The sequence below is a fragment of the Sarcophilus harrisii genome, chromosome 6 (genome assembly GCF_902635505.1).
Source record: "Sarcophilus harrisii chromosome 6, mSarHar1.11, whole genome shotgun sequence".
Taxonomy (NCBI): domain Eukaryota; kingdom Metazoa; phylum Chordata; class Mammalia; order Dasyuromorphia; family Dasyuridae; genus Sarcophilus; species Sarcophilus harrisii.
Genome location: NC_045431.1, coordinates 51352765 through 51496943, shown reverse-complemented (window position 1 = coordinate 51496943; position 144179 = coordinate 51352765). Strand labels below are relative to the sequence as shown.

The window sequence follows — 144179 nt, the reverse complement described above, 5'->3', positions numbered from 1 at the left end:
ATCTCCTCCTATGACTATGTGCTCAGTCCTTCTCGTACATTAAAAACACTCCCAAACCAATAACCCTTTTAACTAGATGCTTTTAACTATTTAATTTGCTATTTTAACTATTTATTTAAACTATTTATTTTATTTAAATTATTAATTGCTTTTGCAAATCAATCTTTCTTGTCTCTTGTCTTTAAATCACTTTTTTTCAAACTTTTAAGATTCACAATTAAATAACTTTGAACCAAATTTCAGAAAACTTATACCCAACAGAACTGACAAAATTTTAAGGCATAACTCATAATTTACAAATTACCTACTACTTCTAGAAAGCAACATACCATTTAAGTAGAGAGATACAAACACGACCTCCCCTAAGATAAGCTACTGGCACTTTGTTTTAATAACCTATATTTTAACTTAAAATCCAATAAAATTCAGTTTTAAATTGCCAATAATATAAAACTGCTTCTCTCAATTAACAAATTTCACTAAAGTGATTAAATATAGTTTCTTTCTCTTCCTCTGGCTCCATGTGACCTGCTGCAGTCAGGGAATAAGGAAGGAAAAGAAAGAAACTATCTTCACTCTCTGCACTATACTCCCCCAATTTCAATAAATTGCTTTGAAATGTTGAATTGCCAAATTCCCCAATTATCATTCCCAATGGACTTTTCCTAAAGCTCCAACTTTGGCCAGAGCTGGAGCCCACAGGAAAGTCAGACCTTTCTCTTTCTCTTTTTTTTCCCTTAACAAAATCTAGCTCACTGAATAAACATGACAAAGCAAAAGACCTGAGCCTTCTCATTGGATAGACTAAATTGGTTCTCAAACTTTTGTTCTCAGTATCTTCATGTTAAAATACTATAGAGGATCTGTTCAAAGAGTTTCTGTTCACATTGGTCATATTTATAGCTACTTACTATATTAGAAATAAAAAATGATTTTAATTTGTAGACCCTCTGAAAGGGTTTCAGAGACCCCAACAATTCTTTGGATTACACTTTGAGATCCACTGGTGACTAAAAGGACAGAACCATCTTTGACCAATGGTCACCAAATATTGTCTGCCTCCCACAGGTCACGTCATTTCCTGCAACTTCACTAACTTACTGCATCCCAAGGTTCAAAGTTTACCCCTCCAGAGATCGTATGACCCCCCTCCCAGGATCCCAGCTCTGGGAACAGGAATTATATGACTCAATACTGAGAAATATGTCATCCACTCATTTCCATTCAGTTGAAATATAATTTTTTAAAATTTAATTAGCTTTAATGTTTTTGTTATATTTTGTTTCGAATTGTGTCTCTCCCTCCCTCCCACTCCATACTAGATATGGCCACTATTATATATCTATAATATATACACATATATAATGTATACATACACATATAATACAGGACACCATTAGGTTAATTTGACTGGAGTAGAGTTCATGATCTGGAGTAATGTAACCTCACAGATCTGGAGCTAGAAGGGATTTAGGAGGCTGTGCAGATTTCATTTTACAGATGAGGAAATAATTGCAGGGAGAGCAAGTCACAGAAACAGGTTTTGTACGCACCTTTGACACAGGTGTCTTTCCACACTCCCACGATGAATAATTATCCAGGAAAAAATTATCCAGGAAAGATTGTGAAAGGCTTTTCATTCCAAACTGAGACTGCATTCTATCTGGAGGCAATATGGGCTCACTGAAGTTGTAACAGTAGGATGATGAATTAGTAAAAGTGGTATTACTAATTTGGCATTTATATAGAGGGTATATTTGGAGAAAGGATGCAGAACCAATTGGGAAACTATTATAATGTTCCAGGGGGAGGTAATAAGGACTTGATTAGGATGATTGTGGTATAAGTAGAGGGAAAGGATCAATATTGAAGATATTGATGAGGTGGAACCAATAAAATTTGGCAACATTAAAACTCAAAAGAGTTGATGAGAGTAAAAAATGAATATTGAAAATCTGGTTGACTTCAAGGATGGTGTTACCTTTTATAGAAATTGGGAAATTAAGAAAAAAGGTTCATTTAGGAGCAAAGAAAAATGAGATCCATTTTTAGGAATATAACTTAAGATGTCTATGGAAGTAAGGCAGTTGAGAATCTAGGATGGTCTGAGATATGGATCTGAGAATCATTTAATAGTTGAATCCATAAGAGCATAAAAGAAAGAGAAAGAGTGTTGATAAAAGAAGAGAGGGCCATGGACAGAATAGGGGCAGAAGATGATAGTGAAAAGTGGCTAAATGGGTAAGAGAACCATAACAAAGTAGTGTCAGGAATTTTTGGGAAGAGACAGTTTAAGGAAGTAGAAATTAGATACTACAGAGTGATCAAGAAAGGTGTGGACTAAGACTATTTTTATTTCTTATTTTAAATTTATTTAATATTGTCCCCGGTTACATTTAAAACATTTTTTTTTTTACATTTATTTTTAAAACTTTTGAGTTTCAGATTCTCTCCTTGATCTCCTTCTCTAACCCCCATTAAGAAACCACATGTGGAATTATCCAAAATACTTCCATAAAAGTCAACCCTCAAAAAAGAGAGAAAGAAAGGGGGAGGGGAGAATGCCTCAATCTGTATTCAAACACAATCGCTTTCTTCTTTGGGTATGGATAGGATTTTTTATCATAAAATCCTTCAGAGTAGTTGTAGATCATTGTAGTGCTGAGAATAGCAAAGTCATTTACAACTGGTCATTCTAGAACATTGCTATTACTTTGTATACAGTATATTTCACTTTGCTTGATTTAATGGAGGACTTTCAGGTTTTTCTCTGAGAGCATCCTGCTTATCATTTCTCACAGAACAATAATATTTCATAACAAGCACATAACATAATTTGTTTAACCATCTTGGTTCTACCTCTCAAGGACTAGGATTTTAATAGTAAGAGAATATTGGAGGACCTTGCTGGTGAGAATGGAAACCACACTTAAAAGAACTAAGAAATGAGTGGTGTGTGAAAAATGAAATCGGTGGATGTTGAGGGTTTTTCCCCAAGATTTTGGCTGTGGAAGGAAGAGGAGATGGAGAACAATAGTTTGAGAGAGTGATAAGGTCAAATAAAGTTGTTTTTTTTTCTCCAAAGGATGGAAAAATATGGATATTATTGAAGATTTCAGGGAAAGGGCTAAGGGACAAATATAAACTAGAAATAAAAGAGAGGATGATCAAAAGGTTAGGCTGTGGGAAGAGATGGTGCTAAGACTAAGAGTACAAATAAAGGAGTTGGTCTTGATGTTGTCAGGGAGAAGGGTCAGCTTATCCCTTGGGACTGGAACAAAGAAGGAGAGAATGGAGAATGATGTTGAAATATGTAATTGGGGAGGAGAAGATTCAGTCAGCAAACTCTAGAGAGAGAAACCCAAAGGAAGGTGAGTATATCCATGTCATTCTTTGGGAATAATACTAGGACCTTGCCCCTAATGAATTCCTCTTTGAGGGCAACTACCTTGCTCTGTGTAACTCATAGTGCCCTGAGTATGGTACCTGAATAGGAAAATCAAACATAGTGACAATGGTAATGACTTAAAATTACTTAGAAGATGAGGCAAGAGAGGCTATCAAGTAAGGAGTATTGGAGGACAGAAGACAGCAATCATCAGCTCATATAGTACAGAATTCACTATGAGAGTATTAGTGAAAAACATTGCAGAAAAAAGCACATCATAGAAGCTTCACAAGGAATATCTGGTTAGGTGAAGACTCTTAGTACTGGGATTGTCAATAACAATAGGTTAAGCCGGCCGCCCACAGGTCCTCAAACTTTTTAAATAGGGGGCCAGTTCACTGTCCCTCAGACTGTGGGAGGTCCGGACTATAGTAAAAACAAAAACTTTGTTTTGTGGGCCTTTAAATAAAGAAATTTCATAACTCTGGGTGAGGGGAATAATCGTCCTCAGCTGCCGCATCTGGCCCGCGGGCTGTAGTTTAAGGACCCCTGGAAGGGCTTAGTACAAAAACTATATCCCATTATCTTTTGGGATTGTTGTTTCTTCAATTTGATTGGGTAGTTTTCCTTTTTTCTTGCTTAAAATCTGTCCTTTATAAAGTATATTGTTTTGTCATTTAGTTGTTTTCAGTCATATCCCACTCTTCCTGATCCCATTTGGGATTTTTCTTGGCAAAGATAGGGGATGGATTACCATTGCTTTCTCCAGCTCATTCTATACATGAGGAACTGAAACAAAGAGTTAATTGATTTGTCCAGGGTCACACAGCTAGTAAGTATTTGAATTCAACTTTCCCTGAGTCCAGACCTGTCAACTTAAAGAGAGTCAGCAAGATGATACAGTGGATATCCACTGTATCCACTGATGGTTTTTGTATCCAAAGTCTATCAGGAGGTTCCACAAGCACATGGTAGGAGCTGGGATGGCTCCCAGGTGTGTGTCTGGGTCTCTCCCTGCAGGAACTAAATAAATGCTTTCTCTTTGTACCTGAAAAACAAACAAACATCAAAAAACCCAAAGTCTATTGGGATTGCCTTGGATCACTGAACTATTGAGAAGAACCAAGCTTTTCATAGTTGATCATCTCACATTCTTGCTGGTACTGTGTACAATGTATTCCTGGTTCTGCTTGTTTTGCTCAGCATCAGTTCATGTAAATCTTTCAAGGCCTTTCTAATATCAGCTTATTTATCATTTTTTATGGAACAATAATATTCCATTACCTTCATGTACCACAAGTTGTTCAGCCATTCCCCAATTGATGGGCATCCATTCTTTTTCTAATTCTTTGCTACCACAAAAAGAACTGCTATCTACATTTTTGCACATGTGGGTCCTTTTCCCTCCTTTATGATTTCTCCTTACACACCCACTAATGGCACTGCTGAGTCAAAGAGTATGGACGGTTTTATAGGCCTTTGGGCATCAAAGACTTGGTTACTCTGATTAATACAATGATCCAAGACAATTTCAAAGAACTCCTGATGAAAAAAGAGATATCTAAGTCTAGAGAGAGAACCGAAAAACTTAAATACAAATTGAATTATATTTCCCTCCCTTCTTTATTTTTCTTGCTTTAAAAAGTAGGACTAATATGGACAGTTGTTTTGCTTAATTTCATATGTACAATTAAAATGCTAGTGCTTGTCTTCTCAGTGGTTGTGGGAAAGAGTTTGGAATTCAAAAATTAAAAGAAAAGGATGTTAAAAATAAGTAATAAATTAAAATAGTCTAAAATAATAGGTAAAGTAGATAATTAGAAAGATAAAAATATTCAATAAAAAATTATTCCATACTAGGTTTTGAACAAAAAAAAAATAGATTTTAATTCAATTTACTGCTGAATGAGATATTCATTAAAGAAAGACTATTCTCTGGCTGAAATGAAACTAGCCTGCACCCTTTAATAGTGACCTAATTTAACAGTGTATTTTGGTGCATAATTGAAAAATAAATTAAGTTTTATTATCACTTATAGCCTTCAACACTGTACTTCATGATAATTTAGTTTAGTTTTTATTTTTATTTACCATATGCATACCCATATGCATGGGTAATTTTTCAACACTGACCCTTGCAAAAACTTCTATTCCAACTTTACCCTTCCTTCCCCCCATCCCCTTCCCTAGATGGCAGATAATCCCATACATGTTAAATATGTTAAAAGTATATGTTAAATACTATATATATATATATATACACACACACATATTTATACAATTGTCTTGCTACACAAGAAAAATCAGATTTAGGAAGAAAGTAAAAATAACTTGGGGGGGGGGAACAAAAATTCAAGCAAACAATAACACAAAGAGTGCAAATGCTGTGTGGTGGTCCATACTCATTTCCCAGTGTTCTTTCTCTGGGTGTTGCTGGTTCTGTTCATTACTGATCAACTGGAACTGATTTGGATCCTCTCATTGTTGAAGAGAGCCACATCCATCAGAATAGTTTTTATTTTTAAAGAATCAAGATGAGAAACTCTTCATTAATATTAGTTTGCCAGAGCTAGGTCTTATTTTATTTAGGCGTTGAGCTTGGAAATAAAGCATAGGATTACAGGATTTAGAACAGGGTCCATCTAGACCAGTTCTCTCATTTTATAGATGAAAATAATCATTTAAACAGAGATTTTGAAGCTAATAACCAAGTCTCCCTTTTCCTATCAGGTGAATCTTAATTCTGGCAGGCAAATAATTACTTTAACATCGTACGATTTCTTCAGCTATAAACATAAGTATTGTCACTGGCAATTGTTTTATTCTTGTCTTTCTATCCTCCATTCTAGTCACAGTACCTGGCATGTAAGAGGCAATTAATAAAGACCCTTTTGAATGTTAAAAGAATTGAAATTGGAAATACACATTTTCCATTTGTTTACCTTTATAAAGTTATTTCTGAATTCTCTTTCAATGCTATTCTGGGATGTGTTTATGCATGTCTGAGACTATTAGACATCCTGTTTTTTTTCTCTCAAGGACCAGCAAATTTTCCCATCTCTTATATATTACATCATGATTTAGGCTGCCCTCTCCCGACCAACATTGGAATTGGAATAGTTAAAAAATTTCTGGGTCAGTGTAGAATCATAAAATCATACGACTACGAGCTGCAAAGAGCCTTAGTGGTCATTATGTAAAATGCTTTCATTGAATAGATAAAGAAACTGAGGCTGATCTGGGGTTACTAAGTCACCAAGGGAGACTTCCTTAAAAAATTAAGTATGATCTTAAATGAAAATAAAAGGATATTTAACAAATTGTTAAATATACGGGTTTTTTGTGACAAAACTGGGGAAAGTGTGACATGTAACGTCTAGTAGATATATAAGAAAAACATTAAAGACAAATTATAAGGGGCTCAAGAAAGTTACTTCATATATGTGAAAATATTTAATGATCATCATCTTATTGAGGTAGTTTAAAAATGATACTTGGGCTGAGCCAAATATGAGAGGGTGATTATAAAAAAATAAAATTGTATGGGGAGAAATAAAAAGAAGTAATTATCTCATACAAATGAAGCATTAAAGGAAAAAATGATGTAGAAGAAGCTAGTGATGGGGGTAAAAAGGTTAATGCTGGAATCTTATTCTCTTTGGGAATGGGCTAAGAAGGGAACTGTATGTGTGTGTGTGTGTGTGTGTGTGTGTGTGTGTGTGTACATATAAAAGTATAAAAGTTCTAAATTTAAAAAGATATAAGAGGGCAAGAGGATAGGGTGAGGGAGAAGATGGGGAACTCTTAGAAAGATGGGTAAGTTAAAGAGTAGGGGCAAGATAGTAGGTAGAAATAAAGCAGAGTGAGGAGAGATAAGGAAAATAGGGTGAGAAGGATAGTGAAGAAAAACAGAAAAAATACACAAGTAACTGTTGCTTAGAGTGTGAATGGGGTTAATTTATACATAGATAATGGATAGCAGATTAAAATGTTGATTTCAGTAATATGTTGCTTTTAGGAAACGTAAAAATGAGAGATACACACAAAGAAAATAAAGGGCAGAAGTAGAATTTATTATTAAAAAAATAGGGATAGTAATCATGATCTCAGGCAAAGTTAAAGTTAAAATAGAAAAAAAAAAAACCTATACAACATGTCAGCAATATTATTTGATATAGCTTTAGACCAATTAAAACACCTAGACATAGAGGCAGCAGATAAAAGATGTTTTAAGTTGCAGAGTACACTCTAGTGGGCTGTTCGTCACTGGAAGGGCTACCATGTCATTCTAGTGGAGAAGATAAGACCTCAGTTATTTCCAGTATTGATTAGGAGAAATGAATAGGGGAGAGTTGGACTCGGAAGCATGAAGACTTATGAAGAGTTTCAATTTAAAACCATTTCAAACCCATTTCCCTTCCTGTTGTGGACTAGAGACCATTATACTCAAGGTTTGTTGACTATTCCATTTGAGTCACCTGAAAAATAAGTGAACTACACTCATCCTGGTTTCTCCTATTCGTTTTGCCTCTCTGTCCCATTCTTCCACCTGGCATATCACCCTTAAGTCTTAAGTTTACTTAAGTTTAAGTTATATGAATCGAAATGTATGGGTATTGCTTGTAGCATCATTGGCTGATCTGACCCTTTTGCAAAAGTCAGATTCCCGCATACTATTACAATGAATTAGCAAGCTGTCAACTTTTCTACAGAAACTGTTTATCAAATAAGTATATACATATAAACATATATAGTGATACCTGTTCCAGGAAATATATTATCACATTTCTAAAATACTCCATTCCTCTGAAACTTTACATTTCACAGCTAGATAGCAATTGGATAGGGCAATGGACCCGCACCAGGAAGTTCTGAATTCAAATTCAGCCTCAAGATACTTCCTAGCTCTTCCTAGAGCCTTTTCTTTTCTTTCTTCATCTGTAAAATGGGGATAACATTTTTATCCTCCCAACGTGAAGATAAAATAAAAAAAAAAAAGATATTTGAAAGGTGCTTTGCAAATCTTAAAGTACTACATAAATACTAGGTGCTATTATTTATTATTGTTACTACTACTACTATGACTATGACTACTACTGCTACTACAACTATTGCTGCTGCTGCTATTACTACTGTTATTCTACTACTGTTACTGCTGTTGCTACTACTACTACTACTTCTATAAATATGCTACTACTACTACTATTACTATTATTACTATAACTACTACTACTACTACTATTATTACTATTACTACTACTACTACTACTACAACCACCACCACCACTACTACTATTACTATGACTATAACTACTACAACTACTACTATTACTACTATTATTACTGTTACTACTACTACTACTGTTGCTACAGCTGCTGCTGCTACTGCTCTGTTTCTACTATTACTACTACTACTACTACTACTACTACTACTACTACTACTACTACTACTATTACTACAACAAACAGTTTCTACTGTATTTAGAACTAAAGACCAGATTTAGCCTATTATCTAAAGATCTCCTTTAGGTACCATTGATAAACAATTGACCTTCTATTCCCAAAGGTGTATGTATGTATGTATATATGTGTATATATATATATATATATTTATGTTACCTTTATAAATATATGTGTGTGTGTGTGTGTGTGTGTGTGTGTGTGTGTGTATTTGAGTATAGGCTTATATCTGGATTAGAAATTTTAAAGTAGGAAATTGTGTTTCCTATGCCATTCTTGCTGAAATTTGTCAAAAAATCTAAACATATTTTCAGGTGCTATGAAGTAAATCAACACTGGTATCTTTAGTTAACTTTAGAAATAGAAGTTTAAATAGAAGCACATTATAAGACTTTGATGACTGTTCCTCCTTCACCTCTGAAGTTATTTATTTGATAATATATACATTTAAAATCTTAGTGTTTACTGAAATAGTTTCCAAACTTTCTTATTTATCATCTATCCATTGGTTTATTTATCTGTTTCTAGCACACATACATATAAATGCACACACGTGCGCGCGCGCACACACACACACACACACACACTATTAGTGCCTTCTTTATAGAGATTGCCTCCAATTTATATTGTGTATATATTGTTTTTAACAGTCATTTGATTTGTCTCCCACCTTTGAACATCAAAACTTAAAGGGTATTTCTCTTCTTTGTAAACCCAGAACTTAGCATAGTTGACTGAAAGACAGACTCTTTTTTTCCAGGGACAGATGGTATAGATAGGTCAAGATCTGAGGTACTTTTATCTATTATCTTATGTTTACCTCCCCTTCCTCTGCCCCCTCCAAAGTAATAGTAAAACTTTAATAAAGTATATTTTGACCTAAAAGGAAATTATGATGTATTTATTATGTCTCACTGACTACCAAAATGCAACATTTTTCACATATGAAAGAACATTTTACAAACTTAATTATACTTTAAGAGCTATTTTTCAAAGTACTTTTTAATGGGTGGAGTCACATAATGAACATGTTTGGATTCATTAGAGAAAGAAAGACAGAGCTGGAAATTCTATTCCCATTTAGCCTGAAAACAGGAAGAAAAGTTTAGACCAATTCAAATAATATTTATTGCATGCTCACCAGCTGGTTGACAATATTTCATTAGAGAGGGAAGACAAATCTGTTTTCAAAAACAACAGTTAATTGCAAATCACCTTACTTCATTTAGCATCCTAACTTCTTCGGCCAAAGTAGGAGAGCCAAACTCTGCAAGAGGGTGTGGCTGTTCTAAACTCCCAGGCCTAAGCATGCATGGAAAATGGGGAAATGCAATAGTTGAGAAATTGGTGGGTTTGCTTAGCCTGGTTTCCCTTATTAGCTTATTCTCATACCAGTTGGGAATTAGATAACCAGAAAATCTGCTAAATCAAGTTTAAGAAGTAAAACATGACTAGGCATTATGCTAAGTAACTTACAAATATTATCTCATTTTATCTTCCCAAGAACCCTGGGAAATAGATACTATTATTATCCCATTTTGCAGTTGAGGAAACTGAGGCAAACAGTTAATGACTTACTTAAGTTCACATATCTTGTAAATATCTTATGGGAGATTTGAACTCAGGCATTCCTGACTCTAGACCTAGGACTCTAACCATTGTACCAACTAGCTTGTGTTTATACCCATATTGGGGGAAATTCATTGAACTCTGACATGAGATTAAAACTTCATTCTACCTCCAAGGATAAGCTTTCTGGAATAATGAAATGATGATGAAACATTGGTAGAGAAATGAGAAGTTTACTAGACAGATGAAATTAGAGGTGTAATGCCCTATCCCCAATAAAACAAAACAAACAACAAACAAATATAAAAACAAAAGAACATTTTACAGAATAAAAATGGTTAAAAAAAACCAAACCCTGTAATAACAGAAAATCCAACTGGCTTGTACCCATAATCTCACTCCTTTTCTATCATACTTCTGATCAATGGTGGTCTTTTTTTTAGTTTCCAGGGGATACTGTATTTCTTCCATTTCTTGGGTTAATTCATTCTCACTAGAAAGAATACAATTTATCTGGCTTCTTTCCATATCCATACATAATTCATCATCTCCTTTCTCTTTTCAGTTCTGAAACTGTAATCAAATAAACTGTGAGGGTCAAATGAGAAAAATAATATTTATATACATATTTATATACACATATGTATGTGCTAAATATACATATCTAATTTTTTCAGTAATTTTTTAGTCATGTCTAACTCTTTTGGACCCCATTTGGAGTTTTCTTGGCAAAGATACTGCAGTGGTTTGCCATTTACTTCTCCAACTTATTTTAGATAAAGGCAAATAGCATTAAGTGACTTGCTCAGGTTCACATAATTATAGTGTTTGCAGCAGAGTGGGAAATTTCCAGTACCTCTGGACACCATTTCAGCCCCAGCACAGAAAGCCAGTGATGAGATCCTGTCCCCCTACAAAAGAAATTTAGGACAGTGCCCTCATGCCTTAAGAACAGAGCTCAAATTTTAAAAATTAGCAAAACAAAATTAAAAACAGTCCTGCCTGACCATAGAAATGTAATAGTCCATTATATCCACATATTACAATTTGATTCACAATATTCATTCCCAAATGGTGGGCAAACAGATATTTTTTCAATCAGACCCTTCCTATAGAAAAAAAAAAAAAAGCCAAATAATCAAACATTATTTCTCAGACTTTTACAAAAGAGGTTTCAGTAAGAAACCTACATACAGCAAGGGAGCAAAACAATCAAAGAAATAAACTATTCCTACATTAATGTTATCTATAATCTAATAATTACCCTAAACAAAAATAGGGCCTTTCTTTACTCTTTTGTCTGATTTGCCCATCTTTGCTAACAGAATTCCCAAGACATTAGAAGCCATGAATTTCCAGCTTTCTCTGTACAGCAATCTTTTTGACCTCCATGACAAGTGCTTGAACACTTCTAATAATGGGGAATCCACCACTTCCTAAGATTGGCCAATCGTTTTTCTTTCCATTTTGGATAGTTCGATTTTTTAGGAAATTTTCTCTTAAATTTTAGTATCTTTACCTTGTTCCTAGTTCTTCTTTCTGAACCAAGCAAAACAAGCCTCTCTTCTCTGTGAACCCTATATATACTTGAAGATAACTTTCATACCTTTCTCTTTGTTCCCCTCCGATCTTCTTTTTTCTAGTTTAAACATTTTTAGTTCCTGCAACTGATTCTTGTATGGCATAATAATAGTAATTTCATGATAATCAATTTCCACTGGCTAAATATTAGTGTTTCAATGTCCTATCTAAAAATTGACATTTACAATGGATAATACTCCAGAAATGGTCGGACCAGGGCTGAGATTTTATATTGAGCATTGTGAAAACTTGCTCACTGGAGGATTTTGGTACCACTCCTCATGTGTATTCCTCTTGCATAACTGTAGCACACCTCACTGTAGTATGTGGGATTACATAAACAATTTGCTATTGTGTGCAGATGTCTCCTTGCTGCTTAGCATAACTGCTTTAATTACAACAAAGGTTGTCACCTCCCCTGATTTCTCAGAAAGGTTAAGATGCCCCAAGGGGGATGGAAAACCAAACAAGGTTCCCTTGCTGGCCTGGAGGGTCTTATACCTCATCCAGAGTTCCCCCCACTATCTATGATGCTCCTTAGAGCATCCCTTTGGGTCAGGAGAAATTGGCCCCAGGGATGTGATGCAAAAACAAAATATAGAAAATTATTGTTGAAGAAAATCCTTTAGCTATAACAAATTATGATCATCTGGTCTAACAGAGAAAGTATGATGTAATAGAGTCAGCTTTGCAGTCATAAAGACTGGGGTTCAAGTCCCCTCTCAGACACACTGATTGGCAATATGATCATAAGGCAACTCCCTTAATTTTCAGTGCCTTAGGCAATTCTGCAAGACTTTGGTTACACAATAGTTGCCTTTCTACACTGGCAGATGGAGTTCCTTCATTGGACGTGTGATGTTCTTGACAGCAATAAAATCCAAAGTGCAGATAAAAACAAAACAATTTCATGTATGGTCTTGTAATTTATTAATCTAGTATAAACACAGAATATTCTTTGCTTTAAGAGAAGCTTGAGGGAGGAAAACAATCCACCTTTCACAGAGTATTGTGTTAAATACCTAAATTTTTATGCAATCAGTTAATGCACAGCTGAATCACTGGGTGGCATTAGTACTAAAGGCTTTCACAATGTGAGTTCCATAGCCATTTAGGTGCCTTGTAAATCTTAGATTATGCCTGCATTGCCAAGAAAGGGAGAAAAAGAGGAGAGAGAGACAGAGACAGAGAAATAGACAGAGACAGAGAAAGAGAAAGAGAAAGATACAGAGAGAGAGAGACAGACAGACAGAGAAACAGAGACAGAGATACAAAGAGAGAAAGAAAAGAAAAAAATTAAAAAGAAAAAAAGAAAGAAAATACGGAATAACACATTCACAAAGTTTGACCAGTGTATTGAAACCAGAATATTCAGGGGAAAAAACAATCCATCTGTGGGGCTCAACCTACTCAAGCTGCTAACTACGTGCTAGATAATTGGTTAACAATCTGATGGTCTTTAGAATGGCTTAGACTGGGATAGGTCAGGTCCAGTGCAATCAAAAACTAAACTTTCAGTGCCAGAATTTCTTGGAATGTTCTGCCAATGCTATTTGCTTTGTTTTCCCTTGAGTTGACATGTAGCTCATTGTGGTTTGGTAATTTTCCTGGAACAAAGGGTGGCACCATAATCTGACAGGAGGAACATAGATAGAAGTTGAATAATGAAAAATTCATGCAACTAGTTCTTGGTTCTTGTTTTAATGCTTTGTGAAATGAAGATAGCAATATTTTCTATTATGGAAATTTAATAAAAATATAAGAAACAGTGCATCATCAAGGAAAAATGCTAAGAAAACTCACAGATTTCTTTCTCTTTCTTTTTAAAAAAAACCCGCAGATTTAATATTATTGGTATTAATATGTACTTTTATGATATAGGAGGAATTTCTTGTATGGAAACTCTCCCTACAAAGGCTGATCCTAAATGACCTATAATTCCACCTTGGAGAGCTGTTTGGGGCATTGTGAGGTCAAGTGATTTGCACATGTCCACAAGGCTATTCTATCCAGCAGCATTTGAATTTAGCTCATTTTGACTCTGAGGATAGCCACTATCCAAGAATTTCCTCTTCATGGAATTATTAATATTGATAAATTCAGTTGTAGAGGAGATCACCTAGAGTAAGGCTAAACAACTTCAGATCAAAAGATAAGATCTATGTGGACTTTTAATCACATGCCTTGATAAGGAACAGCTATATATAGAAGTGACTAGAGCTTCTTCTGATTTGGAGTCAAAAGGACCTGAATTCTAATCCTCTTTCAGATATTTAAAGTCTGAAATACCTTGGGCAAATTACTTAATCTGGTTTTTTTTCTTTTTTTTTTTTTTTTTTTTTTTTTTTTTTTTTTTTGCTGAGGCAATTGGGATTAAGTGACTTGCCTAGGGTCAAACAGTTAGGAAGTATTAAGTGTCTGAGACCAGATTTGAACTCAGGACCTCCTGACTTCAGGGCCGGCGCTGTGCCACCTAGCTGCCCATTCTTTATCCTATAAAATGGGGATAATAGCACTTATTTTATAAGATTGTCTTGAGGATCAAATGAGATAACACATGTTAAGCAATTTGAAAACTTTAAAGCTCTATAAATGTTATTAGTTATTATTATCAATGGATGTGGGGATTTGGTTCTCAATTGAATACTTGTCCCATTTTAATCTCACTGAGGATAACTGATCAAAGTCCCGAATGAGAGGGCTAATGGGGATGCCTGACTCCTATACTGAAATATTTAAATAGATCCATGGCCTAATCGATTTGGGATTTTCTGGTTTGCCATCCTCTATGTGTCCTCTCAAGAATTCTTCACAAGAAGTTTACTCCATTGGTTGTAGATTTTTCTCAAATTCTCCTGAAGTTTTGAGTGTGGTGGTTTTCCTGGAGGCCAGCCTTAGTCTTAGTTGAAATAAATAATTACTTCGAAATCGCAGCCAGCTGGTAAAAGTTGCAAACGTTTATTTCTCCTTACAAATTTAGCCCAGTTAGTTGAGGCCTAACTCTCTGCCTGGCTCCAAGACATCTTGCAGTTTTGTCCTTGGCTTCTGCTTCTGCTTTCTTCAGCCTCCAGCCAGCTCCGACTCCTGGCTTCTCAATCATCAGTCTGTCCCACCTGAAGAAGTCCGTCAAGCTTCAAAAGCTCCCTATATTTATGTGATCTCCCAAAGGTTAACTCCACCTTCCGGAGGGAGAGGGATTCTGGGTTATCTCCCAGAGTACTCTTTGGTCCTGAGAGAGGTGTGAATTCAGACTAAGCCAGCCCTGAATTCTCTTGTGAACTCCATTGAGTACTTAGATACTTGAGCTCTCTAAAGGTGTGAACACAAGCATTGTTCAATCAGTTCCACTTAGTATCTTGTTTCAGGTTTTGGCACAAAATAATTCTTTCTAAAAGTAAATTTACTCCAATGTCTTAACACTTTGTAAAGTAATGTCTTAACACTTTAGTAAAGATTCCAACATTTGAGGGTACCAGTGATGCATTCTATTTGTTCCTCATTCTTAAAATCGTGATAAACATAGCTTCTCTTTAGGTTCCTTCATGAAGTCTTTATTCCTGATCTTCCTCAGAGTTTCTCATAGATTCTATGTGGCAGCCTTCACATATGCACCAAATGTCTTTCATTGTCCGCCATGGGCTGCTCATCTTTAGTTCTTTAGTCAGCTGTATTCTGGCCTCATACAGCATTCCTGTAAAGTTAAAATGTTTTTATTTAGGGGCAGCTAAGTGGTTCAGTGGATAGAGCACCAGCTCTGAAGTCAGGAGGACCCGAGTTCAAATCTGGCCTCAGACACTTAACACTTCCTAGCTGTGTGACCCTGGGCAAGTCACTTAATCCCAATTGTCTCAGCAAAAAACAAAACAAAACTTCTTATTTATTGAAAAGATGGACCTTTGCTGTTGTAACACAACACACACACACACACACACACACACACACACAGACATATGTACTGTTATATGTGAGGGTCATTAAAGTGGTTTGTAGAATTTGGATGATCTGAGAGTTCAGAACCTGACTCTTGATTCTTAATACCTGTGTGACATTGGACAAATTATTTCACTTCTCTCAGCCTCTGTTCCTCATCTGTAAAATGAGAAAATTGGATCAGATGGTTTCTGAGGTCCCTTGTAGCTCTAAATCAATGATTTTATCATCCTTGTCCAACTCTAGACCGACTTTCTATATTTGTTGGTGTTAACAAAAATGAAATCACAAATCCATGCATTGCGACTATATTTATTAAAAGAGAAAGGAACATACATGTGGAACTCTTATTCCAAGTGCAAAGGAAATCACAATCTAAGCAGAAATTTTATGAATTATAAGAGCAGGGGGAAATGAAAATCAATCCCCTCTCAAGTGGGAGTGACATAGGAGGAGGAAGGGATGGGGAAAGGATTAATCCCCTCCTAAAGGGGAGGAGGAAGAGGAAAGAAAGGGACAGGGAACGTGAGAAAGTAGGATGGCTAAAGCTGCATTCTTTTCTCTGGACTATGAAGGTCTTATCTACAAGGCTCTCAGTTGCATAGTTTATCTGGATTAGACTGGCCAGAGCCAGGATTGTGGCTGATTTGGCTTAGGACACAGAGTTTAATAGACTTTAGTCACAAAAGATCATTGTTAAGTCCCTAAAGCTTCATCTCTGGAAAACAGAGTCACTTGAGAATAGAACTTCAGGGGGCTCCTTAACATCAGATAAGTTCTATAAGGTGGCCTTCCTTCCTTCCTTCCTTCCTTCCTTCCTTCCTTCCTTCCTTCCTTCCTTCCTTCCTTCCTTCCTTCCTTCCTTCCTTCCTTCCTTCCTTCCTTCCTTCCTTCCTTCCTTCCTTCCTTCCTTCCTTCCTTCCTTCCTTCCTTCCTTCCTTCCTTCCTTCCTTCCTTCCTTCCTTCCTTCCTTCCTTCCTTCCTTCCTTCCTTCCTTCCTTCCTTCCTTCCTTCCTTCCTTCCTTCCTTCCTTCCTTCCTTCCTTCCTTCCTTCCTTCCTTCCTTCCTTCCTTCCTTCCTTCCTTCCTTCCTTCCTTCCTTCCTTCCTTCCTTCCTTCCTTCCTTCCTTCCTTCCTTCCTTCCTTCCTTCCTTCCTTCCTTCCTTCCTTCCTTCCTTCCTTCCTTCCTTCCTTCCTTCCTTCCTTCCTTCCTTCCTTCCTTCCTTCCTTCCTTCCTTCCTTCCTTCCTTCCTTCCTTCCTTCCTTCCTTCCTTCCTTCCTTCCTTTTTTTTTCTTTCTTTTCTTTTTTTCTTTCCTGAAGTGTTAAGTGTCTGAGACTAGATTTGAACTCAGGTCTTTCTGACTTCAGGGCTGGTGCTCTCCCCCTTGTCCTTTGTTCTCAAAGAGGACCATGACATCAAGGAGGTGTGCCATAACAGGCAAGTGAATTGGATTTAACGAGAGAAGGCTGGACAAGGTCACCTGCTTTCCTTTCTCCTCTGGAACCAACTGAGTTCGGTGACTAGGATAACTCAGGACTAGTGGAGATGGCCCAGAATGTGCAATGGGAGATCTGGCCTTTTGAAGCTAAGGTCTTCAATGGGTCTCAGTTTGATCAAGGTCCCATCCATTCAGCAATTAAGGCTAAGTAACAATTGAGGCAAAGAATCTTCTCTTTCTCTTAGCCCCAAAATAAATCTAAATAAATGAATAAATACATCTGGGAGACAAAGACCCTCAGAATGATTGTTACTTATATTCAATCTGAGTCAATCAGGACCCAAACAGTGACCAAATGGGGCTGGGGGTGGGACCTGTGGGTGGTCTATCAATGAGAAGAATCAGAGTGATTTTGGTTTAAGGCATGGCCCTTAAGAAAGAAATCTAGCCAGTAATATCTTAGGAGGGTTCAGAGATTCAAAAACAAAAGCTTTTAAGAATATTTATAGGTACTCTAAGAAAACCCCAAATGGGGTCATGAAGAGTCAGACATAAGTGAAATGATGAACAACAAATCATTGTAATATCACCCACAAACAGGAGTATCTGGAGCCCCTCAATGCCCCAGGATCCTTTCTTGACATGCATTCTGTGCTGGATTTCCTTTATCATAATAGTGACTTTTTCTTTGGCAAGCACAAATCTCTGTTTTGTTCCTCAGCTGAGATTTATTATCAGAGAGTCTTTGAACAGGTTTATCTTGCTTGCTAAATCTTCTGAGGAATTATGAACGATCTCAGTAAGTGGATAGGAGGCATCTTGTGACAAAAACAACAGCTTGTAGAGAACATTTTTTCTTTTGTAATAAGATCTTATATTCTTTTCATTTTTTAATCAATTGTGAGATGGTAAAGAAGTGGCCCATTGCTGAACATTGTCCCAAAGAGGCTTTAATAAATGTTTAGTCGATGTTCCCACTCTTATAATAGTATTTAGTGTTTATATAGCTTTTACAAAGTTTTACAAAGAACATGACAAACATTATTTCATTTGGTCCTTAGTATTCTAGGAGGAAGGTGGTATTATTATTATTATCCTCATCATTTTAAAGATGAAGAAACTGAAGTTGAGAAGGATTAGGTGACTTGCTCAGGGTCACACAGCTAGTAAATATTAATATTTGAGGCAGTCTTCTTGACTCTAGGCCCAGGGCTCTATTTGTCCGACTCCTTGTGTTTTATCAAGAAGACATCAATAAAATCCCAAAGATTGAAGTCTGTTTGCTTATTTAGCTGCTTGGAGTTATTCCTACTCACAGGGTCCCTAATCAGTATAGTAAAAATATAATTGAAATTTAAATTGATCAGAAACATTTCCCAGATAAGAGGAATATTTCCTTTTCCCAACTGATGTGACTTACGTCACTTGTATAAAGAAGCATTTATTTTATTCATAATTAGATAAGCATATTCAAAAAGACCCAATTTCATAATAATTAAAAAGGACATTTTTGTTTGTTTGTTTTGCCTATTATCATCAGTAGGCAGGGGAGGGAGTCTAGAAGAAAGAGGAGGGAATAGGAAAAATGATCATTTCTTACTTTGTATAAATATTTCATTCTCCTTTTGGAATGGGGAATGAAAGACATTTTAAAAGTGCCTTGTTGATGAGTTGTATCCAACTATATTTGGATTTTTTTTTTTCTTTTTTTTTTTGCTGAGTTAATTGGGTTCAGTGACTTGCCCAGAGCCACACAGCCAGGAAGTGTTAAGTGTTTGAGACAGATTTGAACTCAGGGCTGGTGCTCTATCTACTGCACCACCTAGATGCCCCTGTTTGGGGTTTTCTTGGCAAAGATACTGGAGGGATTTGCCATTTCCTTCTCCAGCACATTTTACAGATCAGGAAACTGATAAACAGGATTAAGTGACTTGAACAAGCTGTCTAAGGCCAGATTTGAACTCAGGTTCTCCTGACTCAGAGCTGGAATTCTATTGTGCCACTAGTTTACTATTTGTCAAGCATTGTACTAAGCACTGAGAATACAAATAGGAGGCCGGATATTTCTTGCTTTCAAAAATGCTCCCATTTTAACCAGGGGATGCGACACATATGGAAGCATTGAGCTGCAGGGCTGCAGAGTCCGATCTGGGAAACTGAGGCCCTAACACTGCTGAACCTGGAAGAACCGGGTAGAATGAAGCACCGGCTACTGTTTGTCTTCCAGGTTTTACTAACCCGGTCCCCCCACCTTGTTCTGGATTGTTGGCTAAACTTCTTAAGGGCAGGACCTATGTGTCATGCAGAATAATAGCTGGCATTTATGGAAGCTTTGCATACATTATCTCAAGGTCTTTTTTGAAAATGAAGGCTCAACAACAACATACTTATCTCATTAGAGCCTCACTGTAAGCCCAAGAGCTGGTGCTATTATTATTACTGCCTTCATTTTATCTAGAAATACAGTTTAAGAGACTTGCTTATGGTGACAAAGCAAGGGAGCAGTAGCAGCAGCATTTGAATCCAGCTGTTCCTGCCTTCAGGTCCAGAGCTTTATCCATTACACACACACCTGGACTACAGTAATAGCTCTAATTCACCTCCACAATTCTCTCTCCCACTTCACCTTGTTAGCCCCTTTATACCCTCCCCTTCCAAAAAAACACCCCAAAACCCAAATCAGAACTGCCCCCTCCTCCCCCCCCCACCCCCCAACGCAAGACTTTACATGTAGGAAGGGCCCAGAATTTTGAAGGAGGGGCAGAGGCTTAGAGGAATAGAGATTCCTTTCCAGATAAGTCAGAGCCTGCTTTATTTTGTTGCTGCAGCTTGGCCTGAGAAGATAGAAAGTTGTATTTTCAGATTAGAGAGCTAGATTTGGAGTCAGGAGTTCAAATCTAACCTCTGACAGTTAGCAGCTATATTACCTTGGACAAGTCACTTAACCCTGTGTGCCTCAGTTTTCTCATCTGTAAAATGAGCTGGAGAAGAAGAAAATGGCAACCCCCTCCAGAATCTTTGCCAAGAAAGCCCAAATGGGATCACAACAAGTTGGACACAACATAACAACAATAGTATTCCTATCTCTATACAGATGGAGACAAGACAGTAAATAAAATAGATTTTGTGCCAGTTTTTTTAAGAATGATAGTGAAAGGGGCAGCTAGATAATGAAATGGAGAGAGCACCCATCCTGGAGTCAGGAGGACCTGAGTTTAAATCCAGCCTCAAAGGTTTAATACTTTTTAGCTGTGTGACCTTGGGCAAGTCATTTAATCCCAATTGCCCCCCCCCTCTCTCTCTTTCCTTTCTCTCTCTCTCTCTCTCTCTCTCTCTCTGTCTCTCTCTCTTCTTTCTCTCTCCTCCCTTCTCTCTCTCTCTGTCTCTTTCTTTCTCTCTCTGTCTTCTTTCTTTCTGTGTCTTCTTTCTTTCTGTCTCTTCTTTCTCTCTCCCTCTCCCTCTCTCTCACCATACACAAGAATGATAGAGTAAAAATGTGTTTCTCAAAGAGCCATTTTGACTTAGGAATGTGATCACTGCAAAAACTTTGGGTGTTATTCCCTTTCTCTGTCCCACTCAATTTTCTTTCTAACTCTGGGTTCTCCAATAATCCCTAGTGGTTTATAAAAGAGAATATGCCTTTTTTTGGCTTCTTGTACATGAACCTGTCATGGTCTCCAAATGAAAGGCTTCAAAGTATCAACTGGTGACTTTTATTATTAGTGCTTATTTATTCATTTAGAAACATGTCTGAGCTGGAGCAGGGGCTCCCAAGATGAGTAATATATAATTATATAATATATAATATATATATATATAATTATATAATATATAATATATAATAATTAAAGTTCTGTTGAAAGCATTACATATATATGGCCATATAAAATGGATTATTGTTGAAATTTTTTAAAATGATAATTTCCCTTGTCAAGTCATGTAATAGGGAGAAAATGTCTCGAGGCTGTTAAAATTTATTTTTGGAGTAGTATTTAAAAATTTATGACAGTGGGGGCACCTAGGTGGAGCAGTGAATAGAGCACCAACCCTGAAGTCAGGAGGACTTGAGTTTAAATCTAGCCTCATACACCTAACACTTCCTGGCTGTGTGACCCTGGGCAAGTCACTTACCCCCAATTGCCTCAGCAAAAAAGAAAAAATAATAATAAAATAAAAATCTATGACTGAATGGTTTAATTAGCTTCATGATGGTGTTGATGAAAGTAAAGACTCTGGACTATGAATGAGTTTGTAAGAAGCATCATCTCATCAGTACCAGGATGAAAACAACAAAAGAGGTACCTGTAGGATTCATAGTATGTGCATCCTGCCTTTTATTCCTTTGAGTTAGGTAATGTGATATTAGCAAAACAACTAAACTCTCTGGACACCTGTTTCTTCCATTGTAAATTGGGGATAATCCTATCTATTATATTCATCAAAAGTGAGAAAAAAATTAAAGCATTTTGCAAATCTTAAAGGTCTGTAGAAATATTGGATTTGTAGAATCTGATAGGTTCTTTACCCAGTTAGCCTTGAATAATCCTTTGGATTTAGCTTTTGGGTAAGACACATCTAGTAAAGTTAAACATGATTACTGTTCCTCTACCCCCAAATCTTAGCTTGTTCATCATTAACTTTCTCAATAATCTCAGCTGTAATATGGGTGAAAGTGTTTAACTGACTGATAGACACATTGCTCCTTGCCTTCAAATCTCAGTTTTCTTGGTGGCTTTATCCTACATTCTTCCATGTCCCCATCCTACTCTTCCCTACCTCCTGCACTGCACCTCTATACTAAGGGAAGAGATATGTTTCATCCTCTTTGTTCCACGGAATAAAGGTTGTTTGTTGTAATTAATCCTAGATCAGTTACTTAGAATTGTTTCATCCACATCATCATCACCATTCACATCATCATTATCATCATTGTTCTCTTGGATCCTCTTTTTTGTTTTCAGATTTTTGATGCTGTTAAGTGTGCCATGATCATTTGTGATATGTAGAAGCTTTCTGTCATCAACCAGTTTAAGATACAAATCCATGGCACAAAGCTTCTTAAACTGTGGCTCACAACTCCATGTCAAGTAGTGTAACCGAATGTGGGGGTGGTGAAAAATTTGGCAACAGCAAAAGGTATGGAATATTCTGACAAGATTTAATTCTTTCTGTAAAAATAAACAAAAACAGCCATCTGATTTTAATATATACATTTGCTTTTGCCCTTAATAAACAATAAAATGATATGCATACCAAAGAATCCTTTTAAAATATTTTTCTTTATGATTTATTGTTAGTAAATGTGTGATTTTTTTAATTAAAGCTTTTTAATTACAAAACATATGCATGAGTAATTTTTCAACATTGACCCTTACAAAACCTTTTGTTCCAAATTTCCCCCTCCTTCTCCCCATCCCCTCCCCTAGCTGGCAGCTAGTCCAATATATATTAAATATGTTAAAATTAAATATGTGATTTGTATACCTATTTTTATGTGCCTACATATCTGGGATGGTGTGAAAATTTCTGGGGTGAAAAAGGGTCACAAGTAGAAACAATTAAAGCTCTGCAATAGTAGGAATACTAGTTATAAAAGTTAGAATAGTTTAGTGATTTTTCTTGTACAATTCCATATTGCCTTTCAGGAGGGCTTCATATAAGGGCTTTTGACAGATATCTTAAAACTCAGGTATCAGGATGGTATAAATGATAACTTAACACAAGCTAGGTTATATTTTCCTCAGAGGATCTAGGTTTACTTAGCTCATGAGGACATACCTGTCAAAAACAGGGTAAGGGCAATTTTAGTTCTTATTTTGGATCATATCTGGTTTAGTTAAGTGACAATACCTTTTTCCTTATCTCCCTTTTTATCCACAAAGATTGTGGGGGCAAATTAGTCAACATGGAGAGAAATTTCAGTGCTCTGGATCATGGATATTGAAGCCTAAGGTTTTTCTACTTGTAGGAAAAACTTTGGAAGGGAAGATGTTTAGACTAGAAAGAATCATGTGAATTTGTGTTTCAAAGCTTTTAGCCAATTTTCCCATTTCCTCTAGAAATGTTTGAAAATTTTGGAGGTGGGAAATTGTAAATTAATATTTTTTTAAATCTTTAATTATTGTTCTTAATTTAATAAGGTAGAAAACTCTAGTAGTGATATTTTATTTCCTTAGACTTTCTGGAAATCATGCTTGGGCTTTGTTTGGCATTTTCATGATCATTTTCATGAGTATTAAAATTCAGGCTTCTTGATAAAATGTTTTTCTTTTTAGTTATTTGTAAAATCCCTTAATAAAGCTCTAGAATTTGACAATAAAACATTTAGGGATGTTGAATCTGATATTTTTCTCTAAAAATATTTAGTGAATTATCTATTGTAATCTGTCTCTTAATTTTATAATACTTTCAATTTTTGTTTCTCTCTTCTATTTTTTCAATGTGTGACTTGTAATATTTAGTTCTTTTGTCTGTTTGGAATTTATTGTGTTTTAAACCTATTTTCTATCAAATGACTACCCAATTTTCCTAGAAATTATTTTGAATAAAAGTGTCTTTCTCTAAAATTTAGTTTTGTTAGGTTTATAAAAAACCAAATTATTTCCATGTTTTACCAAATCTATTCTAATGATCATTTTTTTTCTTTTAGATGCTTTCTGAATGTTCTCTAATAGCCCTATCACTTCCCAATTTATATCACATCTCTTTCCATCAATAAAACTCTCCCTTATAATAAATAAGTACAGTCATACAAAATGAACTAACACATATATGAAAATGTATGACTCACTTTGTACCTATTATCTACCAACTCTTTATGAAGAGATTGAACGTAATGTTTCACCATCAGTGTTCTGAAGTTACAACTAGACATTGAATACTGATCAAATTTAATATTTTAAAATTTGTTTCCAGATAGTTTTCATAATTATGTTAAAATGTAATATTAATTTCACTCCTACTTTTAAAATTATTTCTGTGGGAAGAAATAATTCTGTTCTCTCTATGTAAATTCCATAAATATTTGTCTAATTCTATAAAATATTCAAAGGGTGCCATCAACTAAATTAAATGATGGTGTGATGTTCTGTAATTTGGACAGTAGTATCATCATTAAAAAAAGTATACAGATTTGCCATGAAGATTGACTATCTTTTCATGTATTTAAGTCTTCCTTTATTTCTATGAATATAGTTTTGTAGTTATATTTATATAAGCTCTCTTTTAATGTATTGGTAGCTTTACTTCCAAATATTTAATGTATTCTGTTGTTATTATAATGCTCTTTTTCTTCCTGATTCATTTCAATAAAATGCAGTGACTTCCTATTGCCTCTAGGATAAAAATATAAATTCATCTGTTTAGTTTAACCTGGCCATCACCTCTCTTTTTTAGCCTTATCAGACATTATTTCCCCTCCTATATTCTGCAATTCAGCCAAACTGGTTTTTCCCCCCTGTTTCTCACATACTACATTCCACTCTTAATTCTGCTTCTTTGTACTGCTCACTCCAAATACCTGGAGATAATGCAAACATTATCTTTTCCATGATTTTACTGATCCCCTCAATTTAATTAGTGCGTTCTTTCCTAAACTGCCTTGTATTTAACTATTGTATTTATATTATAAATATTTAACTATTATATATTTAGATTTATATATAGATTTAAATATTTGTCTCACACTCTCCATTAGAATAGAAGCTCCTTGGGAATTTATGTTATTTTACTCTGGTAAAACCATTGCCTACCACAATGCTTGGCACATGTTAGCACTAAATAAATGTTTGTTAATTGTTTCATTGATCTATCATAGATAATATCTCTCTGTACCTGGGCAAGTTATTTAACTCCATTTCTCTCAATTTCCTCATTTGTAAAATGAGCTAGAGAAGGAAATCACTTTGGAACTTCCGCCAAGAAAATCCCAAAAGGTGTCATGAAGAATTAGACACAATTGAAAATGAGTGAAGAATAGCAAGCACTGCTTTTAAAGATTCGCTGCTATATAATTTAGTATAGCTATATTTAATATTAACATTAAATTATTCTTTTATTATTTATGGTGCTTTTATCATAATGTAGTTTCCCTTCTTTTCTCTCTTAAAGGAAGCCATGTTTCTTTTATTCTAAAATATTTGCAACTCCTTTTTTGATTCATTTGCTCCATCATGAATTTAATTCTAGCCCTTCATTTTAAATTTATAGGAATTAGCATGTCTTTTATGAATTTATTATATGCAAAAAATAAAAAAAAGAATTTATTATATGCAGCAATTTATTGGTTATTGTTTCCTAATTCATTCTGGAATCTACTTCCTTTTTATTGATAAACCTGGTGCCATTACATTTGAGATAGTAATTATTAACTTGGCAGCTAGATAACAGAGGGGATAGAGCACTGTCTTAGTCAGAAATAATGAAGTTCAAATCTAGCCTCTGAAATTTCTAGCAATATGATCCTGGGCAAGTAATTTAATTTTTGTTTGCTTCATTTTCCTCACCTGCAAACTGGAGAGAATGATAATAGCTATTGCTAAAGTTTATGGTAAAGATCAAATGAGATAATAATTGTAAAGCAGTTAGCACAGTACAAGTGTAAGTTATTACAACATAATTTTTCTCCCATATATTCTATTACTTAAATAATTATCAGTATATTAAATTGTAACGATGTTGGTTTTGTTTTTAAATAGTCTAGTGTCCCTCTCAGCACTAATACATAGCTAAACTCAATTTACAGATAATCAGATAAATACATTTATTTTATAACATCATAATTTTAATTACTTCTCTTCCCTTCTCTCTGATACCTTCACCCTACTTCTCTCTTCTCCTATCAAGAATGGGTCTTTCAATTCTATTTTTATTGATATAATATAATTAGCTTACTCTCTCTTGTATGTGATTTAGGACTCATTCCATCTCTCATTCCTACCTCTTTATTATTTGATTAACATATACTGTATTACCTACATTTACTGTGTTACCAACATTATTTTGCTTATGCAACAACAGCCTATTGAATATCTTCAACTAGATGTCCTCTAAGCATTTCAAAAGCAACTCATTGGAAATTCAATTCATTTAAAATGCTAAACCCATTCCTTTTTCATGTGTCTTTATTTCTGTTAAGAGTACCACTATTCTGGATCAGCTAGGTGGTGCAGTTGATAGAGCACCATCCCTGAAGTCAGGAGGTCCTAAAATCAAATCTGGTCTCAGACACTTAACACTTCCTTGCAATGTGAGTCACTTAACCCTAATTGCCTCAGGAAAAAAAAAAAAAAAAAGAGTCCCACTATTTTTCCTTTGGCCTTAATTCATAACCTCAAGAATAATCCTTTGGACTTGGCTCTTTTCAACAATGAAGTGATTTCAAGGCACTTCTAAGACTTGTGGGGATCTGGAGAGAGAATTATGGGAATTGAATATGGATCAAAATATAATATTCTCATCTTATTTGAGAGACTCACATGAGCAATGTTAAGTGAAATAAGCAGAACCAGGAGATCATTGTACATGACAACAACAAGATTATATGATAATCATTTCTGATGGATGTGGCTCTTTTCAACAATGAGATTATTCAGGCCAGTTCCAATGATCTTGTGATGGAGAGAGCCATCTACACCCAGAGAGAGTACTTTGGAAACTGAGTGTGGATCACAACATAGCATTTTCACTTTTTGTTGTTGTTGTTTGCCTGCATTTTATTTTCTTTCTCATTTTTTTCTTTTTGATTTGATTTTTCTTGTGCAGCAAGATAATTGTATAAATATGTATGCATATATTGGATTTAACATATATTTTTATCATGTTTAATATATATTGGATTAGTTGCCATTTAGAGGAGGGAGTGGGGAGAAAAAAGGGAAAAATTAGAACACAAGATTTTGCAAGGATCATTGTTGAAAAATTATCCATGCACATGTTTTGAAAATTAAAAGGTTTTAATAAAAAAATTTTAAAAAGATTAAAAAACACATAAAAAGATAATTAATTGGTATTATTAGTATAATTAGTAACATTGATGATGCCATACAGTATACCTTTGGTTCATTTGTACTAGAATGGGCAATCTTGCAATCCTGGTTATTTTTATTAAATCTGAAGTTTGTTGTAAAAAAAAAAAAGTGAAAATAAAGATGTGATATATATTTTTTTCCCATTAAAGTTCATATATTTTCCTGAAATTTATCCATAGACTCCTGGGCTCCTGGTATGCATATATGTGTGTGTTTAAGAACCAGGTTAACAACTTCTACTGTAGATGATTCATCCAGGGCTTTCAGACTATTAGAAATTTAGCCATTTCCTTTTCACCAGGTTTTCTGAGAAGGAGCTTGAAGGAAACTGATCATTGGTCCCTAGGATCTCTGGTTGAGAAAAACCCTCCATTAATTTCTAAAGATTTCTCCCCGTGGACTTCATTGTTTCCTATACTACCTTTACAATCTATTTTCATTTTCCCAAAGATTTCAATGAATACAGCTCTGTAAATTATTTTTCTTTTTCTCACGCTTTACCCATTCTCCCTAATATGGTTGTTTGCTTGAAGCAAATCTAGTAACTAAACTGAAATGATTTGTTTTGACTTTGTGGATGGAATCAACTTCCTTACTCTACTGTTTTAGCTTGTCATCCTATTCCTAGCATTGGATCTCCCAGCTTCTTTGTCTTCAAACTTAAAACCTTATTGATTTTTCTACCAAATCCTTAATTCTCAGTTCTTTGATAGAGTTGAGATAACACACTGTGAAGCTACTCAACTATGAGCATCTTTTCTTGATTCATCTACTTTCTCTATTCATTCTATTACATATCACACTCTATTGCTGTAGCATGGCTTAAGTCGTCCTTCATGAGAACCTAAGTGTTTTTTTGTGCTCACAGGTTTCACAAAAATAATGACAATGATAAGGATAAAAAAATAACAAACATATGATCCCTGTTTGGCTCTTTTTTCTTTTCCTTTGCATTTCTTTGAACTATTCCCACCTAGAATGTGTCAAAGGCAAAAATGGTGTGAAGTTGATTTACTTGTGACATTTAAACTCCAAGCTTCCCGTTTCTTTGGCATCTTTTAGTATGAGAACATGTAAGAATATATACTGTTTAGATAGAAAAACTTATCTAAAATGAGATTGCAAGATAGTAAAGGATGTCAAACAATTTAGTTCTTTCTCCCATTCTTAGTGAGGTTCTTATACGATGAATGAGGGCTTGTACCAAGGTGGTGATAGAAGGCATGGAGAGGAGAAGACATCTGATAAATAGTTTGGAGAAAGAATTGGCAGGATTTGGTGATGATTAAATATAAGGAGGAGAGTAATTGATAAGGCTTTAAAGTTTCTAACTGGGAATACAGGAATAATCACGTATTCATTATAATCCAATCCAATTAGCATTTTATTAGGTACCTACTATGTGCAAGATATTATCTTACTATAAATGCTGGACATACAAAGACACACAAATACATGAAACTCCATCTTCCATCTTCACGCTTTTGCTCTGGCTCTTTATGTTTGGAATGTATTCCCTCTGTCTCCTACACTCCTTCTCTTCCTTCAAGAAATGATTTGAACATTATCTTCTACATGAAACCTTTCCTGATAACTGCTAATACCTTTCTGCTAGAACTACCTTATACTTAGCTACTTGCTATTTATAATCACTGTTAGCATTTATATAGGGCTTTAAGGTTTGCAAAGTGCTTTGCATGTATTATTTCATTTGAAACTCACAAAACCCTATTAGGTGGGTGGTATCCACAGATAAGGAAACTGAGACTGAACAAAGTTAAAAGACTTGCCCAGGATTATAGTAAGTATCTAAGACAGGATTTAGACTTTCCATTGTACCTCTTAGCTGCCGTTATTTGTATTCACTTTATATTTATTCTGATATATGGACATAGTACTTGTGTTTTCCACAGGAACGTGAATTCTTGGTCTCTTATATCTGTCTGTATATATGGTGGTGTCTGGGGAGAGAGGGAAGGGGAGATATGGAGGGCATTTTAAATTCAGAATTGGAGCTAGGGCAGAAAGTGGGACCTAGTTTGTACCTTGGAGCAGCTGATGAATTTATAGCTCTCTGAGCCAGTTTACAGATATATCTGTAAAGGATAACAAATGATTGTTTCCAGAAAGTATCACATTTATTAAACTATCAATGTGACACCCATATACTACACTAGTTTGCAAGCTCCATTAGGGCAGGATCCATATCTTCTTCATTAAATTTTTTATTCCCTATAAGGCCCAACAGCATGCCTTGAACTAGGAGGCACACACTTACTATTTATTGAAGAAATTAATGTACACACAAAATCTCATCCTTCAGTTCCTTAACCCAGTAATCATTTGGACTGGGAAGCTTCAATGTGCTATCAAGACAGTGGAACAGAATGAAATAGAAATACAGCTGTTCATCCATCTAACCTCAAAGGGTCTTGTCATTTCTGATGAATCCATTTTAAGAACAATATGTGATTAAAACATGCAGAAGAGAAATGTGGATACCTCCCAAGATAGCAGAATGCAGCCATATGCTATATTTTTAGCACAAGGTATTTGAAAAGTGAGAACTTTACCCCAAAATGGCTAAATATCTTCCTTTAGAGCTCTATGACCCTTTCCACATATTTTTTTCCTCCAAGTTAGGTGTGTCATGGTCTCTTTTACTCCTTTCAGGGGGAAGTTATGACTAAGATATAAAAATGATGTATTTTTTCTTCCTTAAGAAATTCTGCTGACTCAAAAAAGCAGAAAATTATTTGAGAAGATTACTTAGATAAGAGTGTGTTTAATGTGGAGGATGCTACTGAACAAGCTACTGAATGACTGACTACTGGAGTAGATCCTGCTAAAGCCTGCCTGTTTTCACAAATGGCACAGAAAAGAATGAATCAGCAGGACAAAACAATGTGAGACTCAGTGCCCAGGAACCCCTGCCTTTGCCTAGAGGTTGGCAAAGAGGTACTTCACTTAATGTCTTTAATGAGGGGGCAAAGTTCATGAGAGATGGTTAAGATTTCACCCTCATCCCTAATTAGAAGTAGGAAATGTGAGCAGGAGATGAATCAGTGAGACAGAAAGGCCATCTGGAGTGGACCCAACAGGAATATGCCAGGGGTGAGCGTGGAATTTGGAGTTCGATAACCTAGGTTTGAATTTTCCTCGTATTTCTTAACTGACATAGTTTTTCTGAGTCTCAGTTTCCTCACTTGCAAAAGGAGATGCCATAACATCTGTGATAATTACCTAAGAGCTTTGCTATGACACTCCAATGAGTTAATGTTTTTAAAACTCTTTCATAACACCATAAATGTCAGTTATTAATACTTGTGTGACCCTGAGCCAGTGACCTTCTGGGTCTTTTTTTTTCATCTGCAAAATGAAAGGGTTAAGGAGATGGTCTTTGAGTTTGCTTCTGACTGTAAGCCTGTGTTCCTTCATACACTCTGTTTTTCATGAACAAAGTACAGCCCAATCGATATAAAGCAATCATCTTGCCTGTAGTGGTCATAAATTGGAGTAGAGTGTAAACCCCTCAAAGACAGGGACTTTGGATTTTTTGTCTTTGTATCCTTGCCACCTAATAATACAGAACCTAACAACTAGAAGGTGCTTATTTGACTGCCTTCTTACATGAAACTCATTGATAAGAACAACATCCTTCACCTGTGAGGTACAATACCAAACCTGCTCACAGCTATCAAGCTGGTTAGAGACCCAACATTTCCTCTTATCTGCGATGTATAATTCCAGAAGAATGACAAGAAAGAGTGGGCAGGTGCATAGGGTTATGTGGGTGATCCAATTATGTTGATATAAGGATAGGAGAAGATAAGAAAGGTTTCCTGGCAGTGAGGGCCCTTGGGAGAATACTGATTCTTGTTTGTTTGCCCATTATGGTGGTATAAGAAGTAGGATAAAGTTTGCACTTCCTAGTTCTACTTGCTGCAATGGCGTGGTTAAGGGTAATAAGTGTGAAAAATTGATAGTCTGGGTGAGACATTTAAGAAAAGCCATTTTCAGCCTGAATTTGCTTTGTAAACACACAGAAAACATTTCTACAGTCACGTTAAATTTCCAACCCTATTGTTTTTTCTATTTTTTGATCCTTACTCTCACTCTTGTGTTCTAATTGAGGAGACAGGTCTAATGTTCATAAAGCAAGGTAATATACTTGTAAGATTTTAAGTAAGTTATTTAACTTCTCTAGGGTCACAGTTTCCTCATCTGTAAAATGAAGTAATGGGGTACTTCCAGTTAAGATGGCTATTTGAATGAAGACAGTGAACCTAGTTCCCATATACCTATTCCAGAAACAAACTCCATTAAAAATAGTTTCAGATTGAATGGTGATTAAGAAATCCAAAGAAAATCTATAGTAAGTGACTTCATTCTCTCTTGAACTACATAAAATCAGCCCAAAGCTCATGGGCTATAGGAAATGGCATCTGTCAGAAAAGTGAGTTTGACACTGGGCAAAAAAGATGAAAATTAACCAGAGATGGTTAGTAGATGATGCAGTAGACAGAGCAGCAGCCCTAAAGTTAGGAAGATCTGAGTTAAAATTGGACCTCAGACACTTAACACTATCTCTGTGACCCTGGGCAAGTCACTTAACAATTGCTTTTCCAAAAAAAAAAAAAAAAAATTTTTTTTTTGACCAGAAACACCTCTGTCCATTAGGGCTTTGTATCTGGAGGCAGCAAAAGTGGTGATGGATTTCATTTAACCTCTATCTCTTAATTTTCTCATCTGAAATAGGAGAAAAATAAGTTGTAAAGATCAAATTTGTAAATATTAAAGCATTAGTTATTGTTATTGTTGCTGTCATAAGAATAAATGAGACATGCTGAATTGATAAGGCAAAACCAAGAGTAGGTTTTAAACTAAGAATAACAACCTGAAAATTTGAGTGAAATCCTAAAGGAGAAAAATGGATCTTTAATTTAAGAGAGGATTTTCCAAATGTTCCTAATGAAAAGACTAGAGTGTAGTAAAAACTTTAAAGTGAAAATGTAAGATTTATTTTTAAATACCATTTTATTTTTTCCAAATATGCAAAAATAGTTTTCAACATTCACCTTTGCAAAATCTTGTGTTCCAAATTTTTCTCCCTTTCCTCTTCCCATCTCCCTCCCCTAAACAGCAAGCAGTTCAATATAGGCTAAACGTGCAATTCTTCTAAACATATTTCCACAATTATCATGCTGCACAAGAAAAATCAGATCAAAAAGAAAAACCCACAAAAGAAACAAGCAAACAAATAACAACAACAAATAAAGTGAGAATATTATACTTTGATCCATATTCAGTCTCTATAGTTCTCTCTCCAGATGATGATATCTCTTTCCATTACAGTGTATTGGAATTACCTTGAATCACTTCATTGTCAAAAAGAACCAAGTCAAGTGCCTTCTTGACTTTTTGACTCAACTTATTGAGAGATACTCTTTTCATGCTCCCTGATATTCCTTGTCTTTATTCTCTCTCTCTTTTTTTTGTCTTTATTCTCTTATAGGTCATGATACAGGTTTCATGGATGGCAAAAGTGTGTATTGGGTTCCAGACAGGTTTGTACCATCCTATTAGTATAGTAAATAGACTGGAATTGCTGATATATCATTGATAAATGGTGAATCTGAACATAACCCTAAACATAGAATCCACTATTTTGTTCCTTAGGAAGTTTTAAACTTATGTTTATATTCCATATCTGGATAGCTTTTTATTACTCAGTCCTCTAAGTCCAAGCTCTTTCTTTTTTTTTTTTAATCCTTTTTTAAATTATTAAACTTTTGCAAAACACATGCATAGATAATTTTCAGCATTCACCCCTGCAAAACCTTGTTTTCCAAATTTTTCCCTTCCTTCCCCCACCCCTTCTCCTAGAAGCAAGTAATCCCATATATGTTAAACATATGCAATTCTTTTATACATATTTTCACTGTTATCTTGCTGCACAAGAAAAATCAGATCAAAAAGAAAAAAAATGAAAAAGAAAACAAAAAGTAAGCAAATGACAATAAAAAGAGTAAAAACACTATGTTGTGATCCACACTTAGTTCCCACAGTCTCTCTGGGTGCAGATGGTTCTCTTCATCACAAGATCATTGGAACTGGTCTGACTCATCTCATTGTTCAAGAGAGTCACGTCCGTCAGAATTGGTCATGGTATAATCTTGCTGTTGTTGCCATGTACAATGATCTCCTGGTCCTGCTTATTTCACTCAGCATCAGTTCCTGGAAGTCTCTCCAGGACTTTTTGAAATCATCCTCCTGATCATTTCTTACAGAACAATAGTATTCCATAGCATCCATATACCATAATTTATTCAGCCATTCTCCAACTGACGGGCAGCCACTCAGGTTCCACTTTCTTGCCACTACCAAAAGGGCTGCTACAAACATTTTTGCACATGTGGATCCCATTCCCTCTTTTATGATCCCTTTGGGATATAATCCCAGTATAGACACTGCTGGATCTCATAGTATGCAGTTTGAATGCCTTTTGGGCATAATTCCATACTGCTCTCCAGAATGGTTGGATTAATTCACAACTCCACCAACAATGTATCAGTGTCCCAGTTTTCCCACATCCCAGAAAACACAAGGTATTTTTCCCCCCTGAGGCTATTGGGATTAAGGACTTACCCAGAGTCACATAGCTAGGAAGTATTATGTATTTGAGGCTGGATTTCAGGGCAGGTACCTTATCCACTATGCTATCTAGTTGTCCCTGAAAATGCAAGATTTAAAAGAATCTTTGAAGAATAAATTTATTACAGTAATTGAAAGGATCTGTAAGATGATGAAATGTTTACAATATAATAAGGGGGAGAAGAAACAAGTTCCTTTTTTAGAATTTTGATCTCTTCAAAAATCACTGATGAGAAAGAAGAGTGAATAATGATTTCTCATAATTGGAGAATGACAGAAGAAAAATATGCAAAAATGGAGGAAGGGTGAAAAGGTAAGGATAGATAAGCTTCATGTACCCAAATCTGACAAAAGAGGGTGAAACATATTCATTCACATAAACATGCACATGTGTGTACACATAGATATGCACAGTGTGAACACACATGGAGTTTGGTGTAAAAATACGTTAAATTTAACAGAAAGTCAGAGATAAGGAAAAGAAGAGTTAGAAAAGAGAGGAAAGGAATATTTGCAAGCAAAATAAATTTTAGCTTTAGAGGAAAGATGCTAAGTAGAGTTTAAAAGAAAAAAAGCAAAGAACTAAAAGTGAAGATGATGCTTCTTAATTGGAGAATAGATGAATACATTATGAAAATGGAATATTATTGGGTCTTGAGAAATTATGAAAGATGTTTTCAAAGAATCCTGGAAAGACTGTATGAACTAATGCAGTGTAAAGTGAGTACAACCAGGAGAATAATTTATATAATAACAGAAAAATAAAGAAAGACAGTTTTAAAAGATTTAAGAACTTTGATCGTAGCAATGACTAACTATGACTTCAAAAGACCAATAATGAAGCATGTTACTTACTCCTGAGAGGGGATTGTCTCAAGATGTACTAAGAGATATGTATTTTCAGATATGATTATCATATAGATTTTTTTTTTTGGCCTTTGCTTATTTATTACAAGTTTGTTTTTTCCTTCATTTTTAATAAGGTTGGGTTAGGATTTAGAGAAGAAATTAGCCAAAAAAAGCAAAAACAAACAAAACTCAAACCCAAAAAGCAAAAAAAAGAAGAAAATTTAAAATAAGGTCCTCTAAGACTTTTAAAAAACACTGTCAGAAGAAGGCAGAATGAAGTTCAGAAAGGATGTGACACATTTAAGGTGCAGTGGGAGATGTATGTATTTTTGAATACAGTTATTAGGGGAATTTGTTTTGCTTAATTTCATATCTGTTAAAAGAAACTTTTTTCTTTTTTTCTCTAATTGGGTGGGGATTGAGAGCAAGAAAAAATAGACTTCTGTTAATTTTTTATTTTATTTTTTTGGTGAGGCAATTAGGATTAAGTGACTTTTTCAGGGTCTCATAGATAGCACATGCCAAGTTTCTGAGGCTAAATCTGAAGGGTAAATCTTCTATCCACTGTACCACTTAGCTGTCCCTTTTGTTAGTTTTTTAAAAGAGAGAGGAGAAAGGGATACTATAGATATGAAATGCTACATGTATTTTCAGATGAAATCTCTCTTACTTTTAGTTAGATTGTTTTATTTTGTTAGATCTCTCCTGAAATGGAATGATCTGTAAATATATATAATATAAAACCAAAACATATAAATAAAATGTTAAAAAAAAAAGACAAAAAGAGAAGCTTTGAAAATAATTTATGGAATTTGGTATGCATGTTTTAGAAAATTCAAACTGCTTTATATAAATAGAGAATAATTGTTTCAGGTACAATCTTCTTTTTATGTTCTAAGGGAACACTCCTTTTCTGATGGTTGTTAAAGTTAGAAAAAAAACCAAATTGAAATATAAAATAAACTGAGGAGGGTAGACTTGATGATTCCTAAAGTTCCTTTAAACACTGAATTTATGATCTCTAGAATCTTCAAATTCAATTTTTACTCTATTCCCAGAGGCTGCCTAAGATCTCTTTAACCAGGAACTAATGATTCATTCTCTGTTTTTTACTGGAAGATCAGGCGATTGTGATATTAGTATAGGGCAGTCCTACATAGGTATGATATGATTACTTAAAAACAAAACATCTCCCATAATTTAATTTTGGGAATGGACACACCCAATAGTTAGAGAGCTCTTCTTGTGGTAGGGACATTAAGGATTGCTCTTGTATACATAGTTAATCAGTTCTGAGTAAGTGGAGTTGAACGAGAAGAACAGTTAAGGAGAGGGCTCTGTTGGGGTTGTGTCATGTCCACCTGTGGCAGTGCAGTAATTCCAGATCTACCTCTCAATAAAAACAGAACTACATCATTTCTTGGTTCTTTCTTTTTTACTCCACCCTCAGTCAGCTGTCTTTTCTACTTCTGGACCACCAGGATGTTTACATGTGTGGCTTTCTCTATGAAAAAAAAAAGGACATTTACTTCTTGACATTGCTTCAATTGACTTAGGTTTCTGTTTCTATATTTGACACATGATCCAAATTTATTTCCCATATGACCCAGAAGTCATCTTCACACAAGGATTTTGGACCTGCCATTAAGGCACAAAACAAGAATGAAGGACATAAAGAAAGTTGTAATGAAATAGCAACTAGACATTGACTTGGCAGTAATTAAGAGTAACTTCCAAGCATATCCCATTATTAAAAAAAGGGGTATTCACTTAATTTCTCTTATAGCCAATTAAAGGAAATCCAGAACCATAGAATTTTTGTAGGAACATTTCTATAAAACAATTTACTTATTCATTCACAGTTAGAAAAAGACATCAGTGATTATCTATATTAAATGATGTTTGAATCAAAACTCCCTGTATAATGCTTTACAATTTTTCTTAACTGAGTTCACATTACTCTGTCTCATAACAATGACCCTCTGGTCAAAGCTGCTTATTTGGTGTTATATATATACACAACATTCCCATGATTACCTCTGTGCCTTTGTAAAGGCTGTCACAGTCCCCTAAGTAAGTAATGCACTTCTTGCTCACCTCTGCCTCCCAGTATTCCTGGCTCCTTCAAGGGTTGGAGTCCTTTTCTTATCCTTGCCCCACCCCAGTCATTTTTAGTGAACTCCCTAGTCTCAAATTTACTTGGTTAACATGTCATATATATATATATATATATATATATATATATATATATATATGTATATATATATATATGTATATATATACATACATATATACAGATTGTATTGTCTAATCTGTGAATATATTGTTTCCCTCAGTAACACGTAAACTTCTTGAAGGCAGGCACTTTTTGTTTTAGCTCTTGCATCCCTATATTTACAGAATACCTAACGCATAGTAGACATTTTTTTTTTTTTTGCTAAGACAATTAGAGTTAAGTGACTTGCCCAGGGTCACACAGCCAGGAAGTATTAAGTGTCTGAGGCCAGATTTCATCTGCTTTAATTTTCAGGAAGTTTTTCCTTATAATGAGTCTGAATAATTCTATTTCCATTTCATTTTTTAAAATTAATAAGCATTTATTTTCTCTCCCTTCCGCTTTTTTCATAAACAAACTTGTTTCAAAACAAACAAGCAAATAACAAATAAGCAAACAAAACAAATTCCTATACCCCAAAATATTTATTTCCTTCCTCACATCGAATGTATCACTTGTCTGTCAGGAAGTGGGTTGTATATCATAGACCATAATAAATAGTCCTCTGGAATCATGATTGGTCATTGCCCATGATCAGAAATCCTAAATCTTTCTTAATTGTTTTCTTTTGCAATGTTGTTGTTTTATGAATTGTTTTCGGGTTTTCTGTCTCTGTGTCTGTCTGTCTGTCTTTGTCTCTGGTTCTATCTCTTTCTCTTTCCCCACATACTTTCTCACTCACCTTCTGCCCACTGTTCCTAAGGTCAAACAACCCCCTAAGATCAAGGAAAAAATGTGTCCTCCACATAACAGTTCTTTACATATTTGAAAACAAGTCATCTAAGATTTCTCTTTTCCAGACTTAACATTCTCTCTGGGCTAAATATTCATTCATTACACAAATATTGATTGAGGACTTACAACACGCAAATCACAGTTCTAGGCATTGTGAAGTATTCAGAGATGAGTAAAACACAGCCTTACTTATTCCAGTTGACCTCCCTGACTCGAATCTCTCCCCATTCTGGTCCATTGTTCACTTGGCTATCAAAGAGATCTTCATACAGCACAGGTCTGACCATGTTGCTTCCATTCAATAAAATCCATCGATTCCTATTTCCTCCAGAATCAAATACAAAATTCTCTATTAACCTGGCTCATTATTACTTTTTACAAGAAGCCTTTCCCAGGCCCCTTAAAGCTTATGTGGTTGCCTGTGATTATCTTCATTTTATCTTCCTTATCAAGTTTCTGTACATAGTTTTTTTTGCATATTATAATCCCTCATTATATTGTGAGCTTTGGAGGGCAAGGACTGCTTTTACCTTTCTTTGTATCCCCAATGTTGAGCACACATGCAGGTGCTTAATAAATGTTTATCTAATTGACTTGATTTGCCATTTGATTTTCCTCTTAAAATTAAAATACTTTATTATTTCATAACAAAAGGCTTATAGTCTATGAAGCTATTGTAAAGATAAATCTGCTGGGAAAATCTTACTCCAATTTGGACTGGAATTTTAGAGATCTGAGTTCTTATTTGATCTAACACTTACTAGCAGCATAAACCTGGATAAACCATTTAATCTCTTCCTTCTTCAGTTTGTTCAGCTGTAAAATAAGAATCATAATACTGTATATCTCATGGGATTATTGTGAGAATCAAATGAGATAATATCTGTCAAGTGCTTAACACAGTGTCTGGCATATTATAGGCACTTAATAAATACTTGTTCTCTCCCCCCACCTCATCCTCACTTACATGAGCAGAGATTTATACATTTTTTGTTTCAATATTATTGAATGTAGACACCTCTGACATTGATGGGAAAAATACTTCCAACTAGTTAAATAAGAATTCAGTTGAAATAAATATTGTGAAGGATTATATTCACATTTTGCCTCATGATTCTGGGTAGTATTTTCACATTCAGACAGGTCTCTCTGTTTTCTTCTTCCTTTTGCCCTGAACATGTTAAAAATGAAGGGGATGAACCTTTAGTTCTTAGTGTGATTGGTCCTACAGTTTGAAAGCAATGAACTAATTTATAAATACTTTGAAGGTGGAAATGGTATTTAGTATTTCTTGTTTATCCCCCAGAGTGACTATCCACAGGCAGAGTATAGTAGCTGTAAAAAAAAAAGACTTCTGGATTAGTTTAATGATTTATTTAATGAGTCATAAGAATTGATGGAGACTAACAGTTCCTCTTCTGGATCATTGTGGTGGAGGTACTTGCGTAACTTAATGAAACTATGACCTGTGCAGGGTTACCTGGGACAGACAGGTCACAGGGGAGTTCTGACAACAAGTGATCCACCGGAGAAGGAAATGGCAAACCATTCCAGTATCTTTTCTAAGAAATCCCCTTGGAATGGGGTCACAAAGAGTTGAACATAACTAAATCACTGAACAACAAGTGATACAAAACTCAGACGACGGCCTCTAGAAACTGATATTCTAATAGAAAATGAAGGACACAAAAATATCTCTCTGTCTCTCTGTCTCTGTCTCTCTCTTCTGCTCTGAAAATAGAGAGGCTACTTTTTTAAAGACTTCACTGATGATCAACACTGAAATTTCTGACTGGGGAAGGTTTGCCCCTTCCTTGACAACCTGATACCCCTGCCTCTCAACTCCTGGGGAGTTACCATGTTGGTACTGGACTTAGGGCAGACATAAGATAGACTTGAATTCTATTTGAACCCAGAACTCCCACCTTTGAATTATTCACTAGCTTTGGTGTCCCTGATAACAGGAAATACTAGTATAAATCCCCTCATCCTCACGCCCAACTGATCATAATTGTCTCTCAACACAAATGCAAAAGATTAAAAACATGTTGATCTAAAACTTTACCAAAGTATTTAAAGGATCAATATGCTAGTAGTAATCTCAAAAATACAATATATTTTGGGAAAGTTTTGCTTAAAAGTGTGACACATAGCTCTAAAGAAGGTAAAACTGCTCATAGTTGGAAAAAACACTTGTGACTTTCTCAGAATGATTTCCAGTGTTGTTAGAATATCATCTTGCTTCACAATTATGCAAAATAAAATTTAAAATTTTCTTTTGATCATGTAATACATTAAATATTTATAAAGTTAAGCCAAAATTTAGGGCAGTGACATAAAGATATAATTCCCAGAATTATGACTGTAAGTATTCCAAGATTTCAAGTAGAGGCATGTGATGAAGAAGCTTTATAATAAAAAAGCCTAATAATAAAAGTAGAAGAGAATGGGAGACCAAAACAATGGTAATATCTTCTTCAATAACTCTTTTGTATAGCAAAGGAGTGGCAACTGACAGTTAAATGACCAGTGCTTTCTGTTTTTTAGTCTTTAAAAAAAAATCAAATTCATTAGGTATTTGCATAGCAATAAAAGGCAGGAAAGAAAAGCCAACACCTGTCTCTGCTTATTTGTCTATGACTGTAGATGTAAGTGGTTACCAGTGATTGTTTTATTTGTTAAATCTGACAACCTCATCATTTTACTTCTTTTTTTTTTTTTTTTTTCATTTTTAGCCCTTTATTGTGAAGGGAAGTTTTAATCATTTTCTTCTTTCTTCTTCTTCTTCTCCTCCTTCTCCTCCTCCTTCTTCTTCTATTTTTTAATTAGCTTTTTATTTACAAGATATATACATGGGTAATTTTTCAGCATTGACAATTGCCAAACCTTTTGTTCCAACTTTTTCCCTCCTTCCCCCCATCCCCTCCCCTAGATGGCAGGTTGAACAATGCATGTTAAATATGTTGAAGTATAAATTAAATACAATATAAGCATACATGTCCTAACAGTTATTTTGCTGTACAAAAAGAATCGGACTTTGAAATAGTGTACTATTAGCCTGTGAAGGAACTCAAAAATGCAGGCGGACAAAAATAGAAGGATTGGGAATTCTATGCAGTGGTTCATAGTCATCTCCCAGAGTTCTTTCACTGGGTGTAGTTGGTTCAGTTCATCACTGCTCTATTGGAATTGATTTGGTTCATCTCATTGCTAAAGATGGCCACGTCCATCAGAATTGACATCATCTTACTTGATGTAGCAGAAACATTTACTGTTGACCATTCTCTTCCTCTGGATATCTGTATTCTCTCTCTCTTTTTTCTTCTTCTCTACTCTGTCTTAATTCCCTCCTCCCTATCTGAATATTCCTTCTTAGTCTCTTGAATGTTCATTTTCTATAGCCAACTTCCTAACTGTGTATATACTTGAAGCTTTGTCTCAGGCCATCTTCTCTGAACTTATTTGGTGATCTAATTAGCTCCAATGGATTTACTTATCATTTCTATTTTTAAAAAGTATATGGATATATACATGTAAATATATGTATATATGTGTATACATCCACCCATATATGTATATATGCACACATATACAAGGACTCTATCAAGGTCTCTTAAGAATTTTAGAATTGATTGTATGGCATGGGAAACATCATCAGAGAAGGTGCTGTGCTTTATGAACAAATCAAAATTGAATTAGCTCAAAATAAACATGAGAGGCACAAAGTTAGAGAATCCAACCCAAATATTCATGGGGACTATTTTTGTCCTACTTGTGGCAGAGCATTCAGGGCTCATATTGATCTGGTCAGCTACTATCAGATAGATACACTTTAATTCAACTCTAACATAATAATGTCATTTGGTCCTCTTCAAGAATGAAGGGCAACAACTAACACATATACACATACATTATCTATCTATCTATCTATCTATCTATCTATCTATCTATCTATCCATCCATCCATCCATCCATCTATTTACCTATCTACCTCCAACAATTAGGGAATAGCTGAACTAGATATAATACATGATGGATACTATGGAATATTATTGGGCTATAAAAGTGATAATAGGGATGATTTCAGGAAAACTACTGGTGAGTAGAACAATTTATATAGCCATAGCAATGTTATGAATAAAATAAACTCTGAAAGACTTAGTAACTCTGATCAACATTATTACCAATCAAAATTCTAAATGACTCATGTTGAAATATGTTATCCATCTCCAGCTAGAGAACCAATAATTGACTCAGATTACAGATTGAAGCTGATTTTTGTCTCTTTCTTTTTCTTTTTTCTTTTTTGAAGGGGGAAATGTGGCGATTGCAGAAATTTGCTTCAGTCAATTAGCGTTTATTAAACACCTACTATGTGCCAGGCAATGTACTGGGAATTAAAGATTTAAAAAGAGGCAAAAAGTAATATCAACACTCAAGATAACTCACAATCTAATAATAATGATGGGTTTTGTTTTTGTTGCCTTCTCAATGGATGGGGGAGAGAGAGGAGAGAGGGAGAGAATTGGGAACTAAAAAGGAAACAAAATTAAATTAAAAAGAAAAAATATAAATATGTGCATGTGCATATGTGTGCAATATCATAAAAGGTACATATACATAAATATGTACACATATTCACAACCCTGGTCTCTTTCTTGAGTTCTATTCATATAACTTCAACCATATCTTATGGGCATCTCAAAATCAAATCCATCTTTTCCCCAAAATCTTATCCCTCTTCCAAACTACTCTATTTCTGTCAAGGGTACCACCATTCATCTAGACACTCAGGTCTACAACATCAATATTATCTTTGATTCTTCACTCTCACTCACTTCATATATCATTTTCTTCTTTTATAGCGTCTATCACATATATCCCCTTCTCTCTGCCTCCTTCCCCAATGCTGACCCTCTCACAAATCATTGCAGTAGCTTTCTAATTGGTCTTCCTCCTTGAAATCTCTCCACTCCAGTTCATCTTCCACAAAAGTTTTCAAATGAGCTTCCTAAAATACAGATCTGATTATGGCTTCCCTACTCAAATTCACTGTTCCCTTTTGTTTCTTGGATAAAACATGAATTCTTCTTTGGGACCTTTTAAATTCCTTCAGAAATTGGTCTCAACCCACCTTTTCAGTCTCATTGATTACTTTATTTTCTGTTCTATGAAATCCAGCCAAACTGCCCTTCTTGCAATTCTTCAGACATAATAGTTTAATCTACCATTTCTGTGCCTTTCCATGAGCTGGCCCCTAAACTATTATTGTCTCCCCCCCCCCCCCCCCCCCCCCCCCCCGCCATTACTTTTGCTTCTTAGAATCCCTTATTTACAGTGAAGCTCAATTCAAGCACCAAATATCTTTCCTTTTTCCAATTCCCCCAGCTTCTAGTATCTTCCATGCTAAAATTGCTTTGTATTTTTATATGTTTTATATATGTACTTATGTGTATACACACATACACACATATATACTCCTTCAATGGCTCATAGCTCCTTGAGTATAGGAATTATCTCATTTTGTCTTATTCTAATTAAATGCTTATATCTAACACACTGTCGAGCATAAACTTCTGGCACAAAGAAGATGTTCAAAAATGTTGATGAATTTATTGGTCATTTATTTGATCCTATCAACCCTTAGCAAGTTAATAATCAGTTATTTTTCTTGTTTGACCAAAGGAGCTAATGGGAGATTAAGGGATTAATCTGTGTATATTTTAGTCCTTAAGATTTAACAGACTTTCAGGAACTTCTATTTCTCAAAATCCTTAACTTTCTTCAAGATTCAGTTCATCTACCCCATCTTCCAGGAAATTTTCTTGACTCCCTTCCTTCCAATTGTTAATCTTCTTTTCTTCCTTAAGTTATTTTGTATTTACTTATTTGTGTCCATGTTGGATTCCTCTAATAGAATATAAAAATCTTTGAGAGTAGAAAGTTTTTTCATTTTCATATTTTAATTCAAAGAGCCTAATCACTTTCTAATAAAGTTAGTTCTTTAAAAATATTTGTTGGCTTGACTGAATTAAGTTAAATACTAGGTTTTCCTTTCCTTTCTTTCAAACTAAGATCTCAGGTTAGGTTAAGGAAAAATTTGACTACCCAACAAACAAATAGACAAGCAAACAACTTCTCTTCCCATAATCAGGTGCACTAGTAATGAATGTACTTCTTACGATCATTCGTGATCATAGCAATTGCATGTATCATTGTTGTGACTTTATGTGGGAAGGACTTTGGGAACACGTTCAGACTAACAAAAATATTTGTGGTCTGATTTAATTTTTTTTTCTCGCAGTAATTTGAATGATTGACATAACCACACAGTATTCCTCACAGCTCTAAGTCTATGGTGGATATTCATTGAGCCATCTTGAGCCAATGGAATTTATTCCCTGAGGATTAGAGGATCAGACTTGTCATTTCCTAAACAAGTGGGAAAACAGCTTGAAGTCAGAAAGAAACAAACATTTTCACTCTAAGGTATTTCTTTCAGATAGCAACACATTTCAAAATTTTTCAAAAAAAAAAAATTTCAAAGCTTTTTCAGAGGATTCCCTAAAGAATAAATGGATATATATGTGCACATGCACAATGCAATTCACACACACAAATGACACTTAAGATACTCTAATAAGCCACCAATTCTTTTGTTTCTCCTATTCCTACTTTTTTTCTCCCTTTACCTGAATCTCTCCTTTTTCAATAGAGACTTAATGAAAGAGCATAAAATATAGGGTGCAAAAGACAGTGTCTGTTTAAAAAAAAAAAAGGTTAAAAAGCAAACCCCCCCCCAAAAAAAAGGAATATACAGTTTCATTGCCAATATTGTCCATATTAATAGCTAGTTTATACAATATTTTCTTCAAGTCCATATTTCCTGGGCTCCTATTCACCTGTCCTTGCTTTATAGTTTTCCTTACATCCCATCTGATCTTTCTAGGCTTTCTTTCCTTGCATATATATGTTTAGAGTTCTTTGTGTCTCTAGAAACATATATGCTTTGTCACATAGCACTTAAGAACATGTCCAAATTTGTAGATTGAATGTTGTTGAAGAAAAGTCACAGGCAATAAATTTGAAACCCATCTAACAAGTCTCAACAAAGGTAGACCATTTGTCATCAGAATGGTAGAATCGTAAGCCACACAATTAAAACAAAAAAGTTTGGGTTTTGTTTTGTTTTGACTTTTAGAAAAATCCTTTTTGGTACAACCAGCTTTTGACAAATTAGAAAGCCACAGTTGATACATATTTGGGGGTTTTGGAAACCAAGAAGAAAACAGTATTGATGATTCCACATCATTTTTTTTTATTATATTATTATATTAAGTATATCAGGGCTGCTGGGCTTTTAAGAAGCATAAATATAAGAGGAGTAAATATCCCTAAACCTGAGACCCATATCTATGTTTGTATATATGGAGTGCACAAATGCTTGCATAATAGAAGGCATTACATTTTAAAATAAGTACTGCTAGGTAGGTAGTGCTATTCTTTGGGCATCTGCTGGAGTTTGGTTCCAGTTACAGGTAGCCTGCAACCCAATCAAACTTGTTACTAGCCCTATGTCTATATACACTTTTAATTTCCTTCAGTCAGGCTTGCCATTAGTCTGTTAATTAAGTAGAAGCATTATTTTTTATTATCAAAGCTTTTTATTTTCAAAACATATGTATGGATAATTTTTCAACACTGACCCTTGTAAAATCTTTGTGTTCTTATTTTTCTCCTCCTTTCTCCCACCTCTTCCCTAGGTGGCAGGTAACCCAATATATGTTAAATATATGTTAAATCCAATATAAGTATACATATTTATACAATTATCTTTCTACATAAGAAAAATCAGATCAAAAAGGGAAAAAATGAGAAAGAAAACAAAAGAAGCATTAATATTTTTTTCCTGAGGTATTTGGGGTTAGGTGCCTTTCCCAAGGGCACATAGCTAGGAAGTGTTAAGTATCTGAGGCCAGATTTTAACTCAGGTCCTCCTGACTTCAGGGCTGGTACTCTAACCACTATACCACCTAGCTTCCTCGAAGCATTAATTTTTAAAGCAAAATTTTAAAAGTGATTTTAAGAAGTGGATTATACACACATATACTTACATGCACGAACATATCATATCATCTTTATACATTTTCCCTTCCTACTCCAAATAGGTCACAAAGGTATATGAAAGGGATGAATGGGGCTTAGAATCTTTGAAACATTTTGACCTCTTAGGAGGAAATGGGTATTCATATTGTAATTACCCCCAAAACATTTTTTAAAAGATAACATGGAATAGAAAATATTTATGCAAAGACGTCACTATTGAATCCACAGGACCAGCTTTAGCTACAACCTTAAGCAGTTTACCTCTCTGGGCCTCAGTTTTTATATTGTCAACATGATGATTGGGTGATGTGAATTTTCCATAATTCCCTCCAAATTTATGGGTTTTCCTGTTTGTTTGTTTTTAATTCAGGGAGGGTTTTTTTTTTTTTTTTTTTTTTTTTTACTCTAATTGCCCACTTCCAGAGAGTTCTTTCAAAATGATGTATACGTTCTCATTCCTCACTTGGTCTTATTAGTCAGTCACATAGCCAATCACAACTATCTTAGTCAAGACCAGTCAGACTAGTTCCATTTAAATTGCTAGTGACTTCTTCCCTCAAATTTATTTAGCTCACAGAGCCTGGGATGCAAAGGCTGGGCTGTAGTTCTCAGGCACTCTTCAGGGCCTCTGCATTGCTGATTAAAGATGTACCGGTAAGTAAGATGATCTCAAATCTTAGCTTCTTGAACTTTAAATGATTTTCAGCTTAAAACAGGACAAATAATGCTAGAGGGATACCTGGCACACTAATGTTATATGTATTATAAAAAATATTTCCTGAAATCACCCTTTAAATCATCTCAAGAAAGAAATATCTGAATTGAAGTTTTTCTTTACAGGTGGTCAGCTTATTTCCACCCAGAAATCATGAATAATTATGCTTTGGAAAGGCAATTGAATGGTTACAAGTGATAGTTATGTGATGGGAAGGATGGTTATTGTTATTTCATTTCACAATAGAAAAGGATTTTATCTCTTTGCTCTAAAAAAAAAAGCTGAAGTGCTTTTTGTTTTCAAATGTATATGTGAGAAATTAAATAAAATAAGCCTTATTAGTGAGGTCATTTTTATTCATAATGTTTGTACTATTGTAACATAAATAATTTTAGAAATTTTTAAAGAAAATCTATCAGAATGGGACACTATCACTTTTGTATTTGTATTCCTGGGGCCTAACACAGAGCACTTAGTAGGTATTTACTAAATGCATGTTGATTGACTGGAGATTAGGTTAATTCATCTTGTTGAGTGGAATTATCAGGGATCCACTACTAAATTCAAATAAATTCACTAGAAATGATTCATAGACTCAATCTGATGAACTGTTATGGCTTAGGTCCTTTCTGACTTTAAAATCCTAGAAGATTGATGAGACAGTGATTTGTTTTCCTCCTCCAACCCTCTTCCCCAAGTTAAAAATCACAATAAGGCTTGAGTGTGGTATTTCACATCCTGAAAGTAGCTTGTATTTTCCTGTTAAACATTTATGTTTAACCTGAGTTTTATGTTGAGAGTTTGGTCAATTGTTTTTGACTAGCAAGATAAGTTCACTGATGCATAGGAATCATACAATAGATTAGCATTGTAAGAGACTTCAGAGATCATTTAGTCCAACCTCTTTATTTTACAGGTGAAAAAATTAAGACCTGGGGAAGTGAAGTGATGTCCTTAAGGTTACACAGGGAGTGTCAGAGCTACATAGAATTTGGACCCTGGTACTCAGGCTCCTAAACCAATGCTTTTTCCATTGAATTAAGCTCATTTGGTAGGGGAAAAAAGCAGAAAATTAAAATAAGAAAAAATAAGCTTATATCTTCATTCTCCCCAGCACTCCTTCACTTCCATTTTTAATATTAATAATAAAAATGTATATATACATTTTTCTACTTAATTGTTAGGAATATTCTCATAGTATTTGGTGTTTTCTTCTCCCAACATATAGCAAAAAAATTAAAGATTTGGATATAAAAAGGACTTTAAAAGGCATATGCCTTTTGATGTCTCCAAGTTGATTTCAAATTTATTAAGATTTTTTTCCAAGACTCCTTATCCATTGTTGTCCTAGAAATCTAGGTTGTTCCTTTTCAACCTATGACTCTCTGTGCTCCTCCCTCTTTATCCTCCTTATCTTCAAAGATCTTATTGTTGGATTGAAGAGGTTGAGGAAACTTCACAGTTTCATATTTTGCCCACACCAAATCTGAAGAATGAAGTGTTTGACTTTTAAACAAATTGACAAGATTCAGATGGGGTAGGTGAAGGAAGGTGAGAATTGGAATGAATAGAGACCCTGATTGGTCTATTCTCAGAGGAGCATCCACATGCAGAGTACAGTATTTTAGAATAAAATCTATATACCTTTAAGGAAATGAAACAATAAATACAGATTTGGAGTGCCTTGAAGCAAAGAAGTATGCATGAATTCACAAATCAGTGTGATAGATAGTAGGGAGAGAATAAGTGAGAAGGAATTGAAAGTAGTTTTCAAGATACATGAAGTAACATTGCCAACAGGAAATTATGCAAGAAAAAATCTTCAGGGTTTCTGTGGCAAGATAGAAGACAATAAGTAAATAAAATGATGGGAGGTGAGGGTGGAGTTAAAAGAGGTATTGATGATGGGGTTGTAGTGACAATCAGAGAGTTGTGGAAATCCCCTTTTGGTCAGAGACACAGGTTCTTTGTGAAGGAATTCATGAACCCAAAGAGTTTTAGGTGGCAAAAATGGAAGTTTATTGTTGGATGAGAAGTCAGCTTTGCTAAGAGATTGACTTCATAGTGGCAAAGTCCTGTTAGGGAAATGGAGGCTGGCACTGAGAAGAGAATGTCTTCTCAGCAGGCAAGGATGTTCTGCAAAGAAGTGAGTAAACAGAAACCTATAGGGCAGTTTGAGCAGATCAAAATGAAATTGCTTTGAAGGGCTTTTTCAGCCTGAATTGAATAGAGATCAGCTATCATTGGAGGTGATTTGCTTTAGAAATGGCCCATTAGATGACACCACTTAACTTGTCTGGGGAGATATGCTTCCCAGGAGGGCTTGAGACTCAAATCTTCCTTCTTTACAAATCAAAAGGTACAAATTTTAGAGTGTCAATTTTACAGATTAAAGGGAACATAATTTCACACCCTGTCACCTAGACAAAGTGAATATTATAAATTCTGTTATTTCCCTTAAATTTTTATTTTAGTTCTTTCTTTCCTTCCTTCTTTCCACCTCTCAAGCATGGGGAGGTTAATAAATGCATTATTAAACTATAAAAACAAAGAAAGTCTGCACATAGGAGAGCAAAAGGTAAATGAATTGTTTATAGGGAAACAAATAAAGGGATGGAAAGTGCAGGATTTAGTCAGAGACTAGGTTTATATCCTGGCTCTGCCTTTTGCTACATGGGTAATCTTGGGGATATCCCTTTGCCTCCCTGAGTACCTCATCAATAAAATAAGGGAATAAGGATCTCTTTCAATTCTAAATTTATGATCTTTTGAACAGTAGCCAGGATGGGTTTGGGAAGGGCAGAAGTTTATTCTGAGAAGATCTAGTTAACCAATAATTCACCAGCTAGAAATGAATGAAGGAAAAGGTACTAACAGATTTGAATATAAAGTTAAATGTAGATAGATTTGCATGCATCCCAAAATGGATAGGGCTTAGTGAAAAGGAAATCTCTGTAAATGGAGGGTGAGAATTTTACAACCTATTAAATCAAAGTAGGTCAGTTTTTAAAGAGGCCACTTTTTGTCTTATTTAAGTTGACATAATCAAATCTTAATAGGAGACTGGCTCTGCTCTCAACCTCTTTCTCTTCTTAATGACCTTCCCCAAATGAGTGAGAGCACTATACTCAGAGGCTGCAGCATTTATAGTAATGCTAATTATAAAGGAAAGGATAATTTTAAAAGGGATGAGAAGCTAAAGGGAGGCTACAGGAACAATTTAGGAAGTTTGAGTAAAACAGGGAGGAGTAATTTGATGTATCTGCTGGAAGGTCACATTTATTTGCCAGGATACAGTAACCTGGATGAAAGAAACAAAGTTAAAGATGACATTCCTGGGAGTGACTCCTTGTCTGAAGGACAATGACAACCAGAGTCCTAGTCCTATGCAATTAGACACAAGTTGAGAATCCACACATTTTAGAGTCCATTTTTAATGGGCTGAAAAAAGAATAGGAGGTCAGACTTGAGAAACTTTAGGCTGTAATTAAAAAGAGAGGGAAAATATATATAGACATAAAAACATATATAGAATGGCATAAATGTATTCGTGGAGAAATTTATAGGTAAGAACAAATTAATGAAATGGAATGATGTACAATTGGAGAGCGGATGAGGAATTATCAGAGCTGGGATGTGGGGTGGTTTCTTATGATTTTGTTTTAATTTCAATATAACAGAAAAGTGGTATTCCAACACCTGGAAAAAGTTCAATTTATGAGAAGGATTGAGAGGCAGAAACACTGGGATTTTCAGGCCACCTTTATTACTAATATTTTCAGGCATTCCCATAGTAGGGGAACCCAGCCCAGGTGGCAGAGGTGAGAAGTAGTCATATCAGACATATCAGGGCAAAGATTGAAGTCAATGCAAGTCGCCATGATTTTAGTCCCCCACTCCTAAAGCCCAAAGCAGATCCCAAGGTGAATCAATGTGAAGATAATCAATTCCCACTGGATCCAGTGACTTAAGTATCAGGATGGGGGAGGGAGATGCTTTTTTTCTATGATGATCTTTCTACCTCAAGATTCTTCTATGCTACCTAGGGCTAATGATCTTAAGGAGAAAATTGTCAACCCCTGCCAAAAGCATAGGGAGTATATGTACACAAATATTTATAATAGCTCTTTTGGTGGGGCAAAGAATTGGAAACTGAAGGGATCAATTAGGAAATGGTTGAACAAACTAGAATTCCAAATTAAGGAATACTAGTATACTATAAGAAATGACAAGATGTTTTCAGAAAAACCTGGAAAGACTTACATGAACTGATGCAAAGTGGAATGAGTGAGACCAGGAAAACATTATACATAGCAATAACAGTATTACACAATGATTAACTGTGAATATCTTAGATATTCTCAGCAATACAAAAATCTAAGACAATTCAGAAGGACTTGTGGTGATAAATGTTATCCTCTTCAGAGAAGGAAATGATGGGGTCTGAATGCAGAGTGAAACAAACTTCATTACTTTCTTTCTTTTTCTTTTTTTTTTTTGTCTGTGTTGTCTTTCACAGCATGACTAACATACTGATATGTTTTGCTTGACTGAACATGCATAACTCATCTCAAATTACTTGGCTTCTTAATGAGGGGTAGGAGAGGAAGAGGAAAGAGAATCTGGAACTCAAAGGTTTTTAAAAAGTTAAAATTGTTTTTACATGTATTTGGGGAAAATAAACTATTAAAAAAAAACTCTAGGGAGGAGCAAGAACCCCTCTCACTGATGTTCTGTATAAAGTTCTCAAAGCCCTGTATCAAGTCATAGCTTTGATTTACAACAAATTTTATGCTACTTTAAATTCTTTCATTCCAATTTTATTTTACTTTTCAATTAATAGGATTTTTCCTTTCTTTATCTCCTTCCCACTTCCAAAATTTAAAGAAAAAATAAAATCTTTGTCGTAAACATGCATTCAATGTTTCTTTATCACTTATGGTTTTTTGTGTACCTATAAAGTCCAAATAAGGTAATCTGCATTTCTCATTTCCTATTTCATAAAAAGTTTCTGCTCTTAGAATATTACTTTACGTTCCAAATCTATATTTTAATCATGTCTTTAGAAAGGAATTTTTAATCCTTAAGATTATTGCTTAAAGAAGATGTTGGTGAGCTAATGGAAGTAATGTCATTCCATTGCCAGCTGGCAGAGAGAATCCCTAGGGAGCTGGAAGAAATATGGATATAATTAAGTGTAAGCAGAAAAGCTTGTCTCCTATTTGTGTATTTTAATGATGTGTCATTGATTGCAATCCCATTTCAATGGGCCAGGTGTGAAATTTACAATACTTAAAGGAACACTTTTGTTCTAAATATTGAGGAACAGCAAAAGGACTAAATCGACTTCTCAATGAAAGCATCTACGTTTGGAGAGGAAAAGTTGGCACTTTAACCCAATGCAATCACTGTTGTTTAGCTTTTGCAAATGCCTATGCCAGGCGTAGGCACTTGTTTTAAAACAAGGATTCCTCATTCCCTATAATCATGTTTTATGCTTCAACAGTGACACTAATTAAAGATAATTCTAACCCCCTGGATCACATGAGATAATATTTGTAAAGTGCTTAGAACAGTATCTGGCACAGAATAGGCACTTAATAAATGCTTGTTTCTTGCTCTTTTCTCCTTTCCCCTGGAGGATCTGTTGTTCAGCCAAAGGGAAGTAAGGAATTTGGTTGAATTACAGTTACAGTTGTGTTACTTAGCTTTGACTTAGTTGAAGTTAAAACAGTGGGAAGTTTCTCAGGTTATACTCCCCATATGATTTCTTAGATTATTCCATATTTAGGCTATACACACTCATAGAATCTCAGAATTAGAACTGTCAGGGACCTCAGAGGCTATTTAATCCATCTGGCAAATATGGAAACTGAGGCTTTGAGGTGAAATAGTTCGAATTCACAAAGGTAGGAAGTGTCAGGGCTAGGATTTGAATCTGGGTCCTCTGACTGTCTGATCTGTCTCTCTTTCCATTGTATTATAGTGCTTCCCACATACTTAACAAGATAATTATTTAAAAGTATAAAAGTTTTCTGATAAGTTCAAGTGTGACTTCTTCATCTTTGACATAAGCCAGTTAGAATGTAATGATACCTTAGATGCTGAGAATGAGGACTAAAGCCAATGTAACATAGCAGCATGTCAAACCCTATTTGTTAAAAATTTTCTGAGACAAAGGCAAAGAAACTAGATGGGTGTGTATGTGTGTGTGCGTATCTACATGTGTACAGGTGCATAATCAGGATTTTTTCCTAAGTCACTGAGGATAGCTAAATCCAGAAACATGCTTTCTCTTTATGAATTGGAGCCCTGTTCCACCTGAGCATTGAAAGTCCTTTTTCAGCTCTGTGTTATGTAATACGATCTTCATTCCTTTGATTGAGTTCCCAGGCTACCACCTTACTATGGTACCCTTTCACTTATTGCCTGTCTTCCTCTTATTATTTCTCATTTACTAGTCAAGAGCCATCTGCCATGCGGCATTGGCTTGTCATAAATGCCTAACTATTGTATTCATAAAATAAATGGAACAGGACTATGTTGGTGAATATTTAACAATAATCTCTATAAAAAAAACCAAACCATTACATAAAACACAAGTTCAGGGTGTATTAATATTTTCCCCATCACTTTCTTAAGTCTAGACAGTTAACAGAACAACCAAACTCCAATTTATAGCATTTGCCAGTTTGTGAAGAGTAAATATCAATTGAAAAATTAATAACCAGCTCAGGTAAATTGGTATGAGCTGGCTGCAGAATACCCCTTACTATAACCACCTCCAGAACTCTTCAACAACTTAACTTGTCCAGGTTTCAGAAACCTGGTTACATTTTTGTACAAAATACATTCTCTGTGTTGTTTTATATAATCTCTAAGGTTTTTAGAATCATAAATAATAATTAGGTTACACAGTACCTCTCTTCAAAGAGTTCAAAGGACCATTAGGCTTCATTATGTATAATATTCCATCTCAAGCAGACAGATATTTATTTCTCTTTTGGAAATGTAGAAACCAAGACATGATGATATTAAGTATCTTATCTAGAAGACAAATATGTAGTAGCAGAACTAAGGCTGGTATCTACATTCCCTGACTCTGAGTCAAGTTGTCTATCAGCAAGACTCTCCTATTTGACTTATTAGGATGTTTCATCCCACTGATTATTATTTTTTCTTCATTTTGTCACTAAGTAATTCTATAGCATTTATACTTCCAAAGGATCTTATTATAGTTAGTAGATAATCCTGACAACAGCCATTTGAAGAAGGCAAGTAGCAGGAATTATTGTCTCCACTTTATGGACTAAGAGCTTGATGTACCGAAAGATTAGGTCATATGCATTCAATTACATGACAGAGTGAATAAGTTGTGTAATAGAAATCAGTGGTAGAAGTCAAAATACAGAACATCTTGCCCTGCACTGAATGTTAAGAGTTGGAAGACTCTGGAGAAATCTTTTAATCTTATATCCCTCATTTTATGAATGAGGAACAAGAAATCCTGAAACTTTTAAGTGACTTGTTCATGGTCATACAGCTACTACTGAGTGCAAAGCTACCACTTACTTTGCTTCTATTTCTGAGGGGTTCAATGCAACCTACTATGGTTAAGGTACAATACTAACCTTGAAAATACAAGAGTGAAAAGTGACTGTCTCCCCTTAAAGTGGTTATAATCTAGTGGGGTGATATATTTTAGTTACCTGTACCCATATTATAAGTGGAAAAGGAGGGGATATGGACAAAATGTTGCAGAACAGGGGATTTTTAACATGGAATTCAAGAATATATTCTCCCACTTAAGGGCATACCCTGTAGTATCTAACAACGGACATGTCCTGGTGGATTTTTCAATGAGTTTGTCAGTGGGCCTATCTAAAACCTCAGTGAGAAGTTGGAACCAAAATATTAAACAATTGCTTACAGGCTTCTAAATTTCTCATGTTGATTGTCAACCATCTCTGATCCACAGATGATATTGTTAGCACAACCTACTTCACAGGACTATCGTGAGGGAGACATTTTGTAATATGTTATAGAAATGTGAGCTATTTGTGCTTTGTCTCCACAGGTTCTTCTTCAATCCTGAAAATACTCATTTTCCAAGTCTTTGTCTAAGACCTTCTCTCTTTTTTCTCTACATGGAGTGATCTTATTTAATTCCACAATTTCCACTATCACATCTCTAGCCTTATTTCTCCAATATAGCCCTAATTTCCCTCTAATTTCCAACTCCACTGAACATCCCACAAGTACCTCAAATTCAACGCATCCCCAAACTCCCCAGCTATTCCCCAAATGTAGTTCATTTTGATCTTTAAAAAAATTTGATTAATTGCATCCCTGTTTTCAGACAGTCTTGGAATCTGTGTCATTTTTGTCTCTTTTTCTCCTTAGACATCGCTTTGGTATATTCAAGCACTTGCCAAATTTAATAGACTTAATTCCATAGTGTCACTCATGTTAGTTTTTCCCTTCACTTTCCTACTGTCGTCATCTTCATTTAAAACTCCGGTTACTATCATATTAACATGAAACTTTATTAGTTGTGTGACTTTATTACTATTATTTAACCTCTTGGATCTCAGTTTCCTCATCTGTAAAATGGAGCAAGTTAAACCTGTAGAATCTACCTCAAAGGGATGTTGTAAAAGAGTAAATGGATGTAAAACAATTAGTCATTTATTACTTATTATTTTATCATTAACAAAACAATAATTCATTATTATCCATACTATTTCTCAGTGTTGCTGCTATTACTGCTATTGTTGGTACTACTATTATTCCTATTACCATTACTACTATTACCACTACCACCACCATCACCACTACTATTACTACAACTAATACTTGGCAGAGTTGCATAGTTTTAAGTTGTCTTTGGAGTCAGAAAGACCTGGGTTGAAGTCCTTCCTCTAATACCTATAGTTGTGGCATCTTAGGCAGGTCCCTTAACCTGAAATCATTCTCTAAATCTCTAAATTGCAGAAAATTTGACAATTTTCCTCAATGGAGCATATCTGATCACTAAGAACTTCCCACATTGATGAAATCACAAGTCTGTTCCAATTAGTATTGTTGTCTGGACTACTGAAATTTCTACAAAGTGTTTACCTGCCTGCATCCTCTCCTTTCTCCAATCTATCCTCTATATAAATAGCAGAGTAATTTGGAGTATATCTCTGATCATGTTACTTCCCTGGCTCAAAACCCTTCAAAGTTGCCAATTGTCTGCCAGAGTCCAATTTTTTGCTAAATTCTTTAATGTAGCATTTGAAGTTGTCTACAACATAATTCTACAATATCTTTCTGTACATAATTTCTTCCTGCTTCCTTTGTAAGAATCCTTGATTTCGAGGAAGAGTTGTGGCTTTGGATTTTGAAAACAAGAGTTGAAATCTTAGATAAGTAAGTGATCTGACTGACTTTGGGTCAGTAACTTAATCTCTTTGGACTTTACTTTGCTCAGTAAAATGAAGGAGCTACATTCAGGGATATCTAAGATCTTGCAAGATTCAATCCTGAACATACTAATTTTCCAAATCTTTGTCTAAGACCTTTTCTCTTTTTTTCTCTGCACTGAGTAATCTTATTCAATCCCACAATTTCCACTATCACATCTTAGGTCCTCTTATAAGAACTTAGATTTATAATGTCCTCTGATCATTTAATTTAGCCAAACCATCACATTAATTGTTTTCCAAACATACCCCTCATGCTTTCCTTTCTCTTTGTTCATACTTTTTCTTCTTTCTGGAATAACCTTCTCTGTTCATTTTTCCTCAACAAAATTGGTTTTTTTTTTTTTTTTTTTTTTTTAATCTTTCTAAATTCAATTCAAATATTGTTTCTTTGAAAAAGCCTTACTGGATATTATTAAGTAAATGTTTTCTTCTGCCTCTGAATCTCCCACAGGACTATGTCTTTTACCAACTTTTGAAATTTGGGCTGCAGTTATTGGAGACTTATCTCTTATCTTTCTCTTTCCCTTCTGTCCTTTATATAGACATATAATTGAAAGCTCCTTGAGTATTGTGGATTTTTCATCTTTGTTTTTCATTCTTTATTTACTACAGAACCTTTCACATAGAAAGCATTTTATAGATATTTGTTGACATAGTTTGTCCTCTGAGCTTATACTTATCAAGCAGCAGGACACTAATTATGATTACTATAATAATAATAACTATAAATGTATATAAAAGCACACAGTCATTTTTATTTGTTGTTATTGCATACCAGAATTCCATGAGGTAGATCAGCATAACTATTAAGAGAGAGATAGAGAGGTCAAATATAGTGGGAAAAGCACAGAGACGAGGGGATATGTCCTGGTTATGTAGCAATGCCCTTTGACTTATGACAAGTCACAACCTCCCAGTCTCTCAGTTTTCCTGCTTGTAAAATGGGGGATAATTAACCTTGTCTATATATAACTCTTAGAGATATAGTTAAGTCTGGTAGATAAATATATGTTAAGCACTCTGAGGAAATCATAAAAATTACAAAGTATACTTAAACTATTATTAAGTAATTTGGTCCACATTTCACAGGGCAAAAATGAGAAAGCTGGGGTTTGAGGTCTCACATACCAGCATTCTGGGTTATTGCTCCAAACCATAATATACTTCATAGCTGACAATTAATTTTCTAAAGAGGTCTCAGAAGAAGTGTTGGTGTAGAGTTGATTGGGCAATACTTGGTAAGATCAGCTCAGAAGTCACAAGAATTACAGCAAATGTAATACTTCCTTCTCAAGGCTTTTTCTCAAAGGAAATTATTTAACAAAAGCCTTCTATCTTAAAGATAGCTGAATCACGCCCACTTTTTTCTTTTCACATTCTTTCCATCTTCTTTTGCTCTTAGAAACTTAGATCTTTTGAGAGGATTCTCCATCCTTGCTCACTCTTCCTAGTGTGGGGTGATTCATTGGCTCCTCTTTCTCCTTTCTCATAAAACTCAGCACCTAGGTAAACTACCTATAAAATACTAAACTAGGTAATTCAAGATTTCTTAGCCTGACATTCATGAATTTGTAAAATATCTTAATTTACACACAATTGCTTTCCTCTGTAATTTTATATATTTTATTTAATGCATAAAAACTACTATTCTGAGAAGAGGCCCCTAAGTTCTACCAGATTACCAAAGGGAATGTTAAGAGCCACTAACTTAATTCACTTTCTGCCCTTATACTGCCCTTATACTTGGGAATCTCAAAATCCATGTTGGGAATCTCAAAATCCTCATAAACCTTGGTCTCATGGTTTGTTAATCTCCTAAAATTCTATGGCATATATTTCTTAATTGTTTGAATTGCTTTTTCATTTTCAGGTTCTCAGTCTCTATTTCTTTGCTTCCCTATTTTATCCCTTCAGAAAAATGTAAGTCCAGGGCAGCTAGGTGGCTCAGTGGTTAGAAGACCATCCCTGAAGTCAGGAGGACCTGAGTTCAAATCTGGCCTTAGACACTTAACACTTCCTAGGTGTGTGACCCTGGGTAAGTCACTTAACCCCAATTGCCTCAGCCAGAGAGAGAGAGAGAAAGAAAGAAAGAGAGAGAGAAAGAGATAAAGAAAGAAACAAAAATGTAAATCTCCCAAGGGAAGAAACTTTTTTATTTTGTCTTTATATCTCAAGCATGTAACAAAGTGCTCAACATTTTCAAGTTTTTGCTTCAGCCTGATTTCATCACTGAGGAAAATCTTAGATGTGAAAGCTTTCTTCATCATGCAGATTTGCATGATTTTGAGTTATAATTTGTACTTTTAGTGAATGCTCATGTCAATATGACTAGTATGTGCTAGAAGAAAGCCTTAAACTGAATCTTTCTGATTCAGTTTGCTCACTAAACACTAGGCCAAACTGTAACTATATTGATAGAAACAGTGAAATAATTGAGAGCCTTGTATACTAAGTCCTCAATAAATGATTACTGAGCTGAATTTACTATTGAATTGAGTTAGTAAGAGGACAAAAATTGCTAGTTTACTTAATCCTCATTGATTTGGATTCATAGGAATTAAGTTTTGGCCTTTTCTCTATCCTCATCCTTCATAATCTTTCTGCAGCCTTTGACACTGGCAAGCACCCTCTTTTCAATAATCTCTTCTCAGGACACTGTTCTCTTCTGCTTTTCCTCCTGTTCAGTCTGACCATTGTTTCATCGCCTTTTCTGGATTTTCATCCATGATATGACTTCTAACTATGAGGGGATTCCCAAGATTCTGTCCTGGGCTCTCTTCTCTTCTCATCAGTTCCCAGGCTTTCAATCATCTCTCAAATGACTTTCAAACCAACCTTTTTCCTGATTTCTATTCTTTTTTTTTGGTGGTTATTAGCAATGCAATTGGGGTTAAGTGACTTGCCCAGCTAAGAAATGTTAAGTGTCTGAGACCAGATTTGAACTCCTGAATCCAAGGCCAGTACTGTATCTACTGCACCATCTAGAAGCTCCCTGACCTTTAGTCTTGAATCTCTAATTATCTAGATGTACATATACAGATATGTGTACAGAATATACATATGCACACTCATGCATGTGTATAAATATACTTAGCATATATATAGCACTATAGCCCTTATAACACTTGGCACATAGCAGGTCCTTTATAAATGTGTGTTGATTGATTAACTAAACAAGCAGCCTAAATAATATATCATTTTAAAAATAAATGTTATTCCTTTTATATAATAAAATCCATGTGTGCCATACCAATTTAATTTATAAACTACTTTCTTTATAATAACCCTGTGGAATAGATGTCACAAATATTATTATCCCCATTTCCACAGGTGAAAAATTGTGACCTAAAAAGGTACAGTGACTTGCTGAAAGTCATAAGGCTATCCAGTTCCAGAGACAGGACTTGAATCCAGATATTTGAATTCTAAGACCAGTGTTTTTTTCATCATGGGACCTTCCCTCCTATATACAGTCTAATGGGTGGCTATCAATGGAACACATAAGCTATGTATTCATCATTCCTCACCCTTGCAACATAACCTATGTCTTTTTGTCTTTCTTTATTCCCAAACCAATACATCAAGCTGCATTTAATACACATTATATGCAAGGCATTGTGCTAAGCACTGGGGAAACAAAGACAAAACAAAAATGACTTGTCTACAGAAGTTCAGCTGATATAATACGTAAATAGACAAGTATCTACATGATGATTTGAGAACAACAACAACAAAAAAAAGGGAGTAAACAACTAGGACAACCCAGAAAAGGATTTCCTTCTTTCTTTTTTTTTTTTTTAATAGCTTTTTACTGACAAGTTGTATGCATGGGTAATTTTACAGTATTGACAATTGCCAAACTTTTTGTTCCAATTTTTCCCCTTCTTCCCCCTTCCCCCTCCTCCAGATGGCAGGTTGACAAATACATGTTAAATATGTTGAAGTATAAGTTAAATGCAATATAAGCATACATGTCCAAACAGGTATTTTGCTGTACAAAAAGAATAGGACTCTAAAATAGTGTACAATTAGCCTATGAAGGAAATAAAAAATGCAGGCGGACAAAAATAGAGGGATTGGGGATTCTATGTAGTGGTTCATAGTCGTCTCCCAGAGTTCTTTCGCTGGGTGTAGCTGGTTCAGTTCATTATTGCTCTATTGCAACTAATTTGGTTCATTTCATTGCTGAAGAGGGCCATGCCCATCAAAATTGATCATCATATAGTATAGTTGTTGAAGTATATAATGATCTCCTGGCCCTGCTCGTTTCACTCAGCATCAGTTTGTGTAAGTCTCTCCAGACCTTTCTGAAATCAACCTGCTGGTCATTTCTTACCAAACAATAATATTCCATAATATTCATATACCACAGTTTATTCAACCATTCTCCAATTGATGGGCATCTACCAGAAAAGGATTTCTTTAGGAGCTGGCACATGATCTTGTCAATAAAACATGAACTTGTCATGAAAGTTCAAACATGAACTTGTTTATTGACAAGTTTTATTGACAAGTCCTTTCAGCCATTTTTCCTTTGCAGTTCATTGGCAATATTTTATAGGATCCATTCTCTGTTGCCCTTTGGGTGACCTAGAATTTTAATTCTTAGGAGGAGATGATATATTATTACTCATTGTAATGTAGCATCACCAGAAGAATATTGACAGGCTTTTATTTTAGGGAGGAGTTTGAGATCATTAAGAGTACTGCAGAATCTCACAAATACAATCTAATCTGTCTCCTTTCTCCCATTTTTGGCGCAGTTCACTGTCCTTGTGCAATGTCTGTCTATGTGTAATGATGTATGAGCTGTTTGGGTTGTTCAGTCTACTGCCTCCCATAGTCTGAACCAGGAGAAATTCTTAGCACTTGGGACTTAAAAAACAGGAAGTGACTTAATTTGGCTCATGGACTCTGGTTTACTGCTCTGGCCTGACAGTAGACTTGAAGTAAGGAAGATCTGGATTCGAATATTGTCTCAGACATTTACTAGTTGTGTGATTCTGAATGAGTTGCTCAATATCTCAGCTTCAGGGACCTCCTCTTTATCCTAGCTTTTTAAACTCGGGGTTACAACCCCAGATGGGGCCTTGTAATTGAATGTGAAGTGTGTGAAATTATAATTTGTTATCAGCAAATATTTGATTTGAATGCCCATTTTATGTCTCTATGTACCTGGGATTATGTAAAAATTTCTTGGGTGAAAAGGGGTCACAAGTGGAAAAAATTTAAGAAGCCCTGATATGATAAGGAAGCTAGATTAGATGGCTTCCAAAATTTCATCTGGATCCAAATCTATGGTTCTATGATTCATTTAATTTTCCTCTGTAGATAGCGAGGCCAAATATATATTTTTAAATTAAAGCTTTTTTATTTTTAAAATATATACATGGATAATTTTCAACATCCATCCCTACAAAACCTTGTGTTTTATTTTTTCCCCTTCTTTCTCCCCACCCTCTCCCCCAGTTGGCAAGTGATCTAGTATATGTTAAACATGTACAATTCCTCTCTCTATATTTTCACAATTATCTTGCTGCATAAGAAAAATCACATCAAAAAGGGGAAAAAAATGAGACAGAAAACAATGCAAGCAAAGAACAACAAAAAGAGTGAAAATGCTAGATTGTGACCTCAATTCCCACAATTTTCTCTCTGAGTGCAGATGGCTCTCTTTATTACAAGATCATTGGAACTGGTCTGAATCATCTTCTTGTTGAAAAGAGCCACTTCCATCAGAATTGATTATCATATAATCTTGCTATTGCCATGTACAATGTTCTGGTAATTGTTCTGTTCATTTCACTCAGCATCAGCTCATATAAGACTCTCCAGTCTCTCTGAAATCCTCCTGCTGATCATTTCTTACAGAACAATAATATTCCATGACATTCATATACCATAATTTATTCAGCCATTCTCCAATTGATGGGCACCCACTCAGTTTCCAGTTTCTTGCCACCACAAAAAGGGCTGAGGCCAAATATTTTTGAGTGCTTTTTGCCTCTCATTTAAGGGATAGCATCCCATAGTGGAGAGGAGACAGACCTTTGAACCAGGTAGACCTGGATTTATGTTTATGGTTTTTTTTTCTTTTCTTTTTTTTTTTTTTACCTCTGATATTAGTTGTATGATCATGGTGAAATCATCTAACCTCTCATTATTTTTGGCAGCTCACATCTCAAAGAAGGCACCACCCTACATTGTTAGAGAGAGTTTTCTCATTTGGTAATTCCCCAAACCAATAAAATTATAGGTCCAGTCCCTATCTCTTATAAATGTTACTTAGGAGGTTCTGCAAGGTTCCAGGCTTTGATACAATCATCACAGTCATTTGCAAACAAAAACTTAACGGAAGGAAGATTTAATTTTTAGATCATAAATGCATATCAGACTGTTTCTTAACCTCCTTCACTTCTCTTTTCCACAATCTTCTTTCTCAGATTTTGAAGTCCTAGAAGGCAGAGGCTATGTATATTCAGCACATTTTCTGTGCACATGGATAGGAACTTAATGAGGAGCTATGTTGATAACATATATCCCAGATCACAGACATTCCTTTACTATTATTACAACACCTCTCTCTTTGATTTCAAAGAGATAGTGATATGCCATTTTCAGAATATCCTTTTAAAAGTAAGTGGAATAAGAAACCATTGCCTATATATTTTTAGATGGCTAAATGAAAGCCTGGGGCTGTTAAGTGGCCCAGAGGAGAGAGTGCTGAGTCTGGAATCAGAAAGACACTTACTAATTGTGTGAGTCTGGACAAGTTACTTAATCCTGTTTGTCTCAGTTTCTTCACCTGTAAAAGTGAGCTGGAGTAGGAAATAGCACACTATTCCAATATCTTTGCCAAGAAAAACCCAAAGAGAGTCACAAATTGCTGGACACAAATAACTAATAACAACAACTATGGATTCAACCAGTGGGAGAATACAATGTAACTCTGATGGAGCTATGTTTCTATAGACACATAAATATGTTTCTCTAAATTCATAAAGGGAGACCTGATTCAATATTGCCTTGGATTAGCATTCAGAATAACTGGATTTGAAACTTGTTTCTGCCATCTACCACTTCTGTAACCTTAAGCAAATCACAAGATCTGTGGGTCTTATTTTTCTCATCTGTTATATCAAGAAATTGGACTAGATGATTTGTAAACTCTCCACTGTAAGACATCAAAGGCAAATATAAAAAAATCCCATTGAGCCCTATTAATAAAAGTGCTTGGTAAATGGCTGGATCAATCTGTATTCTTTCAACAAATGTTAAGTACTTAATATGCAGAGTTCTGTGAGGAAAGTTCAGATTTAGATAACACAGGCTTATATCCTTTTGGAGCTTATTCTGTAGTGATAATTAACCACAATATTAGATGCTTATCTATAATGTCACCAAATTAATATTCCTCAAGTATAGCTCTACCCATGTTGCTTCTCAGTTTAAGAAACTCCAGGGACTTGTCACTATCACAAAATTTAAACTATTCTGTTTGGTTTTTAAAGTCCTTGCCAATCTGATTCCTACCTGCAGAATCCAGGCTTATTTAAGTTATTGACATAGTGCATACTTAGCAGCAGTTCCCCATGGCTAAAGGGCATTTCATTTTGTGTTTGGGGCCTTTGAATAGACTGCCTCTAAAATGCTTAGAATGCACTTAAAAAAAGAAAAAAAAAAACCCTTTATTAGAATCCCTAAATACTTTGAAAGCAAAGCTCAAGTGTCATGTCTTATTAGAAGCTTATCCTGATCTATCCAGATGATAGTGTCCCCTCCCTCCAATTACTCTACTCATGTTTTCTTTTTGATCTTGTATGTGAAACGTGTGTGAGAGAGACAGACAGACACAGAGAAAAAAGAGAGACAGAAATGGAGATACACACACACACAGAAAAACAGAAATAGACACCCACAGAGAGACAGAAAGGGAGAGACAGAAAGATGCACATACAGAGACAGAGAACCAGAGCCAGAGAGACATAAATAGACACACACAGAGACAAAGTACCAGAGACAGACAGAAAGACAGAGAGACACACACACATGCAGAAAGAGCAATGGAAAGAAAGAGATACAGAAACAGAAGCACAGAGACAGAGAGAAACTTCAATATAGGGTCACAATTAAATCTACGTTTATTGGCCCAAGGATTCCCTTTTATTTTTCTCCATAATGATGTACATTGAGCAAACACTTGCTCAAAATGCAATACAAATCACTTGCTTTATCTGTAGCAAAACACATTACAAAACCACAGACAGCAAATAAACATGATTTAGAAAGAACATGAAACTCCTGAGATTCCCAGTTCACTGGGCAGCAGTGGAATAGAGGAGGGGAAGGAAGCAGAAAAGAGATAAACTTAGCAGATCTTGTAGTAAATCCTAAAAACAATTCTATCCCAGTAGATCACTCCTTAAGTGGGTTGGTCAACCAGATGAGACTTCAACTATTCATGATTATATTCAGTTTGAGGTAACAGCAGAGCTGGCATCTTTTTAATTGCAGTTTTCTGGTTGATCGACCCCCTGGGCTCCAAAGTGCCCAATCTTTCCCCATCCTGCACAACTTCTACCTCCCATAATTGCTTATTTTCTCCTTACAGTTATGAAAAACTACACTTCCTATCAGCACTCTTGCTAACAAAGGCTCTACATTTATCCCTTAATAAAAGAAAGCTTCTTTAAGTCAGGGACATTGTTGTTGGCGTCCCCAGTTGATAGCTCTTGGCCTGTAGGAGGTATTTAGCAAATAAATGTTTGTTAAATAGAATTGCTGAAGAATTGAATGAAATAAATAAAATAAAAGGAATAAATAAAATAAAATAAAAATTTAATAGAATTGTTGAAGAAATGAATCGAAGATTCATTTGAATATCAAAAGGATATGTGAGATCTAGAAGAAAATGACTATTAATTGGGATCAGTGAGGGAATGATATTGATGAGATTTTATTCTGAGTTTTAAAGGATGAAGAGGCATTCAATAGGTGAAGAGGAGGAAGAAGGAAATTCTGGATACAGAGAACTGGGTGAGACAAGGCATGGATGGTGCTCAGAATGGTGGAGTTTATTGGAGTCAGGAGGACCTGAGTTCAAATTCAATCTCATACACTTACCACTTATTAACTGTGTATCTTTGAGCAAGTCACTTAACCCCAGATGCCTTGCAATGTTGCATGCGCCCCCCCCCCATAATCTAAAAGATAAAATATATTATATATATATAGTTTTTGCAGGGAGTATTGCCTAGAGTGAATGAGAATTTCTTATTCTCTATATTCTATATAAAACACTATGTATTTCAGCCCAGACAGAAACATAGTCTTATTCCTAGAAAGAGAGGTGTATGCACAATATCTGCTGGGATTGCCTTTCTTTGGAGACAAATAGCAACAAAGCTTTGCATAGAAAACTAACTCTCTTGACTGGTAAGAGGAATCAGGAAGAATTCCAGGTACTAATGTGCCACACACAGATAAATATTTGTTTAGTAGTCAAAAGTAAAAAACAAAAATCCAGCCTCGGAGCAGACTTGACAAAGAATTTAAAAGTATTATGTGTATTCAACATTTAACCCAATGAATAGTTCTGTGTATGAGTTACATAATTCCTCAGGGCTTTATTTAGATATCTTAAATATCTATATTTTATCCATACATTATTTTCTCTCTTTCTCCCTGCCAAAATGTGACTTTTTGTAAGAATTCTGAAATATTTCTGAAACATTCTTCCTTAATTTAATTTTTTGCCATCTCTGATAGGGTTTTTAATAACAAAAATGATAAATAATAATTGAAAACAGAATCATGTTAATATTAATTCTTAAATAATAAGATCTTAGAAATCATCTAGCTCAATGGCTTATAATAATAATAATGGAATGGAATAAATTAGGTCACTTATATTTTGAAATTTATAAAATGTTTTCATAGAAACCATCTCATAATACAAGTAAATCAAGTATTGTTTTCCTCTTACAAATAAAGAAATGGAGGATTAGACACATTAAGTTGACTTACCTATAATTACAATGTTGATTTATCATTCTGCCTCTCAGAGAAATATATTTTTTTTAATTTTTAATTTTTTATTATTATTATTTTTTTATTAAATAACTTTTTATTGACAGAACCTATGCCAGGGTAATTTTTTACAACATTATCCCTTGCACTCACTTCTGTTCCGATTTTTCCCCTCCCTCCCTCTGCCCTCTCCCCAAAGATGGCAAGCAGTCCTATACATGTTAAATAGATTACAGTAGATCTTGGATACAATATATGTGTGCAGAACCGAACAGTTTTCTTGTTGCTCAGGGAGAATTGGATTTAGAAGGTATAAATAACCTGGGAAGAAGAACAAAAATGCAAGCAGTTTACATTCATTTCCTAGTGTTCTTTCTTTGGGTGTAGCTGCTTCTGTCCATCCTTGATCAATTAAAACTAAGTTAGATCTTGTCTTTGTTGAAGAAATCCACTTCCATCAGAATACATCCTCATACAGTATCGCTGTTGAGGTATATAATGATTTCCTGGTTCTGCTCATTTCACTCAGCATCAGTTCATGTAAGTCTCGCCAATCCGCTCTGTATTCATCCTGCTGGTCATTTCTTACGGAACAATGATATTCCATAACATTCATATACCACAATTTACTCAACCATTCTCCAATTGATGGGCATCCATTCATTTTCCAGCTTCTGGCCTCTACAAACAGGGCTGCCACAAACATTTTGGCACATACAGGTCCCTTTCCCTTTTTTAGTATCTCTTTGGGGTATAAGCCCAGTAGAGACACTGCTGGATCAAAGGTATGCACAGTTTGATAACTTTTTGGGCATAGTTCCAAATTGCTCTCCAGAATGGCTGGATGTATTCACAATTCCACCAACAATGTATCAGTGTCCCTGTTTTCCCACATCCCCTCCAACATTCTGCATTATCTTTCCCTGTCATTCTGGCCAATCTGACAGGTGTGTAGTGGTATCTCAGAGTTGTCTTAATTTGCATTTCTCAGAGAAATATTTTTAAAAGAAACATGAAATAAAATTATTTTTAACAAAGCTTTAGAGGTTGCTGATGGTATAGTGGATAGAGTGCCAAACCTGAGGTTAGGAAAATTCATTTTCCCGTGTTCAAATCTGGCCCCAAACACTTCCTAACTGTGTAACCCTAGGCAAGTCAGTCAATTTCCTCATTGATAAAATGAACTAGAAAAGGTAATGGCAATCTACTCCAATATCTTTGCCAAGAGAACACCAAACAGGTACTGAAGACAGACATAACTGAAAATGACTGAAATATAGCAACCATACAGCTTGATTACCCTGCAAAGTATGTAGTTTTCTACTTATTTATTCATTTGTTTTGCTTTCCTTTTTTTAGTTTTATCAGAAACTCATTTGGGTCATTGGGTATTTAATAAATGCTTATTGATTGATGGGAATTATCAACAAAGATTTATTAAATATTTGTTAGTAATACCAATCAATCAACAAGCATTTATTAAATACCTAATATGTGCTAGGCACTGGGGAGTCAAATATGAAAGTAACATAACTGTGCCCTCAAGGAGTTTACATTCTACTGGGAAAGGCCAACATGAACAGAGATTAAATATAGTACATGCACAAAATAAATACATTTGCAATTTGAGGCATTAACAACTAAGACAATTAGTAAAGGACTTGTGAAGGAGCTGGCCTTTGAGCTAAGCCTAGAAGAGAATTAACCATTATAAGAGTTAGAAATGACAAGGGAAATCTTTGCAAGTTGTGAAAAGTCATGGAAAGGGGAAATGAAGTATTACATATAGGAAAAACGAAATAGTTTGTTTGGCTGGAACATAGAGTGTATTTATTTATTTATTTATTTATTTTTTTATTTAATAGCCTTTTATTTACAGGATATATACATGGGTAACTTTACAGCATTAACAATTGCCAAACCTCTTGTTCCAATTTTTCACCTCTTACCCCCCCACCCCCTCCCCTAAATGGCAGGATGACCAGTAGATGTTAAATATATTAAAATATAACTTAGATACACAATAAGTATACATGACCAAAACATTATTTTGCTGTACAAAAAGAATCAGACTCTGAATTATTGTACAATTAGCTTGTGAAGGAAATCAAAAATGCAGGTGTGCATAAATATAGGGATTGGGAATTCAATGTAATGGTTTTTAGTCATCTCCCAGAGTTCTTTTTCTGGGTATAGCTAGTTCAGTTCATTACTGCTCCATTAGAAATGATTTGGTTGATCTCGTTGCTGAGGATGGCCTGATCCATCAGAACTGGTCATCATCTAGTATTGTTGTTGAAGTATATAATGATCTCCTGGTCCTGCTCATTTCACTCAGCATCAGTTCGTGTAAGTCTCTCCAGGCCTTTCTGAAATCATCCTGTTGGTCATTTCTTACAGAACAGTAATATTCCATAATTTTCATATACCACAATTTATTCAGCCATTCTCCAACTGATGGACATCCATTCAGTTTCCAGTTTCTAGCCACTACAAAAAGGGCTGCCACAAACATTCGTGCACATACAGGTCCCTTTCCCTTCTTTATAATCTCTTTGGGATATAATCCCAGTAGTAACACTGCTGGATCAAAGGGTATGCACAGTTTGATAACTTTTTGAGCATAGTTCCAAACTACTCTCCAAAATGGTTGGATTCGTTCACAACTCCACCAACAATGCATCAATGTCCCAGTTTTCCCGCATCCCCTCCAACAATCATCATTATTTTTTCCTGTCATCTTAGCCAATCTGACAGGTGTGTAGTGGTATCTTAGAGTTGTCTTAATTTGCATTTCTCTGATTAATAATGGCTTGGAGCATCTTTTCATATGACTAGAAATAGTTTCAATTTCTTCATCTGAGAATTGTCTGTTCATATCCTTTGACCATTTTTCAATTGGAGAATGGCTTGATTTTTTATAAATTAGAGTTAATTCTCTATATATTTTGGAAATGAGGCCTTTATCAGAACCTTTGACTGTAAAAATATTTTCCCAGTTTATTGCTTCCCTTCTAATCTTGTCTGCATTAGTTTTGTTTGTACAAAAGCTTTTCAGTTTGGTATAATCGAAATTTTCTATTTTGTGATCAGTAATGATCTACATAGAGTGTATTTAGGGAAGTAGTGTATAACTGACCTGCAAAGATGGGCTGGGAATAAATTATAATGCACCTTAAATGCTGAACAGGAGAGTTTATACTTTAAACTAATGGTCTTCTTGAAGATGCCTGAGGACCTCATCCTCTAACTTGTAAAGTAGAGCTATTAATTTACTGTGTGGAGGATGGCTTGGAGAGAGGAGAAATTAAATATAAGGAGACTACTTAGGAGGCTACTGAAGCATTTAGAAATGAAATGATGAGGATCTGGATTAGGACAGTTGTACTACAGAGAGAGAAAGGGATGGATGTGAGAGAGATTGGATCGACAAGTGTTGACAAGTAAATGAATGAATGATGGGATAGTTTTATACACACACACATTTAAATGGACCTATGCTTTGCTATATGGAATTCTCAGTAAGGAAATTGCCTTTGCTGATGTAAATCTGCCACTGATCATTACTTTGTAACTTTTGCTCATAAAGAGGGATTCTTAACCTGGGATTTATGAACTTAAAAAAAATCCTAAATATAATATAATTTGATAACTATAATATAAATATAAATATAAACTTTGCAGGCCTACATATATTTTTTTTTTACTTAAAAATATCATTCTGAGAAGGGATCTATAGGTTTTACCAGACTGCCAAAAAGTCCTATGACTCACAAAAATAGATTAAGAATTCCAGACTTAGTCACTGAGGCTAATGAGAAGCTAAGTGACTTGTTTACATCTTCCAGGCTCTTCTATCCACTTAAATAATAAAATCTTCTGTTTAGCATCCTAACAAGCTGTCCTGTTCCTCCTTTCCCAGTCCTATACTGCTCCACCATTTTCTTATCCAGCTACATAGTCTACTTGCATTTTTTTCACCTGTTATACTCCATATCCTGACTCTGTATTTGCAGGGATTTTGCTCCCTTCCCCTTCAACCTTCTTAATCAAGACTTAGTTCAAACTTATGCTCTACAGTAGGCCTTCCTCATCCCCTTCATACTCTGAGATTACCATCCATTTTACACTGTATATATTTTGTTTGTATGTTGACTCCCCCTTGTCTTTCTTTGTATCCCCAGTATTTAACACAATGCCAGGCAGAAAGTGAGTCCTTAATGGTTATTGACAGTCTATGCAGTGAGGTTAGAAATACAAAAAATGATAATAATTCACATTTACACAGCGATATAACATTTGTAAAGTGCTTTAGAGACATTACTTCCTTTGAGCTCTATGATACCATTTTGAGCTAAGGACTACAAGTGATATTATCATCATTTTACAAAGAGGAAGGGGGAGGGAATACCCACTATGTGAAGGCACTTTGCAATTGTTATCTCATTTGATCCTCACAACAACCCTGAGAGATAGGTACTATTGTTATTCCTATTTTACATGTGGGGAAACTGAGGTAAACAGAAGTTAAGTGAGTGACCCATGTAACTTGTAAGTGTTTCAGAACAGATTTGAACTCTGGACTCCCCAATTCCAAGCCTTACTTCCCATTTTACAGAAGAAACCACTGGTTCTGGGTTCTGTGCCAGGCACTGGAAATTAAAAAATAAAAATGACAAAATCCCTGCCCTTATCTGGGGCTGCTTATTAAAGGTGAACCGAGGTAGAGCTAGGAGATTGTAAAGTGAACTAGAGAAATGCTGGCATTACAAAGCCCAATCTGAAATCTTTTGAAGTTAAAGTAAAGACTTAAAGAAAACAGCAATATCTGGAAGCAATTAAAGGCCTGGGTGGATCATTTGGCAAAGCAATGTTAAGCAAACTATGAAGCAAAGAACTAAGGCTAAAAACAATAAAGAGATCAGAGAGCAACCGTCATCACTATTATCATTAATGATAATGGTAATAAAAATAATGATGTGGATAATCATAACACATGGTATTTATATAGTGCCTCATCCCTTCTCTCTTCCCCTTCCTCCATCTCCAAGTGCATGTGTGTTTTTGTGTTTATCCTTCTCATATCCTGTCTGCTTGGGAGGATTCTAGATTCATCTTTATTTTGTACAATCAGCCATTCAGTTAACAAGCATTTAATTATTAAGTGCCTACTATATGTGAGTTATTGTTCTAATACTAGGGATACAAAGAAAGGCAAAAACAGTTCCTGCCCTTGGTAATAACTATTAGCATTTATATAGCACTGCAAAATGCATCTCACTGATTTTATAAGCTTGCTGCTACTATTACTTTTTTTTTTCTTTTAATACATAAAAGTTATATCTTACCCAAAGTTACTCAGCAAAGGAAGATTTGCACTCATGTCTTTGATTCCAAGTTCATCACTTTATTTGCCTATCACATTGCTAGTTAAGGAGGTCATGTTGTATTGGAGAAGCCTCCAGTGTATGGGGACCATAAGAAGCAGTGGTTAAGACAGGATAAATGAATTAGATTAAAAGATTAGGAGAAACACCAATCCCCTCCATTCTGTTATATTTCAGCTTCTCCCTACTGGCTCTCTTCATCCTCTACCACATCCTAATTCCCCTTAATCAGGCACAGACCAAAAGCAAAAGCAGCTAAGGCTGAACCCTGATCAGCCTTTGCTTGCCCTTCTCAAGTACATGCTTGTACATCTAACATCAACCTTCTGGACAAATTTATCTGGAAATTTAAAAAAGAAGGTTTACAAGTTACGGTAGCTTCTTATTTTGAAACAGGTATTTGATGATCTCAGAAAAGAATTGAACAGGGGACTTCTGACTCTCTAATACTTTCAGAGAGATTAGGTTGACTTTTCTTTATTTATACTTCTGATAAATGTTAGAATCCAGATATGATCAATGGAATCTTATCTCCAGGGCACAATTCTGCCCCTCCTAGAGAAATAAGACAGAATGAAATGATTCCTAACAAAGCTGTATTACCATGTCTTCTATTTTTCTGATCTATTCAGGGACCTGGTATCTCCAGGAATTATTTTTTATGGGGGGAAAGAAAGAGAAGAGACACAGAGCAAAAGAGATAGAGAGACAGATACAGATTCACACACATATACAGAAAGAAACAGAGACAGAGAGACAGATACAGAGACAGACAAACGCATACACACACACACACACACACACACACACACACACAGAGAGAGACAGAGACAGACAATGACTTTAACATAGTAAAAATCAATATCCTTGGCTGTGGTCCCAATGGAGAAGCAACACAAGGCTGAGCCCATGAAAACAAATAGAACTTGGATCTTCCCACCTCATTCCACTGAACACAGAAGAGGCTCAACTGGGAAATGGTGAAGTCCACCTCTCAGGTACCTAATTTGAAGTCATCATTTCCTGGATAAACTTTTCCTAATTCGAGTCATCAATCAATCCTCCCACCTTCTCTGGCAGTTCTTGAATTGCCCTCAGATGGTGCTCTTTGAGCAGAAAGAGTCTGCCAAGAACAAACCACCTTTTGCAATTCAGAAGCATAACAACAATAGAACTTATTCAGAACCTGTGCAAGGTTTTGAGTTGATGCATACATGCAAACTGGTTATATGAGATGTTCACGGAGGACTTAGTACCTCTAGTGTGAGGGCTTGCTCAGCCTTTTTCAGGGCTGCTCATCCACCTTTGGTATCCACCTATCACCCAACTCTCACCAGTGACTCCAAGAAGCTGTCATATGCACAGTGGCCACACCCAGGAAACTTTCTTGGCAGGTGAGCTAAACCAGGCTGAGGTATCCCACAGGCTTTAAACACTATTGGAGAATTAGGGGAATGCTTATCCCCAAGCAGGTGAAGACTACTTCTTGGGGATTGGGAAGACGGGTTCCAATGGCCATGAAACAGCCTGAAACAAGTCCGGGGGAGTGCTTAGAGTTTAGTGAAACATGGAAGATACCAAGGTGAACTACTGCATTCCTGGCTGGGGCCAGTCATCCTGAACTTTCTTACTATTGGATTTTGAAGACTCTAGAAGAGAGAGTAAGACTGACTGATGTGTGCAAGTCTGCCTTACTTATGTCCAATTCACAAAGTCAAGACATCATTCCTGATATCATTGGTCTTCTTAAAAAATGGAGAAGGAACAGCAACAACATTCAAACCAAGCAGCACTCTGAATCCCCCTCTTCCTTTGCTCTAGTAATTTGAGAACATCCAGAGATCTAAAGACTTCTAATTCAATCCTCAATTTACAAATAAGAAAACTGAGGTCCAGAGAGATAAAATGATTTACAAATGGTAAATGACAGAGATGAGTTATGAACCCAGGACTTTTTTATTGGGGTTCAAAGGAGACCCCAAAAGGTTGGGATTGCAGGCTAGTATTGTGAAGTATCTTGAAAGAATTTGCAAGCTTGAACCCATCTCCAACTCATAGTAAAGTTTATTATAATTGCAATGTTAATTGAAGTGGACCAAGTTCCAAAAAGATTTAGCAAGAACCAGAAGCAAGAAGATAAATTTATAGGAAAAGATAGAGAAATGCAGTTCTTTGGTCACCAATATGCTATTTTATGGCTACAGGTAGAATCGAGGAGTAGTCTGGTATGCACTTCACCATTTGTCTCAGAAACTGTGTTACTGTTGATCAATAGATTATTATCTGGCAATGTTTGTATACTATAGTATTCCTAAGGCCAGGAGACTTTAGGATCATTGACAAACAAATTGTTAGAACAATAGGACTCCTAAACTCTGGGAGAGATTTAGGATTACTGCTATATTTCTCCTAGAAGTTGCACCCCTTCACTTCAGGAAATGCTTCAGGCTGATAGGAGGCATAGAGCTGGCCCTTCCTAGTGAGTCCAGACTGAGGAGTAGAGATACGTGACTTGAAGGTGGGGGCAGCAACATCCAGGGGGTGCTGAGTGTCAGTACTAAGTGATATTCAGGTTGACTAAGTAGTTGGAATTTCATGAGTTGGAATCTGGAAGAAACAACTCTCACTGATAGATTAAGAAAGCTAGGGACAAAAAATGAGCAAAAAAAAAAAAAAGAATACACAAAAATGGAATTAGTATGGGGGTTATTACTAACCCCCATACTAATTCCATTTTTGTGTAGGATAAGGATAGTAGCCAGAAAACCTACACAGAGGAAGACTTGGGAGTGGGGTAGATGAGGCTATGATGAATGCCTTGATTCAGACAGCTTTTCCTAGAATAATACCAAAGAACATTTCCCTAAAATCCCTGATTTTGTTTCCTCAAAGGAGCTGAGGCAATGGGTGGAATCTCTTGCAAAAATGAATCAGTCTCATATAATTTATAGCCAAGTTTCCAATTTTAACATATATATCACTTTAAAAGTCATTGACTCATAAACTTTAGTTTATGAGAGTCTCTAAATTTTAATTAAATGTTCCAAACTGAATTGCCATTTGGTTATTTTCCAATTCACACAAAAACCATTTCTCTTTTGTGAGTCAGGAAAGGGTTAAATGTCAGTTTTTACTGACAGGGCCCTCAGAAGTCTGATAGCAAAAGCAGGCTGTTTGTTGCCAAAGTTTTTAAAGTAGCAGTGAACTGCTTTTCTGTTTCTAAAGTTCTCATGCTCTTAAGTCTTCTGTTGACACTGTCAGTACAAATAGAGTATAACTTACACATCACTTTAGTGGGCTTTGATTAAAGCTCCTCTAAAACTGCTTTTACTATCACATCTCAAATAACAAATTTCATCGTACTAAATATATTTTCTTTCTCTCCCTCTCACCTTTTGTCCATGTATCCCTGCTATAGGCAGGGAAGGAGAAAAGGAGGAAGAAAGAGAAAGAGATTGTTTTCCTCTATGTACTATCCAGATTCTAGTCCCAGGGAGGCCCAGAGTGATAATCTTAATTTATTTCCAAATTACTTTATACACACAAAATCATTTATCTCAACATTGGCATTATATTTATGTTGGTCACAGCTAAAAACCTCTATAAAGTTATTAAATATGAAACAATTCTATCCAATCAAACAGTCAACATTTATACAGCATTTGTTTTATTCTAAGCATTTTTGCAATCATGTGATCTTCACAACGACAATCATTATTCTTTCTCTTTACAAATCAGAAAACCGGGCAGAGATAAAATAATTTGCTATAAATTACATAGCTAATACATATTTACAACTGAAACAGAGAATGGTGGCCTTACCAAATGCAAAGGCTGACTGGCTTTCTCACCTCACACTGCCATGCTGGGTGCTGCCAGGGGCAGCTGAATTCTTCCCAGGCCGTTGCTGGACAGACCCTGCTGAAGGCTGGGGGGGGGAGGGGGTCGGGGGAGGCTGGTTTTCCTTTTGATGGTAATTTGAGGTGTCAGAACTCAGGAAATGCTTAACTATAGGTCCTGACCCACCTTTCCCCCCCACTCCACCTTCACCCCCAGGCTGGGTTGGGAGGTGCTTAGGCAAGGTGTATGGGGTCTTCACAGCTGTTGCTGCTTCCCCCTACAGGTGAGGCAGAATTTGAGTTTCCCTACAATTCTTTAGCATTCTCTTTTCTTAATCTGATCTGAGATGAGGAGGGCTAAGTGAAGGACACGGGCTATATCAGTCTTGTTAGCAAATCCCAAAACTGAGATATATTCAAGACTCTGGGGAGTGGAACATGCTGAGTGATCAGGTTGTGGAGAGGATCCCTTAATACCTTCAGGGGAGTTTTCCCAAGGGAGCAGAAGGGTACTTTAGACACAAAGGAGTCAAGGAAGAGTCAGCAAAAAGTTCTTATTTACCCCATTTTTTTTTTTTTTTCTTTTTGACTCCCTTCTTTCAGAATGAAGTAAATTCCTAGAATTATCTTCAATGTCTCAGGAATTTTTCTTGCAGTCATAAAATGACTAATTGCCACACTCCTTAATTATTGCACTCAAAATCTGCTGAGATGTTATTTTAGCAGCTCTATTATTTTAATTAGCTAACTTTATTTCTGTAACCCCCAGCTAGACCAGAGCTGGGTCCACAGGAAAAAGCCTGACTTTTTCCCCTTTAAAAATGGGAATCAATGATGTTAAGAAATCTTTACTAGCATTCTAATTATAGCAAAGAAGATTTTTAAAAATATTTCTAGGTAAAAAATCTAGCTCACAGAACAAACATGACACATTCTGCACAGAGACACAGATACATACAAAATGACATGGAAGAGGACTGTCCCATCTTTGCCAAATGCTATAAAATTTCTCCTCTGGCATGAAAAAAGGTGGCAAAGGTTAGTTTTTGCCAAAAGCCATCCTATAGCACATAGCCTTCTCTTCTTTCTCCTTCTCCTCCTCCTCCAGTGTCCCAGAGAGGGTGAAAAAGTGACAAAGGTTCCCTAGGAACTTTGCCAAAATTTGCAAGAATATCCAAGTCTGGGTGTCTCCTGTCAAGGAAAACTTGAAGAGCATGGAGTTCAAGATGACCCAGATGAGCCTTCTCCCAGTTGCTTGGGGTGTCCCAACTATAGGATCAAGGGAGAAAAGAATGGGGGGCTTACCTTGACAAGGAGGGGATGAAGTCAGGGGAGGCTAGACTCTCCTTGTACAGGCCACCAAATGTTAAAGTTCAAAGGTGACCCCAAATGGTTGGGGTGTAGACCAGTGTCATGAGATATCTGAAAAGAATTTGCAGGCTTAAATCCATCTTCAATTCAAGGGGAAAAGTTTATAATAATTATAATGCTAATTGAAGCAGATTAAGTTCCAAAAAGATTTAGCAAAGAACCAGGAGCAAGAAGATAAATTTATAAGAAAGGACAGAAAGATGCAGTTCTCCATGTCACTAATATGCTAATTTTATGGTTTAAAGGTAGAACTGAGGAGTAGTCTGGTTTGCACCTTACTATTTGTCTCAGAAACCCTGTTATCAGTGACCAACAGATTGTTATCTGGCAGGCAGCAGACTATATTAGAGTATTCCTAAGGTCAGGAAACTTTAGGATTATTGACAAACAGATTGTTAGAACAACAGCACTTCTAAAGTCTAGGGGGCTTCAGATTACTGCTATATTTCTCCTAGAAGCTGTACCCCATCACTCTGATTTCAAATCTAATTTTTCTTTCACTTATTATGATGTTTGAGAATGTTAGGAGAAATATAGTAAGCTGTGTGCAAAAGGAAAAGATGCAGAAGGAAATTCGAACAAATTTCAGCAGCAATATTTGAACTTAGCTGTTCCTTGTGTCAAGAGCTGTAATCTATCCATTATGCTGCAAGAATGAAAACAATAGTTATGAAACTTGACTCTCCATACTTGCTGCTTTGATTTTAACTGTGATTGGGAGCTAAAAAAAAAGAGCAAACAAATAAAACTGTGTTTGCTGTCTTGTTTGGCTCAAGTTGTTGCTTTCTTGTTGCTGTTCAACAGATATTTACTTGACAAGCATAAATACAAAGGTAAATAGGATCAGATTTTCTGTCTTGTAAGAGTTTTATTAGCCAACAAGAATCATGTATTAGATTATAAACTCTTTGAGGGCAGGTGTAAGGGAGAAATATCACCTAAATTTATGTGGTAGGTAACTGCTGTCAAATATAGATTAACACAATGTCAAATATATGGAGGTAAAAATACAGGTTTGATTATTATGTTCAAGTATGGATTCAGACCCCAGAAAAATTTGAACAACTATGAGGATTCTAAAAAGTTTCTTATTGGAAAAAATATTTCAGAGAGACAGAGGAATAGTTCAGTTACATAATGCAGTCTTGTACATTCCTCTTAGGCTATAAAAGTTAAAGAGAAGATAGACCCGTAATTCTATATATCCTTCAATGTCAAAAAAATTGAGCACGCTTAGTTAAACAAAGTTATAATCTCATATAGTCCTTTAGAAAACAAATTTCTTTGTCAAAAAATCTCCGTAGGTAACCTAGTTTTACGATTATAGGTAGAGGATTTGCAAATAGACTGATTGAAGATGAGGATTTATATATCATCAAGAAGTCAAGGTTAATAGAAATTCTTCCTCTGACTTTTTAACTGAGGAATGTTTAAGGTTCTTAAATAAATTCAAATTAGCTGTGTGAGTTTGGGCAGGTCACTTAACTCTGTTTGCCTTAGTTTCCTCATCTGTAAAATGAGACAGAGAAGGAAATAGTAAACTATTCCAGTATCTTAGTTAAGAAAATCCCACTTGGGGTCACAAAAAATCAGATCTGACTGAAACTATTGAACAACAACAATAAAGCTAAAAGGGTAGAGAAAGGCAAGTATCACAATGTTCCTTTTTGTGTGTGTGAGGCAATTGGGGTTAAATGACTTGCCCAGGATTACACAGCTAATAAGTATTAAGTGTCTGAGATCAGATTTGAACTTAGATCCTCTTGACTCCAGGGTCAATACACTATATATTACATCATCTAGCTCTCTGTATAATCTTGCAAAAAAGGAAGAGGATAGAGTCTATAAACTATAGTCCATAGAATTTGACTTTGATGCTTGGCAAAATTCTAGAACACCTATTTAAAAATATAAGGCGTGAACCATAGTAAATCTAAAAAAAAAAAAATCAAAACAAACAAACAACAACAACAACAACAACAAAACAAATGATGATCTCAAAGATCCAGTATGGCTTCATCAAAAACAAATCATGCCAAATTAGGATTATTTTTTTTTTAACTGGAGTTCCGGTAGATCAGGAGAATGATATAATATTTACTTAGATATTAGCACTATTCTTGTAGAAAAGATGGAGAAATGTGGGCTAGATGAGAATTCAATTAGAATAATTCTGATCTAAAAGACATGGTTTGATGTTAACTTGGAAAGAGATTCTATTGGAGTTCTCTAGAGATCTGGGCTTGATCCTCTGCTATTTTATCAAAGATGGATAAAGGAACAGACTGCATGCTTTACATTCATAGGCAACTCAGAGTCGATAGGGATGACTAACACTGGGTGACAAAATTTAGAATTAAAAAACAAACAAACTAGAACATTGAGCTAAATCTAAAAGATGAAGTTTAATGGGGACAAATCAGTTAATCAGCCAGCCAGAATTTATTTAGCACCAACTACATGCCAGGCCCTGAAATCAATGCTTGGAGATACAAACAAAAGATAAAGAGAATCCTTGATATTGAGTTGACACTGTAAATGAGTAGAGAGGATATGCCAATATCTATACTGAAACAAGATATATACAGAATAAATCAGAGATAATAAGCAGAGGAAAGGTACTAGCTATACTAGGGTTTAAAATATTAATTGTATAAATGATGGGTGGTAGAGCCATGATTAGACAGAAAGTCATTTGAAAAAAGATTTAGACATTTTAGTAAAACTATAGCATAACATGACAACCCAGAAAGAAAGTGCAATCTTCAGTAGAAGTGTGGTGTTTGGAACCAAAGAAATGATAGTCTTACTATTTTCTGCCTTCATCAAACCACAACAGGAGTATTATTTTTAATTATTTATTTGGCCAGGATTCTTTCCAGGTTATCATACATAAGGTATGTAATATACCCAATTTAAAGGAAAATGTGACAGAGCAGTTCTTCCTTTGGTTTCTTGAGCTCGTGATGTTTGTCAGGTCTTCCTTTCTTGACCAAGAGGCAAACTCCTCCTTTTTTTTCACATGGCCAGTCCCTTTCCCCAAGAAGTCTACATTCTTACATTCTTTTGGGGAAGATAACCCAAGGTGGGGGAAGAGCAAAGTCCAGAGGGCTTCTGTTCAAACCTAAAATCTCCAGCTCTGATATCCTTATGTGTTTCAATTTTCTAATTTAAGTTTCGTTTCTCCAATTTAATTTTCATTTTCTAATTTGTTTCATTTCTTCAATTTAATTTTTGTAACTGTGGAAACCAAATGCTCATCCATTTCTCACAATTATAATTGCTATAATTCTATGGAAGTATACTATAACACTGTAGAAATAAGAGCAAGTTGTGGAAATTTCAAAGAAGCACATTTAAGTTTGATGTCAGGCAATACTTTGTAATAACTAGAGCTCTCCAAGAGTGGAATGGGATGCCTTGGGAAATAGAACTCTGTAACAAAAGCCTGACTGGTTTCTTATGAAAAGAACATTCATATTCAGGGATGGGTTAGACTATATGTCCTGTACACCCTGAGAACTTCTTGTTCTGTGAATACAAATCTGTTGAATGAATAAATCTCTGACAGGGACGTGTTGTATTCAATTAAAATATCTGATTCACTTATGTTGAGGATTTATCATACAGTGTAATGTGATGCATTTCCCTCCCTTTTTCAGACCTGTTCGTGTACCTGCTAGAAAAAAAAGCTGTTTAGAACCATGGGTTATTGGCTTAATCACTTTTATATCCCTGATTGTTCTGGCAGTGTGCATTGGACTCATCGTTCATTATGTGAGATACAGTAAGTATCCAATGGGTTTTTTTCCAAGTTGTCTAAATAAATTTCAAATTTTCATTGATTTTAGATTTGCCTTTTTATCTCTATAATTCAAACTATTTATGAATGAGCCTTCCTCAAATTTTTATCACTTCATGCATTGTTTATAGATCAAAACTTCTGGAAAGGCTAAAAACCACAGTAGTCAGTTATTATCATTAACAGACATCAATTAAAGACCAGCTCATGTCTTCCTCTTTTTGTCATTAATAGACATCAATTAACACTTGAGAGGCAATGTGATATAATGGACCTGGCCTTAGACTCAGGAATATCTGGGCTGAAGATCCACTTCTGACACCGACTGGTTGTGTATTTCTACATGAGCCATTGAAAATTATGTGGCCACACATAACTTTATAAAACTAAAAGATGCCGAACCATTGATGGTTTGCCTTGATAGAGCAAGTTCCTGCACACAGGGTTTTCAATTCCAGTGAAATCATAAAGCCTAAAGCCTAAAGCTTTAAAGCTAAACCTAAAGCTGCCTCCCTCCCCAGAGAAAGGTTCAAATTGGAAGAATGAAAACAGAAAAGATCTGAGATCTAATACCTTGAACTCTCTAAAAGTGTAGGAAAACCTGCCATTTAAAAACCTCAAATATATTTAAAATTCTGGCATTAAGGAAATTAATGATACCTCAGACATTACAAAGAAGGTATAAGCAGATAGGCAGGTAAGTAATAAGCATTTATTAAGCTCCTGCTATGTGACATACATAGTGTCATGCAGTAGGGATACAAAAATCAGCAAAAAGATCATTCCTACCCTCAGAGAATTTATATTCTAATGCATAAGACTGCACAAAAGGGAACTGAAATCAGAAAGAGGGAAGTACTTATGAGTGTTGAATGTCTGGTTAGTTTGAAGCAGTGGAGCCTAGAGGAACAAACAAAACCTAGGACTTTCTTCCAATAAAGATTCTTGGAGGAACTCATGAGTGTGAAAGGGGGGGCAGCATGGCAGAGCAATAATCTGATGAGAAGACCCCAGGAATTGAGGAACATTTTAGGACAGGCACTTTTCTGTTTCTGTAGCTAAATGATTTTTCTATCACTATTCATTATAAACTCATCTTGTCCTATATGTCACTACAGGAGATTAAAGAGGATGAAATGTATTATGAAGAGTATGAAGGTTGACTATATTATGGTCAGGTGCTTCACAGAAAAAAAGAGTCAAAGGTTCCCATGATGTTAGGATGGTTCTGAGTGAACTTTCAGACATATTCTCTTAAGGTGGAATAACTTCTGAAATTAATATAGAATGTTTGAACTGGACAGAGCCATACTTCTCATCTAATGAGTCCCTCCACGTCCCTTACTTTATTTCATAGATGTAGCAAACAAGCTTCTGCTTGATATCAATTAAGAAAAAGAGAATTATTCTCCTGAAGCAAGTGGTTTAGTAGCACGATCTGGTGCTGATTTTGGTTAAATTTTAGTGTGTTCCTTTTGCTGAAATTAGAGGCAATCTTAATGCTGCCATTGTCTTAGTTTGGATTTGATATCAAAATGGAAGAAGGCACTCACAAGTTATTGAACAATTAAACAAAATGAGGTCTATTTTGCCCTAACTTAGCAAAGATATTCAAGAAGGACCCAGTGGCCCTTAGCTTCTCTGTGTATGATCCCCTAACGAAGAGCGCACAGTGACTTTTGTTTGCTTCAGAAATGGATCAAGTTGAAAAAGTCCCAACTTCACCCAAGAAAGACTATTTTTGCCTTTATATGACCATGAAGCTGCGATCAGGATGTAGAGGCCAAATAATTCAAAGGCACAGCTTTGTCTCTTTAGGGAAAATGAATCCCTGCTTCAGAAAGTAAGGATTGTGGGGAAACACTATGAGATAATAGTCTTATTACAGTTGACTACGTAGAGAAGCTGATTTCCTCTCAACAAAAGAAAGATCCTTGCAACCTGCTCTTTTCAGCTAAAGCAGAAGCTAGGGCAGCTAAGTGGCTCGGTGAGTAGAGCAAGGAGCCTGGAGTCAGTGATGAAATCCTGGGTTAACTTGGTGAGGTTGGCAGGGAAAGCTTGAAGCACTGATAGGATTGTAATGCTCCCTGAGCCAGGAAGGGAAGGGTAGTGATGGGATCAGCTCTGCCCTTACCGTATCCAATCAGAAAGTTGAGTTGTGATGTCAAACCCCTGAGGTTAAATTTCCCCTATAAATCTGCTGTCTTTGCTAAATCCCTTTTAGGGGTAAACCTAGTGACTTTCTTTCTCACTCCTTCCCTCAAACATTATGTTTCTCCTTGTTATAGCTAATTCTTTTAGGGTGCTAAATTCCTTTGTGGGGTTAATCTGCTAAATTCCTCTATGGATTTAACCTGTCAGTCAAGGGAGTACTTACCTCATGGTATATTCCTTTTCTCTTGGTTAATTATGAGTTTCACTAAGAAACTTGTCTTTTCCATTGTTAATTATTAAAAACCCTTTCCTTGCTAACCCTATATTTCTATATTTCATATTTCCAAATCTATTTCATATATATTACTCCTGGTGTCTATTTTGTCCTTCAATTCTTCTTGTTAATAAAGGTAGCTTTTGGCAAAGAGAATGCTATTGTGAATTCTTCACATGTGCCTTTTCTCTTGAGCCTCTTTTTTTGAACCAGGAATTGCTACTCTGACTCTATCATTAGGAAGACCTGAGTTTAAATTCAATCTCTGAAATTTACTGTGTGACCCTGCGGAAATCACTTGATGTTGCTTGCCTCAGTTTCCTCATGTGTAAAATGAGCTGGAGAAGGAAATGGCAAACCATTCCAGTGTCTTTGCCAAGAAAGCTCCTAATGCAGTCATGAAGAGTCCGACATGACAGCAAAAGCAGAGGCTGAAATGTTTCTCATAGTGATTTGCTTAGGTCATGGCAATTCTATTATCAAACAGATTCCGAATGAGTATGCTTTCCATTCCTACTTTCTAAAGAGACATTTCGTGTTTATATAATTTGAACAAAATCCTAAGTGAATCCACGGTTCTATTATTTCATTATTATCATTTAACATTTTTTTTTTTTTTTTTGGTCTGCACCCTGGGGCTCTAGCTTGGAATCAAAAAGAGCTAAATTCAATTCCAACCTCAGAAGCTTTCTACTTTGTGACCTCAGGAAAGCTACTTAAACTTCTGTTTACCTGTTTCTCATCTGTAAAATGGGAATAATAATAGCACTTACCTTATGGGTTGGGGTGAGGATAAAAATAAGACAAAATTTATAAAGCTTTTAGCACAGTGCTTGGCTTATAGTAAGCCCTATATAAAGGTTAGTTATAAAGTCTCAAAATTCTCTGCTTTGGTTTTTTGATGGCTGAGACCTGGGCTGAAGAATGCTCAATGCTCAGGTTCTCTCTATCTCATACACTCTCTCTCTGTTTCTCTGTCTCTGTCTCTCTCTCTCTGTTTCTCTCTCTCTCTGTGTTTCTCTCTCTCTCTCTTTCTCTCTCTCTCTTTGTTTCTCTCTCTCTGTTTCTCTTTCTCTCTCTCTCTGTTTCTCTCTCTCTGTCTCTGTCTCTCTTCTCTCTGTATATATATGTATGTATAAACATACACACACATATAAACACACATATGTAAGTATATATACATTAATATATACATACATATATAACTCAATACATATATATACACAATACATTCATATACACATGCATACACACACATACACACACACACACACACATACACACTTACATACATATATTATGACTTGCCCAGGGTCACACAGCTACTAAATGTTAAGTGTCTAAGCTCACTAACTTAGCTCCTGACTTCAGGGGCGATGCTCTATCCACTGTGCCATCTAATTGCCTCTCCCCTTATTTTTATAATAAGTTTTTATTGTTATGTTTGGTTCTTAAATGACCGATACTTGTCAATATATTGAACTAGATTATGTTTGAGGTCTCTTCCAGCTCTAGATTCATCCATGGCACTTGTGATTTTCAAATTGAGAGCGTGCTTTGGAGCCTGCATGTTCACATTTGTCTAAACACTTCAGTCATTTAAATACATCTATCATTTATCTCTTCCAGATCCAATCCAGAGACTATTTTGCCTCCCAGCTAAACTAAAAATTCTAAATCTGACCCAAAGCCATGCAGGATGTAGCTAATCCAATTTTTGACTTCCTATGTAGATTACATTTTACTGCTCAGCTGATTTAGGTGCAGTTGGGAACTTCCACTAAAGTATTTCCCTCAACAAAGGTGAACAACATCCTACTGAACACCTGAATAAACAATGGTTGTTATGATTTTGATTGCTGTCACATTTGTTATCTATCTTCAGGAGACAAATATAGGACAGACTCAAGCTCAGCCCTTTAGCAGCTGACGTTTAGTAAGCCAGGATATAAAGAGGAAACACAATAGCCTGTAGGAATATAGACATACCTAACAACACCCTACCTCCCCTCACCCCCCTTTATTTGACTGAGGATCAGACTGAGAATCTGCTTTTCTTTCTACTTCCCTTTTTTTATGTTATATCAGTAAAATCAAATTATACATGTGGTTTTTATGTATATCCACAACAGAAATACAGTTCTCAAGAGTTCCTTTTACTTTTTTCTATTTCTCTTGAGTCCTATGGTTGGAGGTCAAATTCTGCTTTTCTTTCTAAAGAATAAGGGACAAGGTAACCTACTATTCTCAGCTCTGACAGGGGCTAATCTATTCTCAATAAATGGCATGTTTAATTAGTTCTGGAGATAGAAAAGAGACATGTAACGTGACATGTTGTCTCCCACACTCTGGCCCAGTGACCCTGTGAAATTCTGGCATAATGTGTATATCTTCATTTCTTGGTGTGGCTGTTTCTGCCACCTCTATGAGTCAAATGTCCTGTGGCAACATCAACATCATCAACAAAATAGTCAATACGCTGAACAATTCCATGGAATGGTTGTCAATGACGATCCTCCAGCTTCAAATGGCTGAGGCAAAGGGCAATGGGGAAAGAAGGCACACATGTATATTTAATAAAAACGACAGCTGCATGTTTGGGGGTGGTTTAAGGAAGTATCTTGCGCTGGAGGACAATGGATGATTATTCATGGAGTAATGAAATGTGTTATTTATAAAAATGACTAAATAAGAGATTTTTACAAATCATATGCTTCCTAACCCTTGTGAAGAAATACTGCCTAGCCACCTGATGATGTAACAATTAGCAATCCACTTCTGTTAATACTTTAAGCCATTTAATTGGAAGTGCTGCAATTCAGGTGTAGGTAACCCTGACCAGGCCCATTTTCCTGCTCACTAATTTCCCTAATGCAAATCCCAAGCAAGACAGAGATCACGGGGTCTAGTCTGTAATTTCCTTTCTGGGTGTTAGAAATCTGGAATGCCAATAGATTCACTTTTCTTTCAACAGTAAAAAGGGAAAATGCAACTTAAATAACATAACAGAGAGCAAATGTATATTCTATAATAGAGAGAAAGGGGTAAATATTTTAACCAACTCAGAGGGTCAAACCCCCAAATTTCTTAGAAGATATACTTATCAAAGAACAAGCCTTGAAGATTTAAAACTATAATGCCATACATATTGATGCTGTTTGAATGCTCTCAATTCCTGGTGGTCGAGGTTAGTGGCAATAAGAGAGTTGTTAAAATCCCCTGTAATCGGCTGCAGATTTAAAAGTGAAAGAATTCACTCATTCCCGAATTATTAGTTGCAAAATGAAAGTTTATTGTTGGATAGAAATCAGTTTGCCAAGGGACTGAGTTCTATAGTGGCAAAGACCTATTGGGAAATGGAGTTTTGGTGCTGAGAATGCTTTCTCAGCGGGCAGAAGGGTCCTGACGATTGAGCATGCTATCTAGGGCCATCTGCAAAGAGCTTAGTTGAGGGAAGCTGTTAAATTGGGAGTTGATTTGCCCCTGAATCTCTTATTCTGAAAGGATGGGTTCTTCCTGGGAGATCCTGATCTCTGAGATCAGAAAAGGGAACACAATCTCAAAGTGATAATCTTAAAGGGAGCAGTTCCCCTCCCCCTTCAATATGAATGAAAATTATGATTTAGAAGCGAAATTTGATTTTCCTCTGGGTTTATGTGTTCTTTTAAAAATTAATAAATTAACAACGTTAACAACTAGGTCCTGATAAGTACAAATAAATCCCATAAAATAGTTGAATTATTTATTTATACACTGCATATATGCACATTTCCATTGGGTTGGAACAATTACCATTTTTACATAATTGTAAATTCAGTTAATCAGGGTTCAGGAAGAAAACTTGAAAGCTTAAAAGAATTATCGTTTTAATCTACAATTTTTCTTTGAAGATTTCAAAAACTGTGTCCTCTTATAAAATATTGGTTTGTTTCTTATTTTTTCTAAGCCAAATATTGTTGTATTAGTATTATTTTTTTGAAATACAGAGTAGGAGCCACAGATGGCATGGTACTGAGACAGACTAAAAACCAGGCACAATTTTCCATTCTAAACTTTTTCCCATTGGATAAACAGAAAAGGGTATATCCTGTGCCTAGAATGCTCTTTCTCCTCTGACTACTTACCTTACTGACTTCCTTTAAGTCCCAAATAATCCCACCCTTTACAGGAAGCATTTTCTAACCCCTCTTAATTCCAGTACTTTCCCTCTGTTAATTATTTCCTATTAAACCTATATATAGTTTGCTTCTTAAGTATTTCTCTGCATGTTGTATCTCCCATTAGGTTGTAAGCTCCTCAAGAGCAAGGACTACCTTTTGCCTCTTTTTGTGTCCCTAGCACTTAGTACAAGGCCTGGAATAAGCAGTTGATAAATATTTATTAATTGATCATTAAAAATGAATCTCATCACCTTTCATTTGACACCGAATAAAAACAAAGCTTTCTGCTTTAAGCAGCTAGGCAGTGGAAGTCTTATATAATGGACAAAGCTGATGCTCAAGTGAGAAAGACTTCAGTCAAGTTGTGTCTTTAATTCTTTAAGATTTTAATTGGTAGACCAAATGCTGATATAGTATGATAAAGGGAATTCTCTCATTAGAATTTCTCCTTACCAATGAAATCACAGATCTAGTCCTTTTTAAATCTATCCCCAAGAGAAAGATTTCTTTCACTCAAGATATTTAAAACAATATCATTCAGGCTTTTAAGACAGTAATAAAGGAAAATACCAAAAATATTCTGAGCAGTGATAATATTTTTAAAATCAGGGTACCCTTAGTTTTATGACTGTCTTGAAGGTGATAACATTAATTTGAACCGACTAAAATCTGTATTGCCAACAACTCTGAAAAAATGATTTATCTGAGGAACAGTTTTCTAGGTAAGTGTTGTCTGTTCTTTGAGTTGGAAACTATAGTAATAAACAATTTAATGTGAAAATCTTTCTAAAGTATATCATATGTTATTCTGTCTTAAAATATATAACACGACTTACTCCTTGATAACTTAAGTTCATTCTCATCAATATTAATTGTACTATGATATCTTGTTGAGATAATTTATGACTACTTGGGGCTACACTAAATGGTTCAGATGGCTGTGACTCAAGGTTTTTTGTGCCTGTTTTTTTTATTTTGTTTTGTTTTGAGACAAGTGGGGACTAAATGATTTGCCCAGGGTTACACAGTAAGTTTTGAGTGTTAAATGTTAAGTGTCTGAGGCTGGATTAGAACTCAGGTCCTGTGCTCTATCATCTACACCATCTAGTCCCCTCCCAACCTTTATTTTGTTTTGTTAATGCTGTGTCTTCTCTATTGTTAGATGTCATTTCCCCCCATCATTGGGCAAGCTATATGCAACACTTTCATTGGGACTCTGTATACGGACTTAGAAACCTGATTGTTAGAATTTTGTAAAAGCAAAAATTCTAAGTGAAGGTTTGAAGGGATCTCTGAAAAGTTCATGAATTGTGGTGGATAAATTTTGGGTGCTCAAAGGCCTTTTTAAAAACTGTTTTTCTTACTCTATTCTTGCTAGATCAGGTCGATGGATAATTCTGGCATGGTTATCAAAAGATCAATCTTAAGACTTTCTATTTAAACCTTGTATGCCAGAGAGATCACTGGGAAGAAACAAGTTGCTGATATGGCTGATATGGAAGGCATTGACCCCCTAATATTCTTCCAACTTTTCTCCCTTTTCACCTTTTGTTGAGCTCACTGGGGCTAAGTGACTTGCCCAGGGTCACACAGTTAGGAAATATTAAGTGTCTGAGGGCAGATTTGAATTCAGGTTCTCCTGACTTCAGGGCCAGCATTCTATCTACTGCACTATCTAGTTGCCCTTCCTTTTCACCTTTTTACAAGGGGATGGAGAGAAGGGCTTATGATATGCATCTTCTTGTAACAACAGCAAAAATCGTAGATCTAAGAAGGATAGCCTCTGACCTGTTCCGTGTTTTGCCCAGAAGGTAGGAAAGAGGTAACATAGCATAACAGATAAAAATGTAGGGATTGGAATCACTAAGACCTGGATTAGAATCCTGCTTCAAGAACTTACTAGCCATGTAATTTAGGATAAGCCATTTACTCTCTATGAGTATCACTTTTCTCCTCTGTAAAATGAGGAACACAGACTTAATAATATCGGCCCCTTTTCAGCTCTAAATTTATGATCTAATGAGATTGACAGGCAAGCAGGGAGGGGGAGTTAAAATAATAAAATTGGGTATATGCAAATACTTTGAGGAATGAAAGAAAATTTGTTTTTTACTGGTATATTGAGGCAATCAACCATGGGACGTAAAGGTGTAGTCGCCATTGGGAAGCCATTGTTTGTTGTCTGTGGTCTCAGCTTGGCTTTGATGTAGCCTCTTCAGAAATGAGTTGAGTAACTTGTAAACAGTTACATCAGAGTGTTTACAGACTCACCTTAAGAATCCAGTGGCATTTTTTGTCTTTATATTACTGAATCTCATAACAATCTCCTTCCTCCTTGCAGATACCCGAAAGCCCTACAATTACTATAGTACCTTGTCATTCACCAGTGACAAATACTACCATGAGTTTGATAAAGAAGCTACCACAAACTTCACAGAAATGAGCCAGAGGATAGAATCAATGGTAAGTCACAATCTACTTCTCCCTGTATTGCTTTGATTCACTTTGATTTACAGTAATATAATTAATATCAATTTAAGCCACCTGAACTGAGCTCTCTCTGGCAAGGCTGAAATGATTGGCCATTTCACTTAGCTCTTCCTTCTCATCTTTCTTTGTTATTGATGGGGATAATGCCCAATTGGGCTGCATAGCTAAGGGATATTAAAATGTGATTATGACAGTAAAATTTATTTCTTCATTCCAAACTTTTTGGATGTCTCTCCCATATTGACACAGAGCTCTCAAGTTTCAGAATGTTCAAGCAAACAGTTGATTAAATATCAAAATTCAAGGATATATATGGAGGCAGAAAACCTGGACTTGATTCCTAGCTCCTGAGCAAGTCACTTAAAATCTCTGGGTCTCAGGTTCTTTATCTGTAAATTGGGGTGTTACACTAGATTGTAATGTTCTGGTTAGTTTTCTGGATGTCTTTGGATCAGCCTTTGTTTCAGCAGAGTAATCACCATGAGAATACCAGGGATAAAGTTATTATCTCCTTCACAATCTTTCTCCTTGCCTGGGGTCCTGGGCCAGCTTTCTGGAGGCCTTTCAGCTAGTTTTGGTGTCAGTGGAAAAATGAAGGACAAGTCAGTCACCACAATGGTGGGAGATGAAGTGAATGTCTCTCCTCCAGTCCTTGCTGATTGTTATATACTCTACTATAATTACATTATCATAGATGTGAATCTTGTAGAACTATATTAAGTACTAAGTACAGGTACTGAACTAGAGAACTATTAATCACCATGCTAAACTAGATAGCTATTGTCTTATCAGTTCCTCTGAGTTAACACCTTGTTTCAAGTATACTTCTCCAGAATTCTGGCTCTCTACAGGAGATGACCACTCTGATCTCTTCTAGTTCTAAGTTGATGTCCACTTAAGTTCAGAGTCAACCAATCCGCATGCATTTATTAAATTGCTATGTGCTAGGTACTATCTATAGGCAATATTGACCTAATGGCAAAATGAAGTGATTTCTTCTCACAAGGAGCTTACATTCTATTGTGGGGAAGGGGAGGAGGACACAGCATATATAAATGAAAATATCTGACTAGGGGCAGCTAGGTGGTGCAGTGGATAGAGCACCAGTCCTGAAGTCAGGAGGACCCGAATTCAAATTTAGCTTCAGACACTTAACACTTCCTAGATCTGTGGCCAGGGGCAAGTCACTTAACCCCAATTGCCTCAGCAAAAACAACAACAACAACAACAAAAAAAAAACTGTGTGTGTGCATGTGTGTATTTATAATTATATATCTTTATTTATATTTTTAAATTTATATTTTTATTTAAAATTTTTAATTTAAATTTTAAATTTCTATTTAAATAAAAATGCAAATAAAGATATCTAGTTATAAATACATACATACATATAGTACAAATCACATAAGGTATATTTTTTGGGTGTGGAACTTGTTGAGATCATTAACAGGGTGATATCAGGGTGGGAAGCCAAGAAATGCTTAAGAAAGTGTCAACACTTAAGCAGAATTTTGAAGGGAATAACAAATTCTAGAAAACAGTAGCAGAATGGAAGACCTGTAGAAATTACTTCTATAGGACAGCTAAGTAGTCCGGTGGATAGAGTGCTGGACCTGGAATCAGGAAGAACTGCATTAAAATCAGGTGCTTGCTAGCTGTATGACCCCAATAAGTCTTACCTGCTATCTGTCTCCATTATTTTCATCTGTAGAGTAGGATCATAATTCCCAGAGTTGGTGTGAGGATAAATCAGATTTTGTAAAATACTTTGCAAGCTTTAAAGCACGAGTATGGCCCAATCCTTTGAATTCTGCATTTCCATTTCACTTTCAGAATAACTTTCATAAAATCAGAGATTTAGAATTGAAAGGGGCCTTTGCAACAGGACAGTTAGCCAATTCTCCTGGAGGAGAATTGGGGATTGTAAGAGCTTATGTGACTTGTGCAAGGATAACCAATAAGCAGAAGAACAAAGATGCAAACAAGTCAGCTGACATTCTTTCCATGTTGCTCTGCCAACTTTTTCTTTCTACAGTAGAATAGTCAGGGACAGAGATAATCATGGCTGCATAGTGTAACAAGTCCTGTTTTTGAGTTGTAGTGCTGGCGTTCGTTGCTTTTAGGATCAAAGCAAAATTACTTTTTTCTTAATTGGAAACATGAGGAGGAGAATGTTTCTACCGCCCACCTCCCAGAGCTGTTGGGAGGAACATACTTTATCAATTGCTTGAAAAGTATGAACCATTATTTTGTAAACCTGGAAGGAGGAAGGCTGGTAGCAGTGGTATGTCAAAGCATGGATACAAAGTTACTAAGATGAACCCTTTTGGGTAAAAGCTTTATCCTCGAAATATTCTAAAATAATGATGGGCAGTTCCTAATTTTATGGGAGTACTTCCAATAACTGTAGAGAGGTATGGATGTATTTAAATATCCTATGAGTAATTCTATTATGGCATGGCTTATTATTCAGTATTCCACAGGAAAGGGCAGGTAGGTATTTTGCTAAATAGATACTGGGCTTGGAATCAGGAAGACCCATTTTCATGAGTTCAAATCCAGCCTCAGACACTCGCTAGTTGTGAGACCATTGGTAAATTACTTAACCCTCTTATTTACTCTAATTGCTTATTGCAAAATGAACTGGAAAAGGAAATAGGAAGCAAACCACTCCAGTATCTTTGCCAAGAAAACCCCAAAATGGGATCACAGTCAGGCATGACTTAACGCAATGAAATGTTACAAAATAGTTGTTGTTTTTTGTTTGTTTTCCTTTTGGTTTCTGGAGTAGATCCTAAAGAACTATAAATCTCCTGTGAGTTGATTGCTATCAGGCTCCTTCTAATTGGCTGTTCTGAGCAATAACGTGGATGTTCCTTAAATAGCAAGAAGCATCTCCATAGGGATGAGGGACAAAGAACTCTAAAACAAGTGGAAATTGAACAGTACAGAATTGAACCTCAGAGTCTAATGACTTCTGGCTATCACCATACTAAACTGGGGGAGCTTTGCCCTTGACTGATACACTTGTGTAATAACTAGAATTTTTCCTGGGGGAGGAAAGACTAAGTCCTCACATATTTAACTTCTAGGAAAGGTGTCAATTAGTCTTGTGTAAGCAGGATTTGTTCCTGGCAGTAAGGTGCTCACGAGGGCTTTTATGACCTCCATGCAACACCTGGAGGAGCTCCGAGGAAATGCCAAGAACTTTTAATCTCCTGGATAGCTTGCAGCTTCTATCCACTAAACTGCTGCTTTTGACAGTGTATGGTACATAAAAGGTGCTTTATAAATGTTGATTGGTTTTAAGACTGGCAGCACTCCTATTTTTGGTATAAAAGTATGGCATGTGTGTATATATATATGTATAGATTTTTGAATTAGCTGTCACTCACTAAGAGAAAACTGTTCTTTCATTTTTGCTGTTGAATGATTTTACATATATTTCTTTATTTGAGTCACAAAAGGAAAAAAGAATACATTAAAAGAACCATTACATAGATTAATAAACATGTATCACTTCTCTGAGATAGAGACAGCCCAAATCTTTTTAGTCCTTAGTCAAACTCTAAGCTTAGGAGTGAAAGTCTAGTCATCTAGGTTAAGTGCTAAGATTCAAATTTCTGCTCTGAAGCATAGAGAGAATAATATTAGTCAATCACTTCTGTTCCCAGTTATTTGTATATTCTAATTTCTTGCTAGCCTCCACTTACTCAAGTAATAAACATTTATTAAATGCCTACTTTATGCCAGACACTGTGTTAAGTGTTGGGAATACGAAAAGAGGCAAAAGATAGTACTTATCCTCAAAAAACTAACAATCTATTGGGGAGGGGAAAACAACAAGCAAACAAATATGTACAAATAATAAACTCATACACATATATATGTATATGTATATATACACAACTCTCTTTCTCTCTCTCTATATGAAAAAATAGGTAGATAGATAAATAGAGATGTGAAAAATAAGGAATAATTAAAAGAAGGAAGGCACCAGAAATAAGAAGAATTGAGAAAGGCTTCCTGTAGAAGATGAGACTTTAATTGTTATGTAAGAGAAGACAGTTAAATTTGGTTATGTATCCAAGAAAGTACTTCCAGTAATTAGGAATTATGGATTTATCCCTTTGATTGCATATATTCTTTACATGTGTCCTTTATTAAGATTGTGCTCTAAGCTTAAGCCCATTCTTCCACTAGAATTTGCTGTAACTTTTGAGATAGTCTGCCTCAGACTTGGGGGGAAGGAGAATATTTGTACTTACTGTTTTTGCTATACTTTCTCAGTAAATAGCTTTTCTAAAAGCTAAAAACAATAATAAAATAAAGGAAACCAGTAGGCAGAGATGAGGAGAGAAAGCATACTAGACATGAGGGGACAGATAGAGAAAATGTTCAGACCTGAGAAATGCAGTATCTTATTCTTGTAATAGCCAGGAGGCTATTGTTACTGAATGGAAGAATATATATAGTGAGTAGTAAGATGTAAGAAAATATCCAGTATCTGAAGCTGCCAAAACTTCTATCATCTTTGAATGTGTTTTTTTTTTTTTTCTTTCTCTCTCTGTCTAGAATGATGATATGGATCCATTCCTTCCTCTTTCTTCTTTTAGGGCAGAGGTTCTCCACCTGGAGTCTGTGAACTTTCCAAACAAAATATTTTTCTATACAATTGGTTTCCTTTGTAATCCCAAACATTTTGAGACATTATTTTAAGAACGCATCCATTGATTGCACCAGACAGCCAAAGGGGTATATGAAACACAAAACATAAGCAACCCTTGCTCTAGCATTATTCTATATTCAATTATTCCCAAGGCAGGTTCAGAGAAGAAGGAAATGTGCAAACCTTTTTTGGAATGATCCAGTGAATTCTCTGTGATGTGATTTAATGTCATTGCCTTCTTATTAACATTTTGAATGTTTCTGAAACAGGTTAAAAATGCATTTTATCAATCCAGTTTAAGGAGAGAATTCATCAAGTCCCAGGTTATTAAGTTCAGGTATGTGGATATAAAACATTTTCCTTTGCATATGAAGATCGATGTTGACATAGTCATTAGCATGTGTTTGTGTTGGAATATTTTTTATAATAGTGGTATTGTGTTTTTATATGTCCTTCACACTCTCTAACTCCAATATCATGCATTTATATTATGGATAGTTGTTGTCAGAGGCACATTCTGTGGTCACAGCAGATTTTTTTTTTTATTATTATTATGGGTGAAGCTAAATATGAGAGTTAATGGAGTGTGGTGGAAAGCTCTCCTTCTTCATCTTCTCTTCTTGGCTTCCTTCAATTGCTATCTAAACCCTGCCTCCCTTCAGAACATTGACTCTAGAGTCAGAGGAACTAGATTCAAATCTGATGCTTACTACCTGGAAGACTTTGGGGCAAATCATTTCATTTTCCAGGAAATCCTTTAGTATCTCCTTAAGAAAATTAAGGTGTTGGGTTAGTTAATCTCCACCAGCTCAAAATCTGTGATCCTATAAATTGCCTTACTATTGATTCAGATAATAATCTAACACTCATTTTATTAGTCAAATGAATAAGGAAACAAAAGGAGAAGGCGACAAAAGCCAATAGCATAGTGGGGTGGAAAGAGCAGTGGCCTTGAGAGCAGTCTTGGATTTCTACTGGAACTTCCATATTTACTAACCATATAACTTTGGGAAGATCTCTTTGTTCCTCCAGGTGCTTCACTTTCTTTGCCTGAAAATTACATTTGGATTGTATGTTTCATGGGATTGCTATGAGGGCTAAAAAAAAAATAATAATATACGCTATGGTGTAACTGTAGAATACAGCATAAATATAAGCTGTTCATATTATTACAGCCTTTATTTGCTTCCTGAATTTTTTGTCTTATGTTTGTTTTGCTTTGTTTTGTGTATTGCATAGTCCCCAGGACCCTGGAGTGGTGGCCCACATGCTGATGATTTTTAGATTCCCCTCTACACAGAGTCCTGAATCCATAAAAAAAACAATTCAACGTGTGCTACAAGAGAAACTCCAACATGCAACTGGGCCCCCCAAAGTAGACCCTTCATCAGTTGAGCTCACAAGCAAGTTTTCCCATTTTCTGCAATTTACCTTTCTTGCACAGAGCAGTATTAATGTGGGTTTGGGGCATTTTCCTTTCCCTTTCTTTCCCCCCTTATCTCTTTTCCTCTCCGTGCTCATCCTCTCCTCCTCCTTCTCCTTTCCTCCCCTCCTCCCTCCTCTTTTCTCTTTTCTCCTCTCCTCTCCTCTCCTCTCTTCTCCTTTTTCCTCCTGTCTTCTTCTTGTAGAGTCTAACCGGCTCCTAAAATGAGATTGCACAGTGCTCCCATACTTCTAAAATAGGACAGGGCTAAAATAAATAAATAAAAGAGGATAGGACTCAGTGCTGTTTTTCAGCTTCCAAAGACAAAAACTTCTAGCAGAGTATCCTTCTCATGACTCTGGGCAAGATTTTCTTGTCCATCATCCATAGATGACTGGAAATAAAACAAGGGAATCTTGTCTCCTTAGTATGATTCTCTCTTCTCTCAGTTCTTCTGAGGTTATAGTGCATGAAAAGTACTTTATCCCATTCACCTCCCTTCTCAAATAAATGAGTAAATTCTCAAATGTAAGTTATTACACACACACACACACACACACACACACACACACACACACATGGCTAGGAAAGAGACTAAACCCACGACTTTATTAAAATCAGAAGCCCCTTGGTAAGAAAGTTTCCTCTATAATGCAGATCAGTATCTTCTCTCAAATTCTTTACAACAAAAGTTACCTAGATCTCTGAGATGTTAAATGATCTACTTAAGTGTATCCCTAAGTGTATCTCAGAAACAGAATTTAAATGCATGCCTTCCTGGTTTCCAAGCTAGCTCTTCATACTGTCCTCCCCCTTCTTTCTCTTCCTCCTTTCTGTCTCTGTCTCTGTCTCTCTTGTGTCTGTCTGTCTCTGTCTCTCTTATGTGTGTGTGTCTGTCTCTGTCTGTTTTTCTCTCTGTCCCTCCCTTATCTCCTTCCCCTCTTCACTTGTTTGCATGTCTATATATGTAATGTAGCACTAAAATGTCAAGATCCCCTGATCCTAGTCTGGCACTTTGTCAACATCCATCCCTATGCATCAGGTACTTGGGTAAGCACTGGGAATACAAATAAAAACAAAAAGAGTCTCTTTCCTGAAGGGACTTACAATGTTCCAATTGGTTTTATTTAAATGTGATGGATCTAAAATGATTTTGAATTAAGAAAAGATCCAATTGAGGAAGTTACTACTTTTTTTTTTTTTTTTTGGTTACATTATAGTAGAAACAGAACTTCCAGGAAGACAGGAAATAATGTTTCTAATCATAGCTCTGACATTAATTAGTCGTGTGGCTTGGGAAAGCCACTTCAACTTTTCTGAGGCCTCAGTTTTTTCATCTAGAAGGCAGGTAAGTTTGGACTGAACATTCTAAAATTGCTTGTAGTCCTATGTTGCAATTAAAACTGCTTATAGTCCTATGTTGCAATTAGTGTGCAGTTTGGGGAAATGATTTATTCCTTTGTGTGAAACATTGAATTAGTTTGATGAGCACCATTAAAAAGTTCTGATGGATGTCATAGAGAATTAAATTCTCTAAACTAATGTGGATTTCTCATATTAGATAATGTCATGGGATTTATGTCTAGACTTGTAGACCCTGTTTCATTTATAGGTAAGGAAACTGAGCTTGAGGGGACATCGCTTGTCCACTGTTGAACAGATGATAAATATTTAGTCTGGGATTCAAATACAGATTCTCTAATGTTTTTTGTCATGGTACCATGTTATGCCATGCTGCCTCTCACAATAACAGTTCACATTGAGAGATTACCTTCCAGTTTACAAAGTATTCTATCCATATTATTTCATTTGATCTTCACTAGAACTGGATGAGGTATATAGCAAAGTAGTTTAAATAGCAATTCTGATAAGAATTGAGTAAATATTTATGCCTTTGGTTAGAAGGAACCAGTAGATATGGATACTTTTCTTGAGAATTCATGTTATTTTATCAGGCATTTTTATGACTTCAGGTTGTGGTTTTGTAGGACAGGCCCATTTTCAAGAAAACAAAATGTGCTTTTAATCAAATTTTGCAACAAAAAAGGAGTATTCTTCACCTGAGCCTGAGTTCCTGTTCAGAAAATGTCACTATTCACCATATCCTTATGATCATGAGAAGGGAGTTTGAGTTTCTAGGTCCTTATCTTTGTGATGTTACTGATGACTGAAGGACCATAATAGGCAGATTTCCTAAATCCAAATTCCAGGGATCTAGAGAAATCTGGGCTCTGTTCTTTCATTCTAGATCTCCCCAAGGTCTAAAATAGAATAGGGGAATTTGTGTAATAGTTACAGAGACTAAGAGGTAATCGACTTAAAAGAATTTGTAAGATTTCCCAAAGATTTCCCTACCTTCTCTTTCCAAAGCAGGGACTTATTCCTTCCTCTCTTCTCTCAGTTGGGGATCTTGAGCCAGCATATTATAGGAATGTTGAAAATCCACTGGGACAAAGAATAAGGGAGCAAGATGCCTACTTACCATCCCTTCCTCTGAAATGATTCTTAAGATCCTGTGGCTAGATCATCCCAGCTACAGGTTAAATACAGTAATTTTAGAAAGAAGCCATGTTCCTCAATTGAAGTGTCAAGTTGGAGCCTTTAACTAGTACATATGAATCCTGCTCCATCCAACTGAGGTTTCTTAAAAATGTAAATTAGTCCATGAGCCAGCAGTATGCCTTCTACCAATTGTTTCCTATCCATTTTATACTTAACTTACATGATAATTCCAGGTATACTTTACCCTTTAATTTCTGTGTGAACATTTGGTAGTGACTATTAGAAATTTAATTTTAAGCTTTTCTGATTTGTAGTTTCTCAGTCAAGAAATCAGCAGTTATTAAAAAAAATTAGTAGCTATGAAATAACACTTGAAGACATTTTGAGGAGCTCTTATTTCAGTTCCCCTGTAGAGAAGAATATTATAAGATTATACTGTAATAGGTTAGCTTCACAACAGTTCTTGCATAAACACTCCCTTCCACTCACACAGCTGCCACCTCCATTCAGGCTCTCATCATCTCTCACTTAGATTCTTGCAACAGTCTTCTAATTGCTCTCTCTGTCTCAAGGCTGTATCCACTCCAGCCTACCCTACACACTGTTGCCTAAATAATTTTCCTTAAGTGTAGTAAGAAGTGACTCTCTTGCCCAACTAAATCTAGTGCTTCTTTGTTTCTAGGATAAAATATAAACTCCTTTGTTTAGCTTTTAATGCTCCATACAACCTGGCTCCAACCTATCTTTCTAGACTTCAGTCGTCCTCAAAGTGTAGTCCAAAGAATTGTTGGGGTCTCTGAAACCCTTTCAGAGGGTCTACAAATTCAAAATTATTTTTTATTTCTAATATAGTAAATAGCTATAAATATAACCCATGTGAACAAAAACTCTTTGAACAGATCCTCAATAGTTTTTTTTTTTTTTTTTTTTTTTAACAACATGAAGATACTGAGAACAAAAGTTTGAGAACCACTGCATATTACTCCCACTTTCACATTGGGGAATTCAGCCACACTGGCCTTTTCTGCTCCTCACCAAAGGCACTCTCTGCCAGCTCCATGCCTTCACACTGGCCATTTCATGTGCCTGGAATGCATTCTTTTCTCACTTCTGCTTCAGTATCTCTTCCTTTAAGATGCAGCTCAGGTACCATCTTCTGCATGAAGCCTTTCTTAATTTCCACACCTGCTAGTGCCCTTCTTCCCATACTACCATAGATTTGTCTACTTTTTATATACTTGCATTTATTCACTTTACATTTATTCTTTATATTTATATATGTGTGTGTGCTTTATATATATGTGTGTGCTACATAGAAGTGTGCGTACTATATATATTTATATATATACTTGTTGTCTCCCCCATTAGGATGTAAAGTCCTTGCAGATAGAGATGGTTTCATTTTTTGTATGTAATTATATAGCTGCACAGTGTTTGGTATGTAGTAGGTAAATATATTCTTGTTGATTGGTTGATATACAATTCTATTTTTTCAAATGTTACATAAGTAGTTTTAGAAGCAGATAATTTAATTTAATGCATTATTAAGTTAAGCAAAATCCACAGTTACTTTCTGTATAACAGAATCCAGGTAATTTTTATCACTCGGCATTTGATTTGCAATGGGAAACCTATTAGATAGTCTGAATTTCCATGTAAACCCAGAGTGACCAAATGTGGAACAATGGAAGTTTGATATATGCTGAGATCATTTTGTTCTATGTCTCTGTGTATTTCAGATATCAACAAGACAGAAACGGACAACTATCTGAATAACTGTAAGTTCAAGTTATTTATTAAAATAAAGCAATAGAATTGTTTTAACATAAAACAAAGTGTAAAGACATATTTCTCTCTTTGAATTAGGTCTAGCTTTGTGAAGTTACCTTAGATACAGAATAGGTCATTGTTCTGGTTTATTGTTATTATTATTATTATTATTATTAAGTTATTATTATAACTTCTTGTGAGTTATCAGATGCAATTTGGTTTTGGAACATAGTGTCACTAGAAAGAGCTATGTCCATGTGGGAGGACATCAAAGCAATGTGTTGACATCATAGAGTGACTTTACCTATTATAATGATTCAGAGTCTGATTGGGCTAGCTGATATGATTTCCATTCCAATTAATTATTCTCTACACGATTATTATGAGTCTATAGAATTTGGAATGAATGCTGGATTTGACATCATTCAACTGTGTGGGTTGTATTTTTTTTTTTTTTTTTGCTCCTAAAGAGTTATTTTTAGGAGTATCTTTGGAGAGAACATAGCATTAGGTCCTATTACTGACAGAAATAGGGACTGGACCTATAATTTCATTGGCATAAAGGAGGGATATCCATTTCTCATTTCTATGGGAGATGCAGAATGGTATCATCTCTATAATTTAGAGTTTCAGAGAGTTTCCAAGAGGACAGTTTTACCACATTACATAGGTAGCAAGTGCCCAAGGTGGGACTTAAATCCTAGTTCTTTAGCCACGATGCCACATTCCCAATTAAGAATTTAGCTCCTATTTCAGTAGTAAGTATGCCTTACAATTCCTAGGAGGATAGGAGAGTTAATTAAACTATTAAACAGGAAGTTCTATTATATACTATTATATATATTTCCTAAAAGAGATTTAACAGTGGGGCTATGGAATAATATTCTTGTTCTATTGCTGGGCTGTTATGGGAGCCACCTGCTAGTGGCTGCTGGGGATCTAATTCTGACCAGCAGAATAGATTTCTTCATGTGAAAGGATGATGATGATACAAGGAGACTGAGAGGCAGTTACGTTCTCTGACCTCTCTCCTCTTCCCTCTTGCCTCTGATTTATTTCATTCCCAATTCACAAGCAACATCTGGGTCAGTAAAGGCTGATTTGCAGTTTCTTCAAGTGTGTTATGACTCATAGCTGTGGGGGCTTTTGGAGAATTGACCTACCCTTTCACACTTAGGCATGGTCCTTAACACTGGGCCCCCCTTACCCCAACAAATACACAGTCCCCATGCTATGACAATCCCATACTCCCACAGCTGGTGCTTTTAAAAGCATTTTTAAATGGAGTGTCTGAGGGCCTCAAAGAAATCCTTGTATTCATCCCAAAATTCTAGATCTATAGCTCTCCTATTTCAAGAATCCCATACTTTAGTTCAGTGATTTAGAAACTGTAATTTTTTTTTGCTAAGGCAATTGGAGTTAAGTGATTTGCTCAGGGACACACAGCTAGGAAGTGTTAAGTGTCCGAGGTCAGATTTGAACTCAGGTCCTCCTGACTTCAGGGCTGGTGCTCTATCCACTGCACCAACTAGTTGCTGTATTTAATACTGTATTTAATAGGTGAGAGATTGTAGTACATTGACACACTGTCTAAAAGATATTCTTCCTTTTTTGTCATTGTAGGTATGGAATCAGGGAGATGGGGAATATGGGCAAGTTTTCACATGATGTTAACACATGGGTATATTAACTGCTTTATAATACAATCTATTTAATGCTACACCTAAAGGGGAGGGAGGGTGTATGTGGGAAGCAAACAAATTTTAATCTTTCCTGCCTTTCCAATACAAAACAAAAAAAGAACAAAACCAAAACAAATTCCTAGATAGTAGCACATGAAGAAGTAAAATGATCACATTCAAAAATGAAGAAAAACTAAGATCTTCTTCTCTGTGTGACAGGCTGTGGGACACGGATGAGTGCAAGTAGCAGGATAGTTGGGGGACAAGAAGTACATGAAGAAGGTGCATGGCCCTGGCAGGCCACTTTGCAGTATAATGGAGTTCATCGTTGTGGGGCGACCTTGATCAATGCCACATGGCTTGTCAGTGCTGCTCATTGCTTCAGAAAGTAAGTCCAGAGGCTCCCCTTGGAAGGGGAGTGAGTGAGAAAGGAGTGTGGTTTGGATTCTGAGAAGAGGAGACATCATTTTGAAGATGATGAATTAAAGTTAGATGCATTTTTTGTTTTTTGTTTTTTTTAAATAAAAGGTTTTTATTTTCAAAATATATGCAAAGATAGTTTTCAACATTCACCCTTGCAAACCCTTGTGTTCCAATTTTTTTCTTCTTTCCTTCTTCCTCCCCCCTCCTCTGGATGGCAAGTAATCCAATATATGTTAAATATGTGTAATTCTTTTATATATATTTTCACAATTATCATAAGAAAAATCAGTAGATGCATTTTTCAAAAGGATTTCTTTATTTAAAAAGGGAATACAGAATGGAAATAAAAAATGGATTTGATACAAATTCATGGATGATAATTTGTCAGTAGCTTGTTAATTGAAACTAGAAGTCTTGGGGATCTTTTTTTTTTTTTAAGTTTTCAATAGTATTTTATTTTTCCTCCCTTTGTACACTTTCCACCCTCCTTCTCTCCTCTTTTCCCTCTGTCTTTCCTCTTCCCTCCTTCTATGCTTTTACATAGCATTGGCTCTGTCATTAAAATTCTTTTTTTTTTTATTTAATAGCCTTTTATTTACAGGTTATATATATGGGTAACTTTACAGCATTAACAATTGCCAAACCTCTTGTTCCAATTTTTTACCTCTTACTCCCTACCCCCTCCCGCAGATGGCAGGATGACCAGTAGATGTTAAATATATTAAAATATAAATTAGATACACCATAAGTATGCATGACCAAACTGTTATTTTGCTGTACAAAAAGAATCAGACTCTGAAATATTGTACAATTAGCTTGTGAAGGAAATAAAAAATGCAGGTGTGCATAAATATAGGGATTGGGAATTCAATGCAATGGTTTTTAGTCATCTCCCAGAGTTCTTTCTCTGGGCGTAGCTGGTTCAGTTCATTACTGCTCCATTGGAAATGATTTGGTTGATCTCGTTGCTGAGGATGGCCTGGTCCATCAGAACTGGTCATCATATAGTATTGTTGTTGAAGTATATAATGATCTCCTGGTCCTGCTCATTTCACTCAGCATCAGTTCGTGTAAGTCTCTCCAGGCCTTTCTGAAATTATCCTGTTGGTCATTTTTTTTTTTTCTTTTTTTTAAATTTTTTTATTTAATAGCCTTTTATTTACAGGATATATACATGGGTAACTTTACAGCATTAACAATTGCCATACCTCTTGTTCCAATTTTTCACCTCTTACCCCCCCCCACCCCCCCCTAGATGGCAGGATGACCAGTAGATGTTAAATATATTAAAATATAAATTAGATACACAATAAGTATACCTGACCAAAACGTAATTTTGCTGTACAAAAAGAATCAGACTCTGAAATATTGTACAATTAGTTTGTGAAGGAAATCAAAAATGCAGGTGTGCATAAATATAGGGATTGGGAATTCAATGTAATGGTTTTTAGTCATCTCCCAGAGTTCTTTTTCTGGGTATAGCTAGTTCAGTTCATTACTGCTCCATCAGAAATGATTTGGTTGATCTCGTTGCTGAGGATGGCCTGGTCCATCAGAACTGGTCATCATATAGTATTGTTGTTGAAGTATATAATGATCTCCTGGTCCTGCTCATTTCACTCAGCATCAGTTCGTGTAAGTCTCTCCAGGCCTTTCTGAAATCATCCTGTTGGTCATTTTTTTCTTTTTTCTTTTTTTTAAATTTTTTTATTTAATAGCCTTTTATTTACAGGATATATACATGGGTAACTTTACAGCATTAACAATTGCCATACCTCTTGTTCCAATTTTTCACCTCTTACTCCCTACCCCCTCCCGCAGATGGCAGGATGACCAGTAGATGTTAAATATATTAAAATATAAATTAGATACACCATAAGTATGCATGACCAAACCGTTATTTTGCTGTACAAAAAGAATCAGACTCTGAAATATTGTACAATTAGCTTGTGAAGGAAATCAAAAATGCAGGTGTGCATAAATATAGGGATTGGGAATTCAATGCAATGGTTTTTAGTCATCTCCCAGAGTTCTTTCTCTGGGCGTAGCTGGTTCAGTTCATTACTGCTCCATTGGAAATGATTTGGTTGATCTCGTTGCTGAGGATGGCCTGGTCCATCAGAACTGGTCATCATATAGTATTGTTGTTGAAGTATATAATGATCTCCTGGTCCTGCTCATTTCACTCAGCATCAGTTCGTGTAAGTCTCTCCAGGCCTTTCTGAAATTATCCTGTTGGTTATTTCTTACAGAACAGTAATATTCCATAATTTTCATATACCACAATTTATTCAGCCATTCTCCAACTGATGGACATCCATTCAGTTTCCAGTTTTTAGCCACTACAAAAAGGGCTGCCACAAACATTCGTGCACATACAGGTCCCTTTCCCTTCTTTATAATCTCTTTGGGATATAATCCCAGTAGTAACACTGCTGGATCAAAGGGTATGCACAGTTTGATAACTTTTTGAGCATAGTTCCAAACTACTCTCCAAAATGGTTGGATTCGTTCACAACTCCACCAAAAATGCATCAATGTCCCAGTTTTCCCGTATCCCCTCCAACAGTCATCATTATTTTTTCCTGTCATCTTAGCCAATCTGTCATTACAATTCTTATGATCTTATAGGTTATGGAACTAGGGATAGACCATGTGCATATTATTTAAGAACCAGCCTAATTAGCTAAGTACAGAAAGACATCACTTGAAAAGGATACAACATGGGAAGACCATACCCAATGTCATGAAAGGATTTTAATCTGCATGCAAAAAAAAAAAAACTAATCACCATATTTATTTCAAGGATTCATGACAGCATCAATTTTCTCTAATAAAATGTCTATTGATGCTTTCATGAATTCTTGAAGTAATTAGGGTGAGGAAAAGTTAAATAAGCCCCCAGTTAAATAAGTGCAGTTTGGTTGTGCTGCAGTGAATAAAATAGGTTATCCCAATGCATTTTTTGAAATATGTAATTCCTAAAGATATCTCAATGAAATGTCAAGGATCATGTATTTCCTAGTATGGTCAGACTATTTACACTTACAAATAAATGAATGAGAAAAACACATTTGTTAAATGCTCATTATATGCCAGATGAATAATGGACTTACAAATACAAACAGCAAGATTATCCCTGCTTGCAAGGAGTTTATATTAGAAAGCAGATCAGTACAGTAGCATTAAAGGCAGAAACAATCAATTTCTCTCTTTTTGCATATACATTGTGTACTCTGCCCATATGTTTTTAATGCCACATAGGGTTATATGGAGATGATTATTTCAGGTGAAGAGAGAATGAAGTTCTGGGAAGCACATTAGTAGAATTACATCCTATAGACTATAATCATCCTCTCATTATTCCCCCAATCTCTCTTAAACCAATGTGGGCTAAAAAAAGTGTTTTTGTTTGTTGAAATTTAAAACTTCCATAAAAGAATGAGTTATTTTGAACACCTTTGAAGTGAAATGTGCTATTATAAAGTAGTGTCAGTTCATGGAAAGAGCTTTTCATTCCCTTTTTCAGTTATAAGGATCCAGCAAGATGGACGGCTTCTTTTGGCATAAGAATATATCCCTCCAAAGAGAAGCGAAAGTTCAAGAGGATTATTGTTCATGAAAACTACAAGTATCCATCCCATGACAATGACATTGCTGTTGTACAGCTTTCTAGTCCCGTACCTTACACAAATGCTGTTCATCGAGTGTGCCTCCCGGATGCCTCTGATAAAATCAAGCCAGGCACTCCAGCATATGTCACAGGATTTGGAGCACTGAAAAATGATGGTGAGCACTTAAAAAGAAACTATATGTGCAATAGTAGACCTGATACTTTAAGTCACAGAAAGAGCAGAAAATAATGGAGCAAATAGGAGATTTCTGTTTGGCTTTCAAAGCCCTTTACAAACTTGCTCATTCTTTCTATTACAGTTTTTAAAAATCTTTTATTCCTTTCTTCTTTTTTTTAATTATAGCTTTTTATTTACAAGTTATATGCATGGGTCATTTTACAGCATTAACAATTGCCAAACCTTTTGTTCCAGTTTTTCCCCTCCTTCCCCCATCTCCTCCCCCAGATGGCAGAATGACCAATACATGTTAAATATGTTAAAGTTTTTATTCCTTTCTATGTACTTGATGATCCAGTGACAATACCCATCTCTCTGTTCTTTCCACACAACACTCGTCTTCTAACTCAACACCTTTTCATTGGTCTTTAATTTAATTCCCTCTGAGATTACCTCCCATTTTTTCTCTCTCTCCCTATATATAGATATAAAGATATGTTTATACATATATACTTATATTTACATATACACATATAGGTATAAGTTGCATTCTGTCTTCCCAGTAACAATGTAAACTCTTTAAGGACAGGGACTTTATTTGTATCCCTAACACTTAGCACACAGTAAGTCCTACTTATTTTAGCACTTAATAAGTATGTGCTTAAGTACTGTACCATAGCACTTTGGTATTATATTTTAGTAAGCACTTAATAAAACTTATTGATCACACTTGATGCCATACTTTGCTGTTCAGCCAGTGAATTGGGCTAAAATCAGGCTTGGTTATAAATTTGATAATTAAGAATAAATAGCCTAAACTTTTCCATCACTATGCTACCATGTTGTTGTAGTAAACATTCGTTCAGTGGATATTTATCAAACAGCAGTAAACTATGTTTGATTCATACTGAACATGGGAGTGTTGGACTGAATGTTGTACTTGGAGTTAGGAAGTCACTAGTTAGCTAGAAAATCCTGGTTAAAAAAAACTTTACCTCTATGTGTTTTGGATAATTTCTTTGGCCCTTTCTACTAAGTCACTGATAGACTGTAACCTGCACTGAAAAGGGGAATTCCCATACATTCCCTTGATATTGAAATGACCCAGTTGTCATATATTTGTGTACTTGTAGTTAACCATGCTGAGTACTAGGAGATAAATAGATAAGACCTGCAAACTCTAAAGGGGAAGTAGTACACATAAATAAAACATAAGTAGAATACAAGTAAGGCAGTTGATAGTGTAGTCAACAGAGTGTCTGGCCTGGAGTCAGGAAGACTCATTTTCATGAGTTCAAATCTGGACTCAGACAGTTATTAACTGTGTGATACTTTTCAAGGCATTTAACTGCTTGCCTTAGTTTCCTCATGTGTAAAATGATCTGGAGAAGGAAATGACAAACCGTTCAAGCATCGTTGCCAAGAAAATCCCACACAGGGTCACAAAGAGTTGAACGTGACTGGAAATGACTAAACAGAAATAATAATACAAGTAGGCAAGAGGAATTTCAGGTCTTATGAAATCAGATAAGAGAGATAATTAACATTTGGGGAAGTTAGAGAGTACTTCATTTAAGAAGAAAAATTTTAGGTCAGTATATCACCAGGAAGAACAGGACAGAGGGCATTCCATTTGAAGAAAAATCATGTCAGCAAAAAGCAGAGGTGGTAAATAATGGGATGTGCTTAGGCAAAAGTGAATGATCTTGATTTTTGGGGGGCAAATAATGAATTGGAGAGGAATGTGGAAACAAAGAGGAAAAGTTAATGGGAGGTGAATTTTGGAAATATTTTAATGTTAGCTAAATTTTTCCATAGATTTTTGAGCAATGGATTGAATTGATCATACCCATGCATCAGGAAGTCCATTCTGACCCTGAGATATGAACTGAATTGAAAGAATTGATTAAGGGAGGGATGGCTGTTAGAAAAGGATTGTGATATTGAAGCAAAAGGTAAGAAGGGCCAGAACTAGAATTGAAACAGTGAGAAAATGAGAAACAGGAAGAGAATGAAGAAACTGTGGTATCACAGGAGCCAATTGAATACTTCTAGGCTGGTGACCTTGACATGGATTCCTAGAAAAAATATCAGTAAAGATTATTCCAGGTGTGATTTGTGAACACTTAGAGAGAGGAGCAATGGACACTCTTGCTTGTTTAAGAAGTCACACAAGAAATAACTCATCTATTTTGACAAGATTACTAGACTAGCAGATTATCAGAATGTGAGCAATATAGTTTTGATTACAGCAAGAAAAAGATGGAGAGAGAAACAAAGTTGGATGATGATAGGTTTAAGTCTGTCAGACCCCACCTGACTATAATGACAGGATTCAAATAATTAAAAAATCTTTTATTGGTGCTCAACAAAATATTGCTCTTTCTTCCCAGTGATCCTTTTTTAGATACTCCATCCCTACAACAAAGAAGTATAATTGTACCAAGTAACCTACACATTTCAAGAATTTTGACTAATATATGCCTCTTAATCTGGGTAGAACTCTCCAACAGAATGCCATATTCCTCTGTTCTTCATCCTATTTGATTTACTATTTTTTTGTCAATTATTTGAGATAAAGACACAGATGATATTAATCGTCAAAATTGGACATGATATGAAACTGGAACATCAAATGACAGAATGTTGATTTGAATTATTGTTTTTCGGTCTTTTCAGTTGTGTTCAACTAGTCATGATCCCACTTGGCAAAGATACTGGAATAGTTTTCCATTTCCCTTTCTAGCTCATTTTTTCAGATAAGGAACCAACTCAAACAGGGTAAAGTGTCTTGCCAAGAATCACACAGCTAGTCTGAAGTTAGATTTGAACTCAGGTTCTCCTGAATCCAGACCCAGAACTTTATTCCCTGTATCACTTAGCTCTCTACAATGTTGATTTAAACGATCTAAATAGCTAAGTCTCACAATGTCATTTCCTTGCTCAAAAAGTTTCAGGGGATGTAATGTAGACCCTTCAGACTGGTCTTTAAGATCTTGTTCAGTCTGACTTTAACCAATCTTTCTAGTTTTTTATTCTCCGCTTCCTTTCAAGCACTCTACATTGCAGAAAAAGTGTCCTATGGATTGGCCTTCATATCTCTACTTGATGGAATTCTCTTTTTTTCTTAGTTGAAGAATTGAGGATTTTATTATAGAAGAGACTTAGGAAGTACTTAGCAGGTAACTTCAGGTACTCGGGTAATAAGAGAGGTTTAGATATTCTGCTGGATCTCAGAGGAAAGAGCTAGGAGCAATGGGTAGATGGTACAAAGAGTGAGGTTTAGGAAAAACTTCCTAACAATTAAAGGCTATCTAGAGGTTGAACAGGGCTTTCTCTGGAGATCAGTTTCCCTTTACTAAAATCTTTCAAGGAGAGACTGAGTAATCACTATTAAGGTGTGGAATCAAGGGAATTCTTGCTAAGATAAAGATCAACCTCATTGCAGTTCTGTGGCTCAGGCACCATCTCTTCCTCAAAGTCTTCCAGCATGCTGCTAAATGAAATTGATACCTCCTACTCATATTTCTTATCCCAAGTTGCTTACATACTTCCTTTAAACTTAAGCCATTTTATCAATAGCATATTTTTTTTTTTTTAAATTCATGACTTGTTCCCCTTAATAGAGTGTAAATTTGGCCAAAGGGAGAGCAACCTTGATAGACAGGACAAAATAGGAAGAGATGGAAGGAGACATAAGTCTTTATTCTTTGGGAAGAGGAAAGGGACAACATGTGCACAGGAAATTATTTATTAAATAAATACAAAATAATTTCTTATCAGAGGGCATCAAATCATTAACTTTAAAAAACATTCTGATATGTTTATTTATGTGACAGTGCATAGAGGACTGCTCATGGTGACAGGAAAACTGCCAGTTCAAATTTTGTCTCAGATACTTAACTTCCTGAGTAAATAATTCTTCCCTCCCATTTTAATAGTATTTTAGTTTTCCAATTACATATAAATATACATTCATTTTTGTAACGTGCTGCCTCCCGACTCATACCCTAACCCTAAACCTAACCCTCCCAACTCTAACCCTAAATGCGCGACCCTAAATTCACGACTCTAACCCGACTCCCTTCTCTCCCCCTCTCCATGACAGCAAGCAATCTGATTTAGGTTATATATGTATAAACATTTTAACATATTTCCATATTAGTCATGTTGGGAAAGGACAAAGATCAGGACAAAAGGGAAAAAGCACAAGAAACAAAACAAAACAAAACAAGATGAAAATAGGTTGCTTTGATCTGCATACAGTCTCCCCAATTCTTTCTCTGGATGAGGAGGGCATTTTCCATCCCAAGTCTATTGGAATTGTCTGAGAAGAGCTATCTTATCAGAGTTGATCATCACACTATCTTGATGTTGTGCATACAACGTTCTCTGGTTCTATTCACTAAACTCAACTTCTGTTCATATAAGTCTTCCCAGGCTTTTTTCAAATCAGCCCATTTATCATTTTTTACAGAACAATAATATTCCATTACATTCATAGGCCATAATTTTTTTTAGCTATTCCCCAATTGATAGGCATTCATTGAATTTCCAATTCTTTGCCACTACAAAAATAATTATTAAAATTTTTTGCACCTGTAGGTCCTTTTCCCCTCTTTTATGATCTCTTTGGGATACACACCAGTAGTGGCACTGCCGGATCAAAGGGTATGCACAGTTTTAGGTCTCTTGGACATAAATTGATCTCTAGAATGGTTAGATCAGTTCACAACTCCACCAACAATGTATTAGTGTCTGAGTTTTCCCACATCCCCTCCAACATTCATCATTGTTTTTTCTGTCATCTTAGCCAATCTGAGAGGTGAGGTAGTATGTCAGAATTCTTTTAATTTGTATTTCTCTAATCAATAGAGATTAATAGTTTTTTTCATATGACTAGAGATGGCTTTAATTTCTTCATCTGAAAATTGTCTGTTCATATCCTTTGACCATCAATTGGGTAATTCTTATAAATCTGACTCAGTTTTTTATATATTTTAGACATGAGGCCTTTATCAGAAACACTGGTTTTAAAAATTGTTTTCTAGCTTTTTGCTTCTCTTCTAATCTTAGCTGCATTGTTTTGTTTGTGCAAAACCAGTTAAATGGTTTGTAATCAAAATTATCCATTTTGCATTTCTCAACGTTCTCCTTTTTTTGTTTGCTTATAAATTCTTCTCTTCACCAAAGATCTGATAGGTAAACTATACCTTGCTTTCTTACTTTGCTTATATTATCACCCTTTATGTCTAAATCATGAGCACATTTCAATCTTATCTTGCAAACTATTAACTTTTTTACCAGTGACTAAGTTTAAAATGGGAGAAAATAGTATTATAACTGCATTTTATTATGATATGTAGGTGGCAATACAACATGACCAACACATATTCTATTGCAATTGCATTGTCCTGATGGGCTTAATTAAAGAGAGTATTTTCTTAGACATCCAGTTATTTAATTTAGATTAAATTGGAAATTTATGGCTTTGTCTTTTTTTATACATTTTGGAAAATATGTATGTGGAACCTAAGAATCACTGATCTATAATTATACAAGGCATGTATTTAAATAAATGTACCTCTAAATATTAACACTATTTTACCTTTCCCTTGACTTTAGGTAGAAGTGTAAACATCCTTCAGCAAGTACAAGTGGATATCATAGACAGTAAGACATGCAATGAGCCACAAGCTTACAACAATGCTATTACTTCTGGAATGATATGTGCTGGTTTTTTGCAAGGAGGAAAAGATGCTTGCCAGGTAAACTAAAGTGCTTTTATTTGCTTCCATTAGAGACCATAGATATTTTCTTACTGGCAGGAGTAAATATCTAGTGCATTCTTGAGTTTGCATAATTATTTGAAAATCTCTCACTAATCTATTGAATATCAATGTTAGTACAAAAAATAATGTAAAAATAATTATGGGGTAGAGAGGGAAGGAGCACTCCATTGTATGTAAATGAAACAGGCTCTCCAAGTCTTCATATACTGAATTGGAACCAGAAAGATATGTCATACTCCCTTAAAACTCCTTTCGAAAGGAAGATTTAAACCAGTGGTTCTCAAAGTATGGTCTAGAGAATCCTGGGGATCTCTGAAATGCTTTTAGAGGGTCTACAAATTCAAAAATAGTTTTTATTTCCAATATGGTAAATGTCTATAAATATAATCCAGATAAACAAAAACTGTTTGGAGAGATCCTCAATAATTTTTAATGGGATAAAGATACTGAAAACAAAAATTTGAGAACCACTGATCTAAACATTCTCTTAGGTCTGGACCCTTAATCATTATTCCAGAATATGACAACTTTGAAGATTTAAAATTCAGTGCTGTCTTCCTCTGATCACAACTTTCTTTGCCTACTATTTCTCAAACTGTCTCACTTTACTAGAGCCAATTCTGGCTTCAGTAAACTCCTTTCAGACCTTGACCCCAGGGTCTGCCACTTTGTGGCTGCCCCTTCTATTGGTGAAAAGCTCCAATATCTATCTTGATGCTTTCAAGCTCACTGTGCAAACACCAGTGGTAGACCACTCTCATCACCTTGTTGTTTTCTCTGCTCCAATTCTTTGGGTTATTGAGTGCTGCTAGAGGGAAAAAATACTGTATTGACTTGCAACGAATTCAAACTGACTTTATTTGGCCTTTATCTCTACTTGGCAATGCTTTGACTATTCTTGAGCACTGCAAGATTTTTTTCCTCCGGCAAGGTATTTCCAAAATTCTTTACTTTTTTCCAGTCCTCTTATCCCTATGTTAGTTTTCAGCAGATCAAGTTTCCTAAGCTCTTGGTGAATAGATTTAGGCTGTCTTGTGTAAGCTCTTTCATTTATGCTCATCTTCACATTGCCATTTTTCTACATTTGTACTTTTCTGCCTTGGTACAAATCTTAGAGAAAGATAGGTTCCTTCCTTTTCACCATCTTCTCATGCAATGACATTTTTTTGTTGTTGAGGCAATTGGGGTTAAGTGACTTGCCCAAGGTCACACAGCTAGAAAGTGTTAAGTGTCTGAGGTCAGATTTGAACTCAAGTCCTCCTGACTTCAGGGCTGGTGCTTTATCCACTGAGCCACCTAGCTGCCCCCAATGACATTATTTTAAAGCATTTCAAAGCATTTAATTCATATATATATAAATCATTTCACACATTTTCCAACCCATCTCTTATAATAATGAACTTTTTAAAAGAAGAAGAAACAAATTCCTCCTCCCAACCTTCATCAATAAGTGTCAGAGTTAAGGTATCTTGCGATGAGATGAGACATACTAAATGATTTTGAAATTAAATTATGATAGAAATTTCCTGACAAATTCCCTTTCTGTAAACTACGTTACTAATTCTGGTTCTCCCACTTTTTCCCTAGGGTGACTCTGGTGGACCTTTGGTCAGTTCAAATTCTAGAGACATCTGGTATCTTTATGGCATAGTGAGCTGGGGTGATGAATGTGCAGAACCAAATAAGCCAGGTGTTTATACTCGAGTGACAGCTTTTCGTGATTGGATTGAAGCCAAAACTGGTGTCTAAGAGAGAAGTGACCTGTGACATGAAATGCAGAGTTATATTTGGGCCATATTCACCCCAAGCTACCCATATGTATTGATTATCCTTTCTCTATAAAGTTTCTGTCTTTGAGATTTTGACTTAAAGTCATGGATCTCAAGTGAACGTCAACAGTGTAAAGAAATTATCCATTCTCATAGATTATTGCATTTATTGCCTTTGTAAAGGTAGCAAACAATCCAAAAAAAGGAAATAAGCCAATTTTTTTTTGCTTTAAAAATAAATTTATATATACACAGAGGCATGTGCTATGGAATTTTTTCTCTATTTGAGTCAGGCCAGTGCAAAAGGGAACATAAGAAATATTATTATGCCATAATAAATGATGAAAGGGACAGTTTTAGAGGAAGTCAGTATGATTTGTATGAACTGATCCAGAGAGAAGTGAGCAGAATAATAACAACTTATACTATAACAACATTGTAAAAAGAAATAATTTTGGTTATTTTGAAATTTAATAAAATATATAAATATTTTCAAATTTCAAATAATTATTTTTTAAATGTTTTTTGGAAGTTTGTAGCTTTCAAGTTTTTGAAGTTATTAAACTTAAAACTGCACTAATGCTTTTGGTATACTGTACATTTTTATTTAAACATGTATATATACACATTAGGTTGATTTCATCTTGTGCTGTATATTATTCTAGTTTTCAAACTTTGTAAAACCTTTGATCAGCAGCTGCTCAATGACTAAAAAGATAGCATTTATAATCCTACCCTTAAGAACATCCAGAGAATGAGGTTTTAATGCATAATTGACATTTTTGATGCAACTCCATTAGGAAAAGTCTAATGTTATAGCCTTGATTTCAACTTATCAAAGGGCATGGCAGACTTTCTTCTGTGTTTGTCATTCTCAATCAGAGGTACTGAAAATAATAAATTTTGATAAAATTCATAAAACTGTGTGAAAATTTAAATTATTTAACTTTCAAATCATGCTTTTTTTTGGGTAAGTTTATAGATTTTATGGTCCTGTATTAAAGCTTAAAACTATACTAAGACTTTTGGATCATGGTGTGTGCATAGTAATTGCTCTGTATAGATATATTAGAGTTATTGAATGTCTTTCTCTCTCTCTCTCTCTCTCTCTATATATATATATACATTTAATTAAAGGAATTTATGAAGTTCTTCCAGGTCAATATCATCTCATAAGCATAAGAGACATTGAGCTTAGGGCCTAAAATCCCTAAAACTTATGAAATTTGTTTTTCTTAAAAAATATGTAAGAAAAAATATAATATCTTCCTTGATGTACATGTATACATAAAGATATGTGTATGCATATAGCAAGAATAAAATTCTTATTTATATATACATAAATGTTTAATTAGATGTATTCTATGAAATTAGCTAGTTCTTAAACTTCAGTTTAGAAGGTTAGCATTATAGCTACGATGAAGAATTTTTGCATAATGGGTAAAGGACTGTTCTTGGAATTAGGAAGAACTGGATTCATGTTCTATATCTGATACATACTAGCTCTGTAACTCTGGCAAGCCATTTAATTTCTCAGTGCTCCTGACAACAAAGATCTTAAGTTTCAGGTAGTTCATGGAAAGAAGTTTCCACCAAGAAAATTCTCTAAACCAATAAAAACACAGGTCTAGATCTGTCTCTATCCAATTATACTGTAAGCATACACACACACACACACACACACACACACACACACATACACACACAACTTAACCAATAATGTTGCCTGAGTCAATAATATGTTTTTTATATTAACAAGCAACTATTTGCTGCATGTTGTACCTGGCAGTTCTTGATAAGGGTGAGATTATAGAAAATGGCCCTTCCTTGGCCAGCCAGTTATCATTACTGTTGGTCATGGAGTTAGATTTAGAACATATGAGGATATCAGAGCGTGATGTTGAGATGAAGGGAAAGAGAAAAAAGGAAAATAGAGCTCCTAGATTGTTTAAACTCCTTTGAGGAAAGAATATCGTTTATTCACTCATCATCTTCATTTTAGTCAGGAAAGCACAAAATTAATGCCTCCAGTTAAGAAAAAAGTAAGGTCCAGTATTTAAATGCAATCACTTATAGTATTCTCTATGTATGGTATTAATAATATTGACATGAGATGAATAATACCATTGCTGTATGGATTAAATGAGATAATATATAAAAAGTGCTATGAGAAACCTCAAAACACTATATAAATCATAGCTATTTTATTATTTGATCCATACCAATGAGATATTTCTTCATAAATTTAGGAATTATTATGGATTCAATATTTTCAAAAAGCAAGATGAAAGAAATTAGATTCTTTCAACAATATGTATACGTCTTTTACATATGTTTCTATTTTGCTTATAAAAATATCTGAAAAAAAATCTTGAATATGTAAAAGCTGCTAAAATCTTGAGTATGTAAAAGGCTGCTAAAAGTAAAAAATAAATTAAAAATTAAAAATAAAAACATGAGTTCCCTATTAAATGTTCTATTGAAATTGAGTCCTCAGTAAGTACATTTCATTTTTAAGGAGGTAAGTTTAGTCAGTCAATAAACATTTATTAAGTACCTGCTATGTACGAGGCACTATGCTAAGCAAAGGAGTAAGATTCTGGATGGTGTCTTTAATCTTCTGATCCCTAATCCAAAAAGAACATTTAGATATCATGGTGACATTAGTCTTATTGCTGAAGCATAATAGTTATGTTAGATCGTGACAAGCCAAATGAAAGTAATTTCCCTTAATAAACATGTTTCTTTAACAATGTACACGTGTATCACTATTACCATGATCACAATCAACACAACCATCATTCCTGTGAGAATGATTAAGTATGGTAGCATATTACTCTGGAAGTTTAAAAAACAAATTGAGACTTTTAAAAAACTAAACAGAGAAGTTTGTATTTTATCCTAGAGACTACCAGAGTTGGTGGAGTAGGCTTGTGGTGTTAGAGTAAAATAGAAATTGGAGCTATCAAACCCTTGATAAGGATCTCTGCAGGTTGTATATTGACTTAAAAAATTACATATTTACATGGTCAATGCCCCTTTTTAATCTTGCTCAGCTACACTCAGATCCATGTTTGCTTCTTTTGTAATAGGGCACTCACCTTAAGGTCAGATCCCAGCCAAAGGGAAATTATTTGGTTAAAGGAGAAGGTGGCCAACAATATCAAATGCTGGGAAGTCAATAAGATCTTCTAAAAAACAAAGATGATGAAGGAGAACAATCTAGATATATGAGGCAGTCTATGAAAAGGCACAGAAACCAAAAATGGAATATTAGATATGGGGATGAGGAAGAAATCCAGTCTGATCTATAGAGTGTGAGAAGGTGCTCGATGTACAGTAGATCACAGCTAGGTGGGAGCCATATTGTAAAGGGTTTCTGTGCTTAATAAAATCTTTCTGAATTAAAAAAAATACTAAAAAGTTAGGAAAATAAATAACTTTGGTTTTCCGGTCAGGACATATTTATTACTAAATAAACAAAAACAAATAATACTGAAATAGTGAAATTAGTGAAGTTTGGATTCTATTTCTGGCTCTAACTTTGTAAAATATCTTAGATAGCTATAGAAAATAACAAAAATACTTAGTGTTGGTCTATCACTCAGCCCTCTCTACCTTAACTTGTAATTGGATCTAGAGGATAAAATCATGAGGGATTTTGCTAGAAACAATTTTAAAAGTTGGCAGTAGCGAGTGGAGGAGGATGAGCTGCGTGAAAATGAAAGCAAGTAGGATGAAGTCAACAATAAAGAATGAAGAGGCCTGTATATAAATTACACTTGTTTTTGTGAGATATCATCTTAGACTGAGGCACATTAGTCATTCTGCTGCTTTCAAGATTTGAGGGACAAAAAGGACCATTTAAAAAATCTCCAACTCTGAGTTTTGGTGGAAATCTGGAATTCCCTAATTTAATTGTATTTAAGTTCTCTCTGTTTTGGGGAGACACTTTTAAAATATGAAGATAATTACCATGACTTTAATGAAACAAGTAGATTGTGCAGTCGATAGAGGGTTGGATTTCAATTCAGGAAGATCTAGGTCCAATCATCACTCTGTTAAGATATTAGGATATTTCCAGAGCTAAGACCCAGCAATTAGTCTGTGCTCTGAACTTGGCATAACAATACTTTTCACTCATCTTCTGGTTGATCTCTCCCTCTGGCAAAATAATATAATTGTATGATTAAAAAAAATTTTGTATTTATTAAAATTTTAATTTATGGGAAAAATCTAAACATTTCTACAAAGTATAATAATAAAAATTGCAAATGAAACTGCAAATCTATTGTGTACAACTTGCTTTTCTTTTTAATCATATAATAAAGTGATCATATAATTTTTTTTCTTCCCTCACCTCTTCCTACCCTAGAGATGGTGACAATTAGACACAAATATGTATATATATGTAAGACCATTCTATACATACTTCTATTTATCTGTCTCTGGATGCAGATAGTTCTTCCTTCATATATCCTTTGTAGTTAATTTGTGTATTTATGATAGTCTATGAAACACAAAAGATTTAGAACTCCTGAGCTATATAAATGGGATATTCCCATATTATTTAAGGATAGTGGTATTTGTTAGGAAATATTTCTTTCTGTTCTCCCTGTTCCTCTTAGTTCTATCTTTGTACCCAAGTACAACAAAGAGTTTGGGGATGTCTAGTCTCTGCCATCCACTCAAGTCCCTACTATTGAGTCCCTCTAATTTTAGGAGTCCACTGTATCCTAATTCTATTTAACCACTTAATAATTGGATTAGCTTTCACAAATGACTATTCACTTAGGTATAGCAAAAACAAACATATAAATCCCTCTTCCTCACATGGCATTATCTGTCCCTTTACTCCTCTTTATACCACCTCAATGTTTAGGGAGGACAGAGGAAAAAAGATTAATTTTGCAGCTTTACTGGAATCCCTTGTAACATAATTCTAAATGCAAATGTGACCTCTATTAAAGATCATAATAGAAAAATATTAAGACACAGATAGTATACCTTTTATAATTACGAATAGGAGATATATTCTTAATCAAATAAGATTTGGAGACAATTACTAAAGATAATATGGATAATTCTGATTACTTGAAATTTAAAAATTTCTGCATTTAGAATGTATTATGAAGAGTGGTGTAAAATGTTGATTATAGAAATTGCTGCTGTACTGTTTTCCAGGCTTTCTAGCAGTTTTTTTTTAATCAAATAGAGATTTTTCTCTATTAAATGTATCATACACTGAGTTGTTGAGTTCTGTTGCTTCTGAATCTCCTTTTCCAATATGTTGCATTAATCTATCTATTCCTTAATTTGTACCAAATGGTTTTGATGATTACTGCTTTATAATATAAAGTCTGGAAATACTATTCTCCTTTTGACCTTACTTCTTTCCATTATTTCCCTTGATATTCTATTTCTTTCATTTTAAAAATATATTTTATTAATTTATCAAGTTTTATCATTTGATCAGTCATTTTATTAATATAATTTGATACATAATTAATTTTGGTAGTGTTGTAATTTTTATTATATTGTTATGACTAAGTTATGAGCACTGGATAGTCATCCAGCTATTTAACTTGTTTTTTATTTCTTTAAGGAGGACTTTGTAATTGTAATTGAATCCATTTTTGTGAGTTTTGAGAGGTTGATCCCTATGTATTTATGCATTCTATGGTTATTTAGAATGGAATTTATATCTGTATTAGACTTACATGTTTTATTATTCTACAGAGATGCTATTGATTTCTGAGAATTTATTTTGGAGCCTGCTATTATTCTGAAGCTATTGTCTCAGTATTTTTTGCTGACTACCCAGACTTATTTTCCAAATAAGCCATCATATCATCAACAAACAGTGATAAATTTATCTTCTATTTACTCCTCTTTATTTCTTTAATTCCTTTATTTCATCTAATTGCTATTACTAGTACTTTCAGAATTATTTCAAATAATAATGGGGAGAGTGGGCATCCTTTCTTCACTTCAATATTTATTGGGAAAAGTTCTAATGTATCTCATAGCATAGCATACTTGCTTTTTGGTTTTCTATAGATGTTTTTATGATATAAAAAGTCCCCTCTATATCTATACTTTGTGTGGTTTTTAACATAAAGAGTGTTGTACTTTGTCAAAGAATTTTTCTGCATCTATTGAGATGATCATGTGATTTTGGTTATTTTAATTTTAATATTAATAATTATGTTAACTGTTTCCCTAATGTTGAACCATCCATACATTCCTGTTATAAATCCCACCTGACCATATTGAATGTTTTCTTATGTAAATCTCTGTAGTCTGAAAAACTTTTCTTTATAATTTTTGAATCAATGTTCATTAATAAAATTGGCCTATAGCTTTCTTTCTGTGTCTCATATTTTCTTTGTTTAGATATTAGATCTATTCTTTCTCCTAAAAATATTCTGTTGGGTGCTTCCATTGTATTTTAATATTTAGACCATATCTTGTTATTTTATGCAGCCTTTTGATTTATATGTCCATTTGACAACACAATTCAAAGAGAGGAAGACATTCACTTTTCTACTGGTCTAAAAATTTCTATGTGGACAAATATAGATTAAACTAATATGGAGTTAGGAAGAGGGCAAGCAGTCCAGGATTGGAGACTGACTAATCACTAATAGGACAAATCATGTATACTAACTGGAACTGCCCTTATGGACATTTATTGCTCCATTAAGAGTGTGATTTGCACAAATGAAATAATTTGTACAAATAAAAGAAATATAGCCAAGATCAGAAGGAAAACAGAAAATCAGGGGAAATTTTTTTATAGACAGTTTCTCATAAGATTTGACATCTCAAATATATAAAGAACTTTGTAAAATCTATAAAAATATGAATCACTCCCCAATAAATAAATATTCAAAGTATATGAACAAGCAGTTTTTAAATAAAGAAATCAAAAGGACTTATAGTCACATAGAAGTACTCTAAATCATTATTGATTAGAGAAATGCAAATCAAAACAAACAAAATATCATTTTTGCACCTTTCAGATTGGCTAAAACGATTAAAGGGAAAAGCAACAAACGTTGGAAAGGGAGTGGAAAAATTGGGACACTAATTCATTGTTGGTGGAATTGTGAACTATTCAGCAGCTTTGGAAAGCAATCTGGAATTATGCCCAAAGAATTTTAAAATTACCACTACTGAGAAAAGGAGAAGAACTTAGATATTCTAAAATATTTATAGCAGTTCTCTTTGTGGTGGCAAAGAACTGGAATTTGCAAGGATGCCTATGAATTGGGAAATGGCTGAACAAGTTGGGGTATATGACTGCTACTGTGCTATAAGAATTGATGAGTCAATAATCTTAGAAAAATATGGAAAGATTTGTATGAAATAATGAAAAGCAAAATAAGTAGAACCAAGAAAATGTCTACAGTAATTCAATATTGTTTTAAGAACAACTTTGAATGAATAATGATAATAATATATATGTACATTAACTATGAAGGACATATGAAGAAAGACATTACTAGCATCCAAAGAAAGAATTGAAAAACAGAAGTATGCACAGAATAATTTTATACACACACACACACACACACACACATATACTTATTTATGACTTACTGTAGTAATCTCTCGGATGGGAGAGAGGAAGGGAAAGGAAAAAAGGAAAAAAATTACATGATAATGTCAGTATATATTTAAAAGATATTAATATAATATAATATAAACAATATATTAATCTATAATAAATAATAATTAAAAAGCAAGTTATACATCATAGATTTCTAGTTTTAAGTGTACTCATGTTTTTATTAATTATTCTATGTTATAGAAATGCTTGTTTCATTACATAAATTAAAATAAAATAAATTAAGAATGCTTCAAAAAGACTATAATGACAAAGTGTAGGGCAGGAATCTGCAACTCACTGCATATCCTTGATGTTAGATGGAGTTGACAATTTATCTCATAATCTAGGAAGCTGAGGCTGGGAAGTAAATTTGTGGAATGTTGGGATTACTTTAAGGTAAGGGAATGAGGCTTTGGAGCTTGATTTCTACTTGATTTTATGACCATTATATCTCTCTAAATCTTTTTCATATAGCCATTTCCATCACTTTGTAATTAAAACTGAGTCCTGAACACAATTCATTGATCTAGAAGAAATTGAATAGGGCAGGTTGCTATTGCATGTACTTGTCAAGTTAATTCTCTTTCTGAAGAAAAAAAGAGAAATAGGGTTTTAGAAGAATGATTTTAGTGCTTGGAAAAACCCAGAGAGGTTAATTAATATGAAGTATGACAAAAAGGAGGAGATTAGGTTGAAAAAATGAATTTTTAAGAAGGAAATAAAGATTGAAGACTCTTAGAAATTAGAGTTTGTCTGATCTGTATATGAGAAATGCAATCTCAACATATAAAAGGAAATTACTTGTATTTTAAAATTAGATAATAGATATGTGGCCTTTTTTTGATTATGCCATCATTTTCTAATAGACTTATCCTCTATACCCCTCACATTGAATTTGGTTTTATAACAAAGAAAAATAGTCAGAACTAATGGACAAAATGTATCTGTCTCTGTTTTATACCCATTTTTCCACCTAGAAAAATGAAATGTATTTCATCATTTCTCTTTTTAAGGCTAAGAAAGATCATTGAAATGAATATTTTGGCTACTTTTTACTGTTGTTTTCATTCACATACACTATGAACCTCATTGTTGTTGCCAGGGTGTACACTATTACCTTTCTAGTTCTGTTTACATCACAGAATCTAACTTCAGCTTTTAAAAAATTTCCCTATTTTTGAATTCAGCCCATTTCTTTTCAAATTCTCTTCCATGGAGATAAAGAACAACTGCTTAGTAGTCCCCTTACAAGCTTTTTTTTTTTTTTTTTAAATAAACTTGCACATAGAAATTGAGTAATCATTTAGCCATCTTTTTTAGACTAAGCAGACAGTTGACAAAATTACTACATATTCTGCCCCCTTTTCTAATTGCTTTATAACTCTTTTAAAAAGACTCCAATTAGACACTAAGCTCTATTTATGAACTAGATGAAGTGGGAGGCTAGTGGAAGATTGCTTTCTGTTCCCTTCATCTTAAACTATTTTTTTAAAAAGGTAGGACTAGATTTGTGAATTCAATAATATCATGTAATGTCAATGAGAAAACTTTCTCTACCAATATACTCTCCTTTAACTGATAGACTTCCAATCACGCTTGGGGAAATTTGCTGACTTGTTCAGAGTAATGCAGCTAACATATGTTAGATGACAGGCTTGAACTTTAAATCTTCTTGACTTTCAAGCTCCCTACGCACTATGGCATATTGCTACTCTGAAAAGAGCAGTCCAATATTTTCTTATTGTTGTTTTATTCACAAGGCAATTTAGGTTGTGATTAACTGTAACTTGTGAGTCTTTTTCTGTTATATTCAAGTAAAGTTTTCCCACATTTTATTTATTTTATATTATCTTGTATGTCTCTCATGCTTTTAGCAGATATTTATTGTTCTTTTTATCTGCCAGACACTTTTATATAATTCCTCAGACATGACTTCAGGCAAATAAACCTTCCTAAGCCTCATTTTCCCCATTTGAAGATAATAAAAACACTATCTTCCAGAATAGTTGTGAGGATAAAATTAAATGACATTTTAAAAGCACTTTGCCTACCTTAAAGTGCTATATAAATCCTACTAATCATTATTATATAACTATTCTGCCAATTTACCAAGGTTATTTTGAATTTTTATTCCTACCTTGCAAGATGATAGTAGCTTCAATTAATTTAATTCTAGCAGGAAATTTAACAAGCATAGTCCTACTCATTTTGTTTAGATCCCCAATAAAGATGGATAACACCTATCTCAGGATGGATTTCTTTATAACTGCATACCATATATCTTTTTAGATTTATCTTATACCATTAAATATTTCTTTTTCATGTGGCTTTTAGATCCCTAACAATATTAGTCAATTGCATATCTAGTTTGTTGATGAGGATATCATTCTAGGCAGTATTAAAAGTTTTATTGAAATATTAAAATCAGTTATATAATTTTGTTTCCTTTTGTTGGAGTTAACTGACATTATAATTATGTTTTTGCAATCATGGGCAAGTGTCTGGTTAGGCCTTAAGATTGCTATTACTTCATAAGTGCTTTATAGATTCAAAGATGATTTTATGTGATTATACAGGCTGCTCATTTACTAATGAAACTCATAAAAGATTGATTTATAGATCTAAGTGCCAATCTATACAAGTCATGCCCATTCCAGTCTGCTCAGGACTTTGAATCTATAAAGCACTTATGAAGTAATAGCAAATTACAAATCAGTAATTTGCTTGGTGAATTTAGAATGAGATTCAAAGGTGTTGGATATTGTCAAGGGATTTTTCTATCAATATATCAATAACTTGATAAATTATCTTCTCCTTCTCCATGAATTCTTCTTCAAGGATTCTAGCCTACACTGATTCTCTTTTATTCAGATTTATATAATATTCATGATCTGGGCTTCTGTTAAAATGTTTATGTGGGATCTGGGGCTAAGAATGAGCGTTTGGGGTTCCATTCCGATTTTTATGGTATCCTTATAAGTAAGACTAATGGAACCAAGTAAATTCTATCCAAAATAAGGTGACCTAATTTTTTGGTTTCTGGATGAGATTTAGAAGGGTTGTAACTTTAAAGGACATAATTGCATATATCACTGAACAGTCAACTAAGCCTTTTTTAAATAACTGAGAAAATACAACGTCCATTGCAGTCTTAATCCAATTCCTTATCATAATACAGAAGTGATCTTCAGTTTGATGTTATATAGATAGAACATGAGTTCTGGCAAATCCAGTGAGGTTGGAAAGGTTTCGAATTTGAGCCCCTGGAAAAACTCTGTGTTTAACCCAGAATTAGCCTAGAAGATGAGAAAAGCTATCTTGAGGTGATGAGGTCTTCTTGGCAACATCATCATATAAAGATTATATACACTAAAGGAGGATTACAACCTGTGTTGATAGAATGAAACTAGATACAAGGGAAAAAATTTGAGAACGTTCTTGATTTCTCTGTTGAGAAAAAAAGTGATATATATTATATAAAATGAGCTAATTCTAATACAAATGTTGGAACATTTCTCTTTGCTTAATTTTTAAAAAAAATATATTTTTGCTATTTCATTTTATAATATTTTCATTTCTTAATGTATTTCACTTCCTTCTGCCCACAAAGTTATCTATTATAACAAAGAATAATAAAAGAAGGAAAGAAAGTTCCTTCTGTTTAAATTTGAATACTATCTAGAAACTACTAGCATTTCTGGGGTTTTAGAAAAGTTCCAGATATCTCCAAAATAATTTTCAATAATAACCTGTTAATTTGTTACTATTTTATTTATGTATAACAGAGATCTTTTTTATCTTTCAGGAAATCATATTATTTAAAAGTTTTTCTTTTTGTATTTTTAAATATGCACTTATAATCTTTTGTACTTTATTTTCTAAGATTGAAGAAACAATTTGTTTCCTATTCATGATTACAAATTGTAAACTGAATACCTTTCCTGGAGAGGATTCCTTTACCTGCTTTTGATAGATTCATTAGACATGTGCTTTGTTGTAAAGATTTTGAGAGAATCCAGCCCCCTCCTTCATGTCAAAGAGAATCTGCTCTAGGAGGAACTCACTTTGGGTGAGCTGACAGCCAGATCCCTTTGTGGAAGAAGGTGCCCAATAAGATGGATCATATATATTACTATTGACTTCCCAGTTAAGCTACACATTCCCTGAGAAAGAATTTTTTTTCTCCTTTGTGCCTCATACAATATTGGCCACATAATATGTAATCAATAAAATACTTGTTGGCTCCTTGACCTGAATTAAAGACTTAGAACTGGTCATCTCAAATTAAAGCACTCACTCCCCACTTATGTGCTGGGGAACACTGACAAACTTCGCTAATCTTTTTTCTGTATATCCCCCATTGACTATCTTCATTGTATGTCTGCAATTTCTGTTATATCAATTTTCTTCATGTCAACAAATGAACTTTGATAAACAGATACAGTTTTTAGGTTTACAGGGCTCTTCTAGTGACCCAGTTCATCTCAGATCACTCTGGTAAAGATATTCTTTCTCACATTGTTAATTGGCCTCTCTGTAGGTTCCTATTTTTTCTTCTTTTTTTGTCTGCACACCTGTGCAAAATTGTAACTGTCTACCTTTTGTGCCTTTGCAGGCCTCCATTGTTTTTTTAAACTGCCCACCTTTGTAATTTAAAACTGCATGTCTTGGTAACCACCTGCCTCTGTATGGATTGTAACTGTATACTTTGTTAAAACTATCTGGGTCCATTTTAATTTTTGTTATCGTTTTGTTTTTTATCTTTGTAAAAATGTAAAATGTCTATGTTGTAAGCAAAATACTGTTACTTTGAATGATTTAAAATACAGCCAGCCAGAAAAAGAAAACTTCTTTTAAAATATTTTTGTTGAAAAAAGAGTAAAAAAAAAAAAAAAGAAAAACAGAAAAGAAATACAAAACAAAATAAAGCATAACAAAAGAGAATATTGTCATGTGCCCAGCAGAACATCAGGGAGGATTCAAAATATATAACAGTAAATTACCAAATCAAGAAAGTATATATATATTAGTAGAAAAAATTATATTCACAAATGTCCATTTTTTCTTTACTTCCTTGTAAATTATTTGGTTCTCTGTGGGTCACTTTATTTACTTTACTCTTATTCTCTCCTTTCATCCCTCCTACCCCCCAAGCAAGCTACAGTTAAGAAAAGATATCTATATATATAGATATATATATAGATAGATAGGCTTTCAAAACTACTAGTTCTCCTCCTTCCTCTAATGCATGGGTGTCTTTTTTTCCTCTGCACCTCATTTGTATAACATGATTACTAATTTTACCTTAACTATGCCAATCTTTCTTTTGAGCTACTCTATTGTTTTTTGGTTTTTTGCTGAGGCAATTGGGGTTAAATGACTTGCCCAGGGTCACACAGCTAGGAAGTGTTAAGTGTCTGAGGTCGGATTTGAATTCAGGTCCTCCTGACTTCAGGGCTGGTGCTCTATCCACTGCTCCACTTAACTGCTCCTGAGTTACTCCATTGTTGATGTGAATCTTAATCATAAAGTATACATTTCCTATGTAAAAAAAAAATTTGTCCAAGTTTAAACAGTTTGTCCATGCTGAGTTCTTTTTTCTTTTCATTATCTCTTGTTAACCCTTCTTTGACAATAAAAAGAGTAAAGATTGTTTAAACCAGAAAGACTCCTGTGATTTTCCCAGATCATAGACTCTTTCCCTATTAACCCTTCTCATCTCAGATCAGATTCCCAAATACAGATGTTAAAGAAAAATGATGGACAAATGTTGGGAAAGTTGAATTATGATTCATTTGAAGAAATTTATTAGCTGGGTAATCTTAAACAAGTTATATTATCTCTTTTCCAGTTTCTTGATATGTAAAGAGAAAAATAATGATACCCACCTCTCAGTGTTGTTGTGAAGATCAAAATAATATAATGATTTGAAAGTGCTTAATACAGTGACTGGCATATGCTAAGCACTACATTATTATTATTTTTTAATTGCATGTAATTGCTCATACCTGATAACTAAAATGATTTTAAAATGCTAAAGGTAATAAGATTAGTGATTTTTACATGTGATAATTTGGCGATGCAATTGTTGTTACCTGAAGTTTTGTTTCATGTTTTAAGTACATGGTGTCATTTGTGTTATTTTCTTTCTAAATTTTCTGATATTGTGAAATTTGAGAGACCACTGTAACAGAAATGCTAGTAGACAAAACAACTCCTTAATCTGGATGCTGTTACACATAAATTGGGCTTTTAAAAAGAATGTGATAAAATATACATTTGAAAATTGTTAAATATATAGTGAGGTGTATTTTGTTATAAAACATATTAATAATAATATATAATACCAAATTTTCATTTGAAATATTTGGCTATTATGAAGATGTATAGGATGTATTAAAGATGTAGTTTCAACATATTGATGACTCAGCCTTCAGGCATTTGCTGTCTGCCTGAAGTCTCAAAATATGGATAGTTTTAATTTCTAATTAAAGGATAAACAAAATGTTAACTGTAAGGGAAACATCAGGAAAGCTATTCAAGCCCTAAGTTTTGGTTAATGAAATTTCGCTTTTTAAGGTAAAAATTTCTGGAGTGTAATTTATTATTGTGCACAATCTAAGCAGGATCCTCCTGATTCTATTTGCTCATGGTAGTACTTCCTTTCTGAAAAAGAAATTACCATCTGGTTAATCTTGAGCCTTTTTTTTTTTAAGCAACCTATGACTCTATTATTGGCTGTCAGATTTGAGTTGTGCTTGGAGTCAAACCAAACTAAAGGAATTTTCCCTCTGTTATGATACATGACATTGCTATAACTATGTCCCTTTTTCCTTGCATATCAAGTTTTATAATTAATAAGTTTTGTAAGCCCCAATTAAATAATAGATTGATACTGGAACAACTCTGAGTTACTGTAATAGGATGCAAGTATAAACATCTTACAATTTTAACCTGGTTTGTGGTCCAATTATAACATAGGGATGATATTCTCCTGAGGGGAAAATGATTTAACAAAGTAATACGACAAAGCTTACTGTGAAAGTTTTCTAATTAAATGAAATAAAATGAAAAAAGCAACAGTATCAGACTTTTCTTTAAGAACTATATATAAATGTATATGATTGACTTCCAAAATTTACCTATCATGGAAATTCAGGATTTAAGCATATTTTGGTAATAGGTAAAACTTGATTTTACAAATAAATTGCATAAATAATGTAAAGAAAGTGAAATTAGTTTTCCATTATTATAATATCTGTCTAATAATTTTAAAAGAGAGAAGAGTTCACCTTGCAGTTGGACCCTCAAAAATTTTTAAAAGATTCTTACATCAGGTACAGGATTTAGAAACAACAAATGGTATTTAAACTGAAATTCTTAAAAGTTTCAAAATTGAAAATCAAATTTATGTGATTGTACTAAATTATAGAGTCAGAATTATCTAGAACCTCTAGAATTAGAAATAGAGAAGTAAAATCCCTTTAGAGCCTTCTAAGAATAAAGCCACTTGTCTAAGAAAAGATATGTAGAGACTAAATAACTCTATGTGACAACTGGGAACTCAATATGGGGTGATTAAACAGATATTGAGAATGAGTTACTTGGATACATTGGAAATAAATTATTAATTGTTTTGCATACTATGTTTGAATTTTCTTGATTTATCTTGGTGGTTCTCAAAACTAGTCCATTATGAGCTTTTGTAGTTTGATCTTATAGTGTTATATTAATGTGACCTGACAATGTAATTATATAATTATAGCATTTGTGAGAAAACATTATTGCATTTCTTGAATGCAGCCCTGCACAACTGAGAAACTGAATCATCCCTATATGCTGTTTAGAAACTCTTAACTAAGGATGCTGACCAGAAACCCAGATCCAAAGATTGATGCAAGGAGTTTTCTAACAGTTGAACATCTCAAAGTAAGACTCCCCACCAGGTCCTTCTGATTACTCCCACAGTGGCCATTTTTTGTAGCTGTGGACTCCTAGATCATCTGAAGAAAGCATCTGCTCTGACATAGATGACAGAACTCTCTAGGGATCTTAAAGTTCATTTAGTAGGGACCCAGAAGCAGCCACCATCCAGATAAGACAGCTGTCCCAAGATTATGGATGAGGGCTGAGTATACCTTCTTAGTTTTTTTTCCTCTTCTCTGTTTTGTACCCAACCACCAACACCTGATTCAAGTGTGTTTTGATGTTCTCTCCCTCTAAATTCTTGCCCCTTCTGCTTGCAAACAATTGGAACAATCATAGCTGGGACACACTTCCCATTTGGTTCCCTCAAGGAACTAACCTTGGAAATATCTACCTCTGGTCTAACTGGCCTCTCATGGCATCTTAGCTTATACCTGACCAAAAGGGTTGGGGTTTTTTCAGACTCCCTCCTTTTGGCCAAAAAAAGGGAAATGTCAAGATACTGGGAAACACACTATTTTCCAGAGCTAAAGCCAGCAAGCAAGCTGTACTCTTTATATACACATATATATTTACATAAATATAACACACACACACACACACACATATATATACTTATACACACATAAACATAAACACTCATACTTCTGAACAGTGCAGATGGCTTGACAGTGGTTAGGATACTTATCTTGAAGTTTGGATCTGAACCACAACTTATTAGCTAAGTGATACCAAGCAAGCTGCTTCATTTCTTTGTGCCTCAGTTTCATCATTTGTAAAATGAAAGGTTAGACTCAGTGACTTTTAAGGTCATTTTTAGTTCTAAGCTGATGATCCTATTACCATTTTGTGTTAATTATCTCTTGTCATTAGCTTTTGGGATTTAAAATCTTTTGGTTCCCCAACATTGATCTATTTCATACAAAAGGAAATTAAGTTGACCTGAAACAGTGCTTTTTTGTCTTTTAATAAGGAGAATCCTAATTATAATTTTAAAAAAAGATGCTGTTCAGGTCATCAATTAAAAGCTCTTCTAGCTAGTTATGGTTGGTTTTAGTCAAGAAGGTGTCACACACCTATGATAGGACTGGTTAAAAACTGACTCAGAATCCTGATTCATTGATCTACAGCGATGTATTTAGGGTGTACCTTTGTGGTAAAGAATCCAAGTAAGAGTTTTTTTTCTATTGTTTTTTCCTGAATAACCAACTTAAGGACAATTATTCATTTCAAGTTAACGCCTTTTTTTTTAAACTCTAGAAAAACTGTTGTCATTAACACTTGCTAGACAAGTTTCATCTTGATTGTCCAAAACATTTTCACCCTGCCTACAAAAGCTCACCTATCATGATTGGTAGTATATTAGACTACCGCTCATCAGGACAAAGGTGATACAGAGAAGTCCCCTTTATCTCAACCATCACCATCATTCTTGCCATCAATACATGATGTATAAGTAAGTGGAGATGTGCTTGTTGATTTTGGAATAATGACTTTCAGACAAAAAACAGAATATGTGACTAGGGAGAGAGTGCCTTATTAATTTTCTGCTTGGGAAAATTAGGTATCTGTAGTGTGTTTTTTTTATAAGAAATTTAGAAATATTTTAGAAAAAAAAATAGAATTAAGTACAATCTAATATATTGGGAAAGGAAAAACAATATAAATTGGCTCTCAGAGGGGGAATGAGTGAAATGGAGAAAACTTTTTTATTTTAGAATATGAAATGTATAGATTACTGTTATTATATATGGGTGATCTTTATCTGTAAAATGAGGGGATGCATTGGAAGTATCCTTTTAAGCCTAATCTATGATGTTATAATATTATTGAAATCTCTTTTTTTTTATATTTTCTTTGGAAAATATAAAAAAGAATGAATCTGAAATCAGAATAATCTTACCAGATTTTTAATGTGTTGTTTGACTATATTCTAAAACAGGAGCCCTTCACCAGTAGGATGGTATATTCTCATTCTCATTCTCTCATTCTCTTCCCTCATTCCTTCTTTCCTCCTTTCCTCTTTCTCTTCCTCCTTCCTTCCTTCTTTTCTTCTTCCTTTCTTCTACTCCATTCTCTTGAAGAGAGGTGGGTGACAGTTATATTGTATTCATCTTTGCTTAGAACACATCTATAATATGATGTTTTGGGTCACTTTTTAGGAAAGATACAAAGACAAAGAGTATACAACATGGAGGGAACCAGAATATTAAAAGGCTCAGAGACTATACTATATGAGAATCACTTAAGGAACTTGGGAATTTTCCTCTTGGAGAAGTTCTGGGGGTGTACCATGAAAGCTATCTTTAGTTTCTTGAAAAGCTATAATGTAGGCATGGCATTAGACCTGATTGTTTTATTACAGAGGGCTGAAGAGGGAAATTTTTAGAGTAGAACTTTTAGAAAAGCAGCTTCATGCTTGTTATAAAGAAAAGAGAGTGATATTCCAAAATCCCATGGAATATAGCATTTATAAGAGGAGTGGATGAACTATAGTGTCACCTGCTGCAGAAAGTCAAAAGATCTGAGAAAAATGCCATGAAAATAGTCACTGGTTATATTGGATTGAGAAGTGTCAGTGTCTCCTGGAAATGCTAACTCCCTTCAAGGCTCAGCTCAAATGCTACCTCCTCCAAGAAACCTCTTCTTGTTTCCTTAGTTCTAATGGCTATCTTACTCTTGAAATTACTTTGTATTTATTTATATAAGTAGGTATTTTCCCTCCTGTAACATTCTTTATAAGTTCCTACAAGTTTTTTGAGGTCAAAGACTGTTCTATTATTGTCATTATAATGTCAATATAACAATCATATAATTATAATATAAATGTCAAGTGTATTTTCTGGTATATCTTAGGTGCTAATAAATGTTTGTTGATTAAATAGTAGAACTGATTAAAATGATTTCAACTGCTGAAGTGGTAAAAGAAAGTATCCTATATAAATTAGTTTCAGGCATAGAATCTGAAGATGACATAGTGAGTCTCTGGTCTGAAGAAGCATAGGATGGGGAGGGGGGGAGAACAAGAGGGAAGAGGGTAAGAATAGTTAAAGAGCCACCTCTTTGTGGGGGAGGAGATCATCAATATTATATCATTATTTTATTAAGCTATGGTTAATGTTATTCACAACAACAAAGAATCCCTATTCTTAAAGTCTCTTAGATTCTGAATTGAAATTAATTATATTTTATTTAAATGCCTACTACATATTTAAATTAAAAGAATTAATTATTAACTAGTCACTTTAAAATGATTTTTCCTATTGAACTGATTGATTTTTTGGTCCACAAATCTTTGCTGAGTTAAATTCACTTTAATTCTGAAATATTAATTTATATCTTTTGAAATATCTGACCCAAGGTTAACCTAATGAATAAAGGAGTGAACTGTCTCTTTTGAGGTGATGCTATCACTGGTAATCTATGAATATTGCCATCATTATTCTTGGTGTTGAATAATTAGCCAGTATGTTAACACATAAAAATGATTTGGAGCATAGCATCAACCAATTCTCTCCTGATTAAAAGTTGTAAATCAATTCATAGAGACTAGAGGTCCTGTTCATTACAAAAAGGATTAATTAGGACATTTTTTACAAAGTACAAAAGCCAAATGGATATATTCTTTTAAAAGATGTATATAATTATTACTCTGTGAATCATGGCAATTATCCTTGTCTATCTTTAGGAAGAGGGGATCCTCTTGATTGTTTCTGACAGAGAGAGAGGAATGGGAATTCTTCTGGGTAATCTTGGTTTCAGATGGCTTTCAGGGCATAAGTGTGGTATAAGCTGTCAAGTACATGGACTTACAGTTGTGTGATCTGTACTAGAAATAGTTCATTCAAACCATTATTTATTCACCCATCAGCATTTATAATGTCATTGGAATCAATCTCAAGTGGCTCCTGAAGGTTATCTGAGCTCCATACATAAAAGAGTCAGGTCTGACCACAGAGGAAGGGTAAGAAATGAAGTAAAGAAATGTCTTTGTATAATCCCTGAATCCCTATTTTAACTGCCTGGTGCTTTCTTGATGGAAGATAGCGGTGGACTTTTTCTTCCTTTCTACAATACATATTAAGTAACCAGGGTATACTAGAGAAGGAAATAGCATCTTTGCCAATATCTTTGCCAAGAAAACCCCATGGAAAATATTGATGTGCTGTATCCACAGGGTCATGAAGAATTGGGCACAATTGAGCAACAACCAGTACATAAGGATTTCTAGTGATTAATTACTTGAAAAATCAGTAACTAATTTGAACTGCCACCCACACAGGATACTGTCTCCAAGCAAAGAAGCATTACACTTACAAGTATTAATGGGGCATTAATCCTTATTACTTAAATTGGCCATTTTTTTTTTTTTTACTAGTTCCATGTTCCAGTGGTGGAGATCACCCTATTCCATACTTTCCAATCTACCATAGAGGATCTGTTAGAAACCTTTGACAGACTCTTTTGTTATTTCATGGACATCAGTACATAGATTATCCTTCTATATTTCTTCACTCTCACTAAATGACTAGTTCTGTTCTTTTTATGGGTATGGATATCCTTGGTGTCTTTCAAGCTGCTTCTCACATATGAAATTATAAAATGCCACAGATTTTTGCATTCACCATGCCTCTTTCCCTTGCTCTTTTTTGGGGCAAAATCCTGGTGTTACATGATTCTCTATCATCTAGTCATTTAATAAATGTTTGTTGAGTCGGTCAGAATAGTAATGATTTCATTAAGTGGATTTAGTTCGGGGTTATGATGCAATTAAGAGGTAGTGTGTTGTAAAGGGGAGATAACTTTGAAGTTAGGAAGGGCTAGGGTCAAATCTACCTTTAATACTCTGTGGTTGTGTGATATTGGGCAAGTCACTCATTTTCAGTTCTCAAGGAAACTCTTTAAGACCAAATTGCATTGATGGAGAGAGGTTTCTCATAAGAAGTTCCTCATACCAATCAAATCCCAGTGATGCCATTAGTCACTCTGTGGGGATTTATTAAGTGCTGAGCACAATAACATTTACAAATGTACCTTGACATCCCTTGTCTAACTGGACTCTGTTAGCATATCTTTCCTGAAAATGGTGAATACTGAGCCACTTCTAAAATGTGTCATCAACTCGCCCGAGAAAGAAACATTGCACCAATGTAAGTAAGACTTTCTGCTCTGCTGCTGATTTCCAAATAAAACCAGATGAATTACCAAATGAAACCTATTCTTGGAATATCATGTCTCTTTGAGAATCAAGAAGGCTCTGAGGAAATGTTAATTACCAAATGGTCAGAGGAGAGAAAATCAAAGCTGTTTTAAGAACAGAGACCAAAGTCTTGAATAAAGATAAGGAGAAAAAACACTATTGTGGATCATGGCAAAGACTGAGAGCCAAAAAAAGAATATATTTATTATAGTTGGATGATTCCTAAAGGCATAGAAAGACCATTCATGAAGTACTCCTTTTTTTAATAGTAACATCAAAGTTGGCAAACCCTTTTGTAGAATATAGGCCTTTCTATTGTTTCATGTTTTCTTCATGATGACGGAGATGAATTTACAAGTAATATGGAACTAAACATGGCAGAGTATGTATGAAATTTTTATTAAGAATAGACCCATCTCCAGAAAAAGAACTGTTATTCTAAATACAGACTGAAGCATGCTATTTTCACTTTCTTTCTTTCTTTTTTTATTTGAATCTTTTTGTACAAAATGACTAATATGGAAATGTTTTACATGATTGCACATGTATAAACTATATCAGATTGTTCATCATCACGGATAGTGGAGAAGGGAGAGAGGGAAAGAAGGAGGGAGGGATAGAATTTGGAATTCAAAACTTTTAAAAATATTTAAAATTGTTTTAATACGTAGTTGGTAAAAAATATTATATTGATTCAAAAAGAATAGACCCGTCTGTTACATCATTTCCTCCTTATGGCTCCTACCATGACATTAGGTATTTTGCCATTAAAAACTGAAATAATCATAGTCTTAAGTGTTGTAAGCACTAGATTAAGGATGGCTATAGTGATTTCCAAAGCTTTGTCTATATAATTCAAAACAACCAGTGTTTACAGTTTCTCTCACTGAATTAATTGGTTTTATTCCTAATTATTTGTTCAGTTGAAATAAATTGACAATGATGTTTTTTGACATATTGATACAGCTGAAGCTATTTCTATTTTTTTTCTGAATGTAATCCCTTTTTAATATATTTATTTGGTGGGTCTAATTCTTGTCCAATTTAACACTGTTGTGACTACATTGTATGGGGCAGCTAGATAGTGCAAAGCATAGAGTGCTGGATCTGGTATCAGGAAGAACTGAGTTCAAATCCAGCTTCAGACATCATCCCTGAAAAAGTCACTTAACTGTGATCGTGTCAGTTTCCTCATCTGTACAATGATCTGGAGAAAGAAATGGCAAACTACTCCAGTATTTTTGCCAAGAAAACCCCAAATCAGGGGTTTGGATATGAGTTGGAGTGGACATGATCGAAGTGACTGAACAACAAGACTACATTGTATGTTTTGTTGGATGATGTAAAGGATCATGAAATCATAAATTTAGAACTGGAAAGGCCTTTGAAGGGTGAGTCCAATCCCCTCATTTCACAGATGAGAATACTGAGGCACATAATGACTAAATGATTTGGTCAGTCAAACAGCTAATAAGCATTTGAAACAAGATGTAAATTCAGATGTTCCTGACTCCAAGTCCAGTACTCTAGTTACCCAGCTAGGGAAATAAGATGGGAATAGATTTACTATCCATCTAATTTGTTTTCTTTCTCCTTCACAGTGCTGGTAGAGCTTCCCAAAGGATATCCCTACCATTATGGATGATTGCCCTTATCACATTTGGAATTCTGGTGATTTTGGTAGTAACCATTGGTCTCCTTGTTCATTTTTTTGGAACTGGTCAGTATTGTTTATGTTTTGATTTTTTCAATTAATGACAATTTAATTTAATTTTCTCTTAATTGTTATACACTCTTATGAACAGTTAGTTATATTTTGGAAAAACTTTTATTGGGTACAATATTTATTTTATAATATTACGCTCACCATTGAAATAACAATAGCCAGGGCTGGAATTGATTGATTGATACAGCTTTCTGCCTTATGTTATAAAACATTATCATTAACATAATTACATACCTATGTGGTTATATGTGGATGTGGAAGAATAAGAGTGTTTGGGATGAATAGAATGATCAATATTATAATGAGAACATTAAATAGTCAAATTTAATGTCCTGTATAGCTGGCTGTAGTCAAACTGTTGGTATAACCTTTGTTTAATATGATAGAAAATCAGCCTATTTTCTGCACTCTTATATCTCAGATTTACAATTCCTAACTGGAGTTGCTGAGCTGAAGGTCCCAAAACCAATGGATTAATCCAGAAAATGGTCCTTCTAATAACAGATAACCAAAATGAGTTCCTGACAACATTCTTGCTTCTTAACTATTACTTCTTAACCTAAAGAGAGGACTCCAAAGATGAGAATTTCAGATGTTGTGACAATATGCATAGGAGGAGATGAGGAAGAGGATATTTGGAAGAGGGAGTAGACCTTTCAATGTGACCTCATATAGCTTAGTGCCTACTTTGCTCATATATAGGATCAACTTTGAACAGTTTAAATCAGTTGAATTGAATTAGTTATAAAGGGAAAATAGTCCCAAGGCTTTGTTATTTTGTTAATTATCTTCACTATCTGTTTTAAAAATGAAATTTGTTTCATGATATTTCTGCCTGTGAACCAAAAGGCACCTGGACCTGGGGAATGTGTTGGGATGATCACTTCGAAGTACCCAGGAATTAGCCCCAGTGGTCAAATAAACCCACTTTCAATACTTTACTTCATTCTTACTTTTTAAAAAAAATTTATTTATTTATTATAGCTTTTTATTAACAAGTTATATGCATGGATAATTTTACAGCATTGACAATTGCCAAACCTTTTTTTGTTCCAACTTTTCCGCTCCTCTCCCCCACTCCCTCCCCAAGATGGCAGGTTAAATAATACATGTTAAATAATTTAAAGTATAAATTAAATACAATACAAGTATACATGTCCTAACAGTTATTTTGCTGTACAAAAAGAATTGAACTTTGAAATAGTGTACTATTAGCCTGTGAGGGAAATCAAAAATGCAGGCGGACAAAAATATAGGGATTGGAAATTCTCTCTTTTTCTCTCTTTCTCTCTCTCTCTCTTTCTTTCTCTCTCTCTCTCTAGATATTTCTCTCATTAAAGTGTGTTGGTAAATGTTTAATAACCAGCTTTTTGAAAATGCATGGCGTTTTTTGTTAAACCTGAATTATCAAAATTTTTTCCATCACTTTCTTAAGTTTAGACAATAAACAAAGCAAGAAATCAAGATTTGTAGCTTTTTCCAATTCCTGTCATGTGTCCTGTGGTGTAAATACTCATGCCGAAAATTTCACATTTGGCTCTTTGGAGCCGATATGAGTTGACTTCAGAGCACAACTCTGCATAGGATCATAGTTTTAGAATTGTAAAGGACCTTCAAGGTCATCTACCCCAACTCCCTTATTTTATAGATTATGAAACTAAGGTTCAGAGAAGTTAAATGACTTTTCCAAGGTCACCCAGATCTCTGACTTCAACTTCACCATTCTTTCTACTGCACTAGATATATGGATATATGTATTATGCAGTATAACTGGAGGGTTACTAAAACACATATTGCCTCTATTAAGTGAATTCCAAAAATTCAATCACAATTATCACAATTTGAAAATCTTACGATTAATAGATAAGCAAAAAGTCAAGCCATAATTTCCTGAAGGCCACTTTTAAAATGCCCCACACTTAGATCCATAGCTTATGTGAACAAATATAATTTTTGCTATGAGGAAACAGACCTAGAGTACTTACATAACATAAATTCTTGAAAATAGCAAGTAGTGGAGCCAAGATTCAAATTAAGGTGCCTCAATTCCCAATCCATTAATCTTTTTTTGTAATACTATGCTGCTTCATTATGCCATACTTCCAAGGAACACTACATCCATTTTCTATTATTTCAATAATCTTTTTCCAAAACTATCATCTTATTTCACACAAATAATTTCTCTCTTCACACTGCTTAACAAATGTTCCCCGATCTTGTCCCACACCCTCTGTCTTGAGATATTCATATCTAGAATGCATTTTTTCTTCATGTCTATCTATAGAAAACCCCCACCTCCCCATTCAAAGGCCAATTCAGATACTACCATGAAGCTCGGACTAATCCCTTTCCCCCAGCTGAAAATAATTTTATTTTTCTCAAATTTTCTTTGAGCACTTGGCTTACTTCTCTCCTATGTCCCATCACATTCCTCCTTGTCCTAGTCTTCAGGCTTCTAGTTTTGAAAGACAAAATCCACCTAGGATCCTTTCCTAGTTCTTTTCAGATTCTTGAAGGGAGAGAAAGACTTTAGGAAGAAGTTGACATGCAGAAAAACTGGCAATCCTTGTCATATTCCTATTTCCACCTTACTATACTAGAGACCTGGGGAATTTCACCTTGGTAAGATCTGAGACACTTTCTCAGTTGAACTGAATTATTTCTCTCCCAAAGTGAGACCTTATTTACTCTGTGTATTGTCTGGTACATAGTCATACATATGTATATGCATATATATATGTATGATGTATATATTTTTTTATTTCTGTTTGCTATCAGTTTGGAAAAAGAGTTTTTTTTTTTTAATTATTTGCTATGTGCATTCATTGTGGAAATGGCATCTGGTAGAAAGGAGATCAAGCCTCAGATATACATCCAAGCATAAGATCCTCCTTTCCTATTAATGGATAATAATGAGAACTATAACTTGAATATAAAAAATCTCCCCTGCTTTGGCAATAGCTAATGAAACAGAAGGATTTAATTCTAAATGTTTATCTCCTCTCTCTGAAGAGATCAGAATGTCCACTTTCTGGATCAGCTTTCCTGCTTCCTTTCCTGGCAGGAATCAGTCTCACTTGAAATCAAATTAGGAAAAGGATACTCTAGAAATACCTGTTCTTGTCCTACTGTGAGCCATATTGAGATAGACCCATAAAGACATATATAAACTAGATGGACAAAGCAAAAACCCTCACACCTCCTTACATGAATATGAATAAAATGGCTGAACTAGATAGTGTACTTTGGGCGTGAGAATCAATTTACAGTAGAGCTTGGTAATAATCTGTCCAAGGTAATAAGGTATAGTATAAAGCCTCTCTACAAAGAGGTGCAGGAAAAATGCTTCTGGGGCATTGAACAATATATGTAGGGGTTATGGTGCTGGTATCACACTAGAAAAATGGGGACTCTACCCCAAAGAAGAGAATGCAAGAAAAGAGTTACTCATATGTCCTTGTTTACACAATAGTATAAAGTCAGAAGATCACTAGGCTAGGAGAATTTGCATAAGTAACCTTAATAAAGTGGTCCACATAAATTAATTTCCATTTTGTTCTTTCCTGAAAAATTACTTTAGAGAAAAATGACTAAAATCATCTTTCTCTTTCACGTGTCCAAAAAATAAATGATTTCTAAGTGGGGACATTTTTATCTGGAGTCAGAAGACATGGTTTAAACTATGGACTTTGCCATTTACTATCTGTGAGATTTTGGTTATCTAGTTCTTTGGGTCTCAATATTCTAATCTGAAAAGTCAGGGACTTGAACAATATGACCCCAAAGGTTCCTTCTAAGTGTTAAATTTATGATTCTAGGTACTATTGTTTGAAGCAAGGGATCTGGACTTTCAGGATATCCTTTTCAGCTGTATGTTCTCTAAAAATTTCTTTTTCTTACAGAAAGGACCCACTATTATCAAGGTACCTTTTTTGTCTCTGGTATTTCAGAGAGTTATGACTGTAGCAAAAGAACTTCACAGGACAGCAAAGCTCTGAGTGAAAAAATACAGAATCTGGTAAGTCAGAAGTGGTGTATTCTTTCTTACTTCAGTCTACATTCCTGGAAATTTGAGCATATTAAAACAATTTGCTTATTGTCTTGTTTTTTATTTTAACAGATGTTGGATACATTTTATAATTCTAGGATATCCAAACAGTACCTTAACTTAGAAGTCATCAGTCTATCGTAAGTCATTTCTTTCAATAACTAGAAGATTCTTTGATTTAAAAGAGACCATTTCCAGTAAGTGGTCATGTAGTTTGAAATGGTGGCAGACTCACTACGTACAAAACAAGAAGCTAACACTTTACAATAATCCCTATACTTCAAGTTCCTTTAGAAACAAAACAAAACAAATAATACTCTTCAGAGATATCGTGTAATCAGGCCACCCCCCCTTTTTTTTTTTTTAATGTAGGAGAACATTAGATAAGTAAATGGTAGAGGTTTACAAATAAATTAAATCATTAATGTCTTCTCTTAAAAAGATGATAGAGTCAACACAGAATACTGTATAGAGACTTGGGAATGAAATTGGGAAGATATGATATTGATGTTTAACTATATGAACCTGAGCAAGTCATTTCACTGCTCTTAACAAACTCCCTAGCCTTATCTACTAAGCAATAAATTGGTTGCAATTTGTGATAGCAGAGAGAGTTTCCAAATGGAGTTTTTTAAACTGATGAAGTCACAGAACCTTTTACTGTTCAAATATCTAAGAAGCCAAAATCTAGCCCTGGGTCTTGGAACCTACTGATTTTAATCAATTTCCCCAACTATGGAAAGGAAACAATTTTCCTCTAGAATTGTTCCAGGAAACTTTACCTTTGGTCCTAGGATACTTTCCTCTTGAATTCTTTATCAATATTTCCCTCATCTCAAAACTTCTCAATTTAAAACTTGAGGATTCCTCAAGTTTCATGGCCCTTGATCCAGCATGAGTTCTTAAATTCAGAGATGTGGCCCCTCATCTGACTAGAGAGCAAACATCATCACAGAATGAAGAAGAAAGCACTGATAAATTAGAATAGTTCTCATGATATCAAAATCAGAATTCTTCAACATAATCCTGAGACATTCCCCAAAGTTATAACATCTCCATCCTTTATACTCAGAATTACAGAATCACAAAATTTTGGGTCAAACTGGGATCTAAGCCATCATTTTAGTCTAATCTATAACCAAAAAGCAATCCCAATTTAATACACATAAAAATATTCATCTAGTCTCTGTTGGAGACCTCCAAAGATGGGGAACTCCTGACCTTTAGAAGGCAATCCATTTGACTTTTAGATAATTTTGATTTTTTTGGATAGCATTTATAACATTGATTTCTTATATTATTGGGGAGAATTGCTGGAGATTCAGGAGTAATTTTAAATGAATTTTTATTTCATTTCTCTGTAAAATTCATTTCTGTAAAATTGTAAAATTTTGTAAAATTAAGGGCTAAGAACTGTTTACTCACAAGAAGATTTTCTATTTTCTTAAACACAGAATTAACCCACTTCAATAATTGTGGAACAGAATAAGTCGCTCATATTTACCATAGTGCAAATGTGTGAAATGGCTGCTCTTTTGACCTAGGATTCCCAATTCTGGGAATGTTCTGAATTATAGCAAAGCTCCTATTTACTATGATAATTGAGAAATTGTGTTAATTACTAAATGCAGTTTTAATTATGAAATTTTCCCCTTCTCTCCAATTCTTCTTGTGGAAAATATATAAGATAATATTTTCATGCCTTAGTAAGTAAATACTTACTAGTAAGTAGACATAGAGGCAATATGGTCTGGTCTCAGAGGCAGGAAGAATTTGTTTAAGCACTTTCTCTGAAATATACTGACTGTATAACCTTGGCTAAGTTATCTAACCTCTCAATAAAACTAATACTCTAAGCCCGAAATCAGGTGTTGATAAATGAAGTTTCCTCACCAGGAATTCTCCAGATTAATAAAATCACAGATGTGACTTTAAAAAGAGCATATTGAACTATTTTTCTGATATCGAGGTTTTTAAAAATAATAAACCAGAGTTGTCACTGTTAAAACACTCTTTTATTCAATGCCATAAATGGAGATGTAGATTTGGCAGGATAGCTACTGACCTCTTTTGCATATCCTTGATATTGTTGTTCAGTTGTGTTTCATCCTTTGTGACCCTATTTGGGAGTTTTTTGGCAAAGATACTGGAACGGTTTGCCATTTCCTTCTCCAGTTCATTTTACAGATGAGAATACTGAGACAAATATAGGTAAGTGACTTGCCCAGGATCATATTGGTAAGTGTATGAGATTAGATTTCATTTCACGAAGATAAGTCTCCCTGATTTCAGGACCAGTTCTCTTATCTACTGTGTTAACTAGTTGGCTTTGTCTTTGATGGTTACTTTGAATACAGCAACAAAATCAGCTTTTATTATTAGACATTTCAACCTTTCGGACATGTTTAAAGTCAGGAGAAAAAACATCGTTGAGACTGTTCACTTGTATTCTGCTCACTTGAGGTTTTAATGCTAATTCTAGCATCACTACTCATTGATTTTGCAGCTCATTGTCTGGCCTGCTAATGTTAATGTTCATCCATTTGTGATATTAGTTTTTGACTCTAGCTCTAGACCATATATATTCCTCAGGTCCTTAGAAACTTGGCAAAACCAACTGTACATGGATAAAACCAACAAGCATGGACAGAGTAAACTTTTTTTTTTTGATTGTGAATCTAGACTTGACAAAGGATTTAATAATTTAAAGAAGGAAGATTGTATGAATGCATAAAAGAGCTAAGAGATCCTGAGGTATCTGAGCAAAGAAGGAGAAGGTACTATTAACAACATATTGACCTGTTCCTATTGTTTTTAGTGCTGATACCAATGGTGTGGTGGCTAAAATTTGGCTGGCATTTAAGTTTGTTCTTGCTAAGAGGGCTGACATGAAGAGAAAAATTGAAAGTATCTTACATCAGATGCTAAAGGACAACAAAAAATCCTTGGCTACAGACCCTTCTTCTCTTAATATTATTGGTATTTTCATTTATTTAATAATAATGATAGTGATGATGATGATGATAATTACAGTAATAGTAACAGTAACTAGTACTTATGTAGAACATTTAGAATTGCAAAACACTTTACGTGATATTTAATTTACCATAATTTCCTAAAGCTTAATTTTCCAAGGTCATTGGAAGCAATGATAATTCAAGAAAAAGTGAAATAAAACAAAACCTTTGTTACAAGTGAAATCCTTTCCTAATTCTCAAATTATCTGCAATAATAGGGATTAGGAAAGAAATAAAATCTGTATGTAATCCACCATCTCACATTTCAGTCACACTCATAAGATTGTAACTATAGAGGTGGGAGGGATCTCAGAGGCCTTCTACATTAATTATAGATTCCTTTAACTTTGAACATTTCATCAAATCAGCTCACATATTATAACACTGATTAGTTTGATTTGTCTTATCTTATTGGTAGCATGGGGGAATGACTAATTAATGGACATTTTATTTATTCATCATTATATAATAGAATAGAGCATTATTATGAAATCAAATAGAAGAGACCCAGCTAATACATTCAATTGAATAATTAGACTGAATAATGTCTCCATGTAATTGGTCTCCAAAAATAAATTAAAATCTTTATCAGAGACATAAATAGGAATTCTGTCACCTGGGGAAAATCCAGTTGAGCAAAGAATTTAAGGAGATAATGGGATAAGGAGTGGAGAGTTCATGTAGTCGTAGGAGAGAAAGACTGACCATGAGTACCATCATGCTGAGAGATAGAATAGTCTATTTTTTTTTCTTCCTCAGTTTTGGTGTGGCCTTAAATTGTCCTGGCCCATATTTTCCTCAACTCCCTAAAAAGGGAAGGTTAATAAGATTTGCAACGTTTGAGGACCCTGGTCTCCAGACCTTTGTGGGAAAAATATATTCTATCAGTGGAGGTCAAAGCTTACTACATCATTCTACTTATGGCTCTTTTCCTTATCAAACTTTCAACTCTTGGGAAATAACATCTTCCTGCTAATTGTATGCTTTACCTTTTTTCTTATTTCAGAAATCAGTAAAGAAGATGCTGACAAACTTTTTTTCAACTGTAAGTTTAAAAATATTACAATGGAAAATATTTTATGTTTAAAAATATATATCCAGAGATATATTCAACACAACAT

General features: G+C 34.9%; 2 protein-coding genes across 3 annotated transcripts in view; both read left to right on the top strand.

The window, feature by feature from the left end:
- The first annotated feature begins 46592 nt into the window (after nt 1-46592).
- On the top strand, nt 46593-113956 carry LOC100916056 (transmembrane serine protease 11E). Of its 2 annotated transcripts, none has more exons than XM_012552224.2 (10): nt 46593-46668; nt 80488-80612; nt 89557-89678; nt 94644-94711; nt 95614-95777; nt 100039-100077; nt 101971-102139; nt 105704-105963; nt 111591-111733; nt 113345-113956. In XM_012552224.2, exons 1-10 carry the CDS (start codon nt 46661-46663, stop codon nt 113504-113506), a joined length of 1260 nt encoding a protein of 419 aa, XP_012407678.1. In that variant the 5' UTR covers nt 46593-46660; the 3' UTR covers nt 113507-113956. The 2 variants fall into 2 exon arrangements, with proteins under 2 accessions (XP_012407678.1, XP_031797865.1); XM_031942005.1 differs by lacking the exon at nt 46593-46668 and adding an exon at nt 48433-48584.
- A 21952-nt stretch (nt 113957-135908) lies between these two features.
- The window catches only part of LOC100916319 (transmembrane protease serine 11B), a 16065-nt gene continuing 7794 nt past the window's right edge, over nt 135909-144179 (top strand). The window contains exons 1-5 of the mRNA XM_012552225.1: nt 135909-135987; nt 139896-140011; nt 140114-140181; nt 142860-143020; nt 144065-144103. Of these exons, the coding sequence (XP_012407679.1) occupies nt 135909-135987; nt 139896-140011; nt 140114-140181; nt 142860-143020; nt 144065-144103 (463 nt within the window). The remainder of the gene's footprint in view (nt 135988-139895; nt 140012-140113; nt 140182-142859; nt 143021-144064; nt 144104-144179) is intronic.

Bases quoted from the DNA above. Each gene is read 5' to 3' on its own strand.
- LOC100916056 (XM_031942005.1), top strand. From the start codon at position 48,433: ATGAATTCACAAATCAGTGTGATAGATAGTAGGGAGAGAATAAGTGAG. The intron at 94,712-95,613 runs GTATGTGGATAT...TGTATTGCATAG, and splicing joins TCCCAGGTTATTAAGTTCAG to TCCCCAGGACCCTGGAGTGG. The intron at 105,964-111,590 runs GTGAGCACTTAA...CCTTGACTTTAG, and splicing joins TGGAGCACTGAAAAATGATG to GTAGAAGTGTAAACATCCTT.